Source organism: Musa acuminata, chromosome BXJ2-3 (assembly GCF_036884655.1).
Source record: "Musa acuminata AAA Group cultivar baxijiao chromosome BXJ2-3, Cavendish_Baxijiao_AAA, whole genome shotgun sequence".
In the NCBI taxonomy this organism is placed as follows: domain Eukaryota; kingdom Viridiplantae; phylum Streptophyta; class Magnoliopsida; order Zingiberales; family Musaceae; genus Musa; species Musa acuminata.
The window spans coordinates 7,595,238-7,719,022 of NC_088340.1; the positions used below are offsets into that span (position 1 = coordinate 7,595,238).

The window sequence follows — 123,785 nt, forward strand, 5'->3', positions numbered from 1 at the left end:
TTGAGGTGATTTGATCGAGGAAGAGAAATATGATGTGGGCAAATCTCCAAGTGCACCATCTTGGATTGGAACATCAGGTAGATTATATCGCACGGATACGAGTAGGAATCAATGATCAAGTCAAGACAGAACCCACATCATTCGACGTGACCTGCTACATGCATTGTTTATCTAATGGTGGAGGTTGTGACATCCCCACAATTCTTAATTCTGCATCGCTCAATCAGCATGGATGCTTACAAACGCCGGTAGGTCACTGTTCTAAGCCTCTTTCTAGCCCCTCACTGCACCAAAAGCAATAAAGAACGCACCCATGGATCGCGGGCTGTTCACACACAACATGTGTCGTGTTTCCTCACAAAGATGGTGAGAACATAGCATGTTTGGCACACCAAAAGAAGGCCGAGTATGATGGCGAGTCGATTGCTATTCCGAAGCTTTGGTTCTCCTTTCAAGATCTCCGTGGCATGTACGCACTGCACAAGCGGAGGCCTTCTTCCCTCCCTCCGTGGCGACGTCAAGGTAGGGCAATGAGTCCGTACGAGGAGCTCCGCTGCTTCGCTGTTGCTTGCACAAGGACTATTACTTTTCGGTCGAGTGCAGACGCAAGAAGTGGTTCCTCTTTCTAACCCATCTTCCTCGAGTGACATTAGAATACTCCTGTCTCTGTCTCTGTCTCTCTCTCTCTCTCTAGCTACCTTGAGAGATTGTAGGGTTTTGCACCCATATGTGAAGGGTGAGGTCTCGAGTGAAAGTAGCTGGTAGATTCTGGAAGGATTGATGTGCGTCTCATGCCCCCGTAAGAGAGCACAGGAAAATGGCATTGAGATCCTTGTAAAGGTTGACCGCAAAAGGGAACTTACTGTTGCAATCACCACGGGCTGCGTTCAGCTTTAATGGAAGAACATGCACCGATGATTTATTGTGTACAGATTACAGATGCTTCTAAATCTAACGAGGGGTTAATGAAGCACGGTAGAGTGAGCGAGAGGTGGCCGCTCGTGCGGGGAATCCTTTGCAACTCCTTTACCTTGATGCCAGTAACAGTGGCTCTCACTGTTACTAAAGCAACCAAAAGGAGAAGAATGAAGACAAGAGGAAAAAAGGAGAGCGGGGAGACGAACCGAGACACAAGTCTGTGAGTCTGTGACTGCTTTAGAAGCAAATAAACAAAGGAAAGCTTTCGTACTATGAACAGTGAGGGGGAGGGGAATCTGATGTCAGTGCTTCCTGGACCGACCTGTTTCCTTCCTTGTTGTTCAAAGAGGATGCCGAGTTTGCAGTGTGGCTAATGATTCATGAGTTATGGTGCAACTGGTGCAAGGTGACTGCACGCTTCGAAAACTGGGGAAGAAGAAGAGGTTTGTCCCAATTAAAGAACACTGTCCAATGAGCCATCGAGAGAGAGAGAGAGAGAGAGAGAGAGTAGAAATGTATAGTGTCAAAGAATCAGCTAATATATATGTCCATAATTAGAGCTGAGAAAGAAAACTGTATCAACTTTAAATCCAGTAGTGCAAGCAAAAGATGAGGAGGAATCACTAAGGAAGCAATTGAAGTAGAACAGGTTAGTAATTCTGTTGACCAGTTGATTAGAAGAGAGAGAGAGAGAGAGAGAGAGAGAGAGAGAGAGAGAGAAAGAGGGAGCTCTAAGTTCTCCGTTTCGCCCATCTTCTGTGTCGTCAACAATAACATGTCTTTGAGGCGATCATACCAGCACTAATGCGCAGTCATGAAACGGATGATGAACCACCGGGCTGATCGCAGCCTGGTCTGATCTCTCCAACCACGGAACTCATAGCGCCGCCGCCCCCGCTACTGCTGTCACTGGCACTAATAGTCCCGCCCGCAGCAGGTGGAGCCATAGTGGACGGCTCCCCTCCGCCGCCCGAACTCCCCTCGGCGGCCAAAGACCGTGCTCGCTTCCGCTTCTTCTTCTCGTAGGGGATGCCGCGAGCCTTCGAATGGCTCTCCCGCACCTCCCTGAGGTAACTCCTGACGGCCCGGGCGGCGAAGGGGTTGGACTCCTGCCGGCCCCCGTTCTCCTCGTAGGCGGCGCGGAGGCGGCCGATGAGGGCGTCGAGGGAGCCCCAGGCTTGCTTGAGGGGGCACGCGCAGGAGGCCGGCGGGTTGGGTTGGCCGAAGAAGGTGCATCCTGGGGAGTGCACCTTCGTCTTCCCGAACTGGTCCAGGTACTTCAAGAACTCGATCACATGCGCGCCGCTGCACCTCGCGAGCGTCAACGGCGGCTTGTGGTTCTTCAGGTACTGCAGGAACGTGTTCCAGTCTCGCCTCTTCTGCGACTCGTACCGACTCAGCGGTTGCCGCTGCTGCTGAGGAGGAGGAGGTGGCTGGTGTGGAGATTGAGGAGGATCAGGGGTTGGGTCGGCGGCGGCGGAAGAGGAGGAAGGGCCTTCGTCGGCGCCTCCGCGCCCGTGCGGCGCCGGTTCCATGCAGGAGTACGCGGTGGAGCTCTTCTCTCCTTCTCTTCCTTCTTTTCCTCTGTTAGTATTACCGCTGCCGCTGCTGTTATCCGCTATCTGGAGCTTCCATGGGGGTTGGCAGCCACTGCAGGTCCTTCCTCTGTTATCTGTGGGAAGGGTTTGGCTCTCCCCTTCCCCAAGAACTTTTCTTCTGTGGTTGGGAAGGATTGAGCCAAGGTGGGAGATGCTTCAGTAAATGGGAGGGGGGAGGGAGGGAGACACAAGGTGGGTTGAGATGGGACGTCAAAAGGGTAGGCACACACGAGAGACACAGAGAGAGATAGAGATAGAGAGAGAGAGAGAGAGAGAGAGAGAGAGGGGTAATCAACGTGGTGGCTCCCTCGATGTTGGGACGTGAGGGGAGACCGACATTACCTGTTGTTCGGGTCTTTTTGGAGTGCGTGTGATAAATTTCATGGGAAAGTGTGGGGGCCACGTGTTGTCCTCTTTCATTTTAGCAATTACAATTCTATTATATATATAGATATATTGTGAAGTTAATTCATTATTATCCTAAATAATTGGTTAAGATATACTGAGATTTTTAATTAAATTTTAATTAAGGTTATCGATGAATAAAAAAAAATTATTTATGTTAGAATATCTTAGGAAATGATATTGGAGAAACTCACCTAATGACCTTTTTAATCTTTTGCTTTGGCCAAGATTTATTCTCTCATCTTCCGATAAATATTTATTCCTTCGATTATAATAATCCTGAAAATAAGAAAAGAGAAAAAAAATTTAGCTTCTTTTGTATGCAAATTAATGATGCATGTAGATCATCACGGTATATTGCTTTGTCACATCTGAAATTTAAAAGAGACACACATGTCTTGAATAATATGTGATACTTAATTTTAATTCTAACATTAAATTTTTATATAGTAATTTTATTTCTTACATTCATCCCTATCAAAGTAGACACAATTGACATATGTTCCTTCCCTTGTCTTTTTCTAAGGAAGATGGGGCTTCTCATAATGATCTTGGTATAGGATTAGTTGGGACAGTGTCTCTTTAATGTACATTTAATCACCATTTTAGGATAATAAAAATGCATTTGGGCTTCTTAGTCCTTATCAAACTTAGGGTGAAATGTATAATTATCATTGTAATCTTGCTATGATTTTTCCTTGTCTCTCATGTTGATTTCTCATCTCCTACTATATTTTCTTTTTGCTATTTATCATGGTCAAGTAATGGTTTACACATGAAAATGTCAATAAAGATAAACATCATTTATGATCCAATAAAAATGCTATCTATTAGTGTTTGCCTGGTTAAGATTTAATTCTCATAGGAGATTATTGTAGTAGATGAAAAATTGATATTAATCTTCTCCAAGTGCTTCAACTTTCATGACATTTATGAACAAAATTGAAGTTTATATACAAGTCCTCTTACATGCACATAATATAGGGAAGGATCATAACAATTTTAACTCAATGTTTAGAGTTAATTTTATAGATAAAACATAAATAATGCAATTTATATACTTCTTTAAAAGATTTGATAGGTTTTGGTCCAAGAAAAAGTTGCTTCACTAAACCCAACTAACTTGGCTTGGGTGCTTCTAACTTGAGCTAGGTTAGAGTTGGATAACCTTAACCTGACCCAAGCTTGAGTTAGGTTAGGGTTGATTTAGTTGAGTTTACCATATATCTTTTGGCCAAACATAACTCAAGTATTCGATCAAATCTAATCAATTCCAATCGAGCTATACTCGACTTGTATCTTAGTTGACTTAAAATTTTACGAGTGTAAAGTTAATTTTAATTTTTTACTTTCAGTAAGATAGGATTATTTTTTCTAAGATAAGGATAATATCACATGCATTCAGTCAACATTTTTGCATATTAATTTTTACCACCCTTAGATAATATAAAATATTAAAGAATCTCTTTCATTATTTGGTTAAAAATAATAATGTTATAAACAATAATAACAACAATAATGTCCCAACCATCCATTTAAGATCATTCATAAGAATCAATTGACATCATTGAGATATACAGAAAACTATATTTCTAATTAACTAAAATATTTTTTAATTACATCTTCTAATAATTTGTGTTTTTTATTGTTTGAACAAATGATTTCAATTGTCATATGTTACGTCTCTCTCTCTCTCTCTCTCTCTCTCTCTCTCTCTCTCTCCCTATATATATATATATATATATATATTTCTCAAGATTCTATTTCTTTTGTCATGGTTAGAGTTGAGATAAATGAGACAAAACCATAGCCGTATGATTTCCTTGGGAATTCGTGGTGGAAGGTTGATAGGATAAGATTGGCTTTTGAGTTGAGTTGATGCTACCAAAAACTTGGATGTGGGTACAATTCTCTCATGCCTTTTTTGTCACATTATTCCCTTACACAGTATTTTAAATAGAAAAGATGAGAACAATCAAACAATACCTTTCAAGTTAATTAATAATAATAATAATAGTAATAATAATAATAATAATAATTATAATTATAATAATAATAAAGTGATATTAATAAAGATAATGACAGTTGTTTTATAGCCAAATTGTCTTCATAATTCATTTTTAGGTTCATTTTACAGCAATATTCACTTGCAATATTTAAACAAAAGTGATTTGGAGTTTTGACATCAATCGCTTCACCGACAAAGTGGAGAACTCCTAAATCTTGTGTGGGCTCAGAAGAACATCCACATTCATGATTTCTGATAAGATAGATTGAAGGGAATAATCTTTCTGATAAGATGTATTGGTGCAGCATGAGCAAGACATGTTGTTTTCTGAAATGTAAAAAGCTAATATTTTTCTCCTTATTTTTGCTCATAAAAGTTTACCTTCACCAAGTAAAAGAATAAAAAATAAAAAATATTGGCAACATCAACTGCTGACTTTTGTTTCATGAAGCAAAAACTTCACAAAAGAAAGATCATATAAATCTTTATTCTTTTTTTTTTCTTTTAAAGGATGTCAGATTGACAGGGAGGGCAATTGAGCCACTGATTGACTCCCCTATTGTGTATGTTAAAGGACACTTTTGTATTTGTTTTTGTAAGTAATTAATTTTCTTTTCTTCATAAAAAAAAAGGAAGGAAGAAGATGAAGAAGAGATTCCAAGCTAATTGAAGAAGAAGAAGAAGAAGAAGAAGAAGAAGAAGAAGAAGAGGGGAACAGTCTCACTGCACAATCTATTGCAAAGCACAAGTGCAAGCACTACTACTAGAAAAACACTTGGTGTGTTAGCTCCAAACTGGTAATGTCGATTGTTTAGTGTGCATTCCTTCCATGAAGCTAGCCTTTATTTTCTTCACCCTTTGAGCTCTAAAGTGTGCAGCAGAATCCAATGCTGGTGAGAGGCTCCTCCATGCCTCACCACAAACATGTTTCTCCAAGATCCCAAACAGTGGCATTGCCACCCCCCACAAATCTCTCCCTTTTGATGGACACACTGTTGCTATTTTTGAGCTGACCCTACCACAGAGGATTCCTTCAATCATTCAGGGAGTCTTGCAATCAATTGATAGCTCTGAGGGAGAATTCCCGGTTCCTTCTTAGTTATTGTTTGAGAGACTCAACAAGTGATGTTCTATTGTTTATGATTAACATATATGGCCTGACAGTATATATTTGAGAATTATGCTTAATTCCTTGATAAATTTTATTAGAGAAATAAGATTACGAAAAACCGAGGTCGTCTCGGAATTACGCTAACGTGAGAATGGTCGATATACGCAACCTTACTCTTTGGAAAACTAAAAAACTAGCATAATATCGAAGTCATCTCGATAAGCGAATGAAAGGGAAGCTAATTGGTGAATGGTCAATATGCATAAATAGTGTTAATTTTTCTTGCAACAAAAAGAGATATCAAACCGACAACCTCATGCAAGCTGAGGTCATGTTGGGGTTTATAGTTTCATCACAGCATCAAAATTCAGCTACAAATCATTGAAAGACAAGAAGTTGGTCATGGATTAACAATTCATGTTTCCATGGTCAAGTGAAGGATGGAGAGCTTCTTGGGTATTATTCCTGAGGTAGATGAAACAGACGCAAGAGGTTGAGCTTGATGCTTCACAGGTTGAAAAGTGATGCTTCAGTTGGCAGAAAGGAATGACTTGAGAGAACAACAGCTCCAAAAAGAAGATGACAATGTGTGAAAGATTTAGGTGTCTTTTTCTTTCAGCAAACAAATGTTCAATTGTTGCATTTATTTTCCATTTTAATTTTATATTTTCATATGATAGATAGGATATTTGTTTAAATAAAAATTAATTCTCTTGTTCTTCATGATTGACGTATATATGTTCTGTCGCTTAGAATTCCATTACCCCTTCCCATTTCAGTATTGGATATCAACTTCTCATTTCAGTAAAGATGAGATTGTTCTTTGATCTTTTGCTTTCTCTTCTGTGGCTCAATCTGCACGATGTAAAACAATAATGATCTTGGATCTACAAAGGTCAACGTCACCCAAAATATAATTCTAATCAATTGTGAGAGAGAGAGAGAGAGAGAGAGAGAGAGAGAGAGAGAGGCATGGGCAATCACTCATGATAGTGATCTACAGAAACCTATTCAACAGATCCCACCTTGGGATGTTGATTCCTTCCTCTGCAAATTTTTTGGCATGATCCACCTCCTCCCACGCTTAATAATTGTTCCTTAATGTTGAAGAAATTGGAGTTTGATGTATTAAATGTTTGCCAAATTGTCAAATTATCTAACGGTGGAGCTCTATTTCCACCAAATATTATCATTGACCTCAGTTTCTATCAGCATGAGAGAGAGAGAGAGAGAGAGAGAGAGAGAGAGAATGGACACCTCAAATTTAATTGGTAGACTTGTCTGCGTCCTATTGATTTTTGGAGCCCTGCCAATCGCAGTTAAGTCCAAAAGAGATTTATCTCAACATGAAAGATGATAATGCTACTGAAATGCAATGGGGATATACACCATGCAGCATATGCCTGCAAATTCTGTGTGGACCATGTCCTTTCCCTTTTGAAACTCATGATTCATGCTATAGTCATTTTAAGTTGAATGTTGATGTTGATCATCACAGAAAAAAAACCATGTTGATGTTGATCATCACAGAAAAAAAACCATGTTGATGTTGATCATCACAGAAAAAAAACCAGATTCCAACGTGACAAGACTTCAAGATTCTCAAAAAGTAACAGGACAGGCAGAATGAGTATCAAATTGAACTGTTATGGCAATAAGTTCTGTGTTAATATTATAGACATACAACAGTAATAACTCTTGTACTTTTTCGATCCACGAGGATTCAGATAGTTCACCTAGCATCTTCCTTTTCAGTTTCATGTTCAGAAGCTGTTGATGGTCTCTATTGATCCAACAGTCAAAACCATCCAATGATGCTGGAATCAGTTAACTTGTGTTGGCTTTGTCCGATACCCGAGTTATGTTACAAAAATCATAGGCAGCAGCACTCTCGAGAAGCTGAATACAACACCATCACTGTATCTCCAGAAATCCTGTCTGCCTAGCTTATCAGCTTTTCACAATACTTCATCACTGGAATATTCTTCGGTTACTGTAGATTGGTAATCCAAGGGGTTGCCATTATTTTAGCATAAGCCACCAATTTTCAACCCACTCATGCATTGTACACAGTGGAGATCATGATCAGGCGTTTGGCCAGCTTACCAGCTACCAGGCTCGGCCATTGCAGCACAGGCCCAAGCAAAAAAATAAGATTGCACTCTAAAGATCAGCAAGTGATTAAATGCAATAGCACTTGATGAAAGAAAAGCATTTGCAATGTAGGCACTTAATCCCATGATGTCACGGACAGTGCCACCCAAAGATCGTTGGACGTTCCTTGTATATACATCCGATGTGTCTGAATTTCCTCCGTGGTGGCCATAGGAATGCTGCTACCGTAGTGACTATCTTCTACTCGATCATTGATTGAGAATATTATTTCTCTTAAAATAGGTTCATGCCCATTTAGAAGATTGCCCATGCTCAAAACTTTCCTCCATGATTGATTGGCGGTGGGGGGAGGAAATAAAATGGCTACAGCTTCTCTCTCATGCATCATCACTAATTGCTTGGTTTTGAACTCCTAAACAGGTTTAAAAAAGAAATTTATACAATCAACCAAAAGCTTTTCATGCTAGTGTACTTATAAGACATTTTGAAGGTGAACACTCATGGAATCAGTTGTTTACAAATGGGTTTTTCATAATTGATGAGAGTCAGGCTGGGATGAGACAGAATACCTATTGTCCTTTATGAAATTTATATTCATCATCTAGAAAACATCTAAAACCTTAACATCTGAGACCATAAGAATCAAAGAAATAACAATTAAAGATGATTTGTAGATGTCCAAAGATGATTTAGACCATTAGTATGATGCATATGCACCAGCTTGTCACCATGCAAGTTTACTAATGGATGAAACAAGTTACTTCATCAAAAAAAGGAAAATCAAAAACAAAAACAATAGTACCTGGTCATAGCAAATGCTCTCTAAACTGGTACCCATTTTGGGAAGATAAAAGTTGAAATAGTCACTGAACATTGCTTCAGAAAGGCGTGGGACATCTAATAGCTTACGGTGGATTGAAGCTGCAAAAATTAGTAGTTTCTCTATGTGCTCGAATACAAGGCAAAGCCGTCTTAAATCACCTATCAACTCTGTCTTTTCACGAAGATGATTTGCTGTAAAATGTACAGAGTCAGTACTCAAAGTTGCATGTATCTAAATAATAATACTTAAAATATTGTACATTAGAGTTAATAATAATTTTCACCACAGCCCATGAACTTTTAGATGGATGGAGCCCACCGAATAGGCAAGCTGCAGGCTTGTGACTATAACTGGAAGAAGTTAAATGGTAGAATCTACGCTACTTTAAGTGGACTTTTAATGGACCATCCAAACCATTAGTAACTTACATAGGACCATCCAAACCATATATCGGATAAGAAACAATGATCTACATCAGTACTTAAAAGGAATAGATTTTTGATGAACTATAAGATCAAATTACAACTACAGAATCTACTTGTTCTCTCAAAGACAACTATTTAACTTAAAGAGTCAAATCACATACCTTGCAAAGGCTTTAAAGTTGATGCTAGTGTAATGTAAAGCTGATTAAACCTTGTCTTCATGGGTTTAAAATCACCATACATGGTTTGGTTCAGAATGTCAGCTGATGCTCTGAAGGCAGTGCAAACCATTTGCTCAAGCAGCTGATGTGGTTTCAAAGTTTCAAGATAATGGAGTATCTATTGCAAAAGAAGAAACACTTCAGTGGCAGAAAATAATGTTGATCTTAACAAGCACAGATTAACAGTTATAGCTGCCACAATTAGACTTACTAAAAGCATACAGAACACAAAAGAATGCACCCACCTCTTACATCATAAGCAAGCATTTTTCCATGGATGCCTAAACTTACCCATATGTGTCAAATTCAGATCAAACATGTACTTAAAAACAGGTTGGCAATAAAATTTCAGTTTTCTTCATGCTAGATAGACGCAGAACAACTACCCATAAATCACATAAGATAACATTGGAAGAGAAGTTCATTTAATAGGAAACAAGGACAAAATATAATGTGTGCCAGGTTGCTTCTTGAATTTTCTGTTATCTTTCTCCTAGGGTGAAGAGCTTTTTCTCAGTAGCATTCTATAATCATTTTTTATTTGTGTAACTTTCCTAATGTTTTAAATCCATCAGACTAGTAGGCATTGAATGTTGCACCTCTTGTGCTGCATGCTCTTATAACCAAGGTTTACAGTTTCGAATAATATCGCCCAGTATGGGTGGTATATACCGGTCCGACAGGATACCGGTATGCGGACTGCTCGCTACCAGACGGTACCGTCGATTGGGGCTGTTTCCGCCCCGGACGATGACCGAGGGAGAAGAAAGAAAGGGAGAAGGGTGGTATTAAGCGAGGGAAGAAAGAAAAGGGAGAAGAAGAGGAAAACCTGGAGATCGGCGCCGCTCTCCCCCCTCGTTTGTCGGCGACTTTTCTCGGCGTGGGGAGAAGAATCCGCGATCGCAGGGAGAAGAGAGGCGATGTCGCGGGCAGAAAAGAGATGTCGCCTCGTTGTTTTTCTGCAATGTCGCCTCGGCGACATAGGAGAAAAAATTTTCTTTTCTGCCCACGTGGGGAGAAGAAAGTTTCTTCTCCTAACGCACCAAAAAGGGTGACAAGGCCGTCGGTTTTATTTTTATACTTTTATATATACCGAGCGGTATATCGAATTGTACCGCTCGGTATACAGTATCGTACCGTACCGAACAAGTCTCGAAACTTTGGTACGGTACGAAATTTCAATCCTTGCTTATAACTAAAGTGATTCATGCAGTTCATATGCAAGCAAAATCTCGCTTTCTGCATACATGCTCTTATACACAAAAACAACTCTCCAGTATTGCATATTTCCAATGGATCAAAAGTAACTCCGACAATCACATCTTATCAAACACATTTAGAAAGTCGACACCTTTGATCGTTTTCCTAGTCCATCACCAACCTTTTTGCATGAAACCGGTGCAGAAATATCATAAAAATGAAGTTTATCATTCGCTATAGCAACACTGCTATGCACCACTAATATCAGCAGTTGGAAAGGTTTCTTTCGGTTAGATTGAATCACAGAAATAACCACCTTTACTTGTAGCAAGAAAATGCTATTTGCACAAACCAACATCAAGATATTCAAAGATAGACAGCCTTCAACTTATTTCATAATTAATACTTAATTATGTACCAATATTCAGATCAGGAATGTTGCTTTAACTCATAAGCTATCATGTAAGAACCATCTTTGCACATTTAAAGAAACATCTCTTTCTTTCTCCATTGATAAATTGATTCTGCTGCAGCTGATATATACTAGTCTGATTAAAACCAAAATGACTTTCAATTTTGAGAAAACCACCAATTTGATTTGAAGATGTGTCAGACCTTCAAGATAGGGTGATTTGCACAAAGTTCCCTTTCTGAAACCACCCATTTGCTCTCAAACTGTATCTGATCTCTTTTGATGATTCATAGCAAATTGGCCCCCGAGAATTCCTTGCAACTTTTTATATTAGAAGACGCATAACTTCTTATCTTGACTTTTCTGGCAACTAAGTTAGAAATCTTAGGAAGAATTATAATTCCACAGCAATATAACTCATTCATTTCACTACAAAAATTGTCACTTTCATTACTCAGTTCAGAGGAACCTGATTTTGGTCCAATATGTGGTTAGAACTTAGAAGCACCAAAATATCATGATCCAACAATAGTACATGCGGTTGTGCAAAATATCATGATCCAACAAGGTACATTTAACATATTAATCATGAATTTTCACACTACTGTTTGACTAGTCGATGATGTCAATACTATACTCTGCAATTTCATGGCTATTACTCATATCTAACACATTCATATGATAATTATTACTTTGCAACAAACTAGCATGAAGCTATTGGAAGAGAACCTTAACTGTAGAAGTTGAAAAAAACGATTTGTGACCCAGTTACCCTAGCAAGATTAGTACCATGTAAGAGTGATGAATTAAAACATATAAAATCTGTAGCACTAAAATGTAAAAAATTGATAAAGTACGTACCTTTTCTCCTTCTCGAATTGGGTCAAGAAGGGACTTCTGCTCTAACACTGGCAAAGGTGGAGAATCATTCCAAATTTGTCGCCATAAATTCCCATGTTCAGACATGCGCTGTGAAAGTTTTCCTCGAGGAGGCCAGTTATTTCCATCACCTGTGCAGCCATCCGTGTCATCATTCTCCCAGTCACCAGGTGAATGCCACCGAATAAAATCCTCAAACACTGCATCTGGGTTTGCAGCCTTGAATGCTGACATGTCTAGTTCAACAAAATTGTGAAACATCAAATATAATTCATTCATAATTTTCTAACTTATACATATTTTTACAAAGAGTGAGGTGAGTCAATAGGTTTCGTGGTGCAAAGAAAGAGAGAAAGACCCAAAAAAGTTTTTACAAGATACAACAAAGGGAGACTTGATTGTTCTTAGATAACGAAAGATATCAATCCAAAAAGAGATCAATAGCAAGGAAAATACCCATGTAGGTGACCTTAAATAGATGGTACATAATGAATTGTTGTTGTAGTGCTTGCAATTTCACTAGAAAGAGCAGGGCTCTTAATCCAAAATCAAATTACAATTGATAACAGCAGCTTATCAGCACTTGATGATGTGTTAAAAGTAATCATGATTTCTCAATTAATAAACTCAACAATAGTTTCCTGTGAACAGAAAAAGAAGAAAATAGGAAAAATGAAAAAAAAAGAAATTAACATATATATAAGTATAACAATAGTACTGTTAAAAACACAACTTTGTGAACCCTTTAGAAAAGGTGATTTGGGCAATCTTACCAGATGAGAGAATATCTCTTTCCAATTGACCAGAGAAACTCTGTAACACAAAGTACAAGACATTATTTTCCATTGACAAAAATTGCTAATGTATTGTCAGATAAAAAAAAAAGATGATGGTTTGTTCTATCATATCTTCAAACAACTAATGCCTGAAATTAGCATATGTCGACACAATAAGGACAATTGCACCATGCCCACAGCTAACTAGAAAGAATTGAATTAAATGCATCTGTTCTTGCTTCAAGATGGTGTGTCAAATCATATGACCATATATCCCATCACATAAAGACTAGGTGTCATATGATGCAAGAAACAGTTCACACTAAAACCTACCAGAAATGCCACCTTTATGTCATTTATCTATGTTTGCCAAACCAAACAAGTCTAGATTATAATGCACAAGTCAAGCGAAAATTCTTTCTTTACAACAATGACTTAACAATGATCTGACTCCTGTATAGTGATACTGATATATCTTGTCACTGATGATAAATAATTGCCCTACACAGCATCATCAACAGGCTAGAACTGGATGTTGAAAATCTAACTGCTACCACTAGCGAGGTAAAGAGTTTAATCATGTTATATTATAAATGATCATCTTTTATGTCACACGTGGCACTAATTGGCTTATTGTCTATGCTACATTTAGGGGTGACTGTTTCAAAAACTTACATCCACTGATAATACTTTGAAAGTTTGAATTCATGTTGATACAACATGGATCCTAATAATACATAGTATCAAATATCGAATGTAGTGCTCAGAAGCCTAGGAGGTCGCTCGGAAGCAGCCCATCACATCAACACCCGGATGTGGTGTCAAATGGGCAAGGGTTCTCACATTGTTTTAGACCAATGGGAATAAAGAAGTTTAGTTTAAGAACAGAGGGTTGGGCTAACAACTTGAAATATAAGAACACTTTTTAAGGGAAGATATTAGAATTGGTAGACACTATGATCATAAGAAGAATAAATATTATTTGCTTACAAGAGACAAAGTGGGTAGGGAAAAAATCTAAAGAGATTGATAGTACTGAATTTAAACCTTGGTATACTGAAAAAGTTAAACACAAAAACGGTGTATGAATTGTTGTTGATAAGGGTCTTAAGAAGTAAGAACAATGTTGTAGATGCAAAAAGATTTGGAGATAAAATTATAGTTTTAAAATTTGCGAATGGATAAGATGTTTTGAATGTTATTAGTGTTTATGCCCCTCAAATCGGATTAAATGATCAAACCAAAGAGAATTTTGGAAAAGCCTAGATGATATGATTCAAATCGGATTAAATGATCAAACCAAGAGAATTTTGGAAAAGCCTAGATGATATGATTCAAATCAAGGTTCGCAATACCGTACCGTACCGATATTTCGTCCTGGGCTCGGTACCGGTACGGTACGGTATACCGAGTGGTACACTCAGGTGTGCCAAGTACTGTAGCATTGCTACAGTGCTACAGTGCACTCGGACCGGTAAGAGACGGTCCGCGTACTGACAACCTGTCGGACCGGTACGTACCGCCCGTACTGGGCGGTACGGTTCGGTACGGCAGACCCTGATTCAAATTATGTCTATAACTGCAAAACTTATAATTCGAGGAGATTTGAATGGTCATATAGGAAAAACATATGATAAATATAAAGGAAAACATGGAGCCTTATTTATGGGGAGAGAAATGAAGATTGTGGTTTGATTTTAGATTTTGCAACTTCATATGATCTTATAATTATAAATTCTCACTTTAAGAAAAGAGATGAACATTTGATTACTTATAAAAGTGATCAGAACTATAGTCAAATAAACATTTTTCTCACTAGAAAGGTAGATAAAGTTATTTGTATGAATTGTAAAGTTATCCTTGACGAAAGTTTGACAAATCAATATAGGTTGATGGTATTAGATATTTATTGTAGAAAATAAAAGAAGAAAAAGATAGTATAAAATTTTACTAGGATTAGATGGTAAAATTTTAAAGATGATATTGTAAATATTTTTAAGAATAGGATGAAAAGAGAGATGACATGGAACTTAGATGAGGATAGTATTAATATTATTTTCACTACGAGGGCTAATAAGATTAGGAGCTTAATAAAGAAATTCTTAGTGAAACTAAAGGTAGAGGTGTAACCTTAAGAGAGTTGGTGCTGGTACGAGGAAATTCAAAAAGTAATTTTTACTAAAAGATCATGTTTTAAAGATTGACAAAATTATAAAAATGAGAAAAAATTTAAAATATATAAAGAATATAAAAAAGAGGCTAAAATAACAGTTAGCATGGCAAGATATAAAGTCTATAATAATTTTTATAATAAATTAGGTACTAAAAATGGTGAAAAAGATGTATATCGAATTGCTAAAGCTAGGAAAAGAAAGTGTAAGGATTTAGGTAATATTAGATAAATTAAAGACGAAGATAAAAGAATACTTGTTAATGATAACAAGATTAAGGAAAGATAAAAAAAATTATTTTTATAAATTATTTAATGAATATTCCACATAGGACTTAGATTTAATGATAAATAATAATGGCAAACATGGTCCGCCTTATCGGTCCGTACCGGTTTACCGACCAACTGTTAGTACAATACATATCGAGCAATACCAAGTGTACCAACACATGGTGTCACGACTTGGGCCTGATGGGCTAACTGGCCTATCAAATTTGTTTGGCCCAAACTACTAGCCAAAATGCTTAAACTAAAGTTGATAGTAGCACACTCATCATACTCATATAAGCTAATCTTAGTCTTACCCACTTCTGATGTGGGATTAATCAAGGATGTTACACTCTCTCTCACTCAAGGGCTTGACGTTCTCGTCAAGGCCCAGCATAGCTCAGATCAAACCCTAGCATAGTGCATGTGAGGCGTAGCCCAATGGTGTCTCCATATTTTGCCGTGACGAGTTCTCTAACTCTATACACGAATAGCACTTTTTTACTTGAGTCCCCTCACTATGCCTAAATACTAGGTCGGCTCTGATACCAAATGTGATGACCTGGACCTGATGGGCTAACTAGCCTATCAACTTCGTTTGGCCTGAACCATTAGCCAAAATGTTTAAACTAAAGTTGATAATAGTACACTCATCAGACCTATATAAGACAATCTTAGGTCTGATGAGGGACTACTAAGGGGTGTTACACAAGATACATGGGGGTGTACTAATGTACTGCTCGTATTGGTCCCTTGTCGGACTAGTACGTATGACTCGTACCGAGCGATATGCCACGATACGACAAACCTCGATTGTAAATTTAATAATGATATATTTGTTCGTATTAGAGTTATTGAAGTAAAAGATGTATTAAAGATGGAAATAACTAAGAGTGTGGGGCCTGATTGTATCCCTATCGAGGTTTGGAAAAGTTTAGGGGTCTGAAAAGTTCGTAAATAAGGTTGGTTAATTAGCTTATTTAACAAAATTATGAGATTCAGAAGGATGTCTGATGAATGAAGAAAGAGTTTTTAGTGCCAATTTATAAAAATAAAGGCGACATACAAAATTGTTCAAATTATAGAGGAATTAAAATCATGAGTCATACTATGAAACTTTAGGAAAGAGTTATCGAAAGTAGGATAAGGCTTGAAACAAATATCTCTGAAATCAATTTAGTTTTATACCTAGAAGATCAATCACAGAAGCTATTTATTTATTAAGATAATTAATAAGAAAGTACAGGGAGAAAAGGAAAGATTTATATATGATTTTTATTGACTTAGAGAAAACTTATAATAGGGTTCCTAAAGATTTATTATGGTGGATTTTAGAAAAGAAAAGTGTATCCACTAATTCTATTAATGTTATTAAAGAAATATATGATAATGTAACCAAGGTTCGCCGTACCGTACCGTGCCGGCGTTTGGACCCGGGCTCGGTATGGTACGGTACCGGTATACCGAACGGTACATCAGGGCGTACCGAGCGGTACACCCTGGTGCACTGTAGCGGTACCGGGCGGTCCACGTACCGGTAACCTGTCGGACCGGTACGTACCGCCCATACCAAGCGGTACGCTTCGGTATGGCAGACCTTGAATGTAACTACTAGTGTTAGAACTATAGGGAGTGTGTCTAATGAGTTTCCTATTAGCATAGGATTACATCAATGATCCACATTAAGTCCCTACATTTTTATATTGATAATAGATTAACTTACTAGTCACTAACATGATAGATCTCCATTGTGTATGTTGTTTGCTGATTATATTATTTTAGTTGATGAGAACCTAAGTAGAATTAATTATAAAATTGAGCTATAGAGGCAAGCCTTAGAAACTAAAGGTTTTAGATTAAGTAGAACTAAAACTGAATATATAAAATACAATTTTAGTGATTCTAGGAATAGATATAAGAATATAATTAAGTTGGATGAGCAAAAGTCTCTTTAAGATAAAACTTTAGATATTTTGGATCAATTATTTAATAAAATGAAGATATCGATGAATATATTATTCATAAAGTAAAAACAGAATGGTAAAAATGACAAGGAGCATCAGGAGTCTTGTGTGACTAATAAATATCTTTGAGATTAAAAAAAATATTTAGAAAATAGTTGAGACCAACAATGCTTTATGGATCAGAAAACAATTTTAAGACTAACAATGCTTTATAGATCTGAGTGTTAGGTAATTAAAAAATAATACATATATAAAATTTATGTTATCGAGATGAAAATGTTGAGATGGATATATGGAGTTAGTTAAAAAGATAGGAAAAAGAAATAGTTTTATTTGTGAACAACTAGGTATTACTTCAATAAAGGATAAAATTAAAGAAAATTGTTTAAGATGGTATAAGCATATGATTAGGAGATTTCTGAATGCGATAGTCAAAAGAGATAAAATGATTCATGTTAGTGATACGAGGAGAGGTAGAGAACGACCTAAAAAGACCTTAATAGAAACTATTAATAAGGATTTAAGTACTCTGAGCTTAACTAAATATATAGCTTTTTATAGATCTCAATGGCAACAAAAGATCCATGTTCCGACCCCAAATAATTGAGACTTATGACTTTGTTGTTATTGTATCAAATGTCAAATGCAATTTTTGCATCCTATACTTAATTAGACATTATTATAGTGTGTTTTATAGTTGTAATATTGCAGTTGAGTGGTGGCCATGGAGGATACTACGTCAATCAAAAAAATAAAAATTGCAGCAAAGATCCCAGTGTAAACCACATCATCCAGTGGTGCATATAGATGCTTGGAGAAGCTGATATACATGCATTATAACATTTGCAATATCTCAAGATAAAGAAAGGAAGGTTGAGGAAGATCAAATTGACACTCAATTTGTCCATGATGATTCTAGAGGAAGATCCACTTGACTCAAACTTTCCATGATAATTCAAATCCTGTGATGGTTTCGTTATGTAGTATGTACAACCTAGAATAAAGATGTCCAACACTCAATGGGATGGGAGATTCACTACGTTTGTCAGGATTTATTTATGAACATATTGAGTAGGAAGATCAACAAGATGAGGTGACTAAATATGAGGGGTTAGGCCTTATGACATTGCCAGGGCACAAGAAGTCAATCTTCCATGGGTCATCATGCCACAAGAAGTCAGTCTCACTCATCCACATGCACAACAAGGCCAAGTTCGCTCATTTGACCATTAAGTGGTAGTTGATAAGCAACAGTTCGAAGAGGATGATGAAACTTCTCCAAGTGATTTCAATCTCCATGAGGTTAGAATTGATTCTAGTGATGTTTACAATATTGATGCTAGTGGACAAAACCTTATACTACACGAAGTTGTGAATAGTGGATAAAGGAGCAGCACTATAACATATTGGAGCAACAATATCCACAAAGTGATAGATACTGGATACAGGTTGATTTAAACTCTTGGTGAAACAGGTCAATTTAAACTCTTGGTGAAAATCCCGAACAGTATAAAACTCGCCAAGCAAACTCTTAAATAACAAAAAAGATCAGAGAAACCAACTTAAAAGAAAACAGATTCATCATGGAGAAATACCCATCTAGTCATTTTTACTATAAAATTCTTTAGTCTATTCTGTAAGTGAAGTCCATTATCAGACTTAAAAATGCGTCACTTAGTTCCTCAACTAATTGGAGCCTTTCTCAATAATCTTTTCTAGGTAGGTTTTATAAGTAAAGCAAACCTATAAGAGACAGAAATGCAATCATAGTTTTAGAAAATTAAACTTACAAATGCATCACCAAATACTTCAACAGCATGAAGCCTTTCCTCATGCATATCTTCTGTCATAATTGGTGCATCCTAAAATTGAAGACCAGGAAAAGCTTATTCAGCATTCCCAGAAAAACAAGGTTCAATCTCAAAAAATGTACAACAGAACAGAAACACAAAAATAACCTGTGTGTATGGAGCATGCATCTTCTGATATGAGTGGAGCAGCATCATTGACCCAACAACACCAGCTGATCCTTTCCGTACTTGATCTACTTTTTGCAGATCAGGAGATCGTACACTATAATCATGATGCTTAAATGAACTTGATGTAGATGGTTCTGAATCTTGATGACAATAAGATCTCAGATAACTGTGCAAAGAAAAAGTTTTAACTTTTAAGTAATCTACATTTGTTGAAACTGAACGAAAAACAACTTCTAAGAAAATTAAACTAACATTAAAGAAACATTACTTCACTTGAAACAAAAAACTTTATTTCAACCATTTTATCCTGATAAAAACATAGAATCTAAATACATTTTTATGACTGTACATGCTACTAAGTATTCTTCATCATTTGAACATTTCATTGACACTTCAACTCTCTTCTGGGATGACAAGAGAAGTCCCAGTTCTAAGAAGACAAATTATCATTTCTTACATCAGAATTCCACAGGAGAGTATCCAATTTAAAGGAAGATAACTGGTTCATTATGTCATCAATAATTCAGGGAAAAACCAAAGCAAAAAGTGGTTGGCATATAATTAACACTTAGCTTATGGCATCTGTAGACAAAATATAAAGACAAGGCATATACGAAACACAATCTTAAGAGTTAAGACCAAACAAAAAGTTTGATCCAGATTAAACAGCTTGATCATTGTATACCCTATACATATTTATTTTGATGCATGGTGCATTTACAATGAATATATAGACATGTTATTCTACTTTGCATGAGTTCTTATAAGCTCCATTATCAACCATCACTTCCCATAGTTAAAACTGGATCCAAGAAAAATCATATCCAAAATTACTTCCAATCAGTGGATATAAAAAATAGATACATAATTATAAACTACATTTCTTTGATGGATATGGATTCAAATTGGACATATAATAGATGTGGTCAGAAATTGGACTAAGGTGAATATATACATGAATATCAGGTGAATCAAGGATACATCAGTTTAAAGAAACTAGCTCAAATAAATTGATCATATTTCTTGAATAATAATAAAATTAATGTGAGAGGAAAAGAAAGAACAAGAAGTATATATACTTTGCATATTATAATCAATTCAAATAATAAATTTCCTTATGATGTCTTTTGACCATATTAATACTAAGTGCAACATTGCATCCAACACTTACACGTCATTTCATTGCCTCCATTAACAATAAATTGCAATAACAGCAACAAATAACTCTTTAATGCCTTCTACAGAGATAAATGATAGCCTATGACAATTCCTCATCCAATCAACAAGTCTATGTGTTGCCTCATCGGATGACATCACATAATTCATAATCAGATCCTTTGCGAGTCAAGACTCGATATGGATATCAACAACCAGTGCCACTAGCAAGAACTCCACCACTCATGAAAATGTGATAAGAGAAAGTTCAAGTTCATAGAGTTAGCTGAATTGAAGGATGATATCAGTAACTTCATTGCATTTGTAGCAAATATTAAAATTGGTGGTCGCTGAGAAATAGATCTGAATCTTCCTACTTGACTATAAGATCCTGTAGATTATCGGAAAAAAGGGCATTCCACATCCACAAGTGCCTAAACTAGCACATAATGATTGCAACAATGTGCTAAAAAATGAACATTGATGACAAAATGCCAGACCAGTGGCATTGGCTCAATTCAGATTTCCTAGTGCCTACTCTCTTCAACTGTTGGACAAAGTTCAAAGAAACAGTTGGACCAGGACACACCACCAGTCAGACCGGTACAACTGACATCTAACTGGTTTCCAGCATGTAGGGCAATTTTGCAAGGCCCAAATCTAGAGAGCTGAAAAAAACTGTCAACAACTATTGGTTGTCAGAAAATAGTAAAAAAGTAAAACAATAAATAAAATTTAGCAATTTCACTGAGGAGAATTTTTTTATTATTCATGGATGTATTTGAGTTCTTATTTTCAATTGATGTTTTAGAGAGTCCCTAGAGTCCATGTTTAAGCCTCTTTGTCGTCAAAGAGTCTTAGTGTACTTATTAGACGAGTTGTTTAGCAATGGATAGTTTTGATCAAGGTTTGAAATTTCATACCATACCGGTGTATCGAGCTTTGATCGGTATGGTACAATGCATTGTACCGAGCGGTATGCCTATATATATATATAATATATATTTTTATATAAAAATCAATATATAAAAATCAATAAAAATATTTTAAAAAAGACATACGCAGCCACGGTGGCGTCGCCTCCTCGTCACCTCATTTGCTGCATTTGGCGAAGAAGGCGACGAAGATGTCCAAGGCCGCAGATGTCTTCGGCCTTTGGCGAAGAACGCAGTGAAGATCGCAGACATCTCTGGCCTTCTGCGAAGAAGAAAGCCACAGAGTCGTAGATGAGGCGATGAAGGAGACCGCCTCTTCCGTTGCTCTAGTAGTTGCCTCCCCTGATCCCCGCACATTGAGATCCTCCTCTTTACGACTCTCCTCACCGTTACCTCCAAGACCGAGATCAGGGCGGCACCGGATCGAGATCGAGAAAGGGCGTGGAAACAAGTTCGCGTCGAGGTTTTCCCGATTCTCCCTCTTCTTTGAATGCCCTCTCCTTCTTCGACGCTTCTCCCTCAGCCTCACCGCAGCCAGGTTGCTATATTTAACGGACCGCCCGGTAGTAGGCTGTCACGGACAAAATTCTAAACAGGATGTTTGATGTAATACACTAATACTTATGTATGCCCGTGTCTTTTGGTTTGTTCATGCTTTGCACAACATGTAGAGGAACGATCGAAGGCTTAACAACCTCATTTTAATTAGGTTTGGTGGCTGTTTTAGGCTTGTAAATAAAGGATGTGTCATGTGGACACTTGTGAGAGATACTTGGTCTGTAGTGGACCATTTTGACCCTTTGTTGTGCAACCGTTCAGAGCTTGTAAAGTCTGTTTGTAATTTGCATTGGCTATGAAGTGTTTTCTGAAATATTTGCTTGTGGATCCCGAGTGAAGCGCTTTCTCTAACTCGTTTTCTCTTTTGTAGGTCCTAAGGGACCATGAGAGGTTTCGAGGAGGCCGACCTTTGCGGATGGACATGCAAGGGTGCCGCACAACTTAGGCAAAACCAGCTAAGTCCGTGACAGGGCGATCGGTGTACCGGTTCACGGGCAGACCGGTATGTATCGCCCATACCAGGCAGTACGATTCGAAATCACAAGCCTTGGTTTTGATATTACTTCTCTAAATTGTTTTCAAAGGTATTTTCTCCTAGAGTTGGAGAAAGCTCCAATAGCAAGGACCCAATCCTAATTGATTAAAATATCTTCTAGTTATGAGGTTGGGTCCTATGTCAATTCAGCATGAGTCAGCTATATAGCATTAAAGACATCTCAACAAGATTCCAATTAATAAATATCATGAATCGACATGTCATAATATTAAGCCACGTTATTTGTGGCATTATAATAATAAGATAATCATTTATATGTGTTTAGTATATGGTTGCAACTTATATATAATGGCAGAAAAAAAATCAAATAACAATTTGGAGAATCAAAAGATAACAATTTCTGCACGAAGGTGAGAAAGCTACTGATGTCGGCAGCAATTTTATCATGCTTGTTAAAATTTATTTAGGCCCACCATGCATCTAATTTGGGATGATATTTACGCATATTAAAACGTAGGCACAAGTAGATTAATTCATGTAGATCATATTGGTCATATATTACATCAATGAAATTAATCACATAAAAAGTGTCAATAGCTTATATTTCATGTCAGATTGCTTCATTCCTAGGTGAGCTTTGAACATACAAACATAATTTAAAATTTTAAATGTAAACTACCAGGACCAGAAAACCACTGCATGATTTTCATGACACTGTTTAATAATAGATTATCCACTTCCATACATTGAATATTAAGCAATGGATTATTCTGGTGCAAAAATAAGACAAACCCTTAAACACATACTTTACCTGCCATTTTCATCTTTTACAGGTTCCTTAAATGGGTCAGCTTCAGCATCTACCTGTGTATCAAGCTCAAGAGTGTTAGTATCCCTTACAAACAGAAAGGTGAAAGACACAGGAAATTGTGAGTCACACCTTTTTACCACTAGGAGTATGGTCTACACTTTCAGTGCTGTTGTGAGTGTCATGACTCAAGTTCTTCTTCTCAATGCATATGGCAAGCTTAAAACAAGATGAAAAATTAATGAGGATGGTAATTGTCTAAAAAAATTAATAAAAAACTTACCAACTTTTCTAAGTCTCTAAGCACTAGAAATATGTTACACAATAACCAAATCAAGCATTATAAAGAATAATGAAAAGTATATACTAGATATTCCACAATGGAAATATTATTCCTTTACAACCTGAGCAATCAGCATTCGAGTCACGAGAACAGCCTCGTCTAGATAAGGTTTGCAAACGTTGGCCGTCACTATATCTCGTGGATACCCTGTCAGCTAGGTTCATCCCTTTTTTTTCCTTGACATGGTAGTTTATGTCAATTATATAAACTATATAATTTCTAACAAAGGTTAAATCACACAAGTTGCTATATCTATGACATTTGAAGCTGTAATTAAAGCTTGTTAACTTGAAAAGTAGTTCATCTTGTTTTCGTTACGAATCCAGGTTTAACCATACTATGAGTATACCGTACAATACCACTCGGTACAGGCAGTATATACCGGTCTGATAGAGGACAGGTATGGGCAGTACATCGGTACACCTTAGTATACCATGTATTTGTACGTTCGGTACAGCTCAGTACGTATCGTACCAATAGCTGATCGGTACACCGGTATGGTACGATATTCAGAACTTGGATTATGACCCATGAGTTCACAAAATCTCTGTTATAAGATGATGTCAGAAAGAATCCTGGAAAGGAAATCTTTGTGTTGAGGGTAATAAGATGAAACTTCATCAGCTGAAGATAAGAGGTTAACCAAGAAAGGCATCCGGATAGCTTGATTGCCTCATCAGCCAAAGATTAAGAGTTACAAACCAAGAAACACATCTACCTTGAGCATTTAGCATGCTGCATTCTCCAGAAAGTTGCAAACAAGGTGGTTAGCAGTTAGCCCAAAGATGAATGAGAAACCATTGCTGTGATGACTTTGTCATCATATCAACAGCATAGCTTTGAACTTTGAAGGTTCTCACAAGTCACAACTACTCTAAAGGGCTCTCTACTCAGGTAGATGACCCAATGACGATAGAAAAAAGACATAAAACAAGCATCACATATCATACTTTACTTTGCTCAAGTTTTATACAGAAAAAAGTAGAAATCAGGAAATCATGTCAAGTTTCTAAATCCTCTTTCTCCAAAAAGGAAACCTATAAATTATCAATCTTGTATGACAAGGTAAGTAGACTCTCATGAATTTTTGTCCTTTCCTTTGCTTTCTCATTATTGCATTGTCATCCCTGTATCATAGCCATATCTAACATAAAGCATGGTACATGTAGTGTACCAAGTTGTCCAGTAAGCGACAGAATGGTCAAACCAATTAGGGAAAATTTCATTACAATCATAAATTGAGTTATTTAATCAGAGGCTCCCTATAACCAAAATGTATGCTTTTCTTTCAAATTTATTAAATGCATTACCATAGGCATGGTGTCAAAATAAATTTTTAACATTAATACAACAGACAAATTTTAGAGATAGCAAATTCTCCAAGGTTAGGGTACAGAAGATAACAAAAGTATGTTATCCTATACAATATGAAAATGTACAAAGTTTAACCATGCTGATCTCTCCTAATATGCTACAAAGAGCAGAAAATGTAGATGAACAGAATTATCAAGCATACGAAAGAGAGAAACATTACCATTTGCAATTTCTGATGTATAAGACAGGCAGACAAGTCAATGGTGGAATCTGATGGCATTTTCGGCAAGGGTTGTGATTCTTCCCAGCACCATCGAACTTCTCGGACGAATTCAATCCAGAGGGATGCAATAGCTAGATAAATTCACAGCTAAAACTCAGAAGTTATTCTTTTTGAGTGGAAACTTTCCAGAAAATATCTAAGTGCAACATAATTGAGACACATCAATCCAATTTCCAATGTGAAAGGTAGATAATGAAAGCAAAAAGTTTTGCTAATACAAACCACGAATGTTACAACCACCAAACCAGAGTGAATGCAGACAAAATTGAGCAAACAGGGATTCTAGAGGTGCGCCTTTGATTGCACGAGAGTGTTTATTATCCCGTTCCACAAGATGCGAATTGTGGCCTCCTGAAGTTAAGACGGTAAATCCAGTTGATACAGAACAGAAAAAAATTAAAGATAAACAAATGAAGTGAATAATTGTTTGCAACCATTACAAGCATGCTTAACTGAAACAACAAGATGCAACAACTCTGGAATAAAATCCAGTTTTTATTTCCTCAATCAAGAGAAGCATTTTGCAGTTCTTTTGAACAAGTTACAGAACACTCATTCGTGCTATTCCCATCCTGATTTAAATACTAAGAGGCAAACACAAGCCTTTATTCAACTTGTGCAACTCCACCTGCACATCACAAACACATCTATGTTGTATCATTTCTGCCCAATATTCTTGGAAAATTTCCCCCAGATTTTTCAATTTCTCAAAGGCAACACTGAAACATGAATTCCTTTAAAATGCTATAGTACAATGTAAATCATAAATTTCTCAATAAATATTGCAGAGGAAAGACATTCCTTGTATCCTACAAAACCATAGTCCCAAAATTATCCATGACAGTAGGTGCCCAGACTTTCTCTTCCTATGAAGTTATGCCACTCATGAATTTATTTTAATGACAAGACACTGAGATATACATACATGTGTCATGTACCCACATTTTTATGTGGACACCCTCAACACATGCTGGTCACTGTACAAATGCAGCAACCACCAACAGAGTACATGAAGGAAGCATTCATCACATGATCAATGATTCCATGATTAGTTAAATGCAAAAAATGAGATACTCAAATTCAAATATCCATGTTTCTAGAACTCATCTCATCTACTTGCCCATCTTTTGTGGATGGTGCTGACACCATTGCCATATCAGGATGTTATATAAACATCTAAGTTTCCATAATACTATTCAGCTACTTGCTCAACTTTTCTAGGGTATTGCTTACATCATGGATGTTTCAGGACCCATATTATCCACAACTTCTCACTCTCTTGATCTTCTTAATCTTCAAGATAGCATCCTAAAACAAGCTTACTATCTTGCTAAATTATCCCCCTAAACTACATCATTTCATCCCAATCTTCCTCAAATAGCTCCGACAGGCCAAACATACGGATCCTCATTTGTATTTTTCTCCAAATTACTTATCCACACCCTTATCCTTCTGCTTTGATATAGCACTCTGAATAAGTTTCCTTTCCTATTTTATACTCACAATTCATGGGGATTGCAGTTCTCTTCAGTGATATTAACAGGGACCAGTCCATTTTATGGTATTTAAGCATGTTAAAAAAAATCAAGGACATGCTACCGCATGCTTATTAATGGTATTGTCTCACATAGATTAGTACAGGTCACAATGACATACAATGCAACAAGAGTACTACTCAATAAATTGATTCATCTATGTTAAATCCAAACTCATTAGTTTGCCACCTATCTATGAAAACAATGGGCACAATTCAATATAATTAGGTTACAAGCACAAACCATCCATCATGGTTCAAATACAAGGCTTCATTTTCAAATATGATTCGGCAGGTACATTCTGACAGGCATTTAACAACCTAACTAAAGACCATCATCGAACCTTATGGCTCACTATGTCAATATTCTTTCCTATTCTAGAATACTAGACAGTACAAGTCAATATACTACCTGATATATGGTACCATATCACTAACGTCATGGTGTTGTAACCATGGTTCACCTTACCAGTTAATACCGGTGTACCGACTGACCATTAGAATGGTATATATCGAGTCATACCAACGTACTAACACATGATACGGTGGGCATACCAATGTACCAGCATATACCGCTTGTACCGGTCCCCTATTGGATTAGTACATACCGCCCATATCGAGCAATACGCTGTGGTATGGAGAACCTTGGTTGTAACGAATGTGGAGTTGAGATTTTAAACTTCGATTCGACATTTTTTTATTAAAATGTTTAGTCGATTTTATGTGTTCAGAGTGCTAGTCCTTCAAGTATGATATTGTAAATGAAACAAGAATTCTTGTGTTTACATGCATAAGGATAACAACTATCCATTTAGATGAAATTAAGATGATAGATCATAAAAATTGTAGTTATTTAGATCTTCCGACTCATTTATAACACTTATCTCAACTCAAGGCCCATCTAGCACAACTGAGGTGGGTGACAAGCATGTCTTTTTGAAAGTTCAGATAAAATCCTTTTGGGATGATTGAAGCCTCAATTTTATCACCTTAAATCAATCGTGGAGGCTCCAAATTGAGATTAAACTCTGCTACATATGATCTATGATATTCAAAAATCTTAAAACAAATATATACATAAATTTGTATATATTTTGTGCTCATCAAACCAAAGTAAATTATGAAAATTGTTTGCTTATGAACAATGACCAATGATTTCAAATGTAACTTATTACTTTGGAAGAATACATAAATTTTCCTTGTTTTCATACTCCTAAATTGTTGATCAAACCAAGATCTTTTCTATGTCATTCAAATTGCTTATTTTTATACCACTTGATGCATATGTTATGAAACTTTTCAGAATATTACTTATTGTGTCTAGAATTTTCAGACAATGTAGGTCATGTTTGACAGGATCAATCTCCAACTTGAAGCATCCATTGTTGAATTTATGGTGTTAGGAACGAGGACCAGATTCTATCTATAGGATTCTAGCTCAACTCCAACCAACTACAAAAATTATCCAAAATGATTTTGAAGCATCTGTTGATGAAGGCAATTATAAAATTTCAACTCATTTAAGGAATATATGCAACATTATTACCAATTAACATTGATAGTCAAGCCTCGTAACCATTATTAAGATTGGACAACTTCTGTTTGATACACTGTTGCCAATCATGTTGTCTAATCACATATAAATAACAATCATGCTGATACAACTGTGCAAATTTGTTGTGTTATAATAGCATCAAGAAGCAAAGTAAAATGACAATAACATAGGCTTCACAACATCAGTCAAAATAGAACAAGGAAAACAGATGAATGATTAGTAAGATACCATCATGAAAAATCTCTTTGAGAACTCGATCAAGAACTGTTGGGGGAGGTATAGCAGTTGACGACTTTGAATTATCAGATGCTGGATTCTCGACTGTCTAGCATAAAAGAGAAATATATAAAGAAGAATATGTCTCTGTATACTAAATATACCATATATATTAAAATTAAAAAAGAATGACAGAAAGAAAATTTTAACCTGAAACAAAATCGTCCAAAAATTGAGCCTCAAATGACATATCCAATGCACTTACTAGAAGACGTATTTGTGAAGCAAAACCAACAAACATCCATGTTGAATCGTCCATCCTATAAAGTACCAAATAATGATTTCAATGGAAAAAAAAACAAATATAATCTTTTAAGCACATTACCCTCCAAACAAGCCATGAAGGAGCATCACATGTTAAATTTGGAAAAAAGGAAGTTTTAGATCAAAGTAAAATAAAGTTGCAAATGAGTTTGTCTAAGATCCACCAAATTATTCTTGCCACTGAGTTATTGCTGTAAAATATAATATTGGCATATGAAAACTTTTATGGGATAAGAAACTCATCAACCAAAGTACATTACATAAGAGAGTGCTTTGTCATAACCAAGGTATGCAAATACCGTACCGTATCGGTGTTTCGAGGTTGGCTCGGTACGGTACGGTACAATGTATCGAGCGGTACACCAGGGCGTACTGAGCAGTTTTAAATATTTCATTCTCTACTGTAGCACTGCTACGGTGTAGCACTGTAGCACATTCCGTCCGGTAGCGGGCGATCCGCGTACCGGTACATACCGCCCATACCGGGCGGTACCATTCGAAATTGCATACCATGATCATAACTAACTTTTACCCATTTGAAGTTTCTGGGGGATTTTTCAAAAAAAGAAAATAACAAACACATGCTGAGACCTTTTCTTGTCAGTTTATGCTTAGTGGAGAAGAGACATATAGATAAGCCTCAGAATAATGAAACAAACAAGTGGTAAACCAGCAAGAAATATTATAACAGACTCCTTGAACTGAAGGGAGAAAAACTAAAAAGCTTGATATAAATCAAGGATAAGAACCAAATAGGAGAAGATAACAAGGAATAGCATTCCATATAAACCAAGGTTCGCAATACCGTACCGTACCGGAGTTTCGACCTGGGCTCGGTACCGGTACGGTACGGTATACCGCTCGGTACACCCAGGTGTTCCGAGCGGTATATTCAGGCGTGCCGAGCACTGTAGCAGTGCTATACTGCTACAGTACTGCTACAGTATCGGAACGGTAACATATGGTCCGCGTACCGGAAGTCTAGCGGACCGATACGTACCGCCCATACCGGGCGGTACGGATCGGTACTGCAAACCATGATATAAACCATAAAGCTCACTATAATTAGTCCCTGTATCAAGGGATTTAATTTGTAAATCGGAAGTGAACAAGTAATTGTATGGAATGACTGATATATGACATTAATAGCATCCCAAATAATTAACTAAAATCAACCACCCAATAAAACAACACCAAGATTAAATGCTGCATAAAAAATATAATGGATTAAACAATGTCACAAATTCATTATTCTGGAATCTTACAGAACTGCTGAATTTAGATAAAATTTGATGAAATACTGTAAAATTTAACAGAGTAAAGATGATTGCTTATGATTCAATTTTTGACTTCTTACAACCAACACACCAAGTTTTGCAATTTTGTACCAGGGTCCCTTACCGGTCGATGGCCGTACCAATATAGTTTCAGTTCATGCCGATGCACCAATATATGGTACTCCAGCATGTACTGAGGTACTGTTCTGCAGAGGGAGGGGAGGAGGAGGAAGGAAGAAGAAGATAAGGAGAAACAAAAAATACTGTAGATGAGGCGGCAGCAGATGGTGGGAGGCAGTGATTCATTTTAGAGTTCCAAAGGCTACACCTATATTCTACTGAAAATTATGTTGTTATTATTAAGAAAATTTCCTGGAAACAAATTAGAAAGCAGCATTTTACTGTTGTCTTTATGATGTGAATATATCCAATATATGAATTTATAACAAAAAGTGTCATATAGCCTAATATAATTAATTTTTTCTAACAAATTGAATGACGAGATCATAATTCATAATAATGGCATAAATGGTAAGATGCAGCTAGAAGAAAATGGGAGGGCCCACTACTTTCATATATCAATGATAATGAAACAAGAAGAATTAGCATCAAGACAGTATGATCGTTTATCAACACAGTATATTAACTTATTCAGTCTAATAAAAAAATTCTTACATGAATGGGAATATAATAGGGCAAAGAAGCCACTTTTCAGCATCAAATGAGGAAGCATTTTCAAGTTCTGCCATCTCAAGAGAACTTTCAAACATTCTACCAGACCAAATGGCGACCAACTCAAACCCTAAAGGACACAGAAATCTGTCAGATTACCATGAAACCCTCTAAGATGCGAAAGTATCAAATGTTAGCAGTTAAAGTTACTTCAACCATGGCAATCTAAGAATTTCTTAAGATTAAACTTTCTAGAAGATGAATAGCATAGGTTAAGCATCAAATTACTTTGTGTACAGTACCTAATTACCAACAAAATGTGCTGGGACAACAATAAATTACATGATAGAAACACATCTTACTTAAAAAGTAGATTATATAAAATCAACATAAACCTGAATGCAGAGAAGTTCTAATATTAAAAATTTAAGATGTCATTTAACTGGAACCAATCAGAACATATAAAAAATGGAACATTTCAAGATCTGATGCAATATGGCTTAAAGAGACAACTTACTAGGAATCAGGCTTGATGGACCTCATTCTATCTAATGTCGAATTCTCATCATAAACTACAAGGAAAAAATTTGTTCACCGATATGATTCGAGATCTTAGAATGTGTGGTTAAACTTATCTTTCCCTTTATCACTTGATCTGCCAACATAGTTAAACAAATAAAGATCATGGTTCAGGTATTATTGAAATCAAGTATAATGTTGTGAAAGATTTAGCAACAATCTTGTGCAAGTATTATCATTCTGTGCCACAAGCCACAATGATGCCTTCTATATCATGCTATAATTTCATGTCATGCTGATTGACACAGACCAAAAATTGATCTGAATGGTTGCACTGGTGTGTGTTGATACATTTTGGGCATGTTATGTTTTGACCTGTGCCTGCACATGCCTTGATCATATGATTTACTTAAAACTTTTGCAAAAACCAATGCTTTGCTGAAAGTATTTTATTATTAACCAATTTTATTCTGAAAATAGTAGTCATATAACTAATTATTGGACCTGTAAAACTACAACCACAAATTATTTTAAATACCACAAGATTGTTCCTTGAAGATAATTAGGAAAAATATGTTTTTGTCTTCACTATGTAACTGCCAGATAGTCTGTCTTAGCATGTATCATAATGCGGCCAAGTAATATTTACAACATAAAATAGCATAGGAGTTAACAATTTGTTCAAAAACAAAAACATGCAATATCAATACTAGCTGCAGGGATTGAAGTATAATATAAGGGCCCCTGATTTGATGCCTGAAAGTGACAGTCCAGGAAAAGTAAGACTAAATGTAGTGTACCAAGTACCAAGTACCAACACTGACTTGGGCCTGATGTGAGCTGAAGGCCAATTTTATTAAAAAGCACTTTCTGATTTTAAAGTCTAATGGCCAAAGTGGTTGGAAACAAAGAAATCCAACCTCAATTGGAATTGGAAATCAGAAGTAACAAATTTACCTACTTGTAAAATCCTGATACCCCTATTGTCCAACACCATTACATACTTCACATCCTCCATCTACTAAAGAAGGTAAAACAAGCAGTTGGGAAGAAGGACTATCCCATATATACTGGTCCGACCAAGGATCTTGGTCCAACTTGCTCGCAAGCTACTATGTCAGCCGCTTCAGCCCTCTCTCTGTGCCTCCTCCCCACCTTTCCTTCTTTTCTCTCCTATCCTATGTCACCTGCAGTAGCAATAGCTCTAGGGGGTCCAACAGCTGTGAGCCACCTTCACCAACATCTTCCTTCTTCCCCTCTCCACCTCCCTTACACTATTCACAACCACACAAAACACTTCATGAGATAGGGTCTCGTACAGATAGACCAACTATATCACCTGATATCTTTGAAAATATTATAAAAAATAAATGCTAACTAATACCAACTATTGGTCTGATATCGGCCCTTGATCAGACAAAGAAACATTGGTTGGCATGTACCATTCTGAGCAATATTTGAATCCTTGATTTGTGTGTTAATGTCCATCAGAGAAAGTTATAAATTTCATATGCAATACCAGTACTAGATTTTCTTCATGGTAGAACAAACCTTTGTTTTGCAATTCTTGTATCCAATGTATACATTATTAACTATTAAAAAAAGTTATATACCATGTCTTAAGAATTATTTTTTTGTGGAAAAACTCAAGAGAAAGAAGCAGCACATATGTAAACAAATTTTTATTTTTAGGCAAAAGGCTTAACACAGCTTATCCAACTCATTTCATTTAGATAATGGAAGGAAACCAAAAAAACACACATATGCTAGCAATTAAAACCAAACTTGATCTGAATTTTCATTAATACAAAATAGACTTCTTTTTTGCATTTCTTGTATTTATTTGTACATCGCCATAAAAGATAACATGTGATACCAACTAAAACCAAGATTGGAAAGAATTTTGTTTATGCTACAATTGTGGACTGTCGTACCCCCGATATGGTATGAAATGGGCAGTACATGTCAGTCAGCTAGCTGATCGGTATGTTGACAGCCCATTTTGGGCGATTCACAGTTTAGTGTATGCATATGCATCAGTGCACCTCTTGTATCGGACAATACAGTTGACATTTGACCGCTGGTAATAATTGGATTTTACCCATAACGACCTCATCTCTCATCACACCAGACTCCAATGGTCAAATTGACCGTTGGGGCCTGTTTTGGGCCTTTAAAACCACATCCCCCTCCTTCACTCACTTTTATTCTCACTCTCTTTTGATATAATGTGTCCGTCCATGCTTAGATACACAGTATTCTTATTTGAATATAACTTATATACCAAAAAATTAAGAGAAGAAAACCTACAATATGAATTTTTTAAATTTCGAGCCATTTTTTGGCCCTTATTCGGAATACCAACGTGCATTAGTGTATTGACACATGGTACACTAGTACCAACCATGGTTCGTCTTACCTATCCATACCGATATACCAACCGATCATCAGTATGGTACATACCAACGTATCGACACACGGTACGGTGGGGTATACCGATAGACTGGTATGTACTGCTCATACCGATCTCCTGTTGGATCGGTATGTACTGCCCATACCGAGCGGTACACCATGATATGGACCAACCATATATAGCAGTCTAATCACGGATCGGTATAGCCAATTGGCATGAGATGACGGGGTGTTATGGCAAAGAACAGTCAAAAGAAAAAAGAAAAAAGAAGGAATTTGCCCTAGCTAGGGAAATTCCCAATTCGTGAGTCTAGGGGAGAAAAGATTTGTCTGCTAGTGGATCCCCATCCTCCCTATTGTATGCAGCTTTGACTTTCAGCAAGTTCCTCGACAACAATAATTGATAATGTTTCAACTATTTACATCAGCAACATGGTATTTTCTTGTTGCGACGTTTCTTGACAACAACAATTCATCAACTATTTGGGTCACATTTTTTGCTATGATGTTCCTTGACAACAACAATCCGTAATGTACCAACTATTTGAGTCAGCTATATGGAATTTTTGTTGTCATTGAGCTATGCTTCAACAACAACAACAAAAGCCATAAAGTCTTAATTATTTGGGGATAGCTACATGGATTTTTTGCCATTATTGACATATGTGAAAAGCTATATGTTTAGTTAAGCCAAAAGTATTTAAATCTTTATGTATGGTTTCTAGCAAAGTCTTATTAGTCATCCTCTACCTCTCCCTAATAGTCATCAGTTTACCTCTTCTAATTATCGATCTCCTACGCATATATTCATATTATTTTAAATAATTCTCTCTCATTTTAAGTGATTCCTAATCTTTCACAAATAAAAACATCTTTTTTCCTATCTTTCCTAGTAACTTCATACATCCATCTCAATATTCTCATCTCAACAATACAAACATTTTATATATGTTGTTTTTTAACTAACCAATATTCAAATCTATAAATTTTTTTAAGATTTCAAATGTATCCGATGATCACATAAAGCTTTTAACAGCCCTCATCACTATAACAATCTTGTTTTTACTTTATGAATAATATCTTCAGCAATCTCTTCATTTTTTTGAATAATTGATATAGATATCTAAGGCTTTTACTTAATAAACTTTTTACTCATCCAACTTAACTATATCTTCTTATTTATTCCTAGTATTACTAAAATTGCATCTCATATATTTATGTTTTAGTCTTACTTAATCTAAAACTGATTTGACTTTACAACTTAAGATTAATTGATTTCATCTAAAACTCTCATCAACTAGGACAATATCATTGGAGGTTTATCCTATAAATGATTTATAGTAAAAAGGTAGAGATTTAATGTGGATTCTTGATGTAATCTTATACTAATAGGAAGCTCATTAGACAAACTCCCTAGAGTTCTAATGCTAGTGGCAACATTATTAAACTCCCTATTTTTAATAAATTCAACATAATTAGATAGTTAAACTAAAAGACATCAAATTTCTGTTTAGTTTTTCCAAAAGTTGCTTAGAGCTCTAACTCTCCTCACAATCGATCATAGATGCTGCTAGTCTAATAGTTTATAGATTTTGTTTGAGCTGTAAAGGCCTTAAGGCCTTAAGGAAGCAAGTTATTCACAAGGTTAAGGTTTAAAAACTAGGATTAAAATTTACTTGATTAGCTAAGCTACATTTTTGACAAGAAAAAGGTACCTCTAATTGGATCCTCCGCAGAATACCATTCTGTCCAAGGGCAGTCATCATCCCATTGGGTTTTAATGTGATTTGGACTAACAATATCTCCTTTTGATTCATTAACTTCAGGGTCCACACTGTTGATTTCGTCATCAGATTCATATGGAGGAGATCTATATGTAAGCTTCATTGCAAATTGCACTTTGAAAAAGCTTGCTGAAAAATCTACTGAATATAAGGCCTCCAAGAACAAAATTGGAATGTTAGAAACTTTGAATGAAGGGAGACTGTCTGCTGAATGCTTTTACCAAATTAAGGCATGTTCAAGGAAACTAAGTTTCTATAGCAGTTAAATAATAGAAAAGTTAAGCATCAAGGAGCCAGATGAAGAAAATATTTAAAAACAATAACAAATCTTTGTTTTTAGACAACATTGTAAACCTAACCATGTTCGATCCATGCAAATATTCTACATCACAAAATATTGAAGCAACATTGCAACCTCAAGTACAAAGACCAGTTCTATCCTTGATTCTGGAATTTAATGTTGTTTCAGAGTGTTCTAAAATTACATAATTAGAAATTTTAACCCATGCTAAATTAAATTAGATGTGAAAATTTGCAATACTTTATGGAAAACAACATCTACCACTTTCGTAGCTGTCAAACATGTATTTTTATTTGAGGGGTTATTCTTGAAGGATGACTATGATAGACACAGTCCTTGTTCTTTATCTAGTTTGTATGACCGATATGACACGGACTTAGCTGGTTTTGCCTAAGTCGTGCGGCACCTTGCGCATCCGTCCGCAAAGGTCAGCCTCCCCGAAGCCTTCCATTGTCCCTTAGGACCAACAAACGAGAGAACAGGTTAAAGGGAACGCCTCAATCGGGATCCACAAGCAAACATCTCCGAAAAACACTTCATAGACAATGCAAATTACAAACAGACTTTACAAGCTCTGAACAGTGGCACAACAAAGGGTAAAATGGTCCATTACAGACCAAAAGGCTCTCGCATATGTCCACATGACACAACCTTTATTTACAAGCCTAAAGAGGCCACCAACCCAACTAAAATGGGACTATTAAGCCTTCGGCCGCCCCTTTACATTCTGTACAGGGTATGAACATGCCAACAGACACGGACAGATATAAGCATTACATCAAACACCTTGTTTAGAAGTTTGTCCGTGACATTCTCCCCCACTTATCCCTTCGACGTCCTCGTCGAAGCCTTTGTGAACACTGCAACTCTTCGCCTTTGCTGAGTCTTCAATCTTCTGCTCCAGCTGCAATGCGCCTCCTGGCTCCCAACTGCTCTCCGCTGCTGTTTTTTTTAGTAGTCGAACATTTGATCCGCCATGCTGCTTCAACTCGCCAATGACTCTGACTCTGGTGTGGGGTTGGCTGAGTTGTGTTGATCTCTGTTGATTCCTGCGGATCCACCAAATGAAGGAAAAGACCATTCTTACTGCGCCAGTTTCTCAAAATTTCCACATGCTGCTTGAACTGGGTGGATGCTTGTTGGAGCTTTAACGAGCATCACTTCCGTTTTCGATTGGCATTTCGTTAGGAAATGAAGCGGACAATCTACTCTCAGTAGCACTGATCACCGTTGGTGAGGATTTGACAACTATTGTCTTCCATTATCTTCGAAGGGTCTTTGAACTTGTGCAGAGCTCCTCTGCTGGATAGATAAGAGAATTGGGGTACTCGGTTTCGCCCATCCTCTTAAGAGTTGAGAAGGTAAAGGTTACTTGACTTCGCCCGCCTCCTCGAGGTTGTACTTCATGCATCAAGCTGGTTACTGGCCTTCGCCTGCTCTTTGCTCACACTTCTGAAGCACTTGAAGTGTTTGCACTCCTTGCGTTGAGTTAGCTACTGTGATTCACCTTCTCAATGCCATCGAACTTCTGGAATGCGGGAAGTTTTCACCCCAACTTGGAGTAATTCTCTGATAGATGAGGTCGCCTCTGGGATTGTACCGTCTTCTCCATCAACCCTGCCGCCTACTCCACTGAGTAGCAAAGGTACAGCACTGCGTACTGCTTGCTTCGTTCCTTGGTCGTGCCCTCTTGCATGACCCGAAGTCCTTCACTTACGACTATCTTGATGAGAAACTTGTTGACACCGGTCTTACAAAGTTTCTTGCCCTCTGCCCTTCAGCCTTGTCTCAGTACTTGGAGATTGCCTCTGCATGCTCCACCTCCTCGGCCCCTTTCACGACCAAACGCTCTCCCTCCGTGAGAGCAAGGGATTAATGACTTTCACGGAAGTCCCGCCTCTGCGGTACCATGGCGCTGCCATGCCCATGGCACTACTATCCGTCGCCTCGCCTCTGAATCCCTTTTCTTCACAATCAGTAGAAATGTCTCCGTGGCACTCCTCTGAGTCCACCTCCATTCCGACTGATGCTTGATTTTGGGTAGCTAAGTCCCTCTGGACTCGTCGTCGCTTCCTCGCCCCTTTCGACCCCCTGCTTCAACACCTCTGTGTTCTCCGAGCAGTCTGTTTGGTCGATGGAAAGACAGACTGCAACTCCCATGCATGGCCTCTGCCACCGCGTTGTAGGGTTTGCACCAATTCTGTTCTCCTTAGCTTCCTTGGTAGCAACGTTCGCTTACTCGACCTTGTCCTCTGACTTGTCGGGCTCCCTTAAGCGAATATGAGCTCTGGAGCAGTCCAACTCTCCAGCTGCTTCGATCATACCTCTGCATGATCAAGTCCCTCCGATGGAACTCACTGGTACTTGCATTCGAACTTTTCCCTTGGTGGAACACAGCCCCCATATGCTGATGACCAAGATTTTCATCCGATGCAAAATTCGGTGCACGCCCGGAAGACCCGCCTCTGCGGTACCATGGCCTTCACTCCTTGAATCCATAGCCCTTCTTGCCGTCGTGTTGTTCACCAAAGCGGAGCTCCCAGTAGCTCCCGATCATACCTCCATATGATCTCATCCCTCACGGGACTATGTCGTGTGTGTCGCATTGCCACGAACTGTTCCACCACGATCCGCTGCACCATGTCGCCTCCTGGTGACATCTCCATTGCATTCTGATCCTTGTGGAATAAACTCGAATTGTGAACCCTCCATGTATGGCCTCTGCCAATACATCGCAGGGTCTCTTCCACCTTCGATTTTGTTCGCTCCTTTGGCAATCGACCTTCATCCACCCACTCTTGGGTCACACCTAGATGAAGCACCGCTCTAGGACAGTCCGTCGCCTAGTAGCTCCCGAAGTCCACCGACTTCACTGTAATTTGTGCACCATTGTCTGGATCCTGGGCCTCTGCCCCTACCAGCACAATCTCCGCTGCGCACCGCTTCCTTCATAGCAACTCGAATGGCAACACTGTGGCATATTCTTCAAGAGTACCCGCCTCTACGTCCTCTTGCCCCGTGCTAAAGCCTTCTGAACCCAACTTCGCCTCCGCAAATTGAGTCGCCTTAGTTCCTCCATCAAATGCTTCTCCGAGATAAGGTGCATGTGCCCCGAAGCTCCCTTCGTCTTTGGCACCATGCAAGATGAGTCCGCTCCGTCAGAATGAAGGACCCATAGAACAACATGATCCTACTATTGCCTCTGCAAGAGTTCATGTCCTTGACCTCTGTCTAAGGAAAGCACTGTGCCTCTGCTCCACATTCCAACTTCTATGCTGGCTCCCTTCATGCGGCTTGGGTACTTCACTAAGTTACGCCCAAGTTGCTCCGCTCCTCGTTTTTGCATTGAGTCGATGGTGGCCCTCGTGCCCACCATTCTACGGGTCAGCCCTCCCTTGAGTCCGATCTCCACATCGACTCCAAGTGTGCCTTCATTTAAGTTGCTTTGGGTCGCTCCCCCACTTGATCTCGCAATGCATTCACCAATGCATTCTCTCGAGCGAGATCATGCGATGACTCCTCGCCGCTTGCTCAGTCCATCGAGCTTCGTGGAGTTGTTGTTTGTTGAGGTACTCCTCCTCAACATGTGAGGTCCGCTCACATGATTCTCCCTCTGGAGAGCCGGGACTTATCCCTCCTGGATAACTGTCCCATTGGAGCAACATCTTTCTTCGTTTCGGAGACCACCATCCTCTTGGACTACTCCGATCTGCTGAACAAACTGTGCATTGTTCTGCCTCCTGCAAACGCACTTGCTAGATTGCGACTCCCCGTCAATACAACCCCCGCTGCACCCCTCAAGGCCTAGCAACATGCTGAACTCGTTGCACACTTTAGCCTCCGACGGACGTATCCTTCATATGCCGAAGAGAAAGTTTCAATGCTCCATGGCGCCGAGTTTCGGTCGCCTTGGGATGGCCACGAACATTCCGTCGTCCGCATACAAGCCCATGCATGAGTACCAAATTCTTCGAGTTAGCAATTCCCCTCACCTCTGTGAGCTTTGCATAACTCTGTTGGTCGTTGAGCAACTCATTCCACCTTGCATGGTCTCATTCTTGCCAAGCGCCTCGCTTGCCTAGAGCACCATCAAGTATAGTTGTCAACGTTGAGCCGTAGCTCAAACTCAGCCAGCTCAACTTTTGTGCGCTCCAAATTCTTCCAAGCTTGCCTGTTCTCGTGGTGCCTCTTGCACGAAGGGTTGGCCATTCCTCTGAATGCCAATCTCAGATGCCCGCTCCTCTGAGCGACTCTTTTCCCTACATCTCCATGCCCGTTTTCCCTCAAACGGTCGCGCGTTGCTGACTGCCCTCAACGCAGCCCCGTTAGGTCCCCCACGTTTGCATGTCAAGTGTTTCTATGAGTGCTTGTCCCGCTCTGATACCATATGACACGGACTTAGCTGGTTTTGCCTAAGTCGTGCGGCACCCTTGCGCATCCGTCCGCAAAGGTCAGCCTCCCCGAAGCCTCCCATTGTCCCTTAGGACCAACAAACGAGAGAACGGGTTAAAGGGAACGCCTCAATCGGGATCCACAAGCAAACATCTCCGAAAAACACTTCATAGACAATGCAAATTACAAACAGACTTTACAAGCTCTGAACAGTGGCATAACAAAGGGTAAAATGGTCCATTACAGACCAAAAGGCTCTCGCATGTGTCCACATGACACAACCTTTATTTACAAGCCTAAAGAGGCCACCAACCCAACTAAAATGGGACTATTAAGCCTTCGGCCGCCCCTTTACATTCTGTACAGGGTATGAACATGCCAACAGACACGGACAGATATAAGCATTACATCAAACACCTTGTTTAGAAGTTTGTCCGTGACAGATAGGCACAAAGTCCAGGTAAGAACAAACAAACAATTAGAAAATGCTGATATGACCAAAGTGAAGTTTGAATCTGTAGGCTATATACCTAATAGACTATAGAGTGACCAGAACATGGATAGCCAGGTATGCAGCCAATAGATCAAGTATTATGTCATACAACGATACAAGCAGCAACTAGCACTGAAATTCCCTATTACCTAATGCAATAAACAAATAGATTAAACTTACAAATTATTTATATAGCCAATCAAGGGTTTGAATTTCTTCTTTCAGCGGATAATCTGATGAATAACGAGAAACTTTCCTAATAATAGTAGTAGGAACTCACAAATTTTGAGATAAACAACTCATAAAGCCCCTCCAAATGCATGAGCCTTATAGGCACCTGGCTACCAATCCTATCAGCATCAAACCTTCTGGTGAAAATCAGGCCTAGATTTTGGATCCCAATGTATGCTTTTCTAGAAGGATCATGCACTGGAACAAATGCGGGCCAGTTACTGCAAAAAGAAAAAAAGGCTATCAATAATATTTCCTTTGTCTACTTATGAACCAAACACATAGGAAAAAGCATCAAACTGTGGATGAAGAATATGTCTTTGCAAGTTTGTTTAAATGTTCATGCTCTCCCACCAACATATGCATAAGCAGTTTTTCTGTGAAATATGTGGATTATGTGCTACTGATTATATATTTGGGCTGAGTTATATCAAATTAACTTAATGAACTAGTGGTCTGGGTATGCATATCAATGATAAGAATAGAACATTGCTTAACTACTTGTCCAAAGTAAATAAATCTATCTTAATTATTAGTATGTTTTTAAGTCTCAACCACCAAGATCATCCAGAAGGCTATTTACCTCTAAGATGGCTGGAAGAAACAGTGGGAAAGATTCATGGAACATAAGTGTCATGCAATTGAGAATACATTGCTAGAGCAAATGAATTGATTATATACAACACAATGAGAAAACTGTGAGTCCCAACTATTAAAAATTGATTTTATATGTACGTATGTATATCTGAAGTTAGCAAATATTTTGGTCCATGGAAATTAATTTCGCTAGGACCGGTTCATACTGGCTGGTAATTATTAATTCGGGCATCAAGAAGGACACAGACTGCCCCTTTTAGGGCGGTCCAGTTTGTTTTTTTATAAACCACTAGGATCATAGAGTTTTAAAGTCCTTGGGACACAGACTGCTCCTTTCTGGGCTGTCCAGTTTGTTTCTTTATAAGCCACAAGGATCTTAGGGTTTTAAAGTCCTTGTGACATGTCATTCGGTGTCCACGATTTGCATTCGCCTGGCAGCTCGCCACCCTGCAGACCCACCACCTGCCTCCCACCAACAAATCTTTTTTTTTTTCCTCCTCCTCTGCTCGTCTGTCTCCCACCACCACCAAAAAACTATCTGCTCCTCCTTGGCTCCTTACTCCCCATCCCATCTTGGTACCACACCATGTGCCCACAAACCATGTGTCAGTACACTAGCACGAACTATACTTGTACTGGTCCGATCATGGACCAGTAAAGATCCAGTACCCAAAATTAAGGTCTTTTCTTTGTTCAAACTAACAATACAATAAAGAAAACCACAAATGTGCAATTTGTTAAGAACTCACCTGCCACAATTTGTCAAGGCAATTGCAACAGAACTTAATAGCTTCGTTGATTCAGGTGCATCAAGAACCACCCCACTAGCACTTAGAGGTGCAATAACCTGGTTGTGTATGTAAAATCAACATTAACAGAATCCATCAACAACAACATATTAAAGTAGTGAACTAGAGATATAAGCATGAAATTTATAGGAGATGAACTCATTGGAAGATGATGATGAAATCTAGATGGTTGATAATAGTGGCAACAGAAGCAATCACAATTATAAAAGAAAACAATGATTACACAAAAAGAAATTAAAGAGAATAAAATTCATGATGGTTAAGTTGAAAATCGACATATACAACATCAGTAATGGCTGCTACTAGAACAACAACAAAAACAAAGACAATACATCCTAATTCCAACTGCTGATCATGAGGAAGTGGGAGACGAGGGAATACGAGTATTGTAAATATAAAAACACCGAAGTGAAACAAAATAGCATAATTATAAGAGGACACAATTTGTAGAATCCATACAAAAGCTGAAAATCATATATCTATATCCACCAGTTAAATTAGAGTTCATCTCCTCTGATGTGATCAATTATGCCTACAACAATTATACGATTTAAAGAGACATTGACTGATTTAAAACGAGTAAATGTCATAACTAAGTCAAAGCTACAAAATACCCAAAACAATAATCCATAATCAGGCATGACTTGGGACACAAAAAACAACAAATCTTTACAGTTTTCAACTATCTCAAAATTGCAAAATATAAAGTAATAATGAAAAAACAACTGAAAATCCTAAAAGATGAATAGCTAATACCAAAGCTCTAATTAATTAAATCAACTAAATCTATAGAGTAGATGACTAAAAAATTGTCACAAATTTGCTGGACCATGGACCATCTTTATAAGGGCCTCACATGCAATCCAGAGTGGAAGCAACGCTCACATGAAAGGGTGAGGCTCATGTGCAAAGGAGAGATAAGCATTCACACATGAAGAGGGTGATGTTGGACACTCATGTGAGGCATAAGCTAGTCGAAAGCTAAAGATTTATCATCCAAGTGATTAAAGCATCAGGCTACAAGATTGATCTTAGCCCATAACCTAAGCAGCTTAAGTTTTTGTTGTATTAGTCAAAAGAAATTGTAAGATAAGACTGGAAAGAGTTTTCGAAGTATTGATTGGAACTTAATATATGCTTTCGAGCTGTGTTTAACAAAGATGTCTAAGAACTTTAGGAATAGCAATCAGTTTGATCAATGCACTGTAATTTACTAGGACAGTTTGGTGACATTGATCATGCAATATAGAAGTCAAAAGCATAATAAGAATCTTCCCGTCCTTTTTGGATCAGCAGGTAACTAAAGTTTTCTTCATCTTCTTCTTCGTAACAGGGATATTAACCACTTGAAGCACTATCCAAACTGTGAAACAACTATAACACAAATCTACGAAGGCACTACATTTACTCTGTCAATTCCTCTGGTATATCCTCCTACGAAATTCTTTAATGTCTTTATGCCACTTTGGGCAGTTGATTATCAAAAAGCATCTGTTAATTGTAATCATGAACTTATCTTATAATCTAAGTGAAATTATAAAGATGTCATAATGCTTGTTAAAATTTCACTTGCAGCTTTAATATTCCTTGCACACTTCAGATCTAAAACTTCCATGTTCCAACATGGACGAAGCTAATGGTGTCACAAGACCCATATACACAATGTTGACTGGTGCAGGTTATCACGAAGATGTTAGAGAAAATGAAAACCATGTACCAAAATAATGTTCTTATGGAGCATGTTTGCATTTGAACATGCCAAAATGGGAAAATAAAAACATACCATAAAGTCAGACACTCCAAAGGACAATTGCAAATCATGCAAATCATCATCCCAAAACGAAGCTTTGCCTGTATTAATTAAAATTTGAAGGGGGTAACTGAAGTCTCATTTATAAGTAAAAGAGAAAATACTTCCATCAATATATTAATTTACCCTTATTAGAGACACAAAAGTAGTACTCAATAGAATACAATTTTGTGCCATGCTTCATTTCAGATTTGACCTTATATAATTTTTTCTGTGAACCCAAGCATTCTGCACCCTTTTCCTGCATACAGATAGAAAAAAGATATCAATCTTTAGGTAGGCCTGACACACCACATATCACAGATGTACAATTTAGATAATTCCTAGGAACTAAAATGGCACAAACAACACTCAGAGGAATCAGTTATGAGTTTCTCAAAAGCAAAATTGCCATAAACTACAAAACTAGTGAATGAAATAAAGACGAATTGGTTTCAAGACATCAATCAGTGTTACCTTAACCTAATCTGAAACTTGATGATATTTATCAACTAAGCTAGCAAATTAATAATGAAAAGTTTCAGAAGATAAGTAGATGAAAGAAATGACCTTGAAGTCTCATTTTTGTTTGTATCAGATCTTCAGTAAATTATAGTCGGTGTGATAATTAAAAGGAGCTAAATCATAATTCTTTTCTCTTTTAAACTGTTTGTGGCATACAATATATCCTCTTTAAATTTTGTGTTTCTTTTGTTCTCAAAGATGACCAACTTATACATCCAAAACAACACCAGACAGCATCCAAGTAAAAGCAAAATGAAAGGCCATTAACTGTCAGCAGTTTGGGTTCATAAATTGCCTCTAAAATTCAAATTTTGACCTGACTTTAGTGTATGAGTTTAGCATCCAGAAAAAGCATAGTCAATACCAAGGATCACCATTTCAAGCACCAGTGACCAGACCTGTTTCAGTGATCTAGTCAGACCAATATGTATGAGTCGGTACTAGCTTACCAACACATGGTACATCGGTGCATACCTGTGTTTCAGAGAGGAAGAAAAAGAAGGAGAAGAGGAAGGTGCGGAAGAGGAAGTGGGAAGGAGGAAGAAGCATGAAGGAAGTGGAAGGAAGAAGAAAAGAAGGTGGAGGAAGAGGAGGAAGTGGAGGAAGAAAAGGAGACGGTAGACGATGCACAAAGAGGAAGAAGAAGAGATAGTCGAGAAAAAGGACGAAGAAGAGGGGATGGAGAAAGGAGGGAGAGGATAGAGGAAAAAGAAGAGGAAACTTACCCATCGAACACGCACGACGAGTGGCGAGTGGCAAGCGGTGATGAGCGACAGTGCGAGACAAGACATGCTCACATTCAGGCGAAGAGGGCTCACAAACATGAGCCCTATATGTTTAAATGGGTTGAAGTGGACCTGTTTTGTAAGGTCAAAGTGGACTACCCGAAACGAGGGTGGTCCGCATAACAGTTCACGGCCGAGTCGGTACATACCGCTCATTTTATACTAGTCAGAGCAAAATGACGATCCTTGGTCAATACTACTTAAAGGTAATAGCTTTCTTCAAAGCGGAATGCAATCACTTGAACAGTTTTTAAGGTCAAAATAACTTTTGCAACCTCCAACACATGCTTGGCAGTAAACGCTACATTTATTACTCAATAGATGCAAACTTCTCAAACCAACATTTTGGACAGTGAAAATTATTTAAATGTTTCAATAAGCAATATGTACAAATAGCAAAAGGAAATAAAATCAAAGAAACTTGCAATATTAACCAAAGTATAACATAGAGAAATGCCAGTAAAATCTATCTTAAAATGGATATGACAGTGGAAAGGAAAAGTAGTAAACCCTCATCAAGTGCCCATCTAAGTCATCAAATAGGATAAGGTAATAAGAAAAGTAGGTTCTGTGTACTTCCACATACAATGCAGTATCAGTCCCCTATTCATGAGATAATCTTACTCTAAAAGTGTTGTTGGGAAGAACAAATTTTACAAAAAAAACTAGGTCATGATTATTGGTAAACATATATTATCAAGAAAAAGAGAAAAATATTATACCACCAAATTCTTTGGACCATCAACCATCCATACTCGACAAATGGCCTCAATTTCAGAAATAAACCTAGAACAAAATACAAAGGTTCAGTCATTTCCTGTTACCAAAAGAACGAAAAAGTGAAAAATCTGTTTGCCAGTATTTGCCAAAGACAAGGAAACAAACTATATATTTGTAGCAACCACACTGCAAGAGATCTGTAGATACATCCAGCACATAGAGAAGAGGTACCTTTCCCAGGAAGATGCAAGTGTGAAATCATCAAAGCCCTCAATCTACAGAGGAAAAATTGAGAACATATTTGTTATCACCCACAACTGTTAAGTACTGAAAAAAGAAGCTTTTCATTCAGAAAAGAGATGTTCACATTTAAGTTTTAGGCACTAAAAAATGCAATTTATGACTCTGACTTCCTAATATATTGGTGATATCATTGTTTGCAATATCGTACCATATCGTACCGCTCGATACAGGCGATGCATACTAGTACGAGCAGTACATCGATACACCTTAGCATACCGTGTGTTGGGATGCTCAGTACAGCTAGATGCGTACTGTACCGACAGCTGATCTGTATATCGATATGGTACGGTATTCAAAACCTTGGGTGATATATCCTTCAAATCCAGAACATTAATGACCAGATGCAAGGATTGTCATTTTATTGAAATGCCCCCGGCAATTATTTGCCAACACAGTATATACAACAAAACCAAGTTGCAGAAAAGTAGTATTAAGCAAAATAATTCATAAAAAAATAGCACCATAATAATCACACTACATAACCACACTATTTAACCACAACATACTGGTCTATCACATAAAGATTGTCTGTGCATTTCCAATTAAGTTGTATGATTACATCTAATATTATGTAATCAAGTTTACAAGATCACTTAAGAGCAATCACGATTAAATAGCCAAAAGCAAACAAAGGTCCATTGATAACATAAACATTGCAGTAAATTTACCAAAAGACAATCGAACTAAAATAAAAAATCACTGTGGATTCCTACAAAAGAATGGGCAAGCAAGGCCAAGCAGATGAATTAAAGTGTGAGCCAGCTTGAAGGACAAAAACAAATGTACAATATGCAGTTAAGGAACTGTCCTTTATGGATTTCTGATTAACCTTCTTTTTAAAAGGCTACATATTTTATGTTGCCAACAGCAGTTTTACAAAAGACATTAAATGTTCCTTTATGAATATAATCAACTATTTTGACTAATTTTCTGTAATAAAAAGAAACGAACGAAGATCTAATTAAGCCATTGGCTCAGTGGAATAAATCCTTGTTGTAAGCATTTATGACGTGTGTTGTTTTGACAAAAAAAAAAAAGGCATGACCAACATATTGAAACCTTGGCGCAGAAGCCTTCCATGTAATTTATCAATCAACTTTTGAAAAAAGGGGGAGAATGTGAAAGATAAGAACAAAATGAACTGCAAGAAGTATTTTATTTCAGGATAATCAAAACAGAGGAACTCAAAATGAGCCCTAAACTGACTTGCAATCCATTCTCAAACTATCAATCTCTACTAAAGATATGTAACTGAAAATTTGGTCCACTTAAAAAACTAACCGAACTTTACAACTTATGCGCTGGATCATGTGGATGATAAAAGGGACATGTAATCTCTATGTTACAAAAAAAAAGTTAAGCGATCATTAAGAGACGATTTATCGAAAGATTAATCAAAACAGCATGACTGCAAGAAAATTGCAAAGAAAGAACAGAATACTTCAATCCCTATGCCACAAACATGGTTCTTGCCAATACAGATCATCAAGAGATCCAAATTGGAACTATCTCAACCCCACCACCAACAGCAAGAAAATAGATAGTCTCTCGATACAATTGAGAAAAAGTTGACATTCCTACCTACACAAAATAAGATCTAATAGTTTGTCAAGAAGCATCATATCAAGTCCAATTATCACCACCATTTTCGGAAGATTCCAAGAACGATCAATTAGTAAATAATAGGATTCGATATGATCCTTCTCGACACAGTTACGAATCTTTGATTTCTAAGAACAATTTCGGATCCTCCAGCTAATTTAAACAACACAAATCAGCCGTCAAGAATCAGACGAAAACCGAATCTTTAACCGAACAAACGAAAGATCGAGCAATATGAGGAAGAAAGACTTCGCAAATCCAAAAGATGGAGCACAAATTTCAGGGTTGAAGCAATTTTCTTGACATCGCGAGATCTAAAGAGAAAAGAATATCTTCGAAGGACGAGACGGGAAGCAATATACCTCCTCTAGCGTTTCTTCTTCCTCCTCCTCCTCCTCTTCCGCGATTCTTTTGTGCTTCGCATTGCTGGAAGACGCCATCGGCGATTCCCTCCCCCCGACGACCTCCGAGCAGCCAAACAGAACAGGGCGACGAACGAGAGATCTTGAAATAACGGGCAGATCGTCACCCGAGCGCAGAAGAACCGTAACAGCGGTCGACGGTCGGGTCGGCGTTGGATAGTCGTACATATTCGACCCGAACCCGACCCGACCTAACTCGGATCCGAACCAACAGTCAACACGTTGACCAAACTGACCCGCAACAGTAAAGAATTCTCTCAAATAAAATCCGATTTCATGATGACTAATGAAGTCAAACTTTTTAACGACATTTGCTACAAATCGTATTCAATATATTGCGAATTAAACAAACACTTCTCCATGTTTAAAGCGTTCAATGGAGTAAACAAACACTTCTCAAATAAATTATACTTATTCATATAACATATTAAAAATATATATTAATTTATATATAATATATAAAATTATTTTAAAAATATATATTATTCTAGGAGAAATCAAGTTGTCCTTAAAAAATATTAATTTTATATAAAATTATCTTAAATTCATCATAAAACTAAAAAACTTGAGTGATCCTTAAAAATATATTAATTTTATATAAAATTATCTTAAATTACTCAAAAAAATCATTACGCTCGAGTTCACAAAACATATTAAAAACGTATTAATTATATATAAAATTATCCTACATTCATCATAAAAATAAAAAAAGTTTTAGTGATCCTCAAAATTAAATTAATTTTTATATAAAATTTATTATAAATTATCCAAAAAATGCTAAACTTTAATTACCCTCGAGCTATACTCAGAACATATTAAAAAATATTAATTTTTATATAAAAATAATTCTAAATTCATTATAAAACTAATCACAAAATCTTATCTTTCATATTTTCTATTTCCTATATTGTCCTAGTCACACTCCAAATTCAATTAAATTGGGTTCGATCACCTAGCTTATTTTAAAATTAATATTTTTTTATTTTGAAGATGATTTTAAGATAATCAATTATCAAAATTTTGAGAATTCTATTAGAATGTTCTAACAAACACTATAATTTTTATATTATAATAAATTTAGAATAAATTTATATAAAAATTAATATATTATTAATAAATTTTGTGGATCAGTATAATATTATAATCAAGTATAATTTCAGCGTGATATTTTTATTTTTTAATTAATATATGATGGGAGCAAACGAAGGAGGAGAAGGAAAAAGAGGGGGCCGAGGAGTATAAGACAAAGGAGGAGGAAAAGAAGGAGAGAGAAGGGGAGGAAGCAGTAGAGGTGCAGGTGAAATGGAAGGAGGTGGAGTGAGAGGAGGAAGAAGCCAAGGAAGAGGAAGCCAATAATGTGAAAGAGGAGGGGGATGAGGCGATGGAGTGGGAAAAGAAAGAGACGGTAGAGGTGGAGGTGAAGTGAGAGGAGAAGATAGAGGTGGAGTATAAGGGAGATGGAGTGGGAGGAGAAGGGAGAGGAAGAGGAAGCTAAATGGGTGAGGACGAGGGAGAAGCCAATAGGTAGGGGGAGGAGGAGGAGAAAAGTAGAGGGAGATGATGAGGAAAGAGAGAATTTATTGATCTAAATTGATTCGTTAGACTAAACCGTTTTGACCTAAGCCGATTGCCCGATATATATATATATATATATATATATCCAATGCCATCAAGCTCATAAAGCCATACCAATCTGCGAAGTGGCGAGGAGAAATCGCAGAATGAATGCTGAACAATGGAGGCAGCCGAATCGGAAGAGTGAGTACAAAGCACACCCTCAAGGTGTTCGAAAATGGCCGCCAGCAGCAAACCACAGCATGTCTCTTCTCGAGAAAGGGAATCTCGCTTGTCCCAATGCCGCCACCCAGATCGGCCTTCTCTCTTCCATTCCACCAAATGGCATCATGCCACCTTCGCACGACCAGCGTCTCTCTCTGTCTCTCTCTCGTGCATGCGAGCGCTTAGCCATGCAGCAAGTATAGACGGAGCCATCACAGTCCACAGGCGCAGACTTTTTCGTCTCTTTTGGTACCACACAATATATTAATGCTGCTGCTGCATATGACCACCGCCCATGCCGCCCAAAGAGGGCAAGCTCGAGAGAATCCCTCTGCGCTCTTCTCCCATCCCCGAAGCTCTTCGTTCCCCACACAAAGGCGCAGACTACTTCCCGCCGATGGATCATAAGCTCAGTTCTCCAATAGAACAGTACCAGCTCGCTTTTCAATGTCGCTCAAGTGCTACCAGCACCAACACGATCTCTGAGGCGGCCGCCGGTGGGGATGGTCCCACCGCTAGTTCTGGCAGGAAGGGGAAGGGAAAGGGTGGGCCGGAGAACCGGAAGTTCAGGTACCGTGGAGTGCGGCAGCGGAGCTGGGGAAAGTGGGTGGCGGAGATTCGAGAGCCGAGGAAGCGGACCCGCAAGTGGCTGGGGACATTCTCCACTGCTGAGGACGCCGCCAAGGCCTACGACCGGGCGGCGCTCGTCCTCTACGGCCCACGAGCGCAGCTTAACCTCCAAAGACCCTCCACTGCCACAGCCGGCCACCACTTAAACGCCACCGTAACTACCTCCTCCTCGTCTTCCACCACAACTCTCCGGCCGATACTCCCTCGCCCCTCCACCATCCACTTCCCCATACTTCCACACCCCAACATCCCCACTTCTTACACCTACCCGCCGCTGTTCCTTCACGCCGACATGACGAACAGCCCGATCGTGGCCCCGGAGCCCGTAGTGGAGCCGCCAAGTGTGGAGGTCGAAACGGTGGCGGCCGCGTCGGAGCCAGCCATGATGTCGGGCCCTATCCATCCCAGCTTCAGCGATCCGACGGCCTTCAAGGAGATCAACTCTTTCGCCGGGTCAATTACATCGAGCTTCTCACTCTCCTGCCCGCCGGTGATGACGACGGAGAGCTCAGGCTCCGCGCCGCTTGTGTCCTCCCCGTTGTGGGGTTACGACGACTACGATGTCGAGGCTTCGTGCCTGTGGGATGACACCGACCCATTCTTCTTTGACATATGAGTTGGAGGAATTAGGGATTACTTCAGCATGAATGGTTTGATTCCAACAGTGAAAGATTCTTCGATTTAGTATCGTTGTGTTTCCTAGATTCTTTAAAGAATCCTGTTGCCTTATGGTAGTACGGCACAAGGACATCCAAGCTAGGGTTTTGTGATGAATGAAGGACCAATAAAGAAGAAAGGACTGCTGCATGTATGGAGAAACATGCAACACATGGGTAAGCTATTATGTATATACTTCGTTGATTGTTGATCTTTTATCTTTGTTATGTTCATGCATCTATTCTTCCAAATTGTTTTCGTATCCAATGAATGATGCTTCATTCTTTGATTCTTTATGCTGCATCAGTATCGAGTAACGTAGCAGGAATTACAAGAAGATGGAGTTCTTCAATAGCTTTGTGCATTATTACTGTGGCTCTATTTATGCAGATGGAAGGAGGTGAAATTGGAAAGAGAGAGAAATCACACAATAAACATGGTTTATGTCAATGTGTGCACAGTAGAAGATGGTAAGAAACTAAATTGCTGTTTCTGCAAATAAATTATAGGAATTTAATTACTTGTATAGTGGTCTTGTAGTATATATGTAGTTGAGTCTTATAGTAAGATCTCCACTGCTGCAAATCAAGCTTTTACTATATGTAACACAGACATTTCTTTGCATCAACAAGACCTTTGCTCTGAGTTCTTTGATCGGCCTCCACTTCTTCCGTAAGTTTCCAACCTCGTGATCAGATTGAAACCTTCCCTCACCTCAGTCAGTGTGTTCGCGCAACCCTCTCCAATTCTTGTAGGTGTATCTGGCGAGGCTAGGGCTTCCCCCTCCTTGCCACGAGTAATGTATAATTCTGCGTGCTCGGTGGTAATTTAGTCTAGCTGGTCATTTTATGACAAAATGTCGAAAGAGGATAGAAGATACATGGAAAAAGTTCTATTGCATTGAAGTTATGGAAAAAGTTCTATTACATTTAAGTTGTTCTCTCCTTATTTATACAAGTTAACAGGAAGGATTTTCCTCAACAGAATAGAGAGATTTCCTCATACAGTTAGGAAAATCTTATCTGCTATTATGCCCCCGTAAGATGATGCTCGGATACCAATCTTGGATCGATGCAATACCAATCTTGGATAACTTAATCTCGCACAAAATGGAAGTTGATAGCAATATGTTTCATCCAGGAGTGAAACATCGGATTAGCGTACATATAGGTAGCTCCAACATTATCACAATATATTGTAGGAGAGGAATCAATGTTGAGTTCCTTGAGCGGATTTATGACTCAATTTAGTTCTACAGTGACAGTGGCGATGGCACGGTATTCAGCTTCAGTTGTAGACCAAGTAATTGTCTTTTGTTTCTTAGAATTCCAACCGATTGGATTGACACCAAGAAAAATAATATACCCCGATGTGGATGTTCGATCATCAAAGTTATCTACCCAATCGGCATCGACAAAGGCATGAAGATGAAATGGAGAGCGTTTACGAAGAAAGAGACCATGATTGAGGGTCCCCTTAAGATATCGTTTGACTGCAGACCAGTGCATAGTAGATGGCCTTTGCATAAATTGTAATAATTTGTTAACTACAAAGGAGATGTCTAGACGGGTGAGAGCTAAGTACTGTAAGGAGCCAACAACTTGTCGGTATTGAGTGGGCTCCGCATTAGGACTTCCATCAGTTTGAGAGAGCCACTAGTAGAGAGAGGAGTTGTAACTGCATTTGCGTCCCACATGTTTGTTTTTTATAATAAATCTTAAATGTACTTTCTTTGTAAGAGAAAGAGACCGGAAGATATGAATGTAGCTTCGACGCTCAGAAAGTAGTTCAAGGATCCTAGATCTTTAAGCGAGAATCAATCTGCCAACTATTTAATGAATGTTGGAGGAGGAGAAATCTGCAGCAATTAGGTGGAGAAATCTACAACGAGGAGGTGAAGAAATCGTAGTCGACGAAGAGGGCCCAATCGCGGTAACTGACAAGGTAAGGGGATCCCACAATTGTCACCCACCAGTTCTTTCCATTGGGCGACCAAGGAGTCGCTCGACATGGTGGCGAGCCACACGGTAGTGCTTGGCCGCCACCGCATAATACTTACTGGGTCGACATCAGGTTCTACCACTTGTCTGAGCGGGTGGTGCTCGGGAAGCCAGCGGAGGTGTCACAACTAGTGAAGAAGAACTCGGTGCTCTTGATGGGGACACGTTTATGCCGGTAGAGACCGGTCGAGTGGAGATCAGACTGGCGAATGAGGAAGCGGGTCCGATGGGGAAGTTGGTTCATTTCTGCTAGTCATAGGTGCTCAACAAGCCAATCATGTGAGTGATGACATGTGTGGCTTGACATTAGTCTTTTTGCTTATTATATTTTGGTATTTTATCACTTTATATTGATTATTTCATATATATATATATATATATATATATATATATATATATATATATATATATATATATATATATATATATATATATATATATATATATATATATATATATATATATATATATATATATATATATATATATATATATATATTGTGATGTCCTTAAATCTGTATAATGAGAATCGGATCATGATGAGATCATGATAGTGAGACTGATTCATCTTTAAACACATATCATAAATAATCCCTTCGGATTGAGAGAGAAAGAGTTCTCCTGGAGAATTCGATTTGAGCAAGACTCGAGTAAAAATCGTATGAGTATGACAGTATTATGTTTAGTATACGGTCTATGAGATATTAGATGGATGAGAGACTATATGTATATGTTAACTGTGGACATATAGGTCCAATGGATTTGATTCCCCTGTATCGTCTGGGGACTATGACGTAGTGACCTAGTACGTTCGCAGTCGATGAGTCGAGTGAATTATTATAGAGATAATAATTTATTGAGCCAGAAGGAGTTATGATAAGAATGACTCACGGCTAGCTCGATATTGAGCCTAGAGGGTTACCTACATATGGTAGGCATTGCGATAAGTAGAGGTTCAGATATGAGATATCCGTCGAAGCCTCTATCTTATTAGATATCCAATAAGCCACTGAATTATTAGATTTCATGGAAGAGATATAATAAAAGTTCATGAGAGATTATTGGATAGAGATTCACTAATATAAGAGGTTTTGGTAGTTGAATGAAGATCCAATACTCAATAGAGGATAATCCATTAAGGTTAAGTTGATAGTGCTAGTCATATGTGCCCAGCAAGCCAATCACATGAGTGATGACACGTGTGACTTGATACAGAATCTTTTTGCTTATTATATTTTGGCGCATATCACTTTATAACTATTGTATATATGCATATATATATTGTGATGTCATTGGATTTGTGCAATGGGAATCGGATCGTGATGAGATCACGATAATGAGATCGATTCACCTTTAAACACAGATCATAAATAATCCCGGTCATAGGTTATTCGAGAGGGACATCGTGATAACCGGACAGACTGGTGTGCTGTATACCCGTTCATATGATGGATGCAGTTGGTCTCATAGCTGCTCGTGTAGGGACACTAGGAATATAGTACAGGTGCTCATTGGAGAATGAGTTCACTGATTGATCCGCTTACGGAATGCTAGATGGTTGATGATGCCTTATTGTCAGACAGCGATTCCGTAGTTCTAGTGGTGTATCTGGTCCTTAGACTTGAGACACCAAGGATGTCCTGTATGAGTGCTCCACTCTTTGATACCAGACTTATAGGTTTGGCTGTCCCAGATCTAGTACAGCTGGTCATTGGGAGTGGTAGTCGACCTTACGAGGGCTATTGAGTGTCGATAGAGGATCATCCACTCTCGGTGTCATGAGAGGAATATCTCATGTGTTCTTGCTCAGACAAATCCCTGGTCAGGGTCATTCAGGTTGAGAGAGAAAGAGTTCTCCGGGAGAATCCGATTAGAGCGAGACTCGAGTAGAAACCGTATGGGTCTGACAGCACCATGCTCGATATACGATCTCTGGGATATTAGATGGATGAGGGACTATAGGTATACGGTAACTGAGGATAGACATGTCCAATGGATTGGATTCCCCTGTATCGTCTAGGGACTACGACGTAGTGGCCTAGTACATCCGTAATCAATGAGTCAAGTGAATTATTACAGAGATAATAATTCACTAAGTTAGAAGGAGTTCTGACAGGTATAAGTCACGGACAGCTCGATATTGGGCCTAGAGGGTCACACACATATGATAGTCATTGCGATGAGTAGATGTTCGAATATGAGATATCCGACGGAGCCCTTGTCTTATTGGATGCAGATACAATACCCACTAGGGGAGGACCCATTAGGGTTTGACAGGAGACCTCCGCTAGAGAGGAGGACGCTTGATCTCCTTCACCCTCTCCTAAGGATATGCAAGGAAACAAGGATATACGATCTTCCCAACAGATAGGGACCTTTATAAATAGGACATTTAGTGGTTCATAGGCTAGAGTTTTTTGCTTGTCTCTCATATTCTTCTCCCCCTCTCCACCTCAGAGCAGGTCTAGAGTTTTGAGAAGTGTCATCATAGTCATACTTTGTAGATCACCGTTAGAGAGGAGGGCGTTTGATCTCATTCACCATCTCCTAGAGATATGTAAGAATTCAGCGATATACGATCTCCCTTGGACATAATTTGTATTGATATAGTCGATGATGGTCTTGGAGATATCACTGTCTTCCTTAAGATCGTAGTTATGATACCATGTTGAAAAAGGATAGAAGATATAGATTATGAAAGAAGTTTATTGCATGGAAGCTCTGCTTTTCCTATTTATAGATGTTAAGAGGAAGAATTTTTCTAGAGATTTTCTCGAAGAAGAATTCAATATGATTTAGCAAAATGGTAAAAGAAGAATCAACCCCTCTCGTAGATACAACACTGATCAATATAACGGTGAATTGATCTATTTATCCCTAAGAACTCAGTGTTAAGAGTTCTTTGAACCCAGTGATGTGCTAATGGACTTTTGAACTCCGATGCAAAATCCAATGAGATATGGCTGCAACACGTATCTTATGGCAGCCACCACCACCTTCTCGTACAATCCAGGCTTCGTCCCCAAAACCACTGCATGGAATTCGTGCATGGTTTCTGCCCACCGCCTGTCCCGTCGCTTCCACGCACTCGCCATCGCTCTCATCAGACAGTGACCGGCTATCAATCACCCTCGCACGAATCGTCGATCCGATTGTAGTGGGAGGGTATCGTCACCGCCCCGACCGAGTCGTTCACCGATCGGACGGCTCCGTGCGGTGGTCACGTGAACTCCGCCGGTGGCACCACGTTTCCCCACACACCACCAACGGTTTCGTTATTCCGCGAGCTGAACCCTTTCGACTACCCAACTTCGTACCTTCCTCGGCAACACTTTGGGGCCCATGATGGGGCCAGCCATATAGAGCGATCAGAAGTCCGGTCGGTGTGACGGGTTCGAAGGAATTAGATCAAAATCGCCTTTTTTTTTCCTCGTATAAATGCTCGAAGACACGTCAACGAAGCAGAGACACAAAAATTAGTTCTTGGAATTACAGAGAGAGAATTCCACACACTTGCGATACAATCGGTGATGGATACTAAGATCGGATCGGTTGATGCGGCGGCGGAGACGACGGCCAACGGCGTCGTGGGCTGCCCGCCGGTGAAACCCTGCTGCCCCGTCGCGCCCGCCGCACCGACCACGGCGGGGCCCGCGGATGCCACACTCGGGCGCCACATCGCCCGCCGCCTCGTCCAGGTGGGTGCCCTCGACGTCTTCTCCGTGCCCGGCGACTTCAACCTCACCCTCCTCGATCACCTCATCGCCGAGCCGGGACTCCGCCTCGTGGGATGCTGTAACGAACTCAACGCCGGGTACGCCGCTGACGGGTACGCCCGCGCCCGCGGGGTCGGCGCCTGCGTCGTGACCTTCACTGTCGGCGGGCTCAGTGTGCTCAACGCCATCGCCGGCGCGTACAGCGAGAACCTCCCCGTTATCTGCATCGTAGGAGGGCCTAACTCCAACGACTACGGCACGAACCGCATCCTCCACCACACCATCGGCCTCTCGGACTTCAGCCAGGAGCTCCGGTGCTTCCAGACCGTCACCTGCTTCCAGGTATTCATCTTTCCGAAACCCAATCGCCTTTTTCTTGAGGGGGGCAGAAAAATCCGGTCTTTTGCTCGTTTAGGGCTAGAAAGTTTGAATCTTGCAACTCATTCGATCTATATGTTCTGAACGTAGGCGGTGGTGAACAACCTGGAGGACGCTCACGAGCTCATTGATACTGCGATCTCCACCGCTCTCAAGGAGAGCAAGCCCGTCTATATCAGTATCGGCTGCAATCTCCCCGGCATTCCTCATCCCACCTTCAGTCGTGAACCCGTGCCGTTCTTCCTCTCCCCCAGGTGAGCATCTCATCAACGCTCTTTTTTCTTTTGTTGTTCCAGATGATAAATCGTCCTGCCATTTCCCTCCGTTATGTTTGCAATGGAATAAATATTAGGTTTTAGGGAACTTAGTGGGGTTTCCTGGTAGCTGTGACAAGCATTTCTGATGAGTGTTGATGGTTGCGACTGTTAGAATAAGCAATCAGATGGGTATGGAGGCTGCGGTCGAGGCCACGGCACAGTTCTTGAACAAGGCCGTGAAGCCGGTCTTGGTGGGCGGCCCCAAAATCCGGGTCGCCAAGGCCGGGAAGGCCTTCGTGGAACTCGCTGACGCCTGCGGGTATCCCATCGCCGTGATGCCGTCGGCCAAGGGTCTCGTGCCGGAGCAGCACCCTAGGTTCATCGGCACCTACTGGGGCGCCGTGAGCACTGCCTTCTGTGCTGAGATTGTGGAGTCGGCCGACGCCTACCTCTTTGCGGGCCCAATCTTCAACGACTACAGCTCGGTCGGCTACTCCCTCCTCCTAAAAAAAGAGAAGGCCATCGTCGTCCAGCCTGAGCGGGTGGTGGTCGCAAATGGGCCGGCGTTTGGGTGCATTCTCATGAAAGACTTCCTCCAGGCGCTCGCGAAAAGGCTCAAGATGAACACAACTGCATGCGAGAACTACCGCAGGATCTTTGTACCTGAGGGGCAGCCATTGGAGTGCCAGCCCAAGGAGCCTTTGAGGGTCAATGTGCTCTTCAAGCACATTCAGAAGATGCTGTCGGAGAAGACCGCGGTGATCGCCGAGACAGGGGACTCGTGGTTCAACTGCCAGAAGCTGAAACTGCCGGATGGCTGTGGGTAGGTTCAGGGAAATGTTTGCCTAATTCTATGTTCTTGTGGTGGTTGCTGACAATTAAGCTATTCTTCCATTTGTAGATATGAGTTCCAAATGCAGTATGGATCGATCGGTTGGTCCGTCGGGGCGACTCTGGGATATGCTCAGGCCGCAAAAGATAAGCGTGTGATCGCTTGCATTGGCGATGGTAGCTTCCAGGTATCACCTTTAAATCAATTGACTGAGGATCACATCTAAGATTATGATTGAGCTCTGGGATTCTGATTCATGTCTCTCCGTGTGCTTAAGGTCACGGCCCAGGATGTGTCGACGATGCTGAGGAGCGGCCAGAACAGCATCATTTTCCTTATAAACAATGGTGGGTACACCATTGAGGTTGAGATCCATGACGGTCCTTACAATGTCATCAAGAACTGGAACTACACTGGTTTTGTGGATGCCATCCACAATGGCGAGGGCAATTGCTGGACCACAAAGGCGAGCAGAGTCTCCTTGTATAATCACTCTGCAATTGCACCAGTTTTGGGTTTGAGTGTAACCTGTGGTTTGTATATATGCAGGTAACATGCGAGGAGGAGCTGAAGGAGGCAATTGAGAAGGTGATGGGACCGAAGAAGGATTGCCTGTGTTTCATAGAGGTGATAGTGCACAAGGATGATACCAGCAAAGAGCTTCTCGAGTGGGGCTCCAGGGTTTCAGCTGCCAACAGCAGGCCACCAAACCCTCAGTGATCTTATGTGAAATAGTCTGAATAATGTAGCTACTTTTGACAGTCCCTTTAGTTACTGAGATAGTTTCTCTTTTAATACACTATTGCGAATACCGATCTTTCATCTTATCGACATGTCGATGGTGACTTGGTTTTGGTTCTTCGGTTGACAGAGATGCTTTCTTTCTTGATGAAACTTCAACGTTGAGAGCATCAAACTTAGTTTGGTGCTGGATCTGGTGGTATTGTTTCGCAACTGTGTGGGTGAGTGAGATATTATTATGTTTGATCTTGTGCTTTAAAATCAACCTAACAAGTGAACTTCCAGACATTTGCAGCTCTGTGTGTATTGGTTCAATGTGAATCTTTTGATTCTTGTCTGTAAGCTTTTGTGTTGAAACCTTGGTTTTTGGCTGTTCAGTGTGCACTTACTATGCCATGATGATTTGTCTTTGTATCTCAAGTGTTTTCTGCTCAGAGCTCTTTTATCCCACAAGCTTGCTTCTTTATTTCCCTCAAGGTTTTCTAATTTCTTCTCTAGAAAGAGATATATATACATCACAGCTGTTGTCATCATGTTTAATATATTGAGAAGATGTTAGCCATTATGGTATATGAATTGATTGAGCAGTGTATTTGTAGAAGTCATAAAAAATGAAGCAACAGTTGCCATGTTTAGTGAGATGTCAACAATTGCATGTAATATGTGGTATGGAACAAAAACAGAAGAGAGAAACATGCATGAAGTTGGAGAGGAAACCTCTTTATTGATTGGAAGTAATTTATTGATTGAACCACTGGGAGGATCAGAATTTTTTGCATCTTCTTTCCATCAATTAACTTTGGACTTCTAACTGGAATCTCTCCCTCTCATATTGTTCTTTTCTTAGATGGGGATAATTGGAGATGGAAGACAAAAAAACATGCAGCCTTTTTTGTAGAGCCCCTCCTTTGTGAAAGTCACTTCCTACCCACCAAGATAAAGAGATTCATGCATCCAACTTTGCTTTTTCTTTCCCCTTTGCATCAGTGGGTTCTCCTGCCCACAGCTTCTAAAGGATTTCTTCTTAGCAGTATCTTTCTATCTTTTTTATTTTGCTTTTCTAACTTTTGAAGTCTAGTAGGTATTGGTTTTGTCGTTTATTTGAAGAGGATATTTTCTGTATGTAGTCAGAGGTGCAACAGATAAGTTTTATGACTATAGTCAACCAAATATAGTTTAATAGGTCAAAATTTCAATTTCAAGTTTTATATATATATATATATATATATATATATATATATATATATATATATATATATATATATATATATATATATATATATATGTATTGTTAATTTCTTTTATATCTAATACATCCTTCAAGAGATATTTTTTCTTTCTTTGGGGAAGGAATCCTTAATATTATTAAAAAAAAATTGAGGTAAAAAACACAAAATTAAAAGCTGAAAAAAAAAGATGCAAGAAGGGAGAGAAAAAGGACAAACCATTAACATTTACTGGAAGGAAAAAGATAGTAAAAGAAATAAAAGAAATAAAAGAAAAGAAGAATACAATATCATTGTTTCTAAGTTGTGGCTTTATGATTTGAAAAAATAGGATTTGAGTCAAGAAAATATTTTTTATTTTTATTTTTATGTATTTAGTGGTAAGATTATATTCGAATTCTTAATCTTTAATCGGACCACTATGCACATACATGAGTTTTCACATCAAATGCTATTTGAAATAGACCCACCTCTAATTGATTAGTACCCATCACATTCTCATTAATCACAACATGTTGATCACACCAATGCCAGTCTATTCAAAACTTGAAACTCTACTTTTGTGACACTCCTAACATGTCATGAGAACAAAAAAAGATGAAGGTAAATCCTTATGTATTGGTATTGCAGCCTTGTTGCATGTAATGCATTGGTATTGCATCACTTGAAGTCTGTCGAAGAACGAGTTAACCAAATCAAAATCGTAGTTATACTTAGAAAAATCAAGAATCAGACTATTAACCGGTGTGACTAAATTATTGAATCGGATGTGTCGAAAAATCGGAATGAACCAATTGTTTCTGAATAGCCTGCAATCCAGTTTTGTAATATAATGAAAAATTATTTAAACACTGTTAATATAAACATAAATTATTTAAATACTGTTTATTTGAGATGAAATTCATGTCAATCATGAAATTAGAGTTGACACAAGAAATAAATTATTATCATTTTTATCATTTCTATGTAATTTTTCAAAAAATAATTTTAATAGTTAAATATTTTTTACTATACATAATATTAACTATTTAATATTTATTTATATATTTTAAATTAATTAAAGATGCAAAATGATCGACGCAAGGCTTTTATCGGGCCGGTTCGGTTCAACCAAACAGCATCTGTTGAAACTTGTGAAGACATCATGGACTCAAGTGCAGAATTACCCAAAACAAAGTATTAGATAAATCACAGATTCACTTGGAAAGAAGAAGAACACACTGTTCCACACCCAACCTTGTGGTTGGTTTGGAAGAAGCACTGATAGGAGCTGAAACAACTGAATTGTTTATTAAGCTTACCTTTTTACCTGCTCAAGAAATTAATCTGGTCAATACAAGCAAATTTTGGCTGGTTTACACACAAAAACATGTATGACTAAACTTTTACGTGCATGGTGTGCTAATATTTCTCCAGTCGACAGCCTCAACAGGGAAGCCTATACATCAGTGTCTCAGACAACCAAAAACACTTCCATTGTCAAACTAAAATATCTACTAGCAAATTAATCAGATGAAAATAAAGGGGAATAACAGGCCATGTGAGCTAGCTACTTCGCCTCGTGATCCAACTCTCTTGTTTTGTCATTTGATTCGCGAGCTTCTTGTTTAACAATGGTTCCATTGCAGCCAGTGACATCATTTTTGTTGCAATTCCTGTCCATGGAACTGTGGCTCAGCGGTGCCATTCCATGGCTCATTATAGGTTTTCTTCGGTCGGGTGGTATAGCAGTGGAGAAGCCTTTCTGATTCGAGATTGCGGTGGCAAGAGCGATGGGCATGAGGCAGAGCCCTTTGTTTTGAAGGTACTGCATAGCAGTGGTAACATTAGTTTCCATAAGCTTTACGACTTCCTGCTCGAAGGCCAAGCTGTCCTCTGACTCGGATATATCAGAACCTCCCTGCCCTGCCGATGATGACAGAAGCAAACTGCCAGAAACCTGTAGAAATGAGAAATGAATGAAAATAATGCATAAACACTTACAATTCCTAGAACTTTGCTGAAAGCATGTGGAGCTGAGAGAATAAGAAGCAACAGATCCAAATGAGCTGCTTAAATTTATACCCTTCCCTACTCAGAGAAGAGTATCATATTGCAGTCAATTGCATCTCCTAATGGTGTTCCAGGAGCACTACTCTAGTTTAACACCACTCTCATATCATATATGCTGTATATTTGTAGTTGCTGCAAGAGACCAAGAAAATATGTTGACATTCACTTGGAAGCCTTTCAAGAACAAGAATTCCCGGTGTACCAGGTGCTAGATTGACTCTCATATTATTTATTCTACTTAAAACATAAAAAAAAGTCCAAACTACTCATATTATGTCCTGATTTGGGGTGTGAGAGGCAATATGCATGCTTGAACTGCATACAAATAATTTTCAAAAACTTGACATAGGTGTACCTGGGTTAAAAAAGCCATCATTTGGTCTATTAAGATCACTTTTTCGGTAAATAAGACAACTAACCGAACAACACATCACCACAGACAGATTTTATTAAATTAATGGCATAAAATGATCTTTTATATATTTAACCTATATGAAGACTGTACTGACCTCCACTGTATATGAATGGAAGAATCTACTAAACATGCAGATACAAACTTACTGTACAAGATCCTCAAACTTAGATGAGACATCAAAGATAAGTGTGTATATCACAGATTGCTCTAATGGCTGTTTGCAGGGAACCAACCACCACATCAACACATACACACAGGCAACCTATCTGGTTTTACAACAGAAATCAGATCAAATTTTCCTTCCTAGCTGCTCAGGAAAAAAAAGATAAGTCAATGTTACTTATGCCTTTGATCTAAATGAAAAATGGCTAAAATCTTACTACTATAGCTTAGAAGATAATGAAGCATTAATTAGACCAAGGCAAAAGATATAATATACCAAAAAATGAAAACCAGCAATGTTATGTCATGATGCTCAGACAGAGAGTATTGAAAGAGCACCTCAGTTTGAGTATCTGTCAGCAGAGGAACAACTGCTCCAGTTGCACCGAGCCGGCTCATGCTGAGAACCTTCAATAATCATATTACGGAAAACAAAAAGTAAGAAAAAAAAATCAGATTTTGGAAATTGTACATGGTGCCAAGTGTTGTAAATGTGCAGACCTTGACTTGCAATTGCAGAAATTTTACATAGTCAATGATTTCATCAAGCATTGATGCCTTATCTGTCTGCACAAAGAAGAATGCATGCTTCAGCCGTAAGCACTTTTTCAGATAAGGGTAGAATAAAGAGCATTTGTTGACCCTACATAAATTTGAGTCCACAAAGGAGCATTTTTGCGTGATAAATGGAAATATATGAAGACAGCTTGTAATTTTATCACTACTGCAATTGATATTGCATGCTGGACTAGACAAAGACACACTGCTTGCCATAGCAAGAATATGATGAACAAAAGAAAATTGCACTAGGTACACAACTTGCCAAAGAAGAACCATGCCTTCTAAATGGAAAATCAGCAAAATTCTGAGTGTCTTGTTGGGATCCATAAATATGTAATTTGACCAGTGATCAATCAGAAGCAGAAAAGACCCTCAAAAACTACTGGTATGGTAGCTTGCACATCAGTGGTATTGCAGGCAGTAGCATGATATTGTAACACTGGTTTCATAGAGTGAACAGGTATTACAGAGAATAAATTTATACAAGTTCCAATTGAACTACAACTTAAAATTATCATATGATTGAGCTTGATCCAAATTCTCAAAGTCATTTGGTGCACTGATTTTAGATATTAACTAAGGTACAGTCCAACGTGCTTTTGTATTCTTAGACTCGAACATATTCTAATTGGTAGACCTACTGTATCTAGCCCTACATCAAAGTCTTATTATTGCAGTAAAGATATATGTGGCACCAAATAATTTTTGCCAGACATTTCTCTCATTTTTAGTTGCAATAAAAAATGAATCAACGACACAAGTTTAAATTTTAAATGGAAGAAATGATAATCAACAGTACCTTATTGGAACTAGGGACAAGCTCTTGTAAATTCTTCATCCTTTCTGCAATTTTTTCTCTCCGTAGCTGCACCAAATAGTTGATACCCACAGATGAAAAAATTGTCCTAGGGAACCATATCATGCAACAAAAAATAAACTGACGAAAAAATATTCGAGTCAAGAAGTAAACCATGAAAAAAACAAGGTAAAAAACATAAGTAAATTTCATAGGCTGACCAAGTACTCCACAGTAAGACATGACAATATAACGCATACTCACTCGTTCTGCGATGCTATGAGGATCAGTGGCTTGGCCTCGTCGTGCTCTTGCACGTGGCTTGGCAGTTCCATTGCAACCACTGGCATTAGCTGAAACAGCTAGTGACGGCGTACTGGAAGTATTGTTTATCTGATGGCTAGCAGTATGCCTTTCAGATGATGGTGAAAGCTGAATTGTGCAACAGACATAGGCATCAACAAAAAATAGCATGATGTACTAATTATGTCGATGGACAAAAATTTGCAAAAAAGGATTGAGCAAATAACCTGCTGAGGAGTCTGTATTCCTGCCATTTTATTTACTGCCATCATACATGATCCTGAAGGAAAAGAGGGCGAATGCAACCCATTTTGCTCCTGCAGTTCTACATTGGCTTAATCAACTCATACAAAATGTTAAACAGAAGGAAACAAAAAGGCTCAAGTTCTGAACACCTTTTGTGGGAGCAAAGCACCAGCAATCAAATTCATATGTTGCCCCACAGAGAAAGAAGAAAAGTCACGTATTTCATTTTGATTCTGCAAAGTCATTCATCTGTAAGTAGGTCTTGATTATCCACAATCAGTTAAAAGAAAATCCAAGTACAACTAAAGAAAAAGGCTATACACCTTAGCATGCACGGATTCTGCAGGTAATCTGTCCACATGAAATTTCCCATTCTCAAGACTTAATTTTCCCAATACATAATCATTGTTTTCGTTTCCTTGATAACCAAAAGCTGGTGAGTTTCCATGCCCCACAAAAGAAGAGACACTTGAGTATGATGAAGGCCATATTGTCGGAACTGAGTTAATTGAATGGGCATCTCCAAGAGATTGTGGAAAAGCAGATAGTTCACTACTGTTGCTCTCAATTGAACTGGATATGGCCAGTGTGCCACGTGGCAATGCTGATTCAAATGATGCAGATGTTTGGTTACTACCAGTGACCCCCAGTAACGGGAAAGTTCTAACTCGGGTCCCATTATTCATGGAGATTGAATTCGAGGTTTGATTATGTAAATTCTGGTGAGATAATCTTTCACCAGAATACAAATCTTTAAGAATTCCATAATTCACACTCCCATCTATGAACATGGAAGGAGTCCCATCATGCCCATGCACATTTAAATCTTCAGCAGCTGCATTGCCTATAATGTTACTTGAAGGCACCATGCAAACAGATGGGTTTTTTGCTTCTCCATATGGTTCTGTAGAATCAGCAAGTAAGCCATTTGTATGAGATACACTTGTGCCATTCCATGATGCCTTTGAAGAGGCATTTCTGTCTGACCATGCTGGAGATGACATGAAAGAATCAATCAAGTCATCCATTATGACTTCTTGGAGCAGAGACTATCGATATTCACTCTTTTCTCCAAGCTTCTGATAAAAGAATATTTCAACAATTACATCACAAAGAACCTGGCTTGAACAAAGCTATACTGATTTACGCACTTGAACCTTTTATTGTTTGAGAACTAGATTGCAGTTCTGAGTACTGAAATCTTGAATAGAAGCGGCTTTTCATGATCTAATGTAGAGTAACATACTGCAGCTGTTAATTTCCTGTTGTTACCGAAAAACACAGATGAATTTGTTCAGATCATAATAGAAACAGGAAGTCATAATAATTTTACAAAGAAAAATCAGCACTAATTGGTGATAGTTTTTGGACAATCACTATAAATATGATTCGATAGGCAGGACAAAATGATCATATGGCCCATTTATTCAGCTCCAAAAGAAAATATAGGCCATTATAGCATACATTACTTAGCAAACTAATTACTAGCTACTACCCTACAAATTACTAGCATATTGCTGTATTTTCAACAGTTATGAGAAAATAAACTTGCTGGCTTTTATAGTGTTCTTCTCTGTTGATTTAGAGAAAACAGATGTCAGATAAATGATGACTGCAGTTGGAAAGGATAATTAAGGCAAACACACATGTAATGAAAATCTTCCTAGTAGCGCTCAGTGTTCAAGCTATAAAATGTCTTGAAAAAAAATAAAATAAAATTTGGTGTTAGACTCAACACTATGAAGCCTTCTACAGTATTATTTTCTGCTGTATAACTCTAACAGAGTAGAAAAGAAATAACCATTAAATTATTGGCATATTAGTCGTACAAGTTATTGGGCATCCAAAAGAGCTCAAGCTTCTGTGTTAAACTCAGTTCTACAAAGTGATAACTGTCGATTCAGCTAACTAGAGAACTTTCACCAAAGTAATCCACCATGTTTCACCTACTTCTGACTGCTTCCAACTTATTAGATCAAAACCTACCTTTTCTTCCTTTGAGAAAGCCTTTGCAGATAATTGATCTTTAGTATTGAGGCGAAGATGATCACTTCTTGCCTCATCCCTTTTCTCAATGCCACCATCGGCCATCAGTTTCTTGCAGTTTTCCATTTAAATACTTCCCACTTCATCTTCCTGACTCATAATTACTGGAAGATGAGATGAATGACGTAGAAGGCCGACGTGCTGACCCCTTTATTCTCAGTTGAGCCACATGATACAAATTCGACTCTGCTGTTCTTATGGAAACTGTCATAAATACATGCTTTTCTTGTTTGGTCGACCTCGAATTACCTCAACAAATTCCGGAAATCAAGATTTCAACCATCTCCTCTTCCTAATCCCTAATCTAAAGAGTCAAAAAGGAAAAACCTTAGCAGAGAAATGTTTCGAAACCAATGTTGACACTAACGCCGAGTAACAAGCTGAATCAAACCAAACCAAAATCGAACAAGGCCGATCAAAATTCCCACCAGTGCATGCTTCAAGATCCAAATTTTGACGCACACACGGAAAAAAGGCAACAAAGGCCACAAATCCACAGCTAATCCCAAGTGAAAACGGAAAAGAAACACGAAACCGTAATCGAACTGCTCCAAGAATTGACCCAAAACGGAAACAGAGAGAAGGAGAAATCGAAGCAGCGCCGATCGGGCGACCACGTGATTCACCTGGGGAGGGAGAGAATTCGAGCAGCCCTAACGCCAGTTCGGCGGCGAGCGAGAGGAGTGGAGGTGGTTGGTGATCGAGAAGGCCAAAAAATTGCAAGGAAAAGTAAGTGAAAAAGCAAGCTTGGAAGCGTCAAGGAAGACAAGACAAAACAAGAGAAGAGAAGAGGAGGACGCGTAAACGGGGTTAGGCTTAACGGAGGTGACGGTGTGAGTCTCACACACACGAGCAGCGAGAGTTATAGCCACATCTTGGATGCGGTCACCGCAGATAAGAATAAGAAGGTACTCACGAGCAAGCACAAAGGAAAATTTAGTAATTAGCTTAGCGGGACAAGAGAGAAAGGAAGGGCGGTGAGATTACACACACTTCATTCCTGCAGCGTCTTCGATCACTTCCAACGAAGAGTGGCCCATAAAACAAGCTCACCGTGTATGCGACTCACACCAAATTGACCCGTTCTCCTCTCTTAGTTTACGGCCCCGAAAAAGATTTCTTCGATCCACGTGGCGAAACTCCATTGGCAAGAGGAAGGTCGGGTTTCGATTCTCGGGTTCGATAGCGACCGTTTGAGAAAAGGCGATCCGCTTTAATAAAAGGAGGAACCTTGGTGTCAAATTACCGAACTAACCCTGTTTTGACGATCGTACCCCCGCTTAATAAGACTCAACTGCTTTAATTATGGGCAGGTTGGTAATTTGATCTTCCGGATTAGCCGGGACTGTTGCGTTGATCTCGGCGGATCTGCGGTGATGGACCGGGCCGTCCAGGTAAATAAGCTATGGGTAAGGGGTTCTTTATGTAACTTTACAGATAAGGATCGTTTCAGACCGTCGGATTTGGTCCATTGAGAGTGGCGATGAGATGATCGGGGTAATTCGGTAATTCTAACTCGTTTGGGGGTGGGGGGTTTGGTTCTGAGTCCGGATAACACGGAGGGTCTTCCGGCCTTGCGTTGGGAAGACGACAACTGTCTTCGAAATGACCAAAACACCCCTGAGATGGGGTCGGGTTAAACGGGGCGGGACCCGCGTTCGTCAGATTCTTGGCCAGACGTCGACGCGTGGGAATCTGGATTTTGTTTAGAGTTTTCTTCGTGTGCCGCTGCGTGACACGCGTTGCATGATTAGGTTAAGGAACCCAGCTTATAGTTCAAGTGATGCCTGGTTTCGATGAGGCTTCGCTGTTGTCTTCTCATGTTTAGGTCAAAAAGGCCGGAGAAGAGAGAGAGAGCGAGAGAGATCTCACCTTGTCCTCGTGTCAACTACAGAAAGAATCTTCACTATGCATCATTAGATACAAAGATCACAACTTAAGAGCATGGTTATATTGATCTTATCAGACTAAAAAATATTAGGAAGTTAAAGAGAGAGAGAGAGAGAGAGAGAGAGAGAGACGCATTCCTCACTTTGTCATCTTGTCAACTACATGCTTTATCTACACTATTCATCATCAGAGACAAGATTACAGCTTAAGAACAAGGTTATATGGATCTTATCAGACTAAAACATGCAACGTTCTACGTTTCCTTCCAAATTCTGCACCTGTTAATTACTTGTCAATCTCTCTTCATTGTGTTTCATTATCATCTGCCACCCTAGTTAGTGATGTATTTTTAGGTTCGATTGGTAATGGGCTTTAGATCAGGCATCACTTTCTTACAGGTGGAGATGGTAGGTTGTAAAGCTTCTTCTGTTTGCTCACAGCGAGGCACAATCACACCTGTGAATTGACTCATTATTGAATCTTAACCCTACTTTGATTACTTAGTTGTTCTTTATCTGTTGCAGTTTACATTGTAAAGTGATTTTAGTTAGCTATATATTGAATTAGTGACTGTCTAATCTATCCATTGCTAGCTGTTCTGGTATCCGTTTGAGCCATATATGTTGTGGTGATATATATACTCAGCAGATCTGATACACCTGACAAAGGACATCAGCAGATCTGATACAACTGTTCTGGTATCCTTACTGACTGCACTCATGGAGGTTCCCTGAAAGAGCTGATAGTTCTTCACTGAAAGAATAGTATAACATTGTCAAGACGACTCCTGTGTTAGTTTATGCTAAAGTATTATTATTATTATTATTATTATTATTATGATTATTATTATGATTATGAGTTTTGCTACTTGATCAATGATAATATATGCATTAGAGTTGATTTTGGATTGTTCAAGTTGAAGATAAATTTAAATCCAACCCGATTTCTTCTCGAGTCACTCTTAGAAAAATTCATCAAGCTTATGTCGATGCTCAAGTTTGGGATAGTTCTGATAACTCTCCTTTGATGCTTAAGTCAGATACTCAAGTCAGGTAAGTCATACTAGTCAGCTAACTTGGATTTTATTTGTTGTTTTGTATTGTATCCTAAGCATACGTATGCGATCCCTTTCATAGTCGGCGTTTGACGAAAAATGATTATAATAGCTCAATAATCTTGGATTGTTACCCATGTTTGTTACATTAAAATTACTATTAGTTGGAGCTATTATTGGACGATTTTATCAATTTAGCTTGATCATGTGTCGACCAATAACTGAGTCACGTGATGAGATAGTCCTTCCTAGATAGATAATGAGAATTTATCATTGACGAGTTAATCATATGAGATACCGACAAAAGAGCCACATCACTCTTCATACCATTATTTTTTTTTCTTGCAAGTTGCTAGTCATAAGTGCCCAGCAAGCCAATCACGTGAGTGATGGCACGTGTGACTTGATACAGAATCTTTTTGCTTATTATATTTTGGCATATATCACTTTATAACTATTGCATAAATGCATATATATTGTGATGTCCTTGGATTTGTGCAATGGGAATCGGATCGTGATGAGATCACGATAATGAGATCGATTCACCTTTAAACACATATCCTAAATAATCCCGGTCATAGGTTACTCGAGAGGGACATCGTGATAACCGGATAGACTGGTGTGCTGTATACCCGTCCATATGATGGATGCAGCTGGTCTCATAGCTGCTCGTGTAGGGACACTAGGGATACAGTACAGGTGCTCATTAGAGAATGAGTTCACTGATTGATCCGCTTACGGAATGCTGGATGGTTGATGATGCCTTATTGTCAGACAACGATTCCGTAGTCCTAGTGGTGTATCTGGTTCTTAGACTTGAGACACCAAGGATGTCCTGTATGAGTGCTCCACTCTTTGATACCAGACTTATAGGTTTGGCTGTTCCCAGATCTAGTACAGCTGGTCATTGGGAGTGGTAGTCGACCTTACGAGGGCTATTGAGTGTCGATAGAGGATCATCCACTCTCGGTATCATGAGAGGAATATCCCATGTGTTCTTGCTCAGACAAATCCCTGGCCAGGGTCATTCGGGTTGAGAGAGAAAGAGTTCTCCGGGAGAATCCGATTAGAGCGAGACTCGAGTAGAAACCGTATGGGTCTGACAGCACCATGCTCGATATACGGTCTCTGGGATATTAGATGGATGAGGGACTATAGGTACATGGTAACTGAGGACAGACAGGTCCAATGGATTGGATTCCCCTGTATCGTCTGGGGACTACGGCGTAGTGGCCTAGTACTTCCGTAGTCGATGAGTCGAGTGAATTATTACAGAGATAATAATTCACTTAGTTAGAAGGAGTTCTGACAGGTATGACTCACGGCCAGCTCGATATTGGGCCTAGAGGGTCACACACATATGGTAGGCATTGCGATGAGTAGAGGTTCGGATATGAGATATCCGACGGAGCCCTTGTCTTATTGGATGCAGATCCAATACCCACTAGGGAAAGGACCCATTAGGGTTTTGACACGGGATCTCTATAAATAGGAGGGATTCACAGCCTCATAGGCTAAAGTCTTTGCTTGCCCTTCCTATTCTCCTCTCCCTCTCCACCTCAGAGTAGGCCTGGAGTTTTGAGGAGCGTCGTCGCAACCCTGCTGTGTGGATCACCGCTAGAGAGGAGGACGCTTGACCTCCTTCACCCTCTCCTAAGGATCTGCAAGGAAACAGGGATATACGATCTCCCTAGGTAACACAATCTCTATACGCAGTTTTTGTGTTTTTTGCGGATTTTGCGCACCAATCTTCGCACGACGATGAACATCTTTTTGGGAATCGGGGATTTTTGTTTTCTTGTTCTTCCGCTGCGCATATGATGTCGCCCCCCCCCTATGATTTCCCAACAGTGGTATCAGAGCCAGGTTGTTCGTGCGAATGATTGGTTTTTGAACTGCGTGTGTTGTGTTTAGGAAGAATATTGACGTCAAAATCGTTGACGCAAAAGCAAGGAAGGGCAGCAACAGTTGCTGCCCTCGATCTGCATGCCTGCAGCCAGCCACAGCCGCAGCCAGGCAGCACAGCGCCGGCACATGCGCAAGCGCTGTGCCTGCAGCAGCCGGCCGGCGGTCTGCTTGCAGCAGGCTTGCGGCCGGCGGGGCTGGCAGCCCGCTCGGTAGAAGCGCCAGCGGCCACTGAGCCCGCGGGCAGAGGTGCCGCGGGGCAGCAGCGCGGGCTGAGGCACCGCAGGGCAACGGCGCCTGTGGCCGCTGCTCCCACGGGCAAAAACCCCGCAGGGGCGGCCGCCAGCGAGGCAGCACCACCTGCGGGCGCTGACTCGCGGGCAGAACCGCCCGCGGAGGCGGCGGCGCCCGAAGAGGGCGCCCACCCGCAGCGGCATCGCCGCCAGCGGGCGTGCCGCCTGCAGGCGAGGGCAGTGCCCTCGCCCCGCCGCACAGGCCGCCGCCGGCAGGGTGGCGGCGGCGGCAGCAGCGAAAAGGGGAAAGGGTATTAGGGTTTTCTACGCAAAAGATAGTTTTGCCCCTCGGAATTTGAGAAATTCCAGTTTCTGTCTTTTGTCCAAATTATGAAAATACCCTTAGGAATTGAGAAATTCCCTATATATCCCTGATTTCAGAAAATATTAATTAATTAAAAGGTTTAGTTGATTATTATTTTTATTATTATCTAGTAGTCCTACATGATGATGATTATTTATACATGTGATGTATGATGAGTGGACGGATGATCATGGACCGTGTGATGTGTGTACTTGTGATTATTATTATTGAGGTCTGCGAACCTCCATTATATTTCTCGTTTATTGTCGGGCCTGCGTGCCTATGATTAAGTTGTAATCACATGAGGAGGCGCAGCGGGAGCGTGGAAGCCATAGCGGGACCCACGAGACGGACGATCGTGATGCATGAAGATGCATCAAGATGTCGACGGAACCAACGAGGACGAGATGGACGATCACAAGGCATGGAGATGCACCGTTGCACACATAGATCTTGATGTGAGTGATTAGGCCTACTGGCTCGGGCCTAATCATATTAGGTTGTGGTCCATGATCATCTGGTGTGATTGCTTATACACATACTAGATATGTATATATATTTGCATGCGATGTAGATATATATTAAATATGTATATGTGTGACATGTCATATTAGGAGACCAAATCATAGAAACATCTCTCGATAATATTAAGTCGGTAAACGTGAGGCAATTAGATTGACCCACGTGACCTTCCATCGTTATGAGTAGGAACCGAATCCCGGTGTAGGTTGAGTTGGTCGAGTCCCTCGAGACTCACCTATATCGCGATTCGCTATCTTGCTTACGACATAGAGATGTCACCGGTGACCTGAGGGCATGATATGCTTGGTCGAGTCCCTCGAGGGTATATCATCAAATCAGACTCATCTTGTAACGAAGGTGTTGACTTAACCGAGCATCATGGTTGGTCGAGTCCCTCGAGGCCATGGTGATTCGGAGGCCGAACAGGACGGGAATCACAAGGAGTTGTGATCGGCAATAGTTGTCTACCTTTTAGGCTTAGTGTGATTGGTCGAGTCCCTCGAGGTTACACTAAGACGCTGATTGGATCCTGATCCCCACTAGAAGTCTGCCGGAGACTTCCGTTTCACGTGCTGAGGGTGTCGCGTGACTCGTTAGTAAAATAGTGGGAGCATATTAAGATAGAAGTCCATATCTTGATAGTTTATTTCTTACAAAATCTGCATGTTATTCATTTTTGCTACATCTTTATTTTCAGAAAATGTCGCTTTCAAATCCCTTACGTGGCATACTTGATGTCAACCGCCTCACTGGTCCAAATTATACGGATTGGCTCCGTAACTTGAGAATTGTTCTCACAGCGGAGAAAATCGTGTACGTCCTTGATACAGTGATGCCTACGCCCGAAGAAGGGGCAAGCGAGGATGAGATCGCTCGCTACGTGAAGTACATTGATGACTCCACTCTTGCTCAGTGCTATATGTTGGGCTCTATGACTCCAGAGTTACAGAGACAACATGAAAAGATGGATGCCAGATCCATTCTCCTACATGTCCATAAATTGTTTGAGGAACAGGGAAGGACTCAACGATATGAGATATCCAAGAGCCTTTTCCGCGCTAGGATGACTGAGGGGACACCGGTTCAGAACCATGTCCTAAAGATGATTGAGTGGATAGAGAAACTCACAGGTCTAGGAATGGTCCTAGAGGATAACTTGTGTGTGGACATTGTGCTTCAGTCCCTACCAGATTCCTTTTCACAGTTTATAATGAACTTTAATATGAACAAGCTTGAGGTGACTCTCCCAGAGCTCCTCAATATGTTGAGGGAGGCAGAGAGTACTATTAAGAAAGAGAAGCCAGTTCTCTACACTGGTGAGACCAGAAAGAAAAGGAAAGCAGAAAGGTCCCTTAAGAAGGGAAAGGGCAAGGGCAAACAAGGTAAAGCAAAGGTTGCTAAGAAAGACCCAACAAAGGACAAAGGCCAGTGCTTCCACTGTGGTAAAGATGGGCACTGGAAGAGAAACTGCAAAGAGTACCTTGCAGAAAGGGCGAAACAAAAGCTTGATGAAGCTTCAGGTACATTCATGATCAGTCTCCATTTGTCAGACTCTTATGATAACACATGGGTATTAGATACCGGTAGTGCTTATCATATATGTAATTCGTTGCAGGTTCTAGCAAGGCCTAGGAGACTAGAGAGAGGCGAGATGGACCTCAAGATGGGTAATGGAGCAAAAGTTGCTGTATTAGCTGTTGGCGAGGTCGCCCTACATCTGCCTAGTGGAGCTTTTATTGCATTAGATGCATGTTATTTTGTTCCTTCTATTATCAAAAACATTATCTCCATTTCATGTTTAACAGTTAGTGGATATAAATTTGTTTTTGAGAACAATGGTTGTTCGATATTATTAGATGATAAGATCATCACGAAAGGAACATTGCATAATGGTTTATTTATGTTAGACACCACTCCACATATCATGAATATAAATGTGTCCAAAAGGAAACGAGATGAGTTGAACAGTGCATACCTGTGGCATTGTAGGCTAGGTCACATCCATGAAAGAAGGATTCAAAAGTTGCTAAATGATGGATATCTAGATCCATTCGACTATGTGTCATATGCAACTTGTGAGCCTTGCATTCGTGGAAAACTGACCAACTCTCCATTTAGTGGAACTGGAGAGAGAGCCACTGAGTTGTTGGAACTCATACATAGTGATGTATGTGGACCCATGTCAACTCATGCCATTGGAGGTTACTCCTACTTCATTACATTTACTGATGATTTCTCAAGGTATGGATATGTGTACTTAATGAAGTACAAGTCCGAGGCCTTTGAGAAATTCAGAGAGTATAAGAATGAGGTGGAGAACCAGACTGGAAAGAGTATCAAAACTCTTCGATCAGATCGAGGAGGTGAGTACTTAAGTACAGAGTTTACTCACTTCCTCAAGGACCATGGGATATTATCCCAATGGACACCTCCTTATACACCTCAGCTCAATGGTGTCTCTGAAAGGAGAAATCGTACATTATTAGATATGGTACGGTCCATGATGAGTTTCGCTGACCTACCCATCTCATTCTGGGGATATGCCCTAGAAACCGCAGCTTACCTTCTGAACAGAGTTCCAACTAAGTCGGTGGTGTCTACACCATATGAGATATGGAAAGGGAAGAAGCCTGATCTTAAAGTAGTTAAGATTTGGGGCTGCTCTGCCCATGTTAAAAGACACAACCCCGATAAGTTAGAATCAAGGACAAGGCGATGTAAATTTGTGGGATACCCCAAGGAAACTTGTGGGTATTATTTCTATCATCTCGAGGACCAAAAGGTCTTTGTAGCTAAGAGAGCAGTGTTCCTTGAGAAGGAACACATTCTTGGCGGAGACAGTGGGAGAATGATAGAGTTGAGCGAAGTTAGGGAACCAAGCTCAAGCACCACTCTACAGCCCGAGTCTGTTCAGGTATCTAATACACAAGTTTCAACTTTACGCAGGTCTGATAGAGTATCCCATCCTCCTGAGAGATATGTGGGACATATTAGAGCAGAGGATGTAGAGGATATTGATCCTCAGACCTACGAGGAGGCTATTATGAGTATAGACTCCGGGAAGTGGAAAGAAGCCATGAATTCTGAAATGGATTCTATGTACTCCAATAAGGTTTGGAACCTAGTTGATGCACCCGAAGGTATTGTACCCATCGGTTGCAAGTGGATCTTTAAGAAAAAGATCGGAGTAGATGGAAAGGTAGAGACCTATAAAGCAAGGCTAGTGGCTAAGGGGTATCGTCAAAGGCAAGGTGTTGACTACGACGAAACTTTCTCACCCGTAGCAATGCTAAAATCCATCAGAATTCTATTGGCTATTGCAGCACACTATGATTATGAGATCTGGCAGATGGATGTGAAAACCGCATTCCTCAACGGGAACCTGGAGGAGGAGGTGTATATGATGCAACCTGAGGGATTCGTGTCCAAGAACTGCCCAGATAAGGTGTGTAGGTTGCTTAGATCCATTTATGGACTAAAGCAAGCTTCCCGAAGTTGGAACATAAGATTTGATGAGGCAATCAGATCTTATGACTTCGTTAAGAACGAAGATGAGCCTTGTGTATACAGAAAGGTAAGTGGGAGCGCTATTAGCTTTTTGGTGTTATATGTGGATGACATCCTCATCATTGGGAATGACATAGGAATGCTATCCACAATAAAGGCTTGGTTATCTAGACACTTCTCCATGAAGGACTTAGGAGAAGCATCTTATATCTTGGGGATTAGAATCTATAGAGATAGATCCAAAAGGATGCTTGGCTTGTCCCAGTCCAGGTACATAGAAACTATTGTCAAAAGGTTTGGCATGGAAAATTCCAAAAGAGGTCTCATACCGATGAGACATGGGATATCGCTTTCTACGAGTATGTCCCCAAAGACTCCAGAAGAAAGGGCGAACATGGATATGATACCTTATGCCTCAGCAATAGGGTCTATCATGTATGCCATGCTATGTACTAGGCCTGATATAGCGCATGCTCTGAGTGTCACGAGCAGGTATCAGGCGGATCCAGGCTTGGAGCACTGGAAAGCAATAAAGTGTATCCTTAAGTACTTGAGAAGGACTAAGGATCTTTTACTAGTATATGGAGGTAATAGCCTTAAGGTTGAAGGCTACACTGACTCAAGTTTTCAGTCTGATGTCGATGATAGCAAGTCGAATTCAGGGTATGTGTACACCTTGAATGGAGGAGCAGTGTGCTGGAAGAGTTCCAAGCAAGATACCACTGCTGACTCGACCACAGAGGCGGAGTACATTGCTGCATCAGATGCAGCAAAGGAGGGAGTCTGGTTGAAGAAGTTCATCACAGATTTGGGAGTCGTGCCGGATAGTGAGGAGCCGATTTCCCTATATTGCGACAACAACGGGGCAATTGCTCAAGCGAAGGAACCTGGGTCTCATCAGAAATCTAAGCATGTTCTGAGGAGGTTCCACCTTATCAGAGAGATCGTGACCCGAGGAGATGTAGCAGTGGAAAGAGTTCCATCCGAAGATAACATTGCAGATCCACTAACAAAGCCATTGTCTCAGATTGTCTTTGAGCGTCACAGGGGTCTGATGGGGATCAGACACATAGGTGATTGGCTTTAGGTCAAGTGGGAGATTGCTAGTCATAAGTGCCCAGCAAGCCAATCACGTGAGTGATGGCACGTGTGACTTGATACAGAATCTTTTTGCTTATTATATTTTGGCATATATCACTTTATAACTATTGCATAAATGCATATATATTGTGATGTCCTTGGATTTGTGCAATGGGAATCGGATCGTGATGAGATCACGATAATGAGATCGATTCACCTTTAAACACATATCCTAAATAATCCCGGTCATAGGTTACTCGAGAGGGACATCGTGATAACCGGATAGACTGGTGTGCTGTATACCCGTCCATATGATGGATGCAGCTGGTCTCATAGCTGCTCGTGTAGGGACACTAGGGATACAGTACAGGTGCTCATTGGAGAATGAGTTCACTGATTGATCCGCTTACGGAATGCTGGATGGTTGATGATGCCTTATTGTCAGACAACGATTCTGTAGTCCTAGTGGTGTATCTGGTTCTTAGACTTGAGACACCAAGGATGTCCTGTATGAGTGCTCCACTCTTTGATACCAGACTTATAGGTTTGGCTGTTCCCAGATCTAGTACAGCTGGTCATTGGGAGTGGTAGTCGACCTTACGAGGGCTATTGAGTGTCGATAGAGGATCATCCACTCTCGGTATCATGAGAGAAATATCCCATGTGTTCTTGCTCAGACAAATCCCTGGCCAGGGTCATTCGGGTTGAGAGAGAAAGAGTTCTCCGGGAGAATCCGATTAGAGCGAGACTCGAGTAGAAACCGTATGGGTCTGACAGCACCATGCTCGATATACGGTCTCTGGGATATTAGATGGATGAGGGACTATAGGTACATGGTAACTGAGGACAGACAGGTCCAATGGATTGGATTCCCCTGTATCGTCTGGGGACTATGGCGTAGTGGCCTAGTACTTCCGTAGTCGATGAGTCGAGTGAATTATTACAGAGATAATAATTCACTTAGTTAGAAGGAGTTCTGACAGGTATGACTCACGGCCAGCTCGATATTGGGCCTAGAGGGTCACACACATATGGTAGGCATTGCGATGAGTAGAGGTTCGGATATGAGATATCCGACGGAGCCCTTGTCTTATTGGATGCAGATCCAATACCCACTAGGGAAAGGACCCATTAGGGTTTTGACACGGGATCTCTATAAATAGGAGGGATTCACAGCCTCATAGGCTAGAGTCTTTGCTTGCCCTTCCTATTCTCCTCTCCCTCTCCACCTCAGAGTAGGCCTGGAGTTTTGAGGAGCGTCGTCGCAACCCTGCTGTGTGGATTACCGCTAGAGAGGAGGACGCTTGACCTCCTTCACCCTCTCCTAAGGATCTGCAAGGAAACAGGGATATACGATCTCCCTAGGTAACACAATCTCTATACGCAGTTTTTATGTTTTTTGCGGATTTTGCGCACCAATCTTCGCACGACGATGAACATCTTTTTGGGAATCGGGGATTTTTGTTTTCTTGTTCTTCCGCTGCGCATATGATGTCGCCCCCCCCCCTATGATTTCCCAACACAAGTAATATCAATTGGATTACATAACAAACAGGAAGAAAGAATGACATTATCGATGAGCTAAATATCTAAAGAAAAAAATAGAAAAACTAGCTATAAAAATGTTAGATTTGTAAGGTAATTCGGTAATCAAATTAGGTTTATGTTCCAATTCAGTAACCTTAATAGTTAATCTGATTTGGATATATATATATATATATATATATATATATATATATATATATATATATATATATATATATATATATATATATATATATATATAATTATTTTATTTATTATCATTTCTAATATGAGTTAGGGTTAATAGCTGATAGATTTTTTTGGGATACCTCAACTCATTGAACTCAAAACCAAGTTTGAATACTATTTTATCATTGGATAATTTTGAGTAAGAAGGAAGATAAGCATTTCGGTATTAGATTCAAATACCTGTCATTAGTCAGATTTATATTTAAATATATGAAATTTATGAGTACTCGATGTCTACTCAAATGAATATTTTTGTCTTGTTTATTTGGTTCATAAAAAGGAAATTAGAATAAGGGATATTAGGGTAGACAAGATCAGCTTGTGTTCTTGGTCTTGTTCAAAAGTCATAAGTTGACTTCAACTATGAACACTACAGATAACAAATAGCCGCAATTTGAGCAGAAACAAGATTCATACATGTCAAAAAAAGTCAAAAAAGAAAAGAAAAAGGAAAAAAAGAAAAAGATGACCTGCCAGGCTATTTCTTTATGCATCAAGCTGGATTCCAGTAAGTTCTAGCTTTGTCTGGTACTGAATACCAATTAGTCGAAAGAAAGTGCCTGCCACATTATCCATTCTGGCCGATGTTGTAATCATGCAATGAACCAAAGCAAGCGATGATCTTTCAAATAGTGTGGGTGCAGATGTAGAGATGTTGATGTCAATGTTGATGCCAGCACTGGTTGAAGTGGTTGGCTCTCTCCCACACCTCCTGCTTTTGTTTGATAGTGCAATTCCTAATGATATTTACATTCTTTGTTTTGTCATTTTATCAAACATTCATTATGATGTGAGCTATTAATTGGCAACATCTGTGTCAGTTTCTTCAATCTGAATCATGAAAATAATCTTTTGATTGAGAAAGAAATTTTATATTTTCTTATTTTTAAAATTTATATTGATAAAATCCTCCTCATGCACTCAATTGATCCTCCAAATGCATTAAGCCAAACAAGGCTTTTAATGAATTGGAGATTAAATTATTATCAAAGAGCTATTCATCCTAGCTAGCCATGAAAAGGAATCCAATTCACTTACTATGATTAGGCAATATGATAGAAATAAGATTATTATTATTTTCATAATGTTCATCCAAATGATGTAAGATGTGGATCCCACAATATTTTCTAATGACTAGGATAAACATAGTTGATGGTTTTGGTGGGGACAAGGAACATTTTTTCCATGTGGGTTGTGGGTACTATCACACACTACACTTTCATCAAATGTGAGATGTAAAGATGTGTACTACTCCGCACTCCCAATAAAACCTATTGGCCTTCATTGATAGGATATGCTATCTTCTTCTTCTTCTTCTTCTGGCTTCTCTGTCTACTGTCCTCATGTGCTGTTGATTCCTTTGTTCATGCATCTCCTCTAATCATCCAACCACAGCACCTGTGTTGGAAGAGAAACTGAATTCTCCATCCAAAAATTCTCATGTATCATATGCAAATCTTACTAAAGATATTCGCATGTTTTAAACAAAGAGAATAATCCTCTTTTTACCTCTCTATTTAGACAATATTACATAAATATATCATCTGCTTTTGTTAGGAAGACATGCTTTTAGAAAGACCAATGGAGAGATGATGCTCAAATTTGATTCGAGGAAGGCTTCATGAGACCTACCTCAAAAGAGAAAAGCTTTGTGAAATAAGGTTGGAGAAATCTAAGTGAAAAGAAACATACAACTGATAGGTTTGTGTATCCTTAGGAAAGGATTGAAAGAGTTAGTCATAATGCAAATTAATATTAAATCTAATATCTTCTGTCAATAGATTAGTATTCTTAATATAGTTTTTTATAAATCAAATTTACACTATTATGGGTTTCTTATACCATGTCATACTTATTTGAGTATTTTTGTATGGATTTTTCTTTTATCTCATAATTTAAGTTAATCTATATACATATATAATTTCCTACATTAACACAGATCCCCACATAGGTTTAGTTTAAGATGAAATTATGCTGATGGCAGTCTGATAAGGTTTAGTTGATTTGTAGGTATGTTTAGTTATTGTAGGGTTTCACATCTCTCTAAAAATGGGTTGCTTATAGCAGCACTCAAAATCAAATGCAAGATATTTTTACATTCATATGTGATTAAATTAAGAAGGATGTAATAGAAGTCAAAGCACAAATAAGAGAAGACAGAGAGGCTAACACTCACTTTGGACAGCCACTACTGCCATCTGCAGGCTTCATGAGCAGGGCAGTGATGATTTAGAACAGTCTTGTTCTTTGTTCTTTATCTTCTTATGTTGCACTTCAAATAACATCTCATAGCTTTCCCTGTTGGTTCATCCAGCTTTGCTGCTGCAGTAATCACTGTCAAGTTTCAATAGCAGCAGAGCAGAATCCACTAACCACTGTGATGACTTCAAATGTCTGAAGAAGCATCCTGCTGAAGTCAACTGCAAGTGTGACCAACAGTTCGTCGCAGCAGCTCTGCGATGGCAGAAATGGAGGATCACAGAGACGGCAGAAATGCAATTCTGCGCTGGAAGAGGGACCTCATAGTCATCTTGTCTTACTAGAGTCCCGCACACTTGTCTCACTAGATTCTCTTGCCGACGTCTCTTTGAAGTTATCCAAGATGTTGACCATTACCTGATCACTCGAGATTATTAAACGCTCCCTTCTTTCCATTGAATGAAATCGAGCAATGCTTATTAATGTCTCTTTTTACCTGCCTACCAACTTTGCTACTTTTTCTTTCACCCCTTTCATTATAGAATTATTGTTATTTTTTTTTATTTTTTTCTTTCTAAAACTAATAAAAAATATATATATATACTGTTTAAGTTATATTTAAAATTATATTTATATTTTTTATATATATTTGGGGAAAGAGTAATGTATAGTTGTGAAATGTTTTGAGTGTTTGATAAAAATTATATTTTAAGTATGTGTATGCATTGATTATGTATGTAATTTTATAAAAAAATTTCCTATGGCTCAAATATATAACAAATAAAAATATAATCATATAAATTAATATTTAAAAATAAATAAATTAAATAAAAATATTTATGTGTAAATTTTTGAAAAAAAATCTCTAACTTTGAGATTTTTCACATGAAATATCTATCAGTCATCGTCTTCCGTCATACCTTTGTCTCGTTGATTACCCCTTTTCATCTTATGCCTAATAGGCTCGTTTGTTGGCTCTTACTCGTTCATTATAGTCGAGTGTGACCCTTGTCAGTTGTCCCCTTCTATGTTTTCACATGTGGGCTAACCTCAACAACCAACTTCCTCATTTTTCCTAATCACTTGTATCTTCTTGTGTAAGTTGGACTACAATGCTAGTTGGCCCCCTTCTCTCCTCTCTTAATGGCTTACACTAATTTGATAACATCAACCACCCTCTCCCCTCTGCCTTTTTACACGATGATACTATCTCACCAATGAAAACTAACAAGTAAGCAAGAGTCGATGGGCAAACGAAACGATCATGTGCAATCAAAGGCACGATTAGAGCTGACGTTGTAATGAAAATTATTCAAAGTTACAACTTCAAAATAGTATTTTCATATAGCCAAAATGTTTAAAGAGAATTCTTTAAACTTAAATATTTTATGAGAAAAACTCAAAAATAAGATTTTTTTTTAATTCACCCTAAATAAGGGTTTATTATATAAATTAATATAAATTAAAAAATCTAAAAAAAATAAATAAATCATGTTGAAAATATTATAATTTTAGATAATCTCATATAATATTTTATAAATTAAAAAAAAATTAATATTCTATAAATACTGAAATATTAATATCATCATGAGGTAGCATGAGCATTTGAATATTTACAGAATTTAGACCAAAAGAAATTAAAAAAAATTATAAAACAACAATCTTTATTTGAAATGCGTATTAAGCTATTGGTTTCCAATTGCACCCTAAGTCGTATCTAAAGAAAAATCTTTTTTTTCCTATCTGCAGCAGTTTCCTCACCTATTAGAATTCACATGATTGGTGGGGGGGTGGGGCCGGCCATGGTGGACTCCACCTGCTTTCTTCAGTTGCACGTGAGTAAGATGACGTGGGTAGAAAAGAACTGTCGCCCTCTCTCCTCCGGTTCATTTCTTTATAGACGCCTCTCGTCTCCAGTGTTGGCCAAAAGCAAGTTCTTGTGATTTGGGTTCTTGTTGTGTGGGAGGAAGGAAGAGTTGTGTACGGATCGAGGATGTGCGGAGGGGCGATCATCTCCGACTTCATTCCGGCGGCGAGGTCGCGGCTGGTGACCGACGCCGACCTCCTGTGGCCGAATCCGAAGAAGGCCAAGTCGACGAAGAAGAAGGGCAGCCGTCGCCGGCTAGCGCAGGAGACGGAGGATGACTTCGAGGCTGACTTCCGGGAGTTCAACGACGAGTCAGGGGAGTCCGAGGAAGACGACGTTGTGGAGATCGTCGATGTCAAGCTCCCTGCTTTCGCTCCCAAAGGTTAACCCGATCGAGGAAGAGTGTTCTTTTTTTCCCCTTTATTTTATGCCATGATGGAAAAATAGAACTTTTATCACATTTATGATGAAAAAAAAAATAGTGCTATCTGTTGGTAAAAATTGGATTTTTCTTTACCTTCTTGTTCTTGCTGGGGCGTGATTTTAGATTGTACTGGTTTTCCTAAAAAAATATTTTATCTGGAAAATTAGGTGCTGTGCATTCAGCAATTTTTTCTGGAATGTACTTTATTTAGGGATAATCTTTCCAATAGTCTTTCTTGACATTAGAGCATGAAGAAAATTGGAAGTTTCACCCTCACCCTCTCTTTTATTTGGTGGCTCTTGAGATCTTGGACGTTCGTTTTATCTAATCTACTTCAGTGTTTTCGGATCAAGGCTGGTTTTATTCTGAGTTCCACTTATATGTAATTTTTCTTTTATACTTTGAATTTTCTTTTGTTTATGTTGTCTAGTGGTTCTTGTGTGAGTGTTCTCTTAATAGTATTAATTTTCTTTTTACTGATTTTGCATTAATCCAATCATTTTATTTTTCCTTCAACCATATTTGTAGTACCTTTTGCATTGTGTGCTGTTCCTTAGTAATATTTTGTAGATTTTGCTTGGGAATAACCTTCTTGTATAAGTATAGTGCATTAGAAAAGACAGTTGTTTGGTAACATGAAAATTTTTGTTTGTTGTTCGCAGAATGTATCTGACAATTTTGTGGTGCTATGATGATCTCAAGATATCTTTCCTTTAACAAGATGCACTAAATCACCCACTGTTAGAAATGATATGAGAGATATAAAATAATAAGCAAGAAAAATCATCTATGTGATATTGGATCTGTGTTCTCTCATATTGATGATCAACGATCACAAAAAAAGGGTTTGCTGCTTGGTATGTCTGTCAAGTCTACCGTTTTCATGCATGATCTGTGTAGATTGAATGTCTGATCAATAAATACTTGCATATTGGAGCACAGATCCGTGAATGAATGAGATTCTAAGCCACCTATGGAGTACATATGTGACTGTCTCCTATGTAGATCTATTTGCTATTTGGCTTGTATTAGATAAGCTGGAGACCTGTTACTGTCAGTCTTTCAGTATGTATGTGTCTATGCAATTTTGGATGTTCTTTTCTTGCATAAGTTTGAAGTGTTGCTTATAAGGGAGTTGTAATACCCACCGACAGGCCTTCATGTTTTGATCAAGATGCTGCTCCTCTCTAAGGTTACCTTTTTCCAGAGTAAGGCACAGATAATTAAGTCTAAAGGTCGATTTTATGGGAGACATCTCACCAACATAATATTTCTAATCCTTCCATGGTATATTCATAATTTATATAATGATTCATAAGTGAACCACTCTGATTGGATGAAAAAAAAAACTTGGATGGTTGTAATTATGGACCAACAACAAAAATGAAGACTTGACATCCTCTGGTAATCTGGTTAGTTGATGTTTATGCTTGAGGTATTGAAGTCATGATCCTTGAAGATTCTGTCAGCCATGAGTAGGACACCCTTGTGTAACATTCTATTGTTGCTATTCTTCTTCTTATCGGCTCTCTTCTACTGTACAATGGATAAATTTTGCAGTTATCCTTGCTCGTGATGTGCATCTTTTTATTGATTTTGTGTACCTTTGATTATGAAGGATACCTGGGCCTTAAAAGATCTTCATATGGAAATAGATCTATCTCTTTAAAATTTTCACTGATCCATGAATCTGTTTTTTCTTTGTTTGGTTGCAGATGGGCAAATTGCTCTAGGACCTGTAGAATTTGATGGACCTGCTGCCAGGTCTGCTAAAAGGAAGAGAAAGAACCAGTTTAGGGGAATCCGTCAGCGTCCTTGGGGAAAATGGGCAGCTGAAATTAGGGATCCTCGTAAGGGTGTACGTGTTTGGCTTGGTACATTCAACACTGCTGAAGAAGCTGCAAGAGCCTATGATGCAGAAGCTCGTAGAATCCGTGGCAAGAAAGCCAAGGTGAACTTCCCTGAGGAAGCACCCACCGGTCTTCAAAAGCACCTCACGAAATTAACTGCACCAAAAGCACCAACATCAGACCGCCCACAAGAAAGTCTCAACTTCAACCAGTCTTTCGGTTGCCTGAATGATATTGATCATGATATCTACTCGACTTTTGATCTGTTTGAGGAAAAGGTGCCCATCAAACAACCTATGAGTCAGAACTCCACCGAGATAGAACCAGCTCCACCTACCGACGGACCTGGGATGATGTACTCTGATCAGGGAAGCAATTCCTTTGGCTATTCTGAATTTGGTTGGGAACATGAGGTTAAAACTCCAGAGATCACAACAAGTCTTGATCCAACCATAACTGAAGTTCAAAATTTTACATGTCTGGAAAATGGTGGTCCTCTGAAGAAATTGAAGAACAATGCCGGAGAGACGGTGCCGGCTGAGGAAAATGATGGTGTCAAATTCTCTGAAGATTTATCTACTTTTGAGTCACTCATGAAGTTTCTGCAGACACCTTATCTGGATGGTGGTTCAGATGATTCAATCGATAGCTTCCTCAATTATGACATGACTCAGGATGAAAGTGGAGTGGACCTGTGGAGCTTTGATGACCTGCCACCGGTAGCTAGCAGCGTTTACTGAGGGACCTTAAATTAAGGCAAATGGTCTTCTGTAAATACGGTATATCAACAAGCATCCCTCTTAGGAATTCATCTATTTAGCATGCAAATTCTTTTCTTTGTGTACCATTTAAAGGAAGTGTGTTGTTGTTTTCCTCTTTGTTCCAGGAACCAGTGTCGATGGATGTTATGCTGAACCAGGGATTTCCTTTATCATGATTTAGTAAACCTTCTGAGTTATGCTACTATGTTTAGGTATTATCATCGGTAGTCTCTATTCTGTTGCCATGTGAAGTGTTCCTGTCTAGAGTCTGGGTTGTCTATGTCGGACATGTTATGGGTATGACGAAATCTATTGAAATACTGGTTTGGCTCTATGTTCACCTGTTGTTGCCATAGAAGATGCCCTGGACATAATGATTAATGTGCTTAAGCTTATGCTGCGATCCCTCTTGTGGGTTATTCACTGGGGTTGAGATTAATTTTTCAGATTCAAGTGTCATGGAGGAGGCTGCTGCAAAGCTGAATGTTGACTAGGAATCTGAGCTTTTAAAGAGTATTGATTTAGTTAAAGCTGATGCTAATACTTGAGATTTCTCTCCTGTATGGAGGAGATGTTTATTCTGACTTATATTGTAGAATTCTTTGAATTTCATGATCATTCAATTATTTTGTTAGTTTTGATGAATGAAACTACAGCAAACAACATTTTCTCAAGACAACTGGACTCAATATCCACATGAATACCAGGGTCAACATATATAGCTAAATTTCATTCTTTTACTATGATGAATACCTGTCCATAATCTTGGAATAGATGATGATGACACCATAGTGCATTGGTGCTGCATTTAACATTGTGTTTCCTCATTAACTAATACATGTGAGAGTTTCCAGATTCTCAAGTTGATGGAGTGGGGACCTTCTGTGGTCTTATCTTATGAGGCAAGGAAGATAAGATAAAAATATGTTTTTGTCGCTTGTGGTCCAAGATTCATTTCACCTACATTTTTATGGGATCCACATGGAATTTATTATGGAGTGATGCAAGACCTTTCACGGTCCCAAGTTGATCCCCAACCTTATCTCATCTGGCAGTGATGCAGTATTTTATGCAGGCTCAACTGGGCATCAGACACTCTTCAAGCATTTTCCTCTGCTGCTGTGTGTGATTTTTATGATGTATATTTTCCTTTCTTTTACTGCTTGATCTAATCGAGAGCAGTGCTTCCCTTACCTCTCTTGCTGCTTGTTTTTGTTCCAATCATGTGGTTGTCTGTCTTATAATAATATTGCTGGAAGACTGAAGCACTGATACAGCAGTCAATTCTGAAGCAGTAAAAGATCAATGAAAAATATTGAGTAAAATTTTCTGGAATCAGAGCCTAATTTTTGTTTTCTTTTCCAAAAGAAACGTATGTAAAAATGTCATAGCTCTACCAAAAGACTTGGAGAATTACATAAATTCTTAAGGGAATTGATCCACCCATATAAAATTCATCTTTAAAACAATGAAAAATTGTGCAACAATAATAATAGCTATTTGATGACTGCAATAGTTTGGTGGAGTTTGGCGAGTCAGTCAGTATAATTGACTCAGTATCAATTTGCAGTTTAGTATGACCCTCTGTTATAGCAAACAACAACCCCTCTTCTAAAGCCTTGGCTTCACATTGCAATGGTGTTTAGTCCACCAGCCATTGTGGTCTTTGAGAAGAAACCCAGTTCATCCATCCTGAAAAGAAGAACCACCATCAGTGTTCTGCTATTTGAGCTGAAGAAGTCTGCTATGTATCATACCTTCATATATAGGTTTCAATCTTATGAATAATAGAGTCATGCATCCAAGTGATACTGAAATGGTATGAAAGTTAAAAGATTATGATGTTTAATAAGGGCCATTTGAAAATTAGAAAAAGAAATATTGAATCAGAATGACCAATATTATCAAGTTTTGACTAAGATCAATAATCTCTTTCTGAAGTTATTTAAATTAAACTTCTAGAACACCTAAATTATTCTTATTCCAATAAGAAAAAGACTCTTACCAGCTTTATAGAGATTAGAGTGGAAGGCAGTAAGTGGATCAATACTAGTATCAGCATTATTCCAAATAGAAGCAGCTAAATTATTAGTTTTTGTATAATGAGTGTCAAAATTTTGGAACCTAAAAAGTTTGTTCCAAAAGAAAAAGTATGACATATTAAATTAATTTTATACAAATGAGTTACCATAACAGTTAATCCATAACTGTGTATGTTGTATGTAGAACCAAAGAAACCCAAATAAATAATAAGATTACAATTTTCAATTAAAAATTTATCATATGCTCTTCTACTTCAAGCGATTAAATAACCCAAATAAATAAGATTTCATGAGGTGGACAACCAAACTTGTACTAGTCCTATCTATATGTTGAACCATTCCAATCTACAGATTTTAGAGAGAGAGAGAGAGAGAGAGTGTGAGGAATCTTGAAGAACCAAAATCCTTGTATGATCCAGATGTACTGAACTGACTGAACCATAGATTGTTTTATCTGAAAGACTACTACCACAAGAAAAGCCTCATGTGCTACATACATACTACAGACTTCCCAGTTTCCATAGCCCAAAAATGTGTGCAAACATTCTATGTGACACACAATGAACTTGAAAATCCTAACACATCAGTTTTATACATTAACCATATACAGTACAGATTACCCCCCTGCATAGATGGATATCATTGATGTAATAAAAAGAAGCTTCTCATGAAATTTCCAATGTTCTTCTACTGGTGTTGCAAGGTGAGTTTTGGGCTACTTCTGGATGTGTTTATCTTCCAAAGTTGATCTGTCACTGCAACAAATATTCATACATGGTCACAAAACTTCATTGAAACTCCTAACCTTGTTTCTTGACTCACCATGATGATGAGATGGGAAGTTGGTGATTATGCCTTATTTTGCATAAAACAAAAAAGAAATCATCAAATAAGTCACAATGGTTTTGAGTTTTAAGTCCATATCCAAATGATTGACATTATAATTAGTATGCTTTGCTTGATCACTAAGCAGTTTTTGGATTTGCCAAAAGTCAAGCGGAAGGCTAATAAACTGTTGGGTGATGAATCAATCATATGGCAGACTGTCACTGACACAAAAGTCTCAGTTTCAGCTCCACAACAAAGCTTCGAGATACAGTCTGCACTGCTTCTTTAGAACTTGGCAGTAGCAGAGTTCTTGGAAATGTTTCAATTGAAGTTTACTGCAGACCACAACATATTAATGTGTATGCAACATCCAAATACTCGGTTATTGGAGAATACATTTAAGGGTTTATGTTTTTAGTCAGTAATCAGCTCTTATACTCCATAATATATAACCATCATTGTCTTTGCAGCAAAATTTAGATGTAAAGCTTCTTCTTGTGTTCTTCATATGACAGTTGCAGAAAGATTGACAAATGCCAAGTGTGATGGAAGTGAAATGATTCATTCAGTTGAGTACAAATCCATGAAGAAAGGTGAAGTTGCAGAGGAAGTTTGGATTCTACAGTACTATAAGACATGCAAAGTGATCGAAATGGCAAAAAATTTGTTTCTTCCCTTTGAATGCTTAGGTTTTCCTCGATTGCAGGATTACAGGAAGCTTACTAGTGGCATTACACACAAGCAGAGTGCCAGGAACAACTAAGAACAAAGGTGGTGAGGCATGAAGCATACATTTTGATTACACAACTCACAGTTTCCATGATGAAGGACAGACTTTGATAAGACAAGCGATCAAACCATCCCAACTCCATATCTTGAATGCTCTTCTACTTCACAAAATGGCGACAACTTTAATCATTTGCAGAATCGCAGTTGGGAAGTTACTCATCAGATTTAACCAGCAGCAGTTGAGGTAGAAAACTTATGTACAAATTGCCAAAAATCAGAAAAGAGAAAGCCTTCCAGAAATTTTGGAGGCAGAATATGTTCCAAGCAGAATTTTTAATTTTGCCCTAATTGGTATGATTCAAAAATTTGACAATCTTAGTCCGATCCGATCCACTTAAAAGTTAAAACGCCATTCTAAACTCTGTATTTTCCTTCACCGCCTTCTCTTTTGTTTCTTTTTCTTTTTCCTTTCTTCCTCTTTCTTTGCCGTCACCGACTGCTTCCTTGTGCTCTCTATAAGTCCAATACTCAAAGTTGAAAACCTTGTTCAACACATGCACAATAATTTTAGGAGCTACCACAGATAAACTAGGGATGAATGTAAAACTGTGACCACAATTATAGAGCAGGTAATTGATGCACAAAAGGTGAAGCCAAGTTAACCTCCAAATGCAAATAGGTACAATGCACTTGAATTGCTGGAAGATATAGACAACATACCATGTATTGATGACATTACAGTGCAGAACGCCTAACCATACCAACTATACCTGGCCAGTATTTATCGTCCTCGATGAGGTGTTGAGGTCAAATGTCTGATAGAGATGAGATGTGTACACAACAAATCACAAATTTAACTCCAAATGCAAATATGTACAACGTATTTGAATTGCAATTTATGGAAGATATATACAGCATACCATGTATTGATGACATTACAGTGCAAAACCCAAAACCGTACCAACTATATCTGGCCAGTATTTATCGCCCTATGCATCATCCTTGATGACCAAGTGTTCATTAGGGTTTCAAATGTCTGATAGAGATGATGTGTGTGCACAACAAATTGCACAAAATGTTAACATTGTAACGTCGAACAAAGGTCATCCAGAGCAGCATACAAAGGCAGAGCGGCTTTCGGTTGCTCTACAGTCCCCACAAGTATGTCAGTAGTAGTCAGATAAGGATCACCATAGAAGCGTGTATTAGCATCCTGACGGGTCACAACTAGGTTTCCTTCAAGCGACACTCCGACAAAAGCACCTGCATTGCAGTCAATATAAAGAAATTTATTATTTCTGTTTAACATCACGCAGAAGATACAGATGGAGTATATAGCAGCAAAAGAATAATCCAATGGCACTAATAAAGCTGAAAAGTGGATAACAATTAGCGAATCAACTCACTACCTTCTGAAGACGTAAGAAATTTTTTTGTATCTATTCTAGTCAAATACAAATGAAATTGTTTGTAATACTCTTTGAACAACTCTCTGCTGATTTAGATCAGAAGACTTGCATACAATTAAAGAGAGCATCACCACTGAACTAAGAAGAAAATAAACCGATCTCTGTAAAGTGAAAGGCCTCTGTTAACAAAGAAGAGATACAAAGTGGCGTTTAACTATGCATAGCTAGACTATGATACTCATGAGACCATTATTGTTCTATCTACCAAATTTATGACGGAATAGAAGGGATTACATACATGTCAGTAGAAAAGAGAGTACAACGCACAATGATCCAACCAATGCGAGGTCTGAGGAGGGTGAATACATGCAATCTTACTCTTGCAAATAGAGAGATCATTTGGTATCTCGAACCTTGATCATCGAGATTGCAAATAAGAATCCTTATCATGCACCAAGGCTCCCCTAGCCTCTTACAGAAGCATGTCTATGAGGAGTTAAAAGTTGCCAAATCACTTATCACAAGAATAGATAAAAGATGGGTTATCTTGCCCCAGCCCATCACATAACTGCTTTTCCCTTCTTTTGAGAACATAACTTCAATAACACATTTCAAAGAATCAATAATAACCTTTGGTAATGAAGACTAGCATATCCTTAATTGTACTACATAGTTACTGCATATTTGTCCATAAACCAAATCCTAATATTTTACTAGCTAGTTTTAATTCTAAAATTGAGACAACTCCAAGGTTGCTTGAGTGTTATGTTTTTTATATATATTTTCTTTCAGAGCAACCAGAAACCTAGGAGACTCGAGCAGAAAGCCGTGATTGGAGAATTAGAAGATTTATTAGTTTGTTTCCGTTCTGTACAAAAACTTAGAACTTTTTATTTGGTCCTTAGGAAATTGAAGGACATTATAAAGACTAATTCGGCGACAATTTGGATAAAAAATTAAATGCCTATTTGCTCGTTTATTTTTTAAACTCCATTTTGTTGGAAAGAAAGCTGGTTGACCATGTCCATTGTGGCATGGTCACGAGATTTAGGTCACATCAGGTAATGATTATAAATATACATAACAGTCTTTAGCTAGTTGGCCATGCCTGAAAAGGTTGATCTTTCATAAATAACATAAAATCCCATAATTCTGCTGCCCTTTTTATATATACAATTTTAAATTCCAAATGCAGGACTGAAACAATAACAAGTTTAAGCTTACCAACTTCATTAAGAAAAACCCTAAACATCCAAAATGGTATTAAAAAATCTAAAACAGTTCAATGATTATACATACAGGACACTACTTGACATGCACAATGCATTAGTATAAGCTTGAAAATTGATTTTTTTAAGATAATTACCTTTGCTACAGCTGTAAGTATAACACATTCCTGATCCTTTATCTCCAGCTCGAAGATCTGCTTCTAAGACTCTTCCAACAGGTCCTGCTGCAGCACTCAGTCCTGCCCCAAGGGAGAAATGCATACGGCTGCAGAATGTCTTCACTGCTTTAGAACCATGAAGCACTATGATGTAGTCCATCAGCTCTCCTCCGATCTAGGGTGATAGAGGCAGAAGAGGGACCAAATAAGGCAAATAATTTATCTTTAAAGACACAGAAGCAAAGTTCCAGAAGTTCGGCTAAGTTGGGTTGTGGAATTGTCAAACTCTAGTAAAGCTAAAATCTAACAAGAAAATTTTGAGTATTCAGATTGCTAGAGAAGCTGACCATATTAAAAGATTCTTAAATTAACTTAAATATGTACAATTCATATATTATAAGTTACCAAATTTGACTGACAAAATTCTAAAATCAGATTGGTCAAGCACATCTTGGATTCCATACTAAGCAGGACCATATACCTAGAGCCACTCTCCACTACATACTAACCAGGACCATATACCTGGAGGTGCCAACATGTTGGTGCATCTTCTAGTAACATCTGTGATCTTACTTGCAATTCTCTGACAAAAGGCATCACTCATGACTCAACCATGCAGAAAACTGATAATTGCATACTCCAAGTTGACGGTTTTGCTAGCTAAATGCTCTACAGCTCTAATTATGAGAAGAAAGAACCAAGAAGATAACTATAGTTTTTGAGTTTGTACCTGTGCTCCCCATCCTAGACCAACAGAGAGTATGGATGATGGTGCAGACCATGATCCGTCTGACCTTTTTGCAACAACCAAGCCTGTACCTAGTTTGTAAGTTAGAAATGCACCAACTTTGGCAACTGTCAGAATAGCAAGCCCTTTTGCTCCCCTCAAGACTGCCAAAGGAATAGATCTTTCAGGATTTAATCTGGCAACCTGCAAAGGAATCATAACCATAGATGGTTATTGTTGAAGCCTCAGTAAAAAATTGATTCTATGAAAAAATAAACAGATCACGATAATAGGTGGGAGCAAAATGTATCACCTGGCTATAATTGTTCAAAGTATTCGCTGCCTTGTATATCTCGTGTTCCATTGATAAGCCCACAGGAAGGTTTAACCACCCTCTAGAACATGTCCAGTCCATAACATCATGCTTTGCTGATTGCATAGCATTACTAATTGAGTTGATCAATAATCCCTGCAAAGGATCAAGCTTATCATAGCATGCATCACACACCCTTTGAGGATCCCGCTCTCGAAACTTGACTGGTAACAAGCATCTTCCTTTCGAGCATGCTCTACAAAAGATACCCCCACAAAATCGACAATGATGTCTTCCACGAGTAAGGGCTGTGAAAGGTGAAGCACACTGCATACAAGCAGCAGTGCAACTATCTGGCAGCCATTCTGGAGGATCTGCTTCCAGAACTGCCCGATAAGCATTATAGTTGATAGCTTCTGCCTCAAGAAAAGGTGGTGCACTTGGTATGTAGACAGATGGATGAAGGAAACCGCCTCCACTGTCTTCAGAGCCCAAAAATAATGAACTTGAGGTAGGACTTTGTAGCGGTTGAATGCCATTGCTTTCTTTGTTCCTGCCAGTGAGAATAGCCACTATGCCACCGAGCACATTTTTCAAGTTCACATCAATTTGTGCTCTGGACTGTTCCAAATGGCCATGATCGTCACCTGAATCATATTCATCTGACAATCTGGAGACAGTTGAAAACTTACATGGAACTTGCTTTGAGCATCTTGGTGTTGAAGTGCAAGTCTTGTCAGGAGCAGGCCAGAGATCATTTTCAAAGTCTTCTATAAAATAGTCTTCATGGTCGTTTTTAGAGACTGAAGCATATGTATGAATACCTCTTGATGTCTCCATTCATTTACTGAAAATCCTGAGGTTACAGATATAAAGAGCTTTTCCTATAAATCATTAGTTTGTTAAGAATATACCCAGAGCCTCTACAAAATGAATAACATGTACCATATAAGAATAAAACACTCCACTGGAATGGGAACATAACAATATTTGAACTTCTCATAAACGAAACAGAATACCAAATCTTAAGAACATTCCACTGAAATGGGAATATAATAATACTTTTACTTCTTGTAAAGGAAACAGATTACCAAATCATAAGTTAAAAGCAACATATTTTTCAAATTCAAGCAAGCAAGATCTACATCAGCATGAGCACACAATCAAAGCTTAAATTATTTCGTATGGTAAAATAATATGGCATCAATTTAATTTTTATTAAATAAAAACTTATATTATTTCATATGGTAAAATCATATGGCATCATGGTTCTACATATTGCAGCGAACCCATATATACCACTCGGTACATATACTGGCCCACCATGGTTCTACATATCAGGCAGAGTGGTATATACTACTTGGTACATATACTGGTCCACCATAGTTCTATGTATCATGTGGGCAAAATATACCATACTCAGTACATATACCATTGCGCTAGGTTACCAACACGCAAACCACCATGAACCAGGAGATCCACTTCCAAAACAAAGCTTACCATCCGGTTCTGCCACGTGTCCATCGCCTTCAATTCTTGCCCCATACCCCTCGCATGTTGCTCCCTACCAAAAACCTGCTACTCATCTTTTTCTTCCTTCCCTTCTCATCCTCATCCTCATCCTCCTCTTCTTCCTCCATTGCCACCTCCCCTCCCCTATTTCTTCACCGCAACCTCTCTTCCCTGTCTTCTCCGCAGCAGACTCCCCTCCTGTTCTTCTCCTTTTTACCATTGTATGCTCTGACATACCATGTGTCAACATGCCAAAATGGAACAAACCCGTATGGGTCCACCAATGGATTGACACAGGTCCAGTACCCAAAATTAAAATCGTTACGTGACATGATACAAAAAAAGAAAATCTGACAATAGCTTCAATTTCTGATTCAGTGACCTAAAATTGATTTTCAACCTAAAAGTTAAACTCAAACGGTCAAGGAGTTGGAGAATTCTCCTAATGGCATAAGAACAATAGGTTTACTTTCAGCACAAGAATTCCAAAGTTCAATGGCTAACCATTGGCCAATGGGTTACAAATTTCAATTGCTACACCAAGGATTGTTCTTAGCTAGCAGATCTCATCAACAAAAAGAAGAATCTCATTCAGGAAGGACTAATTCCAAACAACGATCATTTTGTTGCTCAAGCATAGAGATCATAACATATAGTGAAACCTTCCCACAAAATGTTTTAAAACAAGGTTCTATGGTGTAGAAAATGGAACCCCTACTGAAAAAATCATAGAAAGGCACTACAGAATCCATCTATACGTGTCTGTGCATCTGATGTACTTTCATCCATCATATATTTCAACCGAAACAAGGAAATCACTTGTTAATATTCAAAAGACATGTTTCACCAAAGAATAAAGCAAAGTCCATTTGACTAATCAGCCTCCTACATCCTCATGCGAGAAAACAAATAAATTTGATAATCAAAGAAGCATTCGACAAGAACCATGAAACCTAACAATTTCTTAGCCTGAAATTCATTAGAAGCCTTAATAAGAAGGAAGAACGCTAACAAAACCATGACAAAATTGTCACAATAGGAAGCACAGAATGAAATAAACTCACCTCTCCTAAAGGAGCACAACCTAAACAAAGAACAATAGGGGAAAAATTATCAAAATCAACAACTTCTCAACCCTAAACTCAAAAAAAGCCCTGAAACTTGCCCAAGAACATCATAACAAAGAATAGCAACAAGGTCAGGGCCAAAAGAAAGAATCACAGGGGAAAACTTCCACAAGAACAACAGAACAAAGAAGTGCAACCAGATCATGACCTAAACAACGAATCGTAGGATAATTTAATAAAAATAAACAAATTCTCAACCCTATATTCACAGAGAAAAAAACCTGAAAACTTGGGAAAAACATCACAATAAAGAAATGCAACCAAATCACGACCTAAACAAATAATCCTGGGAAAAAATTATACAAATCAACAAGTTATCAACCTAAATTCACCAAAAAAATGAAAAGATGGGAACAGACATCATGATAAAGAAAAGAAACCAGGTCAGGACCCATGCAAAGAATCATAGGGAAGAAATTATAAGAATTCTCAATCCTAAACTCACATAAAGCCCCAAAAAATTGGACTCGCATCAAAGAAGCGCAACCAATATCACGACCAAAACAAAGAAACATACGAAAAAGAACGGTAAAATTCAACAATTTCTCAAACCTAAATTCACAAAAAAAGAAACCTGAAAACTTGGGAGAGAACATTACAACAAAGAAATGCAACCAAATCGTGATCTAAACAAAGAATCCTAGGAAAAAATTATAAAAATCAACAAGTTATCAACCTAAATTCACAAAAAAAAAAAGAGAAAGAAAACCTGAAAACATGGGAAAGAAAATCACGAAAAAGAAATGCAGCCAAGTCACCAAACAAAGAATCATAGTAAAGAAATAATAAAAATCGACAATTCTCAACCATAGATTCACAAAATCCCCAAGGGCTCACACCAAAGAAGCAGCAACCAAGTCACTACCAAAACAAAGAATCATAGGAAAAAAGAATGACAAAAACCACCAAATTCTCAACACTAGTTCCACAAAAAGCCCAGGAAATTTGAACAAGAACAGAACCACAAGAGAGAGACACCAAATCACTACCAAAACAAAGAATCCTGAGGGAAAAATTGTAAAATTCAATGTATTGTGAACCCTAAATTCACAGAAATTCCCTAAAGCTTGGGCAAGAACATCATAACAATCAGGCACAAGAAATCACAATTAAACAATTAAGAAATAGGAAACAACCGATGAGATTATCAAGAATTTTCACCTCCACATGCCTCGACCGAAGAAATCCTAAGAGCACGAACGAGAACGCGTAAGATGGGATTCGAGGAAGGGAGAGCCATTTTTATTGGATGCGGATGAAGGCCCGAAGACATATTGGATTCTATCCGCCCGAAGACATATTGGATTCGGGTCTTACCCGCACCGCAACCCCGCCTCTTCTTTGCCTGCGACCTTACTAGGGCAGGGGGAGCCTCTCCAGTTCCCGCGGCGGAGGGTAGTGACGGATGTGGCGAACGGCAGGCAACCTTCTCTGGTGCCAAATTTAGTAAGTGATTCAGTTTCTTGGAAATTAGTTGAAGAATTTAACGGGAAAAGAGATGAATTTGGATGACGGTGAATGGCAGTAGAGAGTAGAGAGTGGCAATTTTTGTGGGCAACCTTTTGACCTCTCTTCTTTTATCTGCGTCTAGGGCAAAGTTCTTGTGTTTGGATGGCGAATCTTGGTAAAAGAGTAGACATTGAGAATCTTCTTTCGCTTGGAGACGATCTGCTTGGGGTTCTGAAGAATAAGAAGGATGTCGATGGCCTGATGCAGTCTTTGGAAGGGGCGAAGCTGCTTCACTTCTCATGCAGTTCTGATTCCAATAACACTGGGAAATGGATAGAAGGTTAGGTTTTCCTTCACCTTTCTATGTACACCTTAATCGTATCAGACAGATCGCATCTTAGGACAGATTCAAAAAGATTGAGACCACATTTAGATTGCTTGATGAAACTACATTGCGGCGCATCCGTACTCCCATATAATTCGTGGAATCACATCTTAGTAGGTTTTAGTTATCTTAATCTGTCTTGTGGTATATTAAAACCATCATGATCTCTACTGCAAGTTGTGATAGTCGAGGAATGAATTGTTCCGAAGACACCATACCAATTTATTTTCTCACTTATTTGAATACATTTGATTAGTTTAGGGGGTTATTTTGCATATGTCATAAGTTACCACATGGAAACATCTAGAATAATTCTATTCTAGTTTCTTAGATTACTGAAAAAACAAATCAAATGTGAAAATAATGGAAGAATCATATAGTTATTGTGATTGAAGATCAAAAATTCTGATCGAAGATATTACAAATAAGATTTATTTTCTCACTTATTTGAATACATTTGATTAGTTTAGGGGGTTATTTTGCATATGTCATAAGTTACCACATGGAAACATCTAGAATAATTCTATTCTAGTTTCTTTGACTACTGAAAAAAAATCAAATGTAGAAATAATGGAAGAATCATATCGTTATTGTGATTGAAGGTATTACAAATATTTGTCACTACCAAGATGGAAGGCTATCATCGAAAGAAGAAGATTATCTTCTTCGAACAAGGAAAAAAAAATATTTATTTGATTTAATTTAATTTTTTTTCTTTCTATATATATATTTTTTGTCCTTGGACCTATAAAAAGGGTTGAAACTGAGGATCATTGGTGAATGAATGTGCGAGACCTTCATCATGCGAGTACGCTCCTTTAGCAATATGGTAGTTAACATATATTTCCCTCTCTTTCTATTCCTACTTCACTTCTCTATATATATATATATATAACTCACTGTTGCTCATTCTACATTACCTATTTCTGAGGCTTATACAGGAACTCTAAGTGTGTTTTGAGAACAAATTTGCGAGACCAAAGATCAAATTTCCTCTTTCATGTGAATGAATGGAACACTCAAGAATCCCTTTGATGACCGTCTAATGGAGCTGTGTGAAGCTTAAACTGTCATGTTTTCATTTGAAAAGGAAGCTCTCATTGTGAACTTTGTATTGGCAAAGTTCATATTGAGTTATATACACTGACAACGAGAAATGAGAACCATTAAGGTTATGTTTCATCAGCTTTTCTCAGATGGATTTTATTTGTTAATGGTTAAGGTTCTCAAAATTTTAAGCTCTTTAGACAAGGTTCGCAAGACCAAAGATCAAATTTCCTCTTTCATGTGATTGAATGGAACACTCAAGAATCCCTTTGATGACCGTCTAATGGAGCTGTGTGAAGCTTAAACTGTCATGTTTTCATTTGAAAAGGAAGCTCTCATTGTGAACTTTGTATTGGCAAAGTTCATATTGAGTTATATACACTGACAACGAGAAATGAGAACCATTAAGGTTATGTTTCATCAGCTTTTCTCAGATGGATTTTGTTTGTTAATGGTTAAGGTTCTCAAAATTTTAAGCTCTTTAGACAAGGTTCTGATACCACAACAAAGTGATTTTTATCTATGCTTACATATGATGTTACACTGCAGACTGCCAGAACAAGATACAAGCATGTGAAGAGAAGATTGACAGGTCAAAAGATGAAACATCCTATGATTCTGAACTGGATCATCTTCAACATGAATTGGATGAGAAATTGCAAGAGGAACATATGCTACAGCAAGAACTAAGATAAGTCTTGGTTATTTCAGTTTGTCTGTATTTTAAAAAAATGATCTAGTTGTGGAATAGCACATATTAGACTATTGCTCATGTACCTTCTATGTGATTCGACACAGCAGTTCGGGATGAACTCATTGATTTAGAGCATCAGAGAGTTTCTATTGAAGATCGAAGAGTGATGATCAAGAAAACAGAAAAAGATCTGATAAGGGCACGGTAAGGATATACATTACTTCATTTTATTTCATACTAGGACTTATTCATAAATTGCTATTTAATGCATATATTCTTAGATTGCCAGCATGGATCCTGAGTTTTCAATTCAGCTGGCTCATTAACTATGACTACAAAATTTAGCAACATTAACAGCTTGTAAACTAAAGATTATTCAGTGGAAGGACCTGCTTTCTATTCACCAACTAAAATCAGAACAGTCTGGAAGAGTAGTTATTCATTTGTTAGTAGTTTTGCACTTCTCTTGTTTGTATAATTTGACTGTCGACTTTAAATATTGTGTCAAATTTCAGTGTGTAAAAGAAAATGTTAGTTATGTAGATGATGGTTGAACAGATATGGAATGACAAAGCATTGTCAAGAACAATATTGATGTCTCTTGTATATTGAGTTTCTGGAAAAGGAATGGTTATACAGACATTTTTTATTGTACTAACAAATTTTACAGGTTTGGCAAGAGTATATGACAGATATGATCCAACACAAAACAAAGTCAGTGAGAAGACCCAGAGAAGGAAAATTTATAAGGCCGCATGAAGAGTATAGTATCTACTGGAAGATGGATGACGAGCTTGCAGCTCGAGTAGTTAAGAAAAAGATTTAAGCATAGGAAGGGAAAGGGACATAACTAGTGAAGGTTCTGATCAAAGCATTACAAAAATATGCAGATAATCAGATTAAGAGAAAGCACATGAAGATTAAACCTGTCAAGTGGGAATAAGACCTTTGATTTGTTAATTAGAACAATAGTTGAAGCCCTGTGACTAATATGCTTGGAGGATATCGTATATTTTAATTAAAAGACTGAAAGTTTTTGTTTTTCTTTTTACAGAAATTGTCTTTCCATGTGTGCATCAGTGACGAACATCATCCCAGATTTTGAAGATTGGACCAGAATTTCTGGCAGTATCCTTTTGTCCATAAGTTTGCTGTTGCCCATTGTTTTTAATTTTCTTTCCATTTTATTTTGCCTCATTTAGTATATTCTTTTGCCAATTCTTTTCTGATGTTATTGAGTTCTACCAAGCACCTTTTTTTTTTGTGTGGTTACGATGGCTGAATTGTTTCTCCGAAGTTTATTATGGCAGTGTTATCCTTGAAAGTAACCAGTGGTCATAGATAGGAATAAGAAGAAAGTTGAGAAGTTTGAGTTTGAAAGGACAGAATCGCCTCTTAATGTTTGCAACAAACTGTGGAAGATGGCTTAGCTGTCGCATGAGTTGGTGTTTGTTCTACCTGTCATACTTATCATTCTTCAAGTGCACCTGCTTCATATTTCTCGGGTGAATGACAAAACCATGTATAGCAAAAATCAACAATTTGATGCTCTGTGCAAGTCTTTTGAGGATTGAGTTATTTCTTTAGAGGCTTAGTAGTAGTAGTAGTTTCTGAATGTTATTATCCTAGGCACCAGAATATATGCTATGTGGTACAATCTCATGATTTCTCATGTAATATAAGCACAACAGGCTTATGTATATTTTTTCCTTTGGAATTATCTCTCCAGTATTCTTCTTTACAGGGGCCTGTTCCTTGTCTAGAACAAGCAACTCTCTGGGATCCAAGTTGTCATTTCTTGGCAATGATGCATATGGTGCAAGTAATATATAGATCCTAGTAGGGTTTCTGTTTTCCTTGCAGTGCAGACATGCATTGGACCTGTTGAGCTTTTGGTCTCTATCAAACCTAACATTCATTTGCATGGCTTTTCAAGTTGCTAAATTTAATGAACACATTTTGAAAGTCAACTCTGTTTTCTGCAGTTGCATTTAAGCATTCAAATGATAATTGTGGATGACCAAGAAGCAAGAAGAACTACACCTGCCATTGGTGAGTTTCGTGATTTGAATAAGTAAAATCTTGATTGTCTTTCTTTTCAGTTTTTACATCAGTACAAAACAAAACCTAGATTGCTACTATTTCCTGTTTACATCGATTCATTGACATGATTGACAAAGGTGATGAATACATGACAACTGACAGGTGAACATTCTTCACTTCCAAGAAATAACAGTTGCAGGAAAATCAACTCTGCCCATGCTCAATTTCATTTGGATCCTGTCAGTACGAAACCAAGTAAACAAGAAAAAAACAACAGCACAGTAAAAGAAAAACAAGATTCAAAGCTGGTAGTGGAAAAAGAATTGGTGCTGTAATTGTCAAGCTCATTGGAGTACAAGTAGCTATATTATTATTTACATGGGTGAGACTTATGGATCATAAACATACTGCCATCTGAAAGAATTATATGTATATATACATATACTTCAAACCACTACAGCAGTGGCAATACATCATTTGACCTGATCTTTTTTACACAATTCTCGAAGATAAAACAGTTGACGGAGTCCGAGAACATCCTTCCGAAGAAATACCTTCTGTCGCTGTCATTTAAAGCATCACTAGATCCTTGTGGCAGAAGTTGAGGATTGAATGGGACATTAGAGAATATATGATCCAAATGAGTTGGCATTAATGACATAAAGTCTCTCCATTGTTAACCCATTGCGCAAAGCTATCAGAAAATTCGCTTGCAGTGTTGGCTGTTTCAATGGTGTTGTAAGGCAGTTGTATGTCGATATTTTCTCCCTGCAACAACCAAAAAAAAAAAAATCAGATTATTTGCCCTCTGGATAGTGTTATAAGGAAATAGTATCTCAACTTTCTTTTGTCCCTGCAGTGAAAGCAAACATTAGGTAATTGACTTGAAACAGAAGGTTAAGAAATTTTTATCTCTTACAGTAATGAGCTTCTAATATGAAATCAAAACTTATGATTTCATATAGCTTGATCTTAGAAGATGAATAAAATAGTGACACCATTTAACTCCAAAATGCCATTTGGGTGCAATTGGTATTTCAGTTAGATACATGAAAGTATCAATCGACAATTAAACTGAGAATTGAATTATCACACACATACATCTAACACAACAAGTACAACGAAACGATGATGTTAATTAAGATTATAAAATACAATAATACATGATAGGGGACCAATTATTTTGTCTCGGTGCAGCCCGTGGGCGTGCGAGGTATTGTCCGCTTTGGGCGTATGAGTGCCATAGGGTTTTGTCCTTTCGGAGCGTATTAGCTCCAAAAGGCGCCTCTGAGGGTAAGGGAGGCTTGGCTGCCTTATGAGCACTTGGCTCCCCCACTCCTCAACCGATGTGGGACTAAGTTGACCCTATCAGGTAATCTGATAGGGGACCAATTAGTCTGTCTCGGTGCAGCCCATGGGCGTGCGAGGTATTGTCCGCTTTGGGCGTATGAGCGCCAAAGGGTTTTGTCCTTTCGGAGCGTATGAGCTCCAAAAGGCGCCTCTGAGGGTAAGGGAGGCTTGGCTGCCTTATGAGCGCTTGGCTCCCCCACTCCTCAACCGATGTGGGACTAAGTTGGCCCTATCAATACATATCGAAAAATAATTTGAGCTTCAATTCCAATCTGAAAGACAATAAAATACGAAACTGAAAAACCACATCATTAATCCACGAAATTTAGATACCCTCAATTGAAGAATCATGTGTTTTGGACGTTGTTGACTTCTGCATGAGATGTTCAATTATGAAGAATATCAACTGCATGAAGCAAGTAGCAAATCTGTTATTTGTTAAAAAAAATATCACACTAAAATTAATCACATAAAATTTTTGTTCAGAGACCAATCGTGTTCGATTTTTGAACTTTCCAAGTGTCAAGATCAAGATTATTTTTTAAATTCTCAAATTCCATGGCATACATTTGATCTAACATATGTATGTGCCATTTCGAATATGCATTCTTTTGTAGTGAATGCAGTAATGTGTTAGCAATGTGTTCACCGAAGGCGTATCTGCCTCAACTCTGTCACTGCCGCTATGTCCAGTTTGTTCTTATGCCTTGTATTTTTCATGTTTGCTGGGTCTAATTAAAGACCCAAGTTTTCACACGACTCAATTAATTAAGGTTTCCTTCACAGTTAACCAAAAAATCATACGGGCAGCTCTTCCTGATCGGTCATTTTTCAATCAATCAAATCTGGATTCTGGATTAAGAAGAACACAACAAAGAAACTGATTCTAAGTCATTTCACAAGTAAAGAACAGAATCTTGTACCTTTATGATAAACCGATTTTCTATGAGAAGTGTGGCTGCTTCATTAGTTCTGCCATTGGTGACATGTTTAGAAGGATGATTCTTGACTGCAGAGTTCAGTATTATGGACCTAAAAACACACAACAAAAATATCAAGATCACAGAAAGTTTATTTGCATCCTAAGGAAAAATAGGTTGTGCAGAGACTAAAGCTTAGAAACAATATTTTGTCGGATGAATTGCATTGTTTAGCACACAAACAGACACATGAATGTATTAGAACCTTTAAATCATGGTCCTAATCAGCTTATCAGGTTCTGCATTGAACAAGCGGCATCCATGATTACTTTTAGATATTTAAAATCAATGTTTCTGCCTAGGCTCGATATTGTGCCCATGATTACTTTTCCTTCATGAGGTTTCTTAACCTTTTCTTCTGTGTTTTAACTTTTTCTTTTCTTGAAACATTCTTACCCCAACCACAAAGAGCATTGCTGTCTTTAGTTTTACATCTTTTTATGGGTTAAAATTGCATTAGGCTATTTAACGAAGCAATTATCTCCTGACATCATAGTTTGATAATCAATCAACTGTAGCTCTTTTTTCTTTTGTCAACTAATGCTTGGTTTCAAAAATATTATAATTTGCTTCCATCATTTAGGTTTCAGTTGGCAATTGTTCAGATTCTTGAGAATGGACTGTCTATACTCTATAGTGGCTAGATGGTCAATATAAAAGTCTGCCTTAATGTTCAAAATAATTAAAATATGCTTTGGCACAAAGGTATTTTTGTTACAAGGAATATACCACAAAAAACATGCTGTCCGGCAAAACAAAGATGTTATGCAATCTAGGAATGAACCATTTAGGAAAACTACTAGCAGAAGAAACATCTCAACCTGCAACAAGGAGACGGAGGTAGGTATTACCTGTCATTTATTTCTCCCTCAAAAGAGTTACCAGAAGATAAAAGTGAATCAAGGCCCAGAAAATTTGACTGCCAATCTTTAAACAAGTAACTATATGCACTATCTGCAAAAAGCTGCCCATGAGACAGCATGGAATTGTGCCTACAAAGATAGCCAAAAATAAGTATAGTTAGTATGGTGATGCAAATATTAACAATTCTCTTCCCCATACATCTCAAAGGGCTAATGCAAGGCAACCTTGAATGCCAAATAAATAGATATGGCCACCAACCCCATTTCCTAACGAGATCATAGATATGAGCACACTAAACTAACGAGATCATAGATATGAGCACACTAAACTCTCAGATCAATGACTCCACCAGCAAATAGTTACTAGAATGAATTTTAGGTAGAATGTAGTTTGCCATTTTGAATATGTTGTTATTAGATACAACAAAATAGAAAAAACTATTTCCAAGGGAATCACATCAATTTTGACTATGCACACAATCAGAAATAAACTTAAAATGAGTAGCTAACCTGTGATGTGATACATCTGCATCACACTTGGAAATTTCTGTTGTTAAACTTGAATCAGATAAACACTCGGCCTGCTCTTGATGTTCTCTTTCAGATAATGTTGAGCATGAGAGGTCTTTTTGGCCAAAACCACAGCTGGATAGAGGAGTACAGCTTTCATGGAGTATATTTCCATCTGATAGTGATCTTCTGATAAATGTCCTGTATAAACACCAATATTTAACATGGTAAAAGATAGCTGCAGCATATAGCAGATACAAAGATCAGGAGAACCATATATATCATTGGGATATCAACCGAAAAAATCATCAATTAAACAAACTTGTCTGATTCTTCTATCCCTCTGTTGTCATACCTACTAAACTTAAAAGTCATGGAGCATAAAGGAACAGAGTATGGAGAGAGGAAAAGAGATCAAACATATTTCAAAAGTACTAAAAGTGGAATGCAATCCATGATCTGATATAACACGACAATAGGAACATGCAGTAAGGGCAAGTAAAATGTATAACGAGCATGCCTTCGGAAACAAAATCATATAATTAGTTAGAAGTCATGAAGTTTGAGAAAGCTAATTGCTAGTGTGATATTTCTTCCCGTTGCAACAATACATATATACAACACAGAAGGATAGCTGAAATAAAGTCTCGATGATGATGATTTGATTGAGGAAACCAAATACAGTACAGCCCATTATAACCAGATAAGTAAATGGAATTATGAAGATGAAAGTCTTAACTCAGTGAAGGTAAACAACCACATTCCAGTATAATGCACAAAATATGTCTAATAATACCTCGAATTTTCATCAGTAAAAGCATGGCCATTTTTCCCAAAACCATAATGCTGAAGTGAATTAAGCTCCCAAATCGCTGGTTCACCAAGTTGAGGTTGAAAGTGTCCCAGAAATCTGCATGTCATAACCGCAATAAGTTGGCATCTCTAGGCAGAACATTATACACTATTGTATTTTGCACAAAAATGGAGATCCTTTTGTACATAAATGTGAGATATAAAAAATTTCAATGGAAAAACTTATACATACAGATCTATTGCAGCCTGTTTTTCGACATCCATATAGGCATTGCTATAATATCTTTGAAGTGTTCTGAAGAACTCTTGAGATTGGGTTGCTGCTTTCCATTGACCTCTTCTTTCAGAGAAAATCTACCAAGTATTACAAATATGAACTATTAAACGTAAACCAGGAACTGCACATTATCGACAGTTAAAATAGCAAACAGGTTAGATTAACAAAATATAAACTTTCTACAGGCAACTTCTAGTGGTATTAGTTTACGACATGTGCATCGAAAGAAATTTCTTGTACAACTGTCCAAATATATATATCAGTTATGATATTGCAACTTCTTAACTAAAATCAAACTTCAAAAGGATCCGAACCGTAGTTGATTAGTTCCTTGTGATTCTTCCATCCAAAAGAGGAATAACTGGTAATGGAAATGTCTGTCAATTTAAGATAAAATGTTCCTTATCATGCATGACAAAAGGTCAAGAAGATTCAATACAAGAAAACATAAGATAAGATGTAGGTAACTGCAACCATTATTATGATTCCTGAGAGGCCCAAGTTAATGTTACTTCTAAGGCTCAAATCCTTGTTAATTTAACCAATAATAAAACAGGATATAACTATTTGTAAGTAATGAATTCAAATGAAATTATTAGAAAATGAATTGGAAGCAAAAAAGGATATCCTACAAAAATATTGCAGTTAACATGATGCTTCAACTTTCGAGGAACTAGAATTAATAACTAGGTGACATCAGGGAAAAGGTACCTTTTTATGAGCAGCAGAACCACCATACTGCAGAGAAAGTGTGTCGCCCATTGTCTCATAATATGTCATCAAGTCATCAGCCAAGGATGCATCTAGATGAATACTTGGTAAACTAGATAAATTCAGTGCATGAAGTTGATGCCCAAGTGCAGCTAAACCATAGGCATACTGAGCAACATTTGTGCGATCTAGGCAATCTATGCAATTTGTTCGCAGAACACCTGTCTGATACCTAAGAGATTTAACTGAGCAATGTCCACCATTGCTAACTTGAACCTGTGCTGTTTCCAATCCAGATATATCAGAATCCATATTATCTTCTTGGGTTCCATCTTCAAACTTATCAATGTCATCTGTACCAGTGGTGTTGCCGCCACTACTGCTACAATGATTATTACACAAACAGTCACCAACATCATCCATCCAAAACATAAAAAAGGCAATTTATATGATGAATTCAAAGGTCATTTATATCAATATAAATGAAAGTAGACATAATGGCCCAAATCCCAATATGATAAAAGCAAATAATTTTAGTCAAAGTCCATGCCATTTTGCTTGGTTTAAAAACACAACCAATGTTTTCAAATAATGAACAATTAGTCAATAATATAACAATAATTCTTAAAATGTCATATATTAGAAAAAACAGATTCATCCCTTTGCATATATATGTGGAACATAAACTTAACATGCAAATCTAATACCATACAAACAGATGCAGTTCTGAGATATAATTCATGACATTAGATGAAGTTCTATGACAATTTTCCAACAAGAAACAATTACTTACATCAATGCCTACATTTGGGCCAAATTATGTTGAATAGAGCTTGCAATAAACTCATCCCTTTGTATAGATGGCGTGGAACATAAATCTAAACAGCAAGTCTAATTTCATCTATATAAATGCAATTTTGAGATATAATTCATGATGCTAAATTTTTTTATGATTAATCTCCAATGCAAAAGCAACCAATCATCTCAATGTCTAAATTTGAGCCAAGCAGTGTTGCATAGAGCTTGTAAAAGATGGCTAGCATATGCTTAGTTATCATATACTATAAGAAAATTATCACAAACCGTAGTCATTTAAAAGAGGGCCTCATAACCATCCTCCCATTTCTAATGTAGAACAAAACAATCTTCCTCAATTAATGTCCTTGTCATAGCCCAAGACCCATTTTTATAGAATAAAGTACATGTAAGGTTTTCCAACATAATTCCTTATCATACCCAAAAACTAGTCAACTCTGATACCAATTGTCACAACTTTACCCGATGTAACTTGATGATTACGAATGATGTGACTCAAATTGCTTCAAACCTAGGTTTACGTTACTAGACTCATCTAACCCTCTATACCTTTGTAACCATCCTTGACTTTCAATATAGGACCAAATCAAGGTGTCACATAGATCTTTTTACATCTATATCTACCACAATACTTGGAAATGATCAAACAAGATTTAGACAGATGTAACAAAAATTCAACTTCATGCAAAACTATAAAGTATGAGCACCAAATATGATACAACAAAATATAAGTACAATTATATGGTGAAACCCGAAAACATAAGATGCAGAATAATGAAGCCAAAAGATTAAATGATCAAAGAAAATTTATATTTGTTCATCGCATACATCAATTACATTACATGATAAATCTTCCTAGAGGCAATATATTGAAAAACACAACTCGAACTTTTATTCTAACATTGGGTATGTTGGCAAGATGTATTTTCACAAGCAGGTTTCTTGCTTTTGAATGACTATATTTGGTTATTCAAAGGCTTGATAGGTTTGTTGGGCAAATACACTGTCAAAAAGAATGCAAAAAAACAAGACCAAAATGAAAAGAAAATGGTGAGAACAATTAAAGCTAGAGAATTCACTAAATAATAACACAAAAGTGAGAGATGTTAACTAAATCTAAATATTGGTCAGATATCAGATATATCCATAATCTTTGGTATAATAAGGAGGAAGAGTTACAAAAAGTTAAAATGTCACAAGTCTTTTTCTTCAAGTAGAAAAAACATGTAAATTTTGTTGCTTCTAGTACATATTTGTATTGACATAGACAAACTTACATAAAATTAACAAAAGGCAGTTGCTTTATCTACGGAGTCTATCTGAGCAGAATAAGTGGAATACTTACACAAAATTGGGCCACCTTAAGTCACCTTCATGCCTTGGTGCTGGTGTCGTTTCACAATAAAAGAAGCCCGTTAACTTTAAAGTACGTGATGCCACTTTTCCCAACAATGTAAGCACATTTTTAGCTTTCCTGTAATAAAATATCTTATCAGATTTATATGATTTAGCAATTATTTCTTTCCAAGTAATATGCAACTATGGATCACACAAATAAATATCAAAAGAAACCAGTTACCTTCGAGAATGCTTATGAAGGTCCCAATGTAAGTACTTTAGATGACTTTCTTCTGACAGATTCTTATTTATAAATTCAATTGCATCGGCAAATTCTGATCGTAGAATAGATTCCCTAGGCTTCTTTTCTTCTGACTGTTAAACAAACAATGATAAAAAAGGGTGACAAGAGTGCAGTGGTCATCAGATGACTCTAAAAATGTGAAAGTAATAACAGAATTGGACCACATGTGCTTTATGCATGAGAAGAAACTAAAATGTCTTATAAGACATACCTTAATCAAGTTTAAAATAATAATAGGGTTTCGGTATCTGTTTGCAAGATTCTCAAAATGAAGTCGGGTAGCTTCATAATCTTTATCTTTCTTCACTGTGAAAGGGGAAAACAGTAAGATAATTGCTTATAGGAACATGTTGTTGATTTTCAAAACTTACAGATAATATCTGGCTTCAGATTAAGTTTTGAGGTTTCTTGAGACCAAAAAAGAGGTATGGAACCCCTATTCTGAACTACAGAACTAAGACATGTCGGAGTTCCTCCAGGAATGTCTTTAAAGACGATCTGCTCTGTCTCAACATCATTTGCCACGCTACCATTTCCATTAACACCACGCTTCAGATACCTTATCCACAGGAACGAAAGTGTTGTCAAGAATCAAAGATGAAGCAAGAATAAAGCTCAATGACAAGCAAAAAAAAAAAAGCAATTTTCCTGAATTATATTGCAATGAAAACTAGCTACTCTTCACTACTTGGACTTAACAAATCCAGTCCGTTGAGAAACATGAAATATAAATTTTATAATGAAAGAGTATAACAACCTGGTCCCAGCAAAATGTCGTGAACGCCTAGCAATGAGAGTCAACCAAAAATCTTTTCCACAAATTGAAAGTTTCACCTGAGTTAAAGAAACCATAGCAATTATTTGTTGATTCTTTGATAAAAATAGAAAAACATAACGTGAAACCCAAATGTAATCAGGAATGAGAAGGTAGTAAAATTTCATGCACCAATATAACGTTTAATTATCATATTCTTGTTATTTGACATTTACAATAATTGTACTTTCTCAAGATAGGTTGCATAAGTAGCAATTTTGTATATTGAAATGCAAAAACTATATTGAGTTTGTGGTCATCTTAAAGAAATAAGCACACCGACATCAAGTAAAATGAAAGGTTCAAATAAGATGTATTTGTAATTAATATGAGCGTCTGAGCACTTTCCTTCTATCTCTGCTCTATCATTCAAAAATTTTTCTATATATTACAGAAACATGGCAAGGAAACTGAAGATATAAATTTGCTCACAGGTTGTAATGAATTTGGCTTTTTAACCTTCAGATTTTTGTGTTTTGTCTTCTTGACCTTAAATGGTGCCTTTTCTCACTGAATAGGACGCAACATTTACTCACTGGCACCTGAATGAAGTCTCAGAAAATTCTACTGTTTCACTAGAAAACAAACAATTCTACTTCAAATTTGTGCCTTATTCTACATTTTGGTGGTCAAAATGCATTTATAAGTTAAGGTAAATCCTTCAATTCTATTAACATAAAACAATCAAAAGCATCCTCAAAAATCTTAATTTATCACAAACCATAATCATTTAAAATAAACCAAATATGGCTTAGTAAAATTTCCATCATGAGTTATTAGTTCATCTGAAAATACTGATCAATCGAGATTCCTAATATTATTCATTTATGATGTTTTTCACCAGTTGTTGATGGGATAACATAGAAAAGAAAGAATTAAAAGGTTAAAATATCTTTTTATACATCCAAAACTGACTGACTTGAATTTTACCTGCTTAAAGAAACCATATACTAAGTCAACTGTCCATAGAGTATTCTTGAGACGTTGATGAACCTCACGGGTCAAGAACTCATTCCAAATGAACATAGTCTCATATATCATGTGCCCGCTTTGACTCTCACAAACATTCTTTTGTAAGCTTTGCATAATGTGGTATGAGTAGCTAAAGAAGAAATCTTTCGTAAGATCCACCATGCCGAAGAGCTTCTTGTATCTGTCAGCAAATGTTTTTTTAGTTCTGATAATACTCTACAGAAATCCTAAAGAAAAAAAATTGTTCTCCACGAGGATCAAGAATGTATAATACACTGCATCATACGAAATTTTAACTAGAAAATAATAAATAAACATTATTCCATTATGTAAAATTTCAAAAATGCATGAAACTTAGATATATTAAATCCCAAAAAACAATAAGTTGATAATACATAGAGAATCTTCTACTCAGTGAACTACAATGGAGAGTTATTAATTACATATGACTTACTCTCATAACTAAAAGCAATCAAATTTTAATGTCTTTTTCAAGTAAATGGACAAGGGTATGGTTTCTGAAAATTATGAGTAACAATGTAAAATTTGGAAATTTCCAATTTGCATATAATTCCAAATTAAAAGCAAAACATCAGAATTATCATTGTAAGTACCAAGTAAATCTGATGTTACAAAACATTTTCATCCGCAAACACAAAGTCTACAAGCTTTACAAATAATGAAAATTATGGTGGAGTGACATACCTGTACTCCATCTTAGCAGTAGCCATATCACATTGGACATTACAATTTGGAACTGCAATGATTTCACTCTTAGTCACAGCATAAACTGTATGACCAAATATAACACCAATTTCTTTTCTTTCGGTTATGAGCAGCATGTAGTAAGGCCCCAAGAACTTAACAAATCCTGAAAAAAAAATATCCTTCATTATAATATTATTCAGAGTGAAAACAACAAAATACCCAATGAATCAATAATGAATTGAGATTGCACTCACCAGCAATACCATAACAATTGGTGACAAACTTTAGTCCACCAGTCGATTTGTTTCCCTCATGTACTCGATTTAACAACTCTTTACATTCACTTTCTGAGTATGTGGTTGAGTCTTCACAGATGTTAAGTTCTGAAGATTCTGACCTATCAATCTTCAATACTCTCCATAATGCTTTACTTTGGTTCCTTCCAATCATATAAAATTTCTGCAGCATAAAGCAGCAAACAAATATTTAAGTATTTTTGTAGGATCATAAAACAATGAACAAGAAAGAAATTCTAGCATCACACATCTATATAATGGAACTCGTCATCCTTCATCTGAATGTTTGCAGGAATGGAAAAAAAAAAGATTAAATAAGAACACCATAGAGTGTAATTTAATCTCTTATCAATCTCCCAAGAACAGATGATAGTAAATTAAACATGACATATAACCAAACATTTCCATGTAACTTAAAAAGCAGTAAGAAACATAGAACCTCTAATTTAACTAGAAATCCAAAATAAGATCACTATGGGACTAACTTATGCTGGGAGGGTAAATTGAAGGACTTCCACATTAGATGGTGACTGTTAGCACTGTTTGAACATATGTTGAAGACCCAGAGAAAGGATAAGTAACAAAAACCAAAATATGGAAGCTAAAGCAACTAAATTCTGGAACCAACGTCAATATAAGAAAAGCAAAATGCAGTGTTGGGTCAAAATATAAGCATCATTGCATCAGTTAGTCACCACAGCAAGGAACTGATGAATAAGCTGGTAAATTTTCATTGATAAGGGGAGTTGACTTTCCTCAGATTGAACAGTAACCAAGAAATTAAAATTTCTTTATTACCACAGACGGGCCGAGAAAAAAATCCTTACTGTTTGCATATAGATCATATGTTCCAAGAAAAAAGAATAAACCGAACAACATCAAAGAAACCAAAAGCAAAATATGCAAAGAACGTAGCAAAAAACACAAAATCGCATGTTTTGATGATTAAGCAATGGGATTAATTAAGAAAAACAAAGAAGAGACCACGAAATTATAACCAAGTCAGATTCAGAAGGAAAAGATATCTTTTTGAGTCAGTTTTTCTTACAGAATGAGTCTCGTAGAGCTCAAACATCTGGAGGTAGCAGTTGGCGTCGTTGATCCGAGCCTCCACCCCGCCCTCTGCTGCCATTCCGTCCGGATCCCGAGCTCCGGGATCGGACCACGTCACTTGGACATCCAAATCCTCCGAGATCAGGCCGTCCGCCGCCGCAGTCCCAGGTTCCCCCGCGGCTGCTTCAAATACAGCATCTTTTTCCTCTCGCCTCCCTTCTCCGCCGCCACTCACCGCTCCCCCAATCCCCCCTCTTCCATCCAATAAACCAGAGCAGGAATAAACGGAGAGAAGAGCAGACAAAACAATCAAAAACCAGAAACTTCCGATCTCGTGAAACAAAGATCGAATCTTTGAGCTTGTCAGCCGAAAAAGATGCGGCAGAGCACAAAATCACGACAAAATCGACAGATTTCGGGGCTTCGGTAATTGGAAGAAGGGAACAGAACAAGAAACAAAGGAGACCACCACACCCCCACCTCCAATTGCAAAGAGTTGGGAGGAGAAGAGCAAAATAACCGGAAAAGAACACAACGAAGACGACGAATTCCAATCACCAAACAAAGACCTCTCTCTCTCTCTCTCTCTCCTCTCTCTCTCTCTCTATTTCTATTATATTCATATGAAGTGTAACCAAATATGGAAGGCATTTGTTATGTTACTGTTGCGTTTTATCGTGTCCAACAACGAGTCAGGCACAACTCGGAGCTGAATCAGTTGCCTCACCTCATCCATCATCTCATGCTCTCCTTAATGTAGCGTTAAGCATTCCATAGGATGATTGGCTTGTAATGAGGAACACACTGCAAGTTTAGTGTTGGATATGTTCTTGAAAGCTTGTGATTCCCATTTACATGTTTCAAGAATAAGAATGTTGAGAAGGATTTAATTTATGTGACCTATAAGAGAGAGAGAGAGAGAGAGAGAGAGAGAGAGAGAGAATGTTCTTCCCAAAAATAAATAAATAAATAATGTTATTTTTTATCTCTTAAAAATCATGACAATATGTTATTAATTCATATGTACACATACGACAGGGTCTAATCTTCCGTGCTCACTGAGTCGACTCGGTCGGGTTCCCGAGTTGACCACGTGAGAGCGAGGCTTTTACTACGCCTCGTCGTTGTCGTGCCCGCCTCAATCATTAGATTTGAACGAGTCACACGTTTCCTCAGCCCTCCACACAATTTTGGTCACATTAATTAATAAGTAAGCAGCAATGGAAGGCAATTAATTATAATTTATGTGATCATTCTTTCCCGGAAACTCGAATATTCCATATATTCATTCCTTCTCGGCAAAATTCCATGAGTAAAGCAATTATTTTTAGGCATGCAAACAAATAATAATAATAAGGAAAAGAAAACACATCAATTAGTTAATCCATCTATATCATTCAGAAAAATAATCAGCTGTTAAATACTGATCGATATCGAGCTAAATTTACTGTATTACTCCATCTATATTATTGTTGGTATTTGGATCATTGGTTTTAGATGCAAAAGAACCTAAATTTACTATGTTGGCTGATAATATAGTAGATTCCAAGCTTGTCTCTCAAAATACTGTAAAGAAGAGGAAACAGAGTATCCTTTGTTTGATTGAGTGCAAAGAAGGGCATATAATTGGCACCAATTATTGTCAACTCATTCCACCTGCAATCCTCGACAAGCACCAATTTGTAAGTCGTCATAGAATGGGAAATGATCAACTTAGATTCATGCACGTCTTCTTTATTTTCCTTGGAAATTATTTGATAATGTTCTTTGGCCAGCTTTAGCATCATTTTAAAGCAAATGAAACAGGCATGCTAAGGATTTGGTCTCTCGGAGGCTTACTGTATCTGACGTGAGAGCTTCTCCTCCTCGAAGAAACATTGTTGTTTGATCTGTGAAGACTATTTGTGTTTCATACAGCTGGGTCAATTGCAGAGAAGTCGAATGAGAGAATGTCTTGCAGAGCTGTGAAGTCCACATTTGAAGCAGGAGATGGAACAGAACTCACCATTCGGTTGGATTAATGACAGGAAGAAGCCACAATAATGACAGCCTCCTTCCTGTTCGAGTCCACCATTAAAGGAGGTCAGCATTGAGGTATGATCCAGTGTCTGGAATTTGTTTCACGGATAAAAATAACAATGTTGCAGATTAAATAGCATCACAAGGATGATGACAAAAACACAAAATGATGCATGGTCAATGTTCATAATCAACAAAGAGAAGGGGAGATTGATGGTGACACTCCAAATCACCCACCCCCAAGCTGTAGCAAGTCCATTTCCAACGAGCACCCAAGGGAGGAAGACCAAGTCATCTGCCTGATTTGTTGTACCAATGACGAGACCACAGATATTTCTGCATGAAAAGAAAGGGAGGAAGATGCACCCAAGGCTGTAGTTAACGTGGCTTCTTGGGATCCAAGGGTTTACAGGCCATTAATAAATGCGGGAGATGGCCGAGTGGCTTGCACTCACCTGTCGATGAAGAGCTTTATGATAGGCTGTCATCATATGTGAAGCTTTCTCCCAACCGCCTTGTGACTTATTAATGCTTTGCAGGCAGAAGCGCTTGCCGGCCTCGGTGTGGTCATCCATGTCCATCCCTGTCACCCGTCCGCTGCCACAGGCTCTGTCAAATGGAAGATCCAAATGGCAACTTTTTTCCTTGGATTATTTTACTGCTGCTAACTTTTGAGGCCTCGGAGCCAATTCTGGCCATGCAACTCAGCTGGTTGGTGCCTCTGGAGGCCTGCAGATTCCACATGTTTGGACTGGTGTTTCAATTCAGTGAAAGATATATTTTTCTTCCGTCTAAATGCTGTCTACATCCACATTGGACTGCAACTGAAAAGAAATGAAGCCTCAGTTCCTGAAAACTTTGTGTTTCAGGAACTTGATACCATTCACATCTCTCAGGCCTTTCTTTCTCATGTCTACATTTGCATGCATAGCTTTTCTCTCAAGTCTCCATAGGTGTCCACCTCAGGTGGCTAAATCATCACATAACCATGCACCTGTCATGCCTGGATTTGTATCTCGATTTAGTGGAAAAGAAATAATTTCTACTTCACCTTTTAGCATTTCGTCTTCTGAGAAATGAAGCTTCAGTTTCTGAAAATTCACTTGTGTTTCAGGTGTTTGATGATATGAGCATAGGCTTCGTCATCTGTTTCCATCACCAAGCTGTTGATGCCCTCGAAAGGAAGTAGTTGTGAGCATGTGAACAACCAGAGAAGCTCTTGGATCATTCGAGTCAATCACGCCATCACTTAATGATGAACTCTGCAACAGGGAACCGTCACATCACTGCCTCTCCATGTTTACTGCACTTGTTTGCAAGCATCTGTGACATGTGGATGCTGAAGGATTCATTATCTCAACCTCTGATTCAAAGAAAGAGAACCTCGAAAAGATTGAAACTGAGCTTTGAAAGGAAGAAATGAGTGACAATGGATGTGAAAAGTGAACATTGACCACGCATCAGAAACTTGTCAGGTCAACCCACCGAGTCCGCAGACATGTCCACTGTGCTCGGAAGAACCAACCACATGATACCCAGCGCATCAGATCTTGGTGGATATCAGAACGTGATCTTAAACAGTAGTTTCGGATGGGTTGTCTTGTTTGTCTATTGAAGAGAGAGAGAGAGAGATTGTTGAGAACGTGAATCCCTTGGAGCTCTGCAAGTGTTGCAGAACAGATTGTGTACTCGATCATTGAGAACATTCAACTGAGATGCGTATTTCTCGGATGCTGTTCCATCATTCAACTCTTGTTCTTTTTGTTGAGAAGAAATCTGTGGCTGTTCTGGATGACATCTCTAGGAACATATATGTACGTATAAATACTTTGGCAATGGTAATGTGTATCATACATGCATTACTCATCTAACATTGTCGACTGCAGCCTTACTCCCACATGATACCTTAGTGATGATTCCTCAAAATTTTCATGGAAAACAATGGACAGGACAATTTTTGGAAAGGGAATCAGGATAATGACCAAACAAGCTCTGAAACCCTACCCTACCATCAACCCCACCGGCACAGTGAAAACTGCAGGCTCCCTTATCAGAACGCAACTGTTAAGCCACCCCATCTCTGCATCAAATGGAGAGAGAGAGAGAGAGAGAGAGAGAGAGAGAGAGAGAGAGAGAGGTTACATTGTTTTATCTCTTGACTTGGACTCATCCAAACCTACAGCTACCGCAATTCCTTTGCAGATCTATTGGAGTGAGTACCTGATGACTGTTCTTTGTCTTTGGTTGCTTGGATCTTGTGAAGAAGGATGATGGCATCGAAGCTGTGTCTGAGAACGGGCACTGTACACATGGGCCTGCAATTGGAAGCCCAAGACAAGATCAATGGGAGACCTTGGCGGCCCGGATGCGCATCTTAAAGGTGTGGGATCAAGTGTCTGCACAGATTTTAAAGTGATAACATATGAATGTCATTTTTGTTAGTTCTAACAATAATTGATGACTATAATAATATTAGAATTTTTTAAATACATAATTATTAAATTACCTAAAATGTTTTTCTGTAATCATAGAGTTTTCAACCCACTGTATTTTTTTCTCTATTTTTGCCACATTAGGTTTTTTTCTTTTTTTTTGTTGCTATTTTCATCACAAAATTCGATTTTAGTATTTATTAGGTCTACCATATCATGAAAAAATAATCAATCTTAAAAGGAATCTGTGGGTTATATGCATAAGTCATCGCTTAAAAATGAAGTCAACGATGTGTAATCTCATTTCCAGTGATGATGTCATGGAAATTGAGGACTTTTGTCAATTGTATATTACATATATTTTTTATTTATATTTTATTTTATCAAATAAGCTATATGATACCCCCTTTTTCTTTTATATTATTGACGATTTAGAGTTATTGATATATAATAATAATAACAATAATAATATAATACCTTATAATACATTATTATTATCCCACTTTATAGCCGAGATCATTAGCATCTTATGCTCATTGATCTTAGGGATAATTTCTATTTCCATCATGACTCATTTCCAGGAAATTTTTTTTTTATCAATTGTAAGTATTTAAGAGATTTAGTTTATGTATTATATTTTTTATTTAGAAGTTAACAATTAGATTTTTTGTGTGTTTTTTCTAAGTTAAAAACTGAGATATGGAAATAGTTTTCTTGAGATCCGAAAACTTTCTCCAAATGCTACTGTACTTTATATCAAGATCTGTCATACCGAAACGTACCGCCCATACCGGGTGGTACGTACCGGTCCAACAGATTAACGGTACGCGAACCACTCGGTATCGCTACAATGCTATAGTACTACACTTAGCACGGTTACAGTATAAAAAAAATTTAAAATTATTCGATACATCAGGGTGTACTGCTCGGTATACCCTGATGTACCGCCCGATACATCGGTACTGTACCATATCGAGCCCAAGTCAAAACGTTAGTACGATATGATACGACGAGCCTTGCTTTATATACAAATAGTGGCAAGTATCTTTAATGTCTTCTCTATTCTTTATATACGAACTTTGCATTCTCTCTATTCTTGTCTCATCAACTTTTGTACTTTTAACTTTACGTTGGTTTTGTTATCTAAACAGTGTGGGTTGTATCCATTAATGTCACTTTGCCTGTGCTAATCTTGCTAGTTATTCTACAAGAACAATGAAAAAGTTTGAGGCTTGAATGTACCCTCGTTGTTACATTATCTGCATGTATTATTTCTTTACTTCTAAACATCATGTAGTTAGCTCACTTACAGGACTGTATATTCTACAACTTTGGGCATTTTTACTTGGAGAATAGTAGATTGGAAACATGAGGAACAATAAAGTCTATCTATCTCATTGTACTCCTTACATCTTAGCTTGTGACTGTTTTGAGGATCACTTGTTCTCTTGTGCTTCTTTAATCACACTCATTTTTGGGATACAATTCTTTTTTACATTGAATTTTGGATCAAAGTGTTACTGATGTCATAGGCCCTTTGTAGATAATTCTTTAAGCCTCCAATGTCATTAATTCTGCCTTCAGATTTACCACATATTTGAGACATGTTCTCCTTCTACTTGTTGGAGTTTGTATTCTCCCATTGTTCATGCAGTCAGATACCTGCAAAAATTCATAATCATTGGGTGGGAAATTTTCTTGCTACCTGAAAAGGGAAAATACTTTATTTGCCTTTCTTCTTGTCATATTATGGTTGATTTCTTGTCATATCTAGAAATTGATCTTACTGGATTGTGTTTTTGCACCCTGATCTCCACTCCCAAACTTAAAAAAGTTGGAAATTTTCTATTGATCTTTTGAAATATTCTTGTGGTTGGTCATAATGCCACAAAAGTGGAACTTTATTCTTTATGCCTTTGGCAAATGTGCAGGATATCTGTGACTTTTGTTGATAAGGATGGTGAGGAAAAGGTTATCAAGGTTCTTGTTGGAATGTCAATGCTCATGAGAATGACATTAACATTCTAAGACAATAGTATTGCATGTGCAGAATATGTATCCATATGTTCCTGTTTTCTGGTGACAATTATCTCTATTATTATTATTATTATGTGGCACAGGTCTCTATGATGATATTACATTCATCTACTAGACCTTTTGCCACTTTTCATGGCATGTATCAGATGAATACATTATAATGACAATTAACTTTGTTGCTGATGGATATGTACCAAACATTAGAGTTTTACTACTCTTGCTGCTTCTTGGCAACAATCCTAATTCCCTTTCCTGTACAGAATCTTTCTTCCTTTCTACTAATAAAAATTGACTTTTCAGTGCCTAATTGCTCATTTCTAACATAGCAAGGCATTCTTTCTTCATGACAGTGGAGGTGACTCTATTTAGTTCTCATTTTATGCCTTTTGTATGGCCATGATCCAATTTTTTTTATGTCTGAGAAACAAAAAAGAGGATTTTTTTCCCCTAGTGAAATTTGACTCGATGAACTTTTCTTTCGCCTTGTACGCCGAAGTGCATTGATGTGGTGTGCTTTTGTAGGCTTCTGAGCAATCAGCAGATTATGAGGATGTGATATGTGTCAATAGCCTGACAAATATGGCATCAGATGGGGTCTGGTGATTCATGTGATTGAGCGTGGCGTGTGATTAGTATCACTTCCGTCGTATGCTTCTCCAACACAACAATGGGTTTGATTCCACCGGAGCATGCACTTCTATCATGATGATAGAATGGCAAGCGCAGCTGTGAAGAGGTGTTATGCAGAGTTGTGAGGAGTCTCCTGTACTTGTTACTCCTGCAACAGATGAAGGGGGTGGTGGTTGATGAGCTCCACTGCTGAGGATAATGGAGGCTTCACCTCACCTCTTTGCAGCAGTGTATGATGGGTAAGGCTTCTGGAGCAATTAGGCTCACAATATATGCTTGATTGACATGAGAGTCATCGGGCCAATGCACAAAATCTGGTCATTAATCTCGTCAGTATCGCAGGGCACTGCATGTGGCTTCTGTACCTCAACATGACACACTGCGCCAGGCACTGGTTGGTGTGGGCTGCACATGAAACACATACACAAGTGAGTAATTAGCACTTATTGCTTGCTTCTTAGCTGTGTCTGATTCAGCTGCTCTTGGTTGGATGCTCTTTATCCAACATTGTGTATCATTCTTCGGCAGCATATGTACTAGTTCTTGTGATGTTCGTACTTTCTCTCATTTCTTTTTACCAACATCTTTAGACCAGTTTGAGATGACAGTCATATGAGACTTCAGGATCTCTTGGTCCCAAAGTTGCTGCATCAATGCCTGGTAATTGCTCCACCACGGATCAAGCCGATGTTTATCTTGTTTGTCATGATCTTGAAAGCCAAGGTCACCAAATTGCATGTTGAATACATTCTAATGAACATCCTGCTCCTTCCTGACTCATTTTACCTCTGAACTCTGATAAATCTATTATTTTTTTCTTCCTTTTTCTCTGTTTTTGTCTGATATTGTGTCTGGTCCTTGAAGATCATGTGGTACCAATGGCACCCTTGAGATGCTCCCACCTTTTTTTATTAATCGAGTTACCAATAAGCAAAGGACATAGACAGTGAGCATCAAGTAATTCCTGGAACACAATAAAGATGTTCACTGCTCTTAGTTCTTAGAGGTCTTTTGCTGAGTGCAACCAATGTGTTTTGAGAACCCAAAGTATATTTCTTCTACTAAAAAAGATAGCTTTATTGTGCAGCATATAGTCTAATTCTCATGGTCTTTTTCTACCTTTACGTCTAAAGTGTATTTTTCTACTTGATGCAGCATTAAAATTCCACCTTCAAGCCTGTTTCATCATAGACTCTGAAACAGGCTGTTCTTGTGATGATGGTGCAGATGCACTTCTTTTTTCTCTTACATTTCAGGTTCCACTTGCATCAACTTGGCATTTGCTTCTTTGAAGTGTCTCAGTTTCTTACACTCGATGTAATCGTCTGTTTTATCCATCCATAATTATTGTCATGCTTGACTTGCTTTATGGAGTTCTATGTAGGATATATCTGACATGCACTGTGGTTATGTGAAACAAAAACAGCAGTAAAAATCAGCTACTACCTTCTTGGAATCTCCTTTCACTCTCTTCACTCTTAGCAGATCGGAGAGACAATGAGAATGGTGATCTTGACAGAGATCATCTCAAAAAGGACCATGATTGAATCCGAATTATTATTATAGCTGGAACAATCAAAATCATACTTGTCAGTAGCTAAGTCAAAATTTTATTTACAGCACTTTTTAATTTCAGTGATCGCTTGCATTTAGAACCTGACATACTACAGATTCGATGATCATTTTGTGATCCTAAAGGACAAACTTATGGAGAATAAATTGTTGTTCACATCTCGGATCCCAGAGATTTTGTAGTGTAACCCTATACTTCCACAGCACTGGGAAGTTCATGTGCCTCACTTGTAACACCACACACAGATCACCAAACACAATCTGATTCTCCAGACATAACTATGTTTCTTTGAATTTGTTTAGACGAATTCACATGTCTACTGACAGTCAATTAGGGTAGAAATTATCTAGAAAAATATGAATTATTCAGATGTGTGTTGCCTAATCAGCAGCATCAGTATAAAATGCCTTCAGTGGGCACTTGTTTACTAAGAAATTGATCAACTCTGAGCTTGGATCATAGAAGATTGTGCTTTATTATAAACCAGTTACCTAATTATATTCTCCACATCAAAAAGTTCATATCTGGTACAAATTGTCCCCAGCTTTTAGCTTGCAAGTGGATCCTCATCAGTAGCCTGTTCCACTGTTTGGTGATGCAGGTTCCCTAAAAGGGTGAATTATTTTTGTGATGATGCCAGGACTCACCCTCTATCATCCATTTCATTATAATTAAAACTTGTAATCTGTTCTCATAGAGTATGGTCTAAATGTACACTACTAAGCTGCTTATGATATAGTTTGTAAGCTGCCATCATCACACAACAAGGTTAGATGGGGATATCTACAATCATGTCAATGTTATGTTAAAGGTGAAGCAGGACAAGAATGGGATCCATAGACTTCGCCATCTTTTTCCTTCCTTCCCATGAACAATTATTTTCCGAAAGAGACAGACCGAGTTGGGTGGCCTATCACTATTTGAGTGGGTTGATTAATCAATTAGA

At 38.3% G+C, this 123,785-nt stretch overlaps 9 protein-coding genes across 24 annotated transcripts; 4 read left to right on the forward strand and 5 right to left on the reverse strand.

Moving 5' to 3' along the window:
* Positions 1–1,479: 1,479 nt before the first annotated feature.
* LOC135607186 (protein G1-like7) lies at positions 1,480–2,703 on the reverse strand. The gene has a single exon (XM_065098790.1). The coding sequence runs from the start codon at positions 2,451–2,453 to the stop codon at positions 1,731–1,733; it is 723 nt and encodes a 240-aa protein (XP_064954862.1). The 5' UTR covers positions 2,454–2,703; the 3' UTR covers positions 1,480–1,730.
* Positions 2,704–7,569: 4,866 nt separating this feature from the next.
* On the reverse strand, positions 7,570–48,530 carry LOC103977806 (uncharacterized). The gene is made up of 22 exons (XM_009393427.3): positions 48,366–48,530; positions 46,330–46,373; positions 46,101–46,164; positions 44,216–44,330; positions 44,063–44,130; positions 42,220–42,317; positions 40,923–41,094; positions 35,388–35,610; positions 30,745–30,871; positions 28,679–28,788; positions 28,481–28,573; positions 25,386–25,514; positions 25,101–25,234; positions 23,356–23,442; positions 23,227–23,279; positions 19,251–19,437; positions 19,083–19,154; positions 12,889–12,928; positions 12,098–12,351; positions 9,565–9,742; positions 8,958–9,169; positions 7,570–8,567 (listed from the first exon to the last, which is right to left on the reverse strand). The coding sequence occupies exons 1-22, from the start codon at positions 48,441–48,443 to the stop codon at positions 8,271–8,273; spliced, it is 2,835 nt and encodes a 944-aa protein (XP_009391702.2). The 5' UTR covers positions 48,444–48,530; the 3' UTR covers positions 7,570–8,270.
* Positions 48,531–50,499: 1,969 nt separating this feature from the next.
* On the forward strand, positions 50,500–51,450 carry LOC103978091 (ethylene-responsive transcription factor ABI4-like). Its single transcript, XM_009393794.2, has one exon. The coding sequence runs from the start codon at positions 50,500–50,502 to the stop codon at positions 51,448–51,450; it is 951 nt and encodes a 316-aa protein (XP_009392069.2).
* Positions 51,451–56,954: 5,504 nt separating this feature from the next.
* On the forward strand, positions 56,955–59,501 carry LOC103977807 (pyruvate decarboxylase 1). The gene is made up of 6 exons (XM_009393429.3): positions 56,955–57,549; positions 57,676–57,839; positions 58,015–58,665; positions 58,744–58,861; positions 58,952–59,140; positions 59,224–59,501. Exons 1-6 carry the CDS (start codon positions 57,022–57,024, stop codon positions 59,392–59,394), a joined length of 1,821 nt encoding a protein of 606 aa, XP_009391704.2. The 5' UTR covers positions 56,955–57,021; the 3' UTR covers positions 59,395–59,501.
* Positions 59,502–61,912: 2,411 nt separating this feature from the next.
* On the reverse strand, positions 61,913–68,059 carry LOC103977808 (transcription factor bHLH62). Of its 7 annotated transcripts, none has more exons than XM_065098793.1 (11): positions 67,849–68,059; positions 67,163–67,526; positions 66,334–66,438; positions 65,500–66,255; positions 65,326–65,409; positions 65,158–65,247; positions 64,892–65,059; positions 64,631–64,696; positions 63,772–63,837; positions 63,610–63,678; positions 61,913–62,580 (listed from the first exon to the last, which is right to left on the reverse strand). In XM_065098793.1, the coding sequence occupies exons 4-11, from the start codon at positions 66,202–66,204 to the stop codon at positions 62,191–62,193; spliced, it is 1,638 nt and encodes a 545-aa protein (XP_064954865.1). In that variant the 5' UTR covers positions 66,205–66,255; positions 66,334–66,438; positions 67,163–67,526; positions 67,849–68,059; the 3' UTR covers positions 61,913–62,190. The 7 variants fall into 7 exon arrangements, with proteins under 7 accessions (XP_064954865.1, XP_064954866.1, XP_009391706.2 ...); XM_065098794.1 differs by having other exon boundaries at positions 66,328–66,438; XM_009393431.3 differs by lacking the exon at positions 67,163–67,526.
* A 15,596-nt stretch (positions 68,060–83,655) lies between these two features.
* On the forward strand, positions 83,656–86,985 carry LOC103977809 (ethylene-responsive transcription factor 1). Of its 2 annotated transcripts, none has more exons than XM_018823871.2 (3): positions 83,656–83,998; positions 85,756–86,669; positions 86,749–86,985. In XM_018823871.2, the coding sequence occupies exons 1-2, from the start codon at positions 83,743–83,745 to the stop codon at positions 86,628–86,630; spliced, it is 1,131 nt and encodes a 376-aa protein (XP_018679416.1). In that variant the 5' UTR covers positions 83,656–83,742; the 3' UTR covers positions 86,631–86,669; positions 86,749–86,985. The 2 variants fall into 2 exon arrangements, with proteins under 2 accessions (XP_018679416.1, XP_009391708.1); XM_009393433.3 differs by having other exon boundaries at positions 83,657–83,998; positions 86,777–86,985.
* Positions 86,986–90,296: 3,311 nt separating this feature from the next.
* Positions 90,297–98,022, reverse strand: LOC103977810 (uncharacterized). 7 transcript variants are annotated; one of them, XR_010485107.1, is made up of 7 exons: positions 97,887–98,002; positions 94,087–95,009; positions 93,777–93,977; positions 93,026–93,221; positions 91,171–91,513; positions 90,971–91,065; positions 90,297–90,792 (listed from the first exon to the last, which is right to left on the reverse strand). XR_010485107.1 is itself a non-coding variant. In XM_009393438.3 (6 exons), the coding sequence occupies exons 2-6, from the start codon at positions 94,842–94,844 to the stop codon at positions 91,329–91,331; spliced, it is 1,269 nt and encodes a 422-aa protein (XP_009391713.2). In that variant the 5' UTR covers positions 94,845–94,942; positions 97,887–98,022; the 3' UTR covers positions 91,123–91,328. The 7 variants fall into 7 exon arrangements, 6 of the variants coding, with proteins under 6 accessions (XP_009391713.2, XP_064954871.1, XP_064954872.1 ...); XM_009393438.3 differs by lacking the exons at positions 90,297–90,792; positions 90,971–91,065 and having other exon boundaries at positions 91,123–91,513; positions 94,087–94,707; positions 94,779–94,942; positions 97,887–98,022; XM_065098799.1 differs by lacking the exons at positions 90,297–90,792; positions 90,971–91,065 and having other exon boundaries at positions 91,123–91,513; positions 94,087–94,707; positions 94,779–94,970; positions 97,887–98,017.
* On the forward strand, positions 98,019–102,041 carry LOC135607190 (kinetochore protein SPC24 homolog). The gene is made up of 6 exons (XM_065098802.1): positions 98,019–98,171; positions 98,317–98,514; positions 100,156–100,297; positions 100,403–100,504; positions 101,355–101,428; positions 101,633–102,041. The coding sequence occupies exons 2-6, from the start codon at positions 98,337–98,339 to the stop codon at positions 101,728–101,730; spliced, it is 594 nt and encodes a 197-aa protein (XP_064954874.1). The 5' UTR covers positions 98,019–98,171; positions 98,317–98,336; the 3' UTR covers positions 101,731–102,041.
* Positions 102,042–102,655: 614 nt separating this feature from the next.
* On the reverse strand, positions 102,656–114,749 carry LOC135607188 (phosphoinositide phosphatase SAC3-like). Of its 3 annotated transcripts, XM_065098798.1 has the most exons (17): positions 114,144–114,749; positions 113,054–113,258; positions 112,797–112,962; positions 112,050–112,272; positions 111,063–111,139; positions 110,677–110,864; positions 110,517–110,611; positions 110,243–110,376; positions 110,009–110,137; positions 107,848–108,229; positions 107,092–107,213; positions 106,843–106,956; positions 106,047–106,247; positions 105,525–105,665; positions 104,617–104,725; positions 104,027–104,099; positions 102,656–103,111 (listed from the first exon to the last, which is right to left on the reverse strand). In XM_065098798.1, exons 1-17 carry the CDS (start codon positions 114,225–114,227, stop codon positions 103,071–103,073), a joined length of 2,484 nt encoding a protein of 827 aa, XP_064954870.1. In that variant the 5' UTR covers positions 114,228–114,749; the 3' UTR covers positions 102,656–103,070. The 3 variants fall into 3 exon arrangements, with proteins under 3 accessions (XP_064954870.1, XP_064954869.1, XP_064954868.1); XM_065098797.1 differs by lacking the exon at positions 104,027–104,099 and having other exon boundaries at positions 107,848–108,226; positions 114,144–114,748; XM_065098796.1 differs by lacking the exon at positions 104,027–104,099 and having other exon boundaries at positions 114,144–114,748.
* Positions 114,750–123,785: the final 9,036 nt, after the last annotated feature.

Coding starts and splice junctions, on each gene's coding strand:
- LOC135607186 (XM_065098790.1), bottom strand. CDS start 2,453: ATGGAACCGGCGCCGCACGGGCGCGGAGGCGCCGACGAAGGCCCTTCC.
- LOC103977806 (XM_009393427.3), bottom strand. CDS start 48,443: ATGGCGTCTTCCAGCAATGCGAAGCACAAAAGAATCGCGGAAGAGGAG. Junction 46,165..46,329: donor CTTGCATCTTCCTGGGAAAG/GTACCTCTTCTC, acceptor ATTTTGTTCTAG/GTTTATTTCTGAAATTGAGG. Junction 19,155..19,250: donor TGCATGCTCCATACACACAG/GTTATTTTTGTG, acceptor CTTCAATTTTAG/GATGCACCAATTATGACAGA.
- LOC103978091 (XM_009393794.2), top strand. CDS start 50,500: ATGCCGCCCAAAGAGGGCAAGCTCGAGAGAATCCCTCTGCGCTCTTCT.
- LOC103977807 (XM_009393429.3), top strand. CDS start 57,022: ATGGATACTAAGATCGGATCGGTTGATGCGGCGGCGGAGACGACGGCC. Junction 58,666..58,743: donor AAACTGCCGGATGGCTGTGG/GTAGGTTCAGGG, acceptor TTCCATTTGTAG/ATATGAGTTCCAAATGCAGT. Junction 59,141..59,223: donor GCAATTGCTGGACCACAAAG/GCGAGCAGAGTC, acceptor GTATATATGCAG/GTAACATGCGAGGAGGAGCT.
- LOC103977808 (XM_065098795.1), bottom strand. CDS start 66,204: ATGGATGACTTGATTGATTCTTTCATGTCATCTCCAGCATGGTCAGAC. Junction 65,410..65,499: donor CAGAATCCGTGCATGCTAAG/GTGTATAGCCTT, acceptor ATGACTTTGCAG/AATCAAAATGAAATACGTGA. Junction 65,248..65,325: donor GTGCTTTGCTCCCACAAAAG/GTGTTCAGAACT, acceptor GTAGAACTGCAG/GAGCAAAATGGGTTGCATTC.
- LOC103977809 (XM_018823871.2), top strand. CDS start 83,743: ATGTGCGGAGGGGCGATCATCTCCGACTTCATTCCGGCGGCGAGGTCG. Junction 83,999..85,755: donor CCCTGCTTTCGCTCCCAAAG/GTTAACCCGATC, acceptor GTTTGGTTGCAG/ATGGGCAAATTGCTCTAGGA.
- LOC103977810 (XM_009393435.3), bottom strand. CDS start 94,926: ATGGAGACATCAAGAGGTATTCATACATATGCTTCAGTCTCTAAAAAC. Junction 93,222..93,776: donor GTCTAGGATGGGGAGCACAG/GTACAAACTCAA, acceptor CTATCACCCTAG/ATCGGAGGAGAGCTGATGGA. Junction 91,514..93,025: donor TACTTACAGCTGTAGCAAAG/GTAATTATCTTA, acceptor ACTGCAATGCAG/GTGCTTTTGTCGGAGTGTCG.
- LOC135607190 (XM_065098802.1), top strand. CDS start 98,337: ATGGCGAATCTTGGTAAAAGAGTAGACATTGAGAATCTTCTTTCGCTT. Junction 98,515..100,155: donor CACTGGGAAATGGATAGAAG/GTTAGGTTTTCC, acceptor GTTACACTGCAG/ACTGCCAGAACAAGATACAA. Junction 100,505..101,354: donor AAAGATCTGATAAGGGCACG/GTAAGGATATAC, acceptor TTCTTTTTACAG/AAATTGTCTTTCCATGTGTG.
- LOC135607188 (XM_065098796.1), bottom strand. CDS start 114,227: ATGGCAGCAGAGGGCGGGGTGGAGGCTCGGATCAACGACGCCAACTGC. Junction 110,377..110,516: donor TTATTTTAAACTTGATTAAG/GTATGTCTTATA, acceptor TTTGTTTAACAG/TCAGAAGAAAAGAAGCCTAG. Junction 110,138..110,242: donor CTTCATAAGCATTCTCGAAG/GTAACTGGTTTC, acceptor ATTTTATTACAG/GAAAGCTAAAAATGTGCTTA.